The 144,179-nt window shown below is 47.6% G+C and overlaps 1 protein-coding gene across 2 annotated transcripts; it reads left to right on the top strand.

Annotated features, from left to right (window-relative positions):
- Window positions 1-27,351: 27,351 nt before the first annotated feature.
- ZNF800 (zinc finger protein 800) lies at window positions 27,352-123,006 on the top strand. Of its 2 annotated transcripts, none has more exons than XM_069627844.1 (6): window positions 27,352-27,461; window positions 84,362-84,460; window positions 84,753-84,867; window positions 99,028-99,123; window positions 101,407-101,550; window positions 110,753-123,006. In XM_069627844.1, exons 2-6 carry the CDS (start codon window positions 84,407-84,409, stop codon window positions 112,456-112,458), a joined length of 2,115 nt encoding a protein of 704 aa, XP_069483945.1. In that variant the 5' UTR covers window positions 27,352-27,461; window positions 84,362-84,406; the 3' UTR covers window positions 112,459-123,006. The 2 variants fall into 2 exon arrangements, with proteins under 2 accessions (XP_069483945.1, XP_069483944.1); XM_069627843.1 differs by lacking the exon at window positions 27,352-27,461 and adding an exon at window positions 27,944-28,221.
- Window positions 123,007-144,179: the final 21,173 nt, after the last annotated feature.

Raw genomic sequence — 144,179 nt, 5'->3', positions numbered from 1 at the left:
CCACTAAAGTGGTAGCCCTACTTTACTCTTATTGTCCTCTTTTTCGCTCCAGTTATGTGAAGGCATCATGGAGCAAGACACAGATAACAGATTCAAAGTTCGAATAAAAATGGTTTATTAACTTAAATGTCAGGATGGTTGAAGGCCTAACTTGCCATATGGTAAGGTGGGATTTCCCTCCCTAAAGAAACTAAGGATAATCTGAGTCAGTAAGTTCAACTTAAAAGACTGTCTGTGTCCAAAACCTATACTTGCTCTCACAACTAAAGCTAAACAATATTTAGGGATCTCAGTATCAAAAGAAATTGTGTTTCAAATAAAGTGCTGAGCTTCTTCCAGCTCTGGGCTTACTTTCCAGCTCCCCTCCCCCAAGTTCAAGACAGTTCGACAAAGTCTCAAAAAGGAATCTCAACACAGTTCAAAATGGGTCCCAGGATTCTCCTTCCCCAAGACGACAGCTTCTTCTGCTTGCCAATGTGTACTTAGGTTCAGTGTGAGGGAGGCATGGTATCACAAGTAGACACTGACATAAGAGTTGCAAGTTGGAAAAACTCCTTTCTGGCCCTATAACTAAGCTGGGAGTAATCGCGATCGAATAATAAAGAAACATTCCTAGTCAGTCTTAGTGAAACAATGAAGGCATCTACTAACAAAAACCTAATGCCTGCCCTTCACTCTGATACAAACTAATGTGGCATAGGGATATGTATCTAAAAAAGGGAAAATCAGTGGTGAAAAGACAGAATGGCAATATATAAGTGTTAATTCTCGTCCCTACGTTGTATAGTACGAGGTTTAATGGAACACTTGATGGATGAACACACTTTGGCTTGCAAACACAGTTAAGCTCTGCCCTCCAGAAACTTCTCAGCCATTCACGTCTAAGTCACAAGTTCACAGGTTTAACCTCTCGGGTTCCCATTACCCAAGTCCAGGTTACCCATCATGCTTCTACACAGTTTCAACAAAACGTTTCTAAGTATAGTATTTAGCCACAGTTCACTATAGGTTCCCCTCAATCGGGCTCAAACCTCATCTTCTTGGTGGGGTTCCCTTCCCCAAGCTTTCTTCACATTCCACAGTATGGGTGCCCTTCAATCAGGCTCAAACCTTTTACCTTCCACTTCTCATACAGGTCTCCCTCATCCGGGCTCGGACCCTCTTTACATCTTTACATTGCAGCCATCGAAGACTTTCGAAACTGGGAGGATTGTTGCTCTCTCCTCTGCATGACCACTTCAACCCTCCTTTCTTTCTTTCGCTTCCCGCCGCCTCTGCAGCTTTAAAACATTTCACAGAGACTTTCGATTGGGTAATCTCACTTCGCCGGACAACTCTGCTACATTGTATTTCGTATTCACAGTTCTCAACAATGGATTCACTTTCTCTCGCAGCTTATTGGTGCTCACATAACCATCATCCCTCAGATACTGTTGCAAACATTCCAATTCAACACGGACCAGGCTTTCTTTACTTTCCTCAACTCACCGGTTGTGTTGAGATGCTTTCTGTCTTTTGAGCCTTTGATGTAGGAGTCAAGGTTCTTACCACTGCCCCTTCTGCACCTCCCCAACTCTACCGTTCACCCGGTGGCATGGCTGGTAACCCTGTAGTACTCAGAGGACTCTTTCTCCCTTCCAGCTGGGCTGTCGTGTGCAATCGACATGGCCTTTCAGCGATAACGCGGGGGGTCTCTGGCTTCCTTCCCCTTCCGTTCAACCCCTCGGTTTGTCGCTCTTGTTCGCCTGGTTCGCCAGAGCCCTGGAGGATCTGCTCCTTCTCGTGCACTGCCTTGCTCAAAGTATGTCACAGTGTTCCACCTTTTAACCATGTGGGGAGAATCAATAGGTATTAGGTGTGCGTGATTAAAGTCAAATGCCTGACCTTGCCTGATCTTGTTAGAGGGACATGCCCAGTATATTGCATGGGCGGTACTCCTTTCAGCGGTAGATCTCCTCTTCCTCGGCTCAGTATTTGTGTAGGAAAGGGGGGCATCTGGGAAGTTGGAATATCCCATGAAATAGGATTGGATAGGGGTATTGGAAAAGGGGGAATAACACGTTTCTCCATCAAGTGTCTCTCCCCCACTCCCTGAGGACTCCTCACCCAGGTGATCCTTCCACACTTGTCCACCCCCAGGGTATGGATCCAAAGGTGATGGCTGTGCCCCGGCCACCTGAGTAAGGGATACCCGGGGTCTAGGCAGTGAAACACACTCTGGTTTTTCACATCAGTCGCTCAATATTCAAAACCAATTCCAGGTCAACTTTATACTTCTTTTAGTTATTGATAGTTCATACAGATTGCTTTCTTCCGCTTCACTTCAGAAATCTCTTTCAGGCACTTGTAATTACTTTCTGTACATTTCTTTGGCTTTCACAGAAAGGGTATACCTGGTTGAGGCACATTTGTCAGAACACGCGGTCCACCCATAGGAGGTCATGCAACCGGTCACCCTAGGCTTGCTTGCCCACACAGGTTCTTCTGTAGCTGCACCTGTGTTCTGATTCACACTGACTTGGCTCTCTCTTTGCCAGTCTGTAGGCTTTGCCACCATGGGTTTAGTTATACAGTTCATTTCATGGTGCTCTTTTCCCTTCACCATGCTGCTCTCACAGATTTCTTCTCCAGCCTGCAGCTCCTGCTGGAGGCACTGGGCAGTGAGGCTCCCAATACTGTGCCCTTTGCACAGTCCTTCGTGGCCCCTGGCACCACCAGCCAGTGAGGCTCCCAATACTATGACTGTCAGAGCCTTCGGTCTTCTTCTTCTGGCGCAGAGGCAGCACAAACGCCTCCCTTCCCGTTAGGTCTTGGGGCCTGGAGATTATACCATCGCAGGCTTCCGCGGCCCTTCGGGGAAAGAAGGTTAGGGTCCGTGGAGTGGATAGGTAGGGGTTGTAGGATCACCGAAAAGAGGAGTAGGAAGGAGTTGTGGATAGGTATGAGGGAGTTAGGGTAACATGCTCCTTGGCTCCTGCTTCCTTCTTGTGGAGTTTCAATCTGTCACTCCTACACACTTCACAACAGTCAGTATGCACTAGATATGGGAGCCTTTGTGCTGGAGCTCCAACCAGTTAGCTAGATGCCTCTACCATACCAGAGAGTATGCCACCATTGTTCACAGAGTTATATAAAACGTTTCTCACATTACTGCACGTAAGTTTCCCACATTACTGTATGTAGGATTAAACTCTCCCCAGATTGCTCATACAAGGCACAGGTACACCCAGAACAGACCCTTACTTTACCCAGTAGGATCCCCTTCATTAGTGGCAACAAGAAACATAAACATTGACTTAGCTTCGTTCTCAGATGGATTCTGTGGCTTCTGCCGTTCGTTTTTCTGTCCACGCACTGTTCTGCAGAGTTTTTCCACTAGAAACAACAAAGGGTTGTCAGAACGGGTGTGTGTGTTAGTCTTACCCTTAAAAGGTTAATCGTTCAGAGTTCAGGTGGCCCATGCCTAGCGACCGCCTCACAGAGGCCAAAGGAGTCTGGACAGTTCAATGCCCCCAGGGTGCATGCGGTAGTTGTGCAAGCACTGCTCATGCAGGATTAGTAATACGTGCCCCAAGAGTTAGTTTCGTTTTGCACGCAACTTGGTTTTCATGCTGTTTGTATTAGTTTAGGGAAGTCCCCTCCATGCAGTTAGCCGCAGCGAGTAGGAAACAATATATGCTACTTATCTTGACTGTGGCGCGGGGCCTGGGGTATGCTTTCAGGCGGGAGGGTGCCCCGCTGATGCTTGCCGACCGGAGCTCTGGAAATACACGTCCGCTCAGGTTGCCGGAGAGGATTGCGAGCGGCGCTGGTGGGGCGCGGCTTGCGCATGCGCGCTAGTGCGGGTGTGGTCCTCTTCCCAGCCACCATGCGACTCGCATGGATTGCTGGGAAATGTAGTTTCTTGGCTGTTCTCCACCCCTGGTCTCGAGACCTGCAAAAGGGGTGGAGAACATGTCTTGAGAAGCCGGCTGGATGCCTGAGAGGCCCCCACCTCCCTCCAAAACCCAATATAGGGGCCTTTTCCCCAACTACCTCCCCAACACTTGCCATGGTCCTGACAGTACTTCCCCTCCCTCCTGCAGGCCCAGGTTTAGAGGGGTTCTTTTGGTGGAATTGGCGGAGGAGCCGAGGAGCATGAATATTAGATGCTGGTTCCCAGGACCTTTGCTCGGGACCATAACCCACCCAATCCACCAGGTACCATAGTGCACCCTTTCTCACTTGTGAATCTAGGATAGCTCGAACCTCGAATTCAGGATACCCATCTACCAGGATAGGCAGAGGTTTCCTGGGCGGAATGAAGGACGGGAATGGTTTGAGCAAAGCAACGTGAAACACTGGGTGTACCTTCATGTGTGTGGGTAAATCCAGTTTTACTGCAACTGGACCGATCAGAACTGTGATTTTAAAAGGGCCAATGAAACGAGGTTTGAACTTGGGTGAACCCTGCAAACGAAGATTCTGCGTTGACAGCAAAACTTTATCCCCAATCTGGTATTGAGGGCTGGGACGCCTTTTCTTGTCCACCTGTTGTTTGTATGCCTGTTTGGTATTATCCAAATTATTTCGTACCTTCTGCCAGATAGCTTCCAGCTGCTTCTTTTTTGTCTCTACTGCTGGTACCTCTGGGTAATCGTATTGAGGCACAGGCTGAAAACGAGGATGGTGTCCATACACACTATAGAAGGGCGAGACCTTAGTTGATGCGTGAAATGCGTTATTGTATGCCAGTTCGGCCAGCCATATCACCTTTGCCCAATTGTTCTCTAAACCTTGTGTCAAACAACGAATATATTGCTCTAAAGACTGATTCAAGCGTTCAGTTTGGCCGTCTGTCTCTGGGTGATAGCTGGTCGAGAGCCTTATTTCCGTTCCTACCCATTTACAAAAGGCCTGCCAGAACCGTGACGTGAACTGTGGTCCTCGATCTGAAATTACACTATAGGGTACACCATGAAACCGGATCACATGTTGTAGAAACAGGTCTGCTATGGTGCTGGCCGAGGGGGTACCTTGACAGGGGATGAAGTGTGCCATTTTGGTGAGATAATCCACTACGACTAAGATGGCATTATATCCTTGACTTTGCGGCAGTTCCACTATTAGGTCTATAGACACAGTGTGCCACGGGGTGGGTGGTGTAGGGAGTGGCTGTAAAACCCCCGCCGGTTTCTGGTGCTCCGACTTATTCCTCAAGCAGGTTTCACATTTTGTGATGTGTTGTTGGACTTCCTGGTTTAGCCCTGGCTACCAAAAATGACGGAGAAGTAGTTCTACAGTCTTTTTCTTCCCTGGGTGTCCCACGAAGGGCGAGTCGTGGCAGCATCTAATGGCCTGCTGACGAAGAGGCGCTGTTGGGAGATACAAAGCTGATTTGTAGAAAGGCAACCCGTCTTTTACGGTTCTGTCTTTATCTTCAGCTGTCCACCGAACTAGTTCCTGCGCTGACATGGCCTTTCTGATATCCTCAAAGATGGTATCCACTGCTATGCTACCTATGACACAACTTGGGTCTAACATCGTCTTGGGTGTCTCCACTATGTGTTCTAGCTGGCTGGAATCCGGACTTGGTTCAGGGTACCGTGAGAGTATGTCAGCCTTCTGATTTTCTGCTCCCGGACGGTATGTTACCACGAAATTGGATTCCGAAAATTGCATTGCCCACCGGAGCTGTCTTGGACTTAAAGCCTTGGCTGATTTTAAAAACTGTAAGTTTCGATGGTCTGTATATATGGTTACAGTGTGTCGAGCCCCCATCAGGTAGTGGCACCATTTGTCGAAAGCTGTTTTGATAGCCAGTAGCTCTTTATCGTCTATTGCATAGTTCTGTTCAGCTGGTAACAACATCCGGGAGTAAAAGGCAACTGGATGCAACTGGCCGTTTTCATCTCTTTGTGATAATATTGCTCCAACAGCATAACTGGAAGCGTCGGTTTCCACAATGTAAGGCTTGGCTGGATCCGGATCTCGTAGAACAGGTGCAGTGGTGACCGCCGTCTTCAAAGCCCGAAAGCCTTCCTCGGCCTTCTCATCCCACCGGAACGGAATTCCCTAACGTAATAGTCATGTCATGGGTTGAACCTTCTTAGCAAAACCATCAATAAAACGGCGGTAGAAGTTAGCAAATCCTAAGACAGTTTGAATATCCTTCACCGAACCAGGGGAGGGCCAATCTATAATGGATTGCACCTTCTTCTTATCCATGGTGATTCCTTGAGGGGACAGAATAAATCCCAGGAATTCTACAGATGTTCGGTTGAACTCACATTTTTCTAGTTTAGCGTACAAATGGTGTTCCCGTAGCCTTTGCAAGACTGCCTTGACATGATTCTGGTGTTCTTCAGGGTCTCGTGAGTAGATTAGTATATCATCGATGTACACTACTGTGAATACATATATGTAGTCGTGCAGAATTTCGTCTAGGAAATGTTGGAATGCTGCTGGTGCATTGCAGAGCCCGAAGGGCATTACCTGGTATTCATACAGGCCGAATTTCGTGCGGAAAGCTGTCTTCGACTCACCGCCTTGCTTTACCCGTACCAGGTGGTATGCCCCACGGAGATCTAACTTGGTATAAATTGTGGACCTGCGTACTTGATCTAATAACACGGGTATTAAAGGCAGGGGGTAACAATTTTTTATGGTTATCTTATTAATTGCCTTGTAGTCGATCCACGTTCTTAGATCCCCTGTTTTCTTTGGCACAAAAAACAAGGGTGAGGAGGCCGGAGACTTGGAACGCCTGATAAACCCATTTGCCAAGTTTGTCTCGATATACTCTTTCAGATGTTTATCTTCTGCTTCTGTTAGTGCATATATCCGACTGCAGGGCAGTACTGCCCCTTCCACAAGATCGATTCGGCAATCAAAAGGCCGGTGTGAGGGTAGGGTCTCGGCAGCGGCTTTGCTAAAGACGTCCCGATATGCTTCATACTCCATAGGCAAGTCTGTTTCTGAACTCCCCCCTATACAGTGAGTGACCTTCTCTGATGTTCCACAGTTCGCATGACAGTAAGTAGAATTAAATTCCAGTACCCCGCTGCTCCAATCTTTGGTTGGGTTGTGCAGACGTACCCAGTTCAACCCCAAAATAAACCCGAACTGGGGAGCCGCTATTACGTCAAAGCGGATTGTTTCTTGATGTGTCATTCCACAACCCAAGTGTAGGGGTAGTGTTTGCTGTGTGATCGGGCCAGAAACCAAATGTGAACCATCTACCGATTTGACCTCTTCTGGATGAGATTTTCACTTAATGGAATTCCCAGTTTCAAGGCCACCTGACGATCCACGAAATTCCCTGTGGCACCAGAATCCACCATCAATGACACTGGCATTTGTTTTTCTTGCCATCTGAGGTGACCTGTAATCATGACATGACCTGCCTGGCTATGATGCACATTCGCTAGTATCTTAGGGGTGTCTTCAGCTTTGCTCGTCCTTGCCGCCCTCATGGGAGAGCGGTCACATTTCCCGAAGGACTTCCCCTAACAGGCTTGTTCGTGCATTCCCGCACAAAATGGCCTGCTTTACCACAATAAAGACACAGTTTGTCTCTCCGCCTCTTCTCTTTCTCTTCTTTAGACAGAGGTCCACGTACCGTTCCTATCTGCATTGGCTCATCTGCCCCTTTCTCCTGTGTTTTGAAAGTCTTTTGTTGATCGAGCCTTACTGTCAATCTGGAAAAGTGAATACCCTTCATTTGAATGACAGACGTAACTTGATGGCCGTAGGCAAACCTTCTTATGCACCGAATTATAGAAATATAGACTGCTATGCTTGACCAACAAGCGGCCATTTTAAACGTAGCAAGAATCGCCATTTTGCTTGTTAACCATTGCTCATTGCTTTCTGTCTAAACTGCTTTGCAGCTTGCAATTCTTGCGAATTCTGCTTACTCTGCTCAACTGTTAACATTGTTGTCTGAATATGAAAGGACAAGGTCGCGGGACTGAGGAGTTCGTGGAAACTCCTCATGAGTAGCCCAGAAAGGAATGCCCACGCTCCCTCTCTGTAGCCTTGAGAGAGAGCTGCAGGGCATTTAATCACTTCACAGCTGCCAGCCCGTCTCGTACGATGGTAGAATATGTTAGAATAAAACAGCTAAAGGCTTGAATTATGCTCTTCCTATGGCCCGCCCTCACAAAACCCTTTAGAGCGTGTTGGCTCCCAGGACACAAATAGTACCTCATAGATAGCAGAGCATGGAATGTGGCTCTTCCCCGGTGTGCAGCTTGCTTCCAAGAACAGAACCACCGTGTTCTGTTCAACAACTAAAAGATGCCCCCGCACTTTCTAAATTGCACATTGTTACTAGAATAGACATCAAAAGTGTCATAATTGTCATACCCGTCGGAAATGTCCATCGTCATCCCGAGTTCAAAGAAACTAGCCAAAGGGGGGTGTTAAACATGACATTGCTGATTGTATGATATGCATTTTGTATATATGTAACTGATGTACGTAATTCTTCTCTCTTGCGTCCCTCAAGGTCTAGGAAACGCACGCCGCGGGGCGTGAGACCAGAATTGGCCAATTGGGACTATTTTTGCTTGCAATAAACCCTAGTATTGGGAATTTGAACCTCGTGTCTGGCACATCTTTTCGTGTATGGTTATTGCCTTGTTTCCATATCACGAGGGACCCCTAGGAGCCCCTTTCATTACTATAAGCTTGTTTTCCCACTTGCGCCGGTCTTGCCGCCGCTCGTTCTGCCTTTGATCTAATCTAAGAGCTAGATCAATCATTGTTGAACAGGTCTCAGGTTGTGGGTCAACCTGTGCTACTAGATCCTTTAAATCTTCCCTCAGCCCCTGGTAAAACAAGGCCATTCTTTTGTCCTGAGGCCAATCAGTTTCCATAGCTAGTCTATTAAAGGCTGTGACATAGGTAACCAGTTCTTTGTTGCCTTGCTTCAGAGTCAATAGTTCCCTATCTTTTACTAAGGTTGCAGCCCTACGATTGAAGATTTTACCAAATTCTTCGAGAAACAAGTCCCAATTATAAAGTAGGCCGTCGTCCTTACGGGCCAAGGGTGTGGCCCAAGAGGCCGCATCACCAGTAAGGCAGGAAATTACAAATGCGGTGCACGCTTGAGCTGTCCGAAACACTGCCGGTTTGGTCAAGAAATGCAGTTGACATTGCATTATGAACTGGTTGAAGTTCTGAGGATCACCATGGTACCTTTCGGGGGCTGCCATGGGTATTGGTGATTCTGTGGACACTTTCACTTGCACGGGGGTGGGGGATGATGCCCTAGGGGTTGGTAACGGCGTGGCTTGGGCCTGACTTTGGATTGTTAAGGTATGGACCTCACCCGCCAGACTCTGGTAGTCCTGTCTGGTTGCGGCCAATTCCGCTTTCAATTCCTGAAGTAGTGCGACCACATCGGCCATGGTTGTGCTGCCTGGGTGCCCAAATTATGCTTGGGGTCGCAATTCTGTCAGAGCCTTCGGTCTTCTTCTTCTGGCGCAGAGGCAGCACAAACGCCTCCCTTCCCGTTAGGTCTTGGGGCCTGGAGATTATACCATTGCAGGCTTCCGCGGCCCTTCGGGGAAAGAGGGTTAGGGTCCGTGGAGTGGATAGGTAGGGGGTTGTAGGATCACCGGATAGAGGAGTAGGAAGGAGTTGTGGATAGGTATGAGGGAGTTAGGGTAACATGCTCCTTGGCTCCTGCTTCCTTCTTGTGGAGTTTCAATCTGTCACTCCTACACACTTCACAACAGTCAGTAATCACTATATATGGGATCCTTTGTGCTGGAGCTCCAACCAGTTAGCTAGATGCCTCTACCGTACCAGAGAGCATGCCACCATTGTTCACAGAGTTATATAAAACGTTTCTCACATTACTGCATGTAAGCTTCCCACATTACTGCATGTAGGATTAAACTCTCCCCACATTGCTAATACAACGCACAGGTACACCCAGAACAGACCCTTACTTAACCCAGTAGGATCCCCTTCATAAGTGGCAACAAGAAACATAAACATTGACTTAGCTTCGTTCTCAGATGGATTCTGTGGCTTCTGCCGTTCATGTTTCTGTCCACGCACTGTTCTGCAGAGTCGTCTTCCACTAGAAACAACAAAGGGTTGTCAGAACGGGTTTCTGTGTTAGTCTTACCCTTAAAGGGTTAATCGTTCAGAGTTCGGGCAGCCCGTACCTAGCGACCGCCTCACAGAGGCCAAAGCAGTCTGGACAGTTCAATGCCCCAGGGTGCATGCGGTAGTTGTGCAAGCACTGCTCATGCAGGATTAGTAATACGTGCCCAAGAGTTAGTTTTGTTTGCACGCGACTTGGTTTTCGTGCTGTTTGTATTATTGTAGGGAAGTCCCCTCCATGCAGTTAGCCGCAGTGCGTAGGAAACAAGATATGCTACTTATCTTGACTGTGACGTGGGGCCTGGGGTATGCTTTCAGGCGGGCGGGTGCCCCGCTGATGCTTGCCAAACGGAGCTCTGGAAGTACACGTCCGCTCAGGTTGCCGGTCAGGATTGTGAGCGGCGCTCGTGGGGCACGGCTCGTGCATGCGCGCTAGTGCGGGCGTGGTCCTCTTCCCAGCCACCATGCGACTCGCATGGATTGCTGGGAAATGTAGTTTCTTGGCTGTTCTCCACCCCTGGTCTCGAGACCTGCAAAAGGGGTGGAGAACACGTCTTGAGAAGCCTGCTGGATGCCTGAGAGGCCCCTACCTCCCTCCAAAACCCAATATAGGGGCCTTTTCCCCAACTACCTCCCCAACACTTGCTAGGGTCCTGACAATGACCTTTGCACGGCCCTTCCTCTCCCCGGCACCACAGTTTCTTCCAGTTCTCGCCGGCGTCCTGGTTTCCCGACAGGACCACTCTCAGCTGCCTAGTAGTCTGCAGGATTTCTCGCTCTGCAGGCCTCCCTGCTAGTCTCTCACTGTTCTCTCCGACTCCACCTTTTATACACCTGCAGCTGTTTAACAGGTTGCAGGTGTGAGTCTTCAGAGCCAATTGTCTGACCACAATTAGTGAAGCATTCTGGACATGCCTGACCCTTACATCAGCCTATACGCCTCTTCCTCGTCTGAGCACTAGCATGGTGAAAGGTTCTGTTATTGTGCATTGCTCCTAGTTGCATCTTCTTCGTCCCAGTACTATAGTGGAATGAATTAGAGGAATTGAGGGGAGAGGGTTTACAACAGCCTATAAAGGCCGGGGGAGGGCGATGTTGGTTCTCATTTGGAAAAGAGGAATGTACATATGGGCCAGCTGGAGTGTGTGGAAATTGGGAAGATTGATAATACCCTACAGAAGTAGACAGAACCTCTTGATTTTACCTGCGGGTTTGAATGTGGGAAAATTCTGTAATGAGGGGTTCATGTTGGGGTTTTCTTCTTAGTTCATTGATACTGGGGTTTCAATCCGGGATTTGATTTGAAAAGAAGAACTGGAGGGATTTTGGCAGTATCCTATAAAGGCTTCAGGGACCAAGGGTTGTTTATGGAATGCAAACAGGGAGTATCATGTCTCACCTGATGAAATTCTCCTTCCACTCCCCCAGGACCCTCCGCACAGGTGATCCACCTTCACATATCCACTCCCAGGGTTGCGATCCAAAAGCGATGGCTCTTCCATGGCCACCTGAGAAGAAGACCCAAGGGAGTAGATGGGAGGACGCCCTCATGTTCCTCACTGTACCCAAATTAGGTTTATATGTGCTTGCATTAATTAAATGAGGATGTGTTCTAATTGTCCTCTTCTTCCGCACAGTAGGATACTGGTGTGTTTAGGGGAATATTTTATTGGAATCACAGGAAAAGGTCTGACAAAATCTAATAAAGGCTTGAGGGATGGAGGGTTTGTTGTGAAAGGGAAATGGGGGATACCATGTCTCACCTAAGTATGTGCTCTCCCCACTCCCCAAGTCTCCTCCACCTGGGTGATCCTACCTGGCATATCCACCCCCAGGGTCAGGATCCAAGAGCGATGGCCTTTCCCTTGCCATCTGAGAAGAGGATACCGGGGAAAAAGAAGTGGGGAGTGGATTGATCAACATTGGGGGGAAGTTGGTCAGGTCGGGAGTAGATCCAGGCTTGCTGCATATTTTACAATAGTTTTACAGTAACAATGAATTTAGGACAATACGTAATGCTGAGTGGGATCTTTTACGTATGATAAAGGTAAATAAAGCAGAGTGACAGGGCTGTGTAATTGCACCGTCCCTTTTTAATTAGTATGTCGCCGACTTATGGGAGGGTATTCTCACATGGGAAGGATACCCTGCAGAAATGAATGGCTAGAGAATCAATTTGCATTGCCTAGGTGGTGATGTACGTTTACTTGATCTTACCCCCGCAGGACTGCCACATTCACTTAATGGGGTTGCCTCTTACTTGAGTGACAGTAAATTAGTCGTGAACCCAGCAAAAACAGTAATGATGATGGTCAGTATTATGAGGCAGAGATAGCAGTATCGCTGGTTTATAAATGATGCACCCATGAAAGAAGTAGAATCATTCTTACTTTTTCAACGAAAAATGTCCTCAATATACAAAAAGAAAAGATGCAAAATAGAGTGAGAGAATGCATCTCTCTGATGGAATCCATGAAGAACAGGCTGTGTGCCTATCCCTTACATCCGCTAATAGAATCCTATCACATGCAGATTACTACCATGGCGCTTGATGGATCTGAAATAGTATTCTTTCCCAACAGGAAATATTTCCACATTTTATAAGGACCCATTTGGAAACAAGTCCTCAGTATGTCCAAATATGTCCCTATAAGTGCAATAAGGTTGGAGTTGGGTCTTCAGTTCTGGTGGTCGTAGTACATTAACAAATGTAGTTCATTGTACAAGAAAGTTATGAATATGGGGGATCCCATTTTAGGATATATCTTAGGTGAGACAATGAGGCAGGAATCCAACGTGTACTTGCAAGATTTTAGAAAAAGGTGTATTGGGTTTATGCAAATGGTTGATCTCACTGATAAAGATGCACAATGGGTCATTAAAACAAAGATTAGACATTGGGACATAATTGTGGATAGTGAGGCCCTTCAAAGATTGAAAGTGTATTGTGTCAGGTCTTCTTGGTATGTTACCCAATAGGAAGTCAAGCCATATCTAAAGATGTTTCCCTCACAGTTCTACAGAACCTGGTATGTGATATTTTGCTCCATTTGTCTTCCAACGTTGGAGGTTATTGGTCCAAGATTGAATATTCCCAGAGATCTAAGAGCCCGTAGACTGGGCAATTGCCTTCCAACGTTGGAGGTTATTGGTTCAAGATTGAATATTCCCAGGGATCAAAGAGCCCATAGACTGGGCAATTGCCTTCAAACGTTGGAGGTTATTGGTCCAAGATGTAATATTCCCAGGGATCAAAGAGCCTGTAGACTGGGCAATTGCCTTCCAACGTTGGAGGGTATTGGTCCAAGATTGAATATTCCCAGGGATCAAAGAGCCTGTAGACTGGGCAATTGCCTTCCAACGTTGGAGGGTATTGGTCCAAGATTGAATATTCCCAGGGATCAAAGAGCCCGTAGACTGGGTAATTGCCTTCCAACGTTGGAGGTTATTGGTCCAAGATTGAATATTCCCAAGGATCAAAGAGCCCATATACTGGGCAGTTGCCTTCCAACGTTGGAGGTTATTGGCCAAAGATTGAATATTCCCAGGGATCAAAGAGCCTGTAGACTGGGCAAGAGCGAGTGTACTGAGACTTTGGGTCTCATTACGACCCCAGCGATGCCGGCTCCTGGCTTTGGGGAATTACCGGGGCATTACAGTCCCGGCGGTCCCAGAAGACAGGCGCCGGAAAAAGTCACTCCCCATTCCCATTCGAGACTCATAGGACTCAATGGGAATGGAGAGGACGGGAGCACCGGCACCGTGTGCAAAAGTGCTGGTGCTTCCGTCAAAGTCTGTGAGTGGGTGCCGTTCCACCCGGCAGGTCAGATCTGGCAGGCGGAAAGGCATCCGGCTCGCAGACTTGTACTGTGCCGGTCCGGTAACAACAGTGACAGTGAGAGCCTACCAGCACTGTTATTACCGGACCGGCAGGGTCGTAATGAGGCCCTTTGTCTCATGTGGTGACATCAGGCGTTGGTAGGAGAGACATTACAGATCGTGGCGGTAGGAAGATGTCAGGAGGTGGAAGGGGGAAGGCATTAGGAAGAGGTTGGAGGAAAACATCAGCATTTGGTAGATGAAAATCGGCAGGAGGAGGCTGGTTGTTAGAAAAAGGGCAACGTGCTAGTGAGGCTGTAGCTAGTAAGTATTGGAAGAAACTGGAGAGCATGTTTCGTCGAAGGCAGGTGCTAGGGGTGTGCTTCCTATCAGAAATTGTTAAACCCACGATGTGAGATGGCTCAAGTACATTATGTGGCATGAAAGTGGATCCGCACCAGGGGATTTGACAGGGCGTGTAGAGGGAAGAAACCAGGAACCTAGGAGAGGGAGGTGATATGCCCTCCTCTTTGCAAACTGGGGCTGGCAAACCCAGCTAGCTGTGTCTTAAAGCGAAGAGAAACTCCTGCTGTATCTGCAGCTCATGGCAGAGACCAAGCAAAGACTGCAAGATCTACAGGAAGGATCAGAGGTGGTCGTATCCCGCCACCAGCAGGCGTCAAATAAGAGGAATTCTGAAGAGACAACCCTAGAGACTGTTCATTGGAAGGTGACCAGAATTCCTGTGAACGTTATAGGAAGACCATTGAAGTGACGGAAATGTTGACCAGAGACTTCTGGCACTTTATGCTTTGAGCTTGGTCCACAAACTGAGCTTTTTGTGTTGAAAAAGATCTGTTTCTATCTAAGATTCTGTTTGGTGTCTATATGGATGCTACTGGTCTACATAACAACCTCATCCACACGAGGAATTGGGTTAGAGAAGCAGGAAAGGGATGTATGTTTCCTAATTCAACTCCGTCCTGTTACATTGATATGCCAGGGTATGGTGGCACCCAACATGCCTGACCCAAACAAGGCCACTGCAGCAAGGTGTGCACTCACATGTAGATTCCATTGCCATGCGCAATCTACAAATTCTTTCACCGTCACACCATCCATTTCAGGGCATCCTGTCAATACAAAAGAAAGAAGTCATTGCTTTCTCTCTTTGGGATTCCGTTGAGTTGCATCATCGCATGGTGCTGACGGCAGCCTCCTACTATTCAACAAGGTCATAGGTGTGCAATCCTGTGATAGTTTGAGCACGGCCCTGGAGTAGTATGGAGGCACAGTGCGGGCAAACGCTCCAATGTATACCCCTTTGCCATCAGGTTCATTGGCGTGTCCAGACTTTTTTGACTGGGGTGGCCCAATTGGGGCTCTGATTTATGCAGGGATGGCACGAAGTATCAGTGCAGTGAGATTGATTATGATTGGTTATTTACAACGCGCTTAATATGCTGTGGTTTCTAAACGCGGACCCGGGATCGAACCTGTGTTGCTCCGTGTCTTCTTGCTTCCAAGGCGAGCACGTTGCCCCTATGCAATCCTCCCGAGACTATTGTTCTATGTATCCGGTTGTCCTATGGCATATTCTTTCTCTTTCTTTCTTTCCTGTCCATCTAATTGTTAGGAGTGATGGTGTGGCAAGTTTCCAGCTGTGTTATTTCAACCTTTGTGTGACAGGTTGAGTCATACATTGTCCCCCACTCTGGTATTGGTGCTGTATTTTTATGATCATCCGCTCCCTTCCTATCTATTTCCTGATGGTGATCCATTGCTGTCTGTGTTTACTTTGTCGGCTAAGGTGTTATTGACATATCATCTTTACCCTTCAAGCCCCATCTCTCCCTGATCGTTCTTTGGTGTGATTCTAGCCTATCTATCTCTCAATGGTATCAGGTAATATTATCCCCATATATATGGTCGCCGTAAATAATATCGCCGGGAAAAGGTTGCATCGATATTACCATATATATGGGGACAGGGGCATGCAATAATGTCGCCACAAAAAACGGCCATTTTTCGGCGATATTTTTGCATGGCGAGATTTTTGTGGCGACATTATTACATGGAACCCTCTCAATTGGTAAGGTGACATACCGTAGATTGTTCTTCCCGTACTTCAGTTGATGGGAGGGAGCTTAGGGAGATAGGGAGGATCCATTTCCTCTCTCAGCATTGTTTCATCTGTTTATGTGCCCCCATAGGCATTCCTTCTAGTTATGGGTTGAAGAGGCAAGATTTGAGGAGTTTTCTGAATAGGAGGTGAACTCTTGTGTTACGTATGTTCTTTGGTAGCTCGTTCCAAGATTTTGGAGGCGAGGTGAGAGAAAGAGGGTCCTCCGAATGTTCTTTTGTTGTATGGTTTTGGTTCCAAACAGATGTCGCTGCTAGATCTGAGTTGCCCTATTGGGCGGTGGACGTTTATTTTTACTCTTAGGAACTCTGCGCCATGGCCGTGGATTGCTCTGTGCACTGTGCACATTGCTTTGAACTTTATTCGCTGTTTTATTGGTAGCCAATGTAACGTTTTCAGGACTGGTGTGATGTGTTCTCTTCGCTGTAGTTTGAGGAGCAGTCTGGCCACCGCATTTTGTATGCGTTGGAGTTCCTGCATGCCCAGATATAGGCTGTTGGTGTAGTCTACTCTGGACGTGACAAGAGTGATGACATTGAGTGTTTTGTTGGCTAATAACAGGAATGCTAGGATCCTTTTTACTGCTCACAGAGGAAAGAAGCATTTCTTGATTATAGCGTTTACTTGTGGCTCTAGAGTAAGTTTGTTGTCGAACAGGACTCCCAGGTTTTTTACAGTCATCGATGGGGCTGGGGTTGTACCAAGTTCTGTTGGCCAGGGAAATGTACTGGTTGTCGCCTCCATTTTTACAGGTGATCATTGTTTCTGTTTTGCCTGGTTTGAGGTTGAGGTAGTTCGAGTTCATCTAGCTGTAGATTTCATGAAGGCAGCTCTCTGGTGTTGTGTTTTCTTGTGTGTCTTGTATTTTGTAGAATATTTGTGTGTCGTTACCTGATCCATATGGTTTCTGTTCTGTTTGTTAGGAAGGAAGTATGGATGGGCACAATGAGTACTGTGGCATTTTCTTGTCGCGTGTTGGCCAAGACGCTCAGGGAAGTGGGCTAATCCCAGCCCTAACTACATCAGCAGTCAGAGGTGAGGACCATCAGAGTAAGACCCTCCCTGGTTAAGGAAAGACTGCAATATGAAGGCGTACAGTTCCAGTGCCTAGATGGGGGTTGCATGAGCAGGAGGCTCAACTTTGGAGGTGGCTAGAAGCATGAGAGTGGAGGAAGATGTTGAGGCTGGGGAGATTGAGGCGGCCAGACAGGTAGTGGTAGCTGAAGAGACTTAGGCAGAGATAACACCAAGGATGGAGAGTGAGCTGAATGACGTGGTGGTAGCCAGAGAGAATCAGGAGATAACACCAGCGATGGAGAGTGATAAGAAGAAGGTGGTGGTAACCTGAGAGGACTAGGAGGAGATCACACCAGGGATGGAGAGTGAGAGGAAGGAGGTTGTGGTGACCATAGGGATCCAGGAGCAGGTGACAACACCAGAGATGGAGTGGGCAGAAGGAGGTGGTGGTAGCTGGAGAGACTCGGGATGAGATGATAACAACAGGGTTGGAGAGTGAGCAGAAGAAGGTGGTGGTAGCCGCAGAGACCTAGGACGAGGTGATAACACCACGATGGAGAGTGAGCAGAAGGCCGGGGTGGTAGCCGGAGAGATCCAGGAGATGACAACACCAGGGGTGGAGACTGGGCAGAAGGAGGTGGTGGCAGCCGGAGAGACCCAGGAGGAGGTGATAACACCAGGGATGGAGAGTGAGCAGAAGGAGGTGTTGGTAGCCAGAGAGACCCAGGAAGAGATTACACCAGGGATGGAGAGTGAGCTGAATGACGTTGTGGTAGCCAGAGAGAATCAGGAGGAGATGACAACACCAGCGATGGAGAGTTAGAAGAAGGAGGTAGTGGTAGCCGGAGAGACCCAGGAGAAGGGGATAACACCAGCGATGGAGAGTGAGCAGAAGGAGGTGGTGGTAACCATAGAGACCCAGGAGCAGGTGACAACACCAGGGATGGAGTGGGCAGAAGGAGGTGGTGGTAACCTGAGAGGACCAGGAGGAGATAACACCAGGGATGGAGAGTGAGAGGAAGAAGGTTGTGGTAGTCGGAGAAACCCAGGAGGAGGCGATAACACCAGGGATGGAGAGTGAGCAGAAGGGGGTGGTGGTAACCATATAGACCCAGGAGCAGGTGACAACACCAGGGATGGAGTGGGCAGAAGGAGGTGGTGGTCGCGTAGAGAGACCAAGGACGAGATGATAACAACAGGGATGGCGAGTGAGCAGAAAGACGTGGTGGTAGCCGGAGAGACCCAGAAGGAGATGATACCAGGGGTGGAGAGTGAGCAGAAGAAGTAAGCCGTTGTAGACATAGAGGCATAGGAGGAGATGATAACACCAGGGAGGTGATAATGCCAGGGATGAAGAGTGAGCAGAAGAAGGTGGTGGTAGCCAGAGAGACCCAGGAGGGGATGATAAAACATGGGAGGAGAAGATAACACCAGGGATGGAGACTGAGCAGAAGGAAGTGGTTGTAGCCAGAGAGACCCAGCAGGAGGTGATAACACCAGCGATGGAGAGTGAGCAGAAGGTGGGGGTGGTAGCCGGAGAGACCCAGGAGATGACAACACCAGGGATGGAGACTGGGCAGAAGGAAGCGGTGGTAGCCGGAGAGACCCAGGAGGAGGTGATAACACCAGGGATGGAGAGTGAGCAGAAAGAGGTGGTGGTAGCCAGAGAGACCCGGGAAGAGATAACACCAGGGATGGAGATTTAGCAGAAGGAAGTGGTGGTAGCCAGAGAGACTCAGGAGGAGGTGATAACACCAGCGATGGAGAGTGAGCAGAAGGTGGGAGTGGTAGACGGAGAGACCCAGGAGGAGGTGATAACACCAGGGATGGAGAGTGAGCAGAAGGAGGAGTGGTAGCCAGAGAGACCCATGAGGAGATAACACATGGGAGGAGTTGATAACACCAGGGATGGAGTGAGCAGAAGGAGGTTGTGGTAACTATAGAGACCCAGGAGGAGGGGATAACACCAGGCATGGAGAGTGAGAAGAAGGAGGTGGTGGTAGCCAGAGAGACCCAGGAGGAGGTGATAACACCAGGGAAGGAGTGAGCTGAAGGAGGTGGCAGTAACCATAGAGACTCAGGAGGAGGGGATAACACCACGGATGGAGACTTTGCAGAAGGAGGAGGTGGTAGCTGGAGAGACCCAGGAGGAGATAACACCTGGGAGGTGATAACACCATGGATGGAGAGTGAGCAGAAATGGTGGTGGCAACCTGCACGAACCAGGAGGAGATGATAACACCAGGGATGGAGAGTGTGAAGAAGGGCGAGGTGGTAGCCGGAGAAACCCAGGAGGAGATAACACCAAGGATGGAGAGTGAGCAGAAGGAGGTGGTAGTAGCCTGACAGACCAGGTGGAGGCGATAACACCAGGGATGGAGAGTGAACAGGAGGGGGTGGTAGCCGGAGAGACCCAGGAGTAGGGGATGACACCAGGGATGGAGAGTGAGCAGAAAGAGGCAGTGGCATCGCTAGGGGGTCTGGGCCCCCCCCACCTTGTGATACCTGGTGCCCCCTCTTAGCCCCCTACGTAAGACGAGCAGTGACCATGCTCTCCCCCTACTTTTGTCTGTGCCCCCCCTACTTTTGTCTTTGGCCCCCTCTGTGCCCCTCCTAAATTTGATTCCTGGCGACGCCACTGGAAAAAGGTGGCGGTAGCCGGAGATACAGGAGGAGGTGCTAACACCAGGGATGGAGAGTGAGCAGAAGGAGGTGGTGGCAGCCGGAGAGACCCAAGAAGAGGTCATAAAACCAGGGATGGAGAGTGAGCAGAAGAAGGTGGTGGTAGCCGGAGAGACCTATGAGGAGTTCATAACACTAGGGATGGAGAGTGAACAGAAGGAGGTGGTGTTAGTCAAAGAGACCTTGGAGGAGGTGTTAACACCAGGGATGGAGAGTGATCAAAAGGAGGTGGTGGTAGCTGGAGAGACCCAGGAGGAGGTGATAATAGCAGGTATGGAGAGTGCACAGAAGGTGGTGGTGGTAACCGGAGAGACCCAGAAGTAGGGGATAACACATGGGATGGAGAGTGAGCAGAAGGACGTGGTGGTAACCGGAGAGACCCAGGAGGTGATAACACCAGGGATGGAGAGTGAGAAGAAGGAGGTGGAGGTGGTGGTAGCCGGAGAGACCCAGGAGGAGGTTATAACACCAGGGATGGAGTGAATAGAAGGAGGTGGTGGTAACGATAGAGACCCAGGAGGAGGTGATAACACCAGGGATGGAGTGAGCAGAAGGGGGTGGTGATAACCATAGATACCCAGGAGGAGGTGATAACACCATGGATGAGGGTGAGAAGAAGGAGGTGGTGGTAGCTGGAGAGATCCAGGAGGAGGTGATAACACCAGGGATGGAGAGTGAGCAGAAGGTGGTGGGGGTGGTAGCCCGTGAGACCCAGGAGGAGGTGATCACACCAGGGATGGAGAGTGCGCAGAAGGCAGTGGTCGTAACCAGAGAGACCCAGGAGGAGGGGATAACAGCATGGATGGAGAGTGAGCAGATGGATGTGGTGGTAGCCGGAGAGACCCAGGAGGAAGTGATAACACCATGGATGGAGAGTGAGCAGAAGGAGGTGATGGTAGCAGGTGAGACCCAGGAGGAGGTCATGACACCAGCGATGGAGAGTTAGAAGAAGGAGGTAGTGGTAGCCGGAGAGACCCAGGGGAAGGTGATAACACCAGCGATGGAGAGTGAGCAGAAGGAGGTGGTGGTAACCATAGAGACCGAGGAGCAGGTGACAACACCAGGGACGGAGTGGGCAGGAGGAGGTGGTGGTAACCAGAGAGGACCAGGAGGAGATAACACCACGGATGGAGAGTGAGAGGAAGGAGGTTGTGCTAGTCGGAGAAACCCAGGAGGAGGCGATAACACAAGGGATGGAGAGTGAGCAGAAGGAGGTGGTGGTAACCATAGAGACCCAGGAGCAGGTGACAACACCAGGGATGGAGTGGACAGAAGGAGGTGGTGGTAGCTTAGAGAGACCCAGGACGAGATGATAACAACAGGGATGGAGAGTGAGCAGAAGAAGGTGGTGGTAGCCGCAGAGACTTAGGACGAGGTGATAACACCAGGGATGGCGAGTGAGCAGAAAGACGTGGTGGTAGCCGGAGAGACCCAGAAGGAGATGATACCAGGGTTGGAGAGTGAGCAGAAGAAGTAAGCGGTTGTAGACATAGAGACATGGGAGGAGATAACACCAGGGAGGTGATCATGCCAGGGATGAAGAGTGAGCAGAAGAAGGTGGTGGTAGCCAGAGAGACCCAGGAGGGGATGATAAAACATGGGAGGAGAAGATAACACCAGCGATGGAGAGTGAGCAGAAGGCGGGGGTGGTAGCCGGAGAGACCCAGGAGATGACAACACCAGGGATGGAGACTGGGCAAAAGGAGGTGGTGGTAGCCGGAGAGACCCATGAGGAGGTGATAACACCAGGGATGGAGAGTGAGCAGAAAGAGGTGGTGGTAGCCAGAGAGACCCGGGAAGAGATAACACCAGTGATGGAGACTTAGCAGAAGAAGTCGTGGTAGCCAGAGAGACTCAGGAGGAGGTGATAACACCAGCGATGGAGAGTGAGCAGAAGGCGGGGGTGGTAGCCGGAGAGACCCAGGAGGAGGTGATAACACCAGGGATGGAGAGTGAGCAGAAGGAGGAGTGGTAGCCAGAGAGACCCATGAGGAGATAACACATGGGAGGAGTTGATAACACCAGGGATGGAGTGAGCAGAAGGAGGTTGTGGTAACTATAGAGACCCAGGAGGAGGGGATAACACCAGGCATGGAGAGTGAGAAGAAGGAGGTGGTGGTAGCCAGAGAGACCCAGGAGGAGGTGATAACACCAGGGAAGGAGTGAGCCGAAGGAGGTGGTAGTAACCATAGAGACGCAGGAGGAGGGGATAACACCAGGGATGGAGACTTTGCAGAAGGAGGTGGTAGCTGGAGAGACCCAGGAGGAGATAACACCTGGGAGGCGATAACACCATGGATGGAGAGTGAGCAGAAGTGGTGGTGGCAACCTGCACGATCCAGGAGGAGATAACACCAGGGATGGAGAGTGTGAAGAAGGGCGAGGTGGTAGCCGGAGAAACCCAGGAGGAGGTGATAACACCAAGGATGGAGAGTGAGCAGAAGTAGGTGGTAGTAGCCTGACAGACCAGGAGGAGGCGATAACACCAGGGATGGAGAGTGAGCAGGAGGGGGTGGTAGCCGGAGAGACCCAGGAGTAGAGGATGACACATGGGATTGCGAGTGAGTAGAAGGGGGTGGTGGTAGCCGGAGAGACCCAGGAGGAGATAACACCATGGGTGGAGAGTGAGCAGAAGAAGGAGGTGGTAGCCAGGGAGACTCAGGAGGAGGTCATGACACCAGGGATGGAGAGTGAGCAGAAGAAGGAGGTGGTGGTAGAAAGAGAGACATAGGGGGAAATGATAACACCAGGGAGGAGATAACACCAGGGATGGAGTGGACAGGAGGTGGTGGTAACCAGAGAGACCCAGGAGGAGGTGATAACACCAGGGATGGAGGGTGAGCAGAAAGAGGCAGTGGCGTTGCTAGGGGGGTCTGGGCCCCCCACCTTTTGATACCCTGTGCCCCCTCTTAGCACACCCTACCTAAGACGAGCAGTGACCATGTTCTCCCCCTACTTTTGTCTGTGCCCCCCCTACTTTTGTCTTTGGCCCCCTCTGTGCCCCTCCTAAATTTGATTCCTGGCGACGCCACTGGAAAGAGGTGGTGGTAGCCGGAGATACAGGAGGAGGTGATAACACCAGGGATGGAGAGTGAGCAGAAAGAGGTGGTGGTAGCCGGAGAGACCCAAGAGGAGGTGCTAACACCAGGGATGGAGAGTGAGCAGAAAGAGGCAGTGGCGTCGCTAGGGGGGTCTGGCCCCCCCACCTTGTGATACCCTGTGCCCCTTCTTAGCTCCCCTACCTAAGACGAGCAGTGACCATGTTCTCCCCCTACTTTTGTCTGTTGCCCCCCCTACTTTTGTCTTTGGCCCCCTCTGTGCCCCTCCTAAATTTGATTCCTGGCGACGCCACTGGAAAGAGGTGGTGGTAGCCGGAGATACAGGAGGAGGTGATAACACCAGGGATGGAGAGTGAGCAGAAAGAGGTGGTGGTAGCCGGAGAGACCCAGTAGGAAGTGATAACACCAGGTGGTAGCCGGAGAGACCCAGGAGAAAGTGATAACACCAGGGATGGAGAGTGAGCAGAAGGAGGTGATGGTAGCAGGTGAGACCCAGGAGGAGGACATAACACCAGGGATGGAGAGTGAGCAGAAGGAGGTGGTGGTAACCGGAGAGATCTAGGAGCAGGTCATAATACCAGGATGGAGAGTGAGCAGAAGTAGGTGGTGGTAGCCAGAGAAATCCAGGAGTAGAGTGTTAACACCAGGGATGGAGAGTGAGCAGAAGCAGGTGGTGGTAGCCGGAGAGACCCAGGAGGTGGTGATAAGACCAGGGATGTAGAGTGTGCAGAAGGCCGTGGTGGTAACCAGAGAGAGACAGGAGGAGGGGATAACGCCAGGGATGGAGTCTGAGCAGAAGGAGGTGGTGGTAGACAGAGATGCCCAGGAGGAGGTGATAACACCAGGAATGGAGATTGAGCAGAAGGAGGTGGTAGTAGCCGGAGCGACACAGGAGATCATAACACCAGGGATGGCGAACGGGAAGAAGGAGGTGGTTTTAGCCGGAGAGACCCAGGAGGAGGGGTAACAGCAGGGATGGAGACTGAGCAGAAGGAGGTGGTGGTAAACGGAGAGACCCAGGGGGGCGAAATAATTTCATGGGTATAGAGCCAACTACAGGTGTTGGTTGCAGTAAGAAACCCCAAAAGGAAGTGGAAACATCAGGAGAAGAGAAAGGGAAGTCAAGGATGTGGGGATAGTATGTGAGGCTCCAGTTCTGATCCATGCCAGGGTTTGTTTAGCCGACACAATAAGCTTGAAACCTTGAACCACACATGGAACAACCAATTAAATTCCTTCACAGAATCTCTCATTATCTTAGTTGCCTGTGATCTTCAGGATGTCTATTCCTGTGAGCTCTCCTGCACAGGTTATCAGCCCCTCTTTGAGGTCACTGAAGGTCATTCTCTGGTGTGGATGGTTTCTGAACCTTACTATCAGCCATGGGAGGACTGGGGACTCCCATGTCATACCTCTGGTGGTTGCATTAGAAACTGGGCGGCTCCTTCGGACTCTCACATTCCTCATTCGCTTCTCATTGACTTGTCCCAAGTGGCTTTGCTGTACAATTCAGAAGAATAAAACCTGAGTTTGAATCTGCAGGTTGCGCTTCAGCTTTCACCGCCATTTAGCAGTGCGAGGGCTCGATTCAAAATGAATTACAAATATCAAAATGGCTGTAAAAGCAAATACACAGGCGTTTTCTAGTCAGCCATTGAGAAGCACTGTCCCCTACAGATGAACAATTACAGAGGCGGGGGCTGGCCTCTATCAATACTGTGAGGAAGAAGGGTGCATTTCTCTGTTTTCCAAAATGACGCTAGGGCTCACGAAGGTGATTGCTATGATGATTTGCTTGGAGGCCTCTCAGTTCCCAATTCACTGCGCTTTTTTATTGAAATTCTTATTACTCCCATCAGTTACAGTGAGAAAATCAATAGCATACAGTGGGGGCCAAGAAAGAGTCCTATGATATGTTTGAAGAGTCTGTGTGGCATCAGCAATATTTAGTACACTTGGGTCATCCATGGCCAGTCCTCAAGAGCCACATCCGGGCCATGTTTCTGGTGGTGCGCTGTCCTCCGGTCACTGGGAGTTTCTGGGCCAGGTAGAGTGTGTTTTAATTTGACTACCTCAGAGTTGTTTCGGGCTTGAATGTGGTGGGTAATGGAAGAGGTGGCTGGGCAGCTACTTGTGGATGTGTGATGTGGTTGAATTATCATAACCCTGTGGTGCGCAGTGGTGGTGTGTGCTGGACGGCTTTCGAGAGGTCAAGTTGGCATCTGTGACACCCACTAATACGATTTTGCCACCACCTCTGGGTGGTATGACCAGAGCTTGGTAACTGTTCTAAACTCAGGGTAAGTTTAAGAGTTTGAATTTATGGAGGAGCGCCAGCTAGTACCATGCTGTGTTGGGCTTATTTTGCACTGGGTGAGGTGGTATTAACGTCATTGCCATAAGCCAATTCTTAAGCTTGCTAGAGTTTCCTAGGAGAATTCATACATTTTTTTTTTTAGTTGAGCTTCGGGTAGGTGATTGACGCCCAGGCTTCGATTACCGTGTTTGCGTCAATCGATGTCGCTGATGCAGATGGATCTTTAGGTAAAGCTGCGTGCCATCTGCGTATTGGTGTGGGGCGACATCTGTGCTGATCAGGTGAGTCGCACCAGAAGTTGAAGATGAGCAGGGGACAGGTTTGGGTCTTGTGCAACTCTGTAGCGTACTGGGCGGAGCAGAGATTTGTTGGGGCCAATTTGGATGAGATGATGTAGTTGGAGTGTTCAGAGGCGAACCACAGCAGGACTCTTCCATCGAAGCCTATAAAAGTGGCAACGATGTTGAGTAGGGCTTCATGGTGAACAGCAATGAAGTTGGCAAAGTGATTGGATACCTGCGTGTGCAAAACCCTCAGGATTTACTGCTAAGGCTTGGTTGAAAGGAGCCACTGGCACAAAAGTAGGGCACGTTCATGAACTTTAGTAGGGAAGCAGGGCTATGCGTATTTTGCTGTTGGGCTCCATGTTTCCTTGGATGCAGTCTAACATCATGGATGGTGCCATGGTATGCCGGCACTCCTGTTAGTCACCAGCTCAGTGAGGGGGTTAACCCTGGTCCCAAGTACCTTTGGTGCCATTCTCTTTCGTTGGCCATGCCACTGGCTCCCTAGGCTCCTCCTCTTTGTCCAGTAGTGGTTCTATTAAGTCTGAAAACAATGCGCTGCCGTCTTGTTGCATCCTCTGCATGCTTTAGAATAGGTTAGTAATCACATCTGTTACTTGCAATATTATTAAATGTCCAATGTGGCAGGCACCGGAGATGCATGTATGGTTACTCACACCGTTGAGGCGTCCTGCTTCGACGTAGGTCCAATATGTGCCTGGCGTCTGACTTCCTTTAACATCTGGTAAGTCACACCTAACCAAGCATCTACACCCTAGCATAGAGAGAGCATCACAATTGACCAAATATATTCCTAGAAGCAACCCTTGACAATCCACACTGCAGAGATCAGGTTGTCCAACCCGTGTCGTGTTGAGAGGGTCACCAAAAGAGAAGAGAACCAGCATGGGTCTCCTGTTAAGTGTTAAAAAGACAAACTGCAATAAAATCATGTGTTGACCTCTGAACTGGGCATCGACACTGGAGTTTTCCATGTCATACGAGACAGACTTTAATGTGTCCTGGCTTTGTCTCCCAGGGGAGCACCTGATGCTTAAAAACATGTGACAGGGCCGTCAACTTTCATTATGTTGACATTTTAATAGAATAAATTAGCAAAGATGTCACTTAGAGGATGCAATTTCAACGTGGCTGGTCGGTCCATCTAAAAAAACTGCTGTGCAATGTCGGTCATATTATCATATATAGCTGTTCGTAATTTCAGCAACCAGTTGCTTGTGACAGATTTCATAGGACCATTTGTTAACATGTTGCAGCCTTGAGTCTATTACACAGATTGTTATCAAACGTGTGCAACAGTCTAATATCTAGGTGCAACAGTGTCAAGTGTGTTTTCAGTGAGAGGTCAAAGATCACTGGTGCTACTCGAGGACTGTGGCGAAACGGCACATCAGGAGGCTGCATCTTTCAGAAGCAACTTGCTGCAAACATGTCCTATGCAGACGCTGGTCCCACGGATTGCGCTCTCTCTGTCCGGGACCACACTGCCCAGCCTTCTCATACCGTCGTGTTCTACCCAAGCCCAGAGGATCCGTGTGAGGTTGCTTCACAGAGAGGTTCCAAATGACAGGTGCACTACTAGAGGAAGGGGTCTGCCAACACAGCGTGGGAGGTCACCCAAACGTCCTGCATGACAGGTGCACTACTAGAGGAAGGGGTCTGCCAACACAGCGTGGGAGGTCACCCAAACGTCCTGCAGGGCCCCGACACTCACGAGGACAGTTACGTTGCCCCGTGTCATTGGACTGTCACTGGTTTCTACACTCGCTCGTTTGTTTTGTTACCTGGGTGTAGTGCAGTGCCATGCCATGCCAGGCCAGACTAGGTAGAAGGGCTGGAATTGAGGCCGTGGCATCACTCCTTTGTGCAGGCATCTGACATGCGTGTTCACTGTCGGAAATGGTGTGCGCACTGCTCTCACTTGCAGCTGCACGGGAACCTGTGTGAATCGTGCCATGCGCGGCCTCACGCCCAGGGAAGTCTTGTGCACGCACCGCACACTGTGGCTGGATTGAGAGGTGCGTGCGTGCGACAGGGTCCCCCCAAGACTGGCACGTGGTGTTTGGGGCATGCACGCCCGCACGCACGCACGGTGTGGCTACAGGCCATGCCGGCTTTGTTGTGCACCAGGCAGCCCGCACACTCCATGGTGCCCAGTCCCTGCGGTGGTGCCCACTGCCCAGTGTGCCCACCCACCCACCCCCCCGGGCAGCCTCGTGCCCCGGTGCCGGCACGTGCACCCGTCCCGTGTGCACGCAGCTCCTGGATGCGCGTGTGGCGCAGATAGTGGCGTCTCCAAAAAGGGCCCCCTTTTACGCACGGGTCTCCGGCCGGGCTGGCGCGCCCCCCGGGGGCCCGGGCCCTCTGTGCTGCCCTGGGAGGCCCCTGGTGCGGAGGGGGGAGGGGTGCAGGACCCGGGCCGGGCCCGGCTTCAGGGGAGTGGGTGTGTGGGGGCTGCACAGGGCGGGCTCCCCTAAGTGCAGCGCGCGCCCTCGGCCGTCCGGGAAGGAGCCGGGCGCCGCGGGCGGCCGCCCCCCCCATCCCCCATCAGGGCACGGGAGGGGGTTGGGGGGGGCTGGGCTGCTTGTTACCCCCTCTCCCCTCCCCCGGGCGCCGGCTGATGACGCGCACTGGCTGCTCCTCCTCCTCCTCCTCCCCATCGCTCGCCTCGGCCTCCTCCTCGCTCGGCGCGAGCTTCCTGCGGCGCCGCTCCCTCCCCCGGCACCCGGACCCCCCCCCACAGCCATGAGTGGTGCCCGCCGCGCAGCCCGGAGCAAGGTAAGGGGGCCCTGGCTGCCTGCGCGCGCGCCCGCGGGCCCGGGGCCCGCTCCTGGGGGTGCCCCCCCTCGGGGAGTGGGGGGGGGGGGTCCAGGGGCAGGTGCGCCGCGCCTGCCAGGGCAGCCTCGGAGGGAGGCCCCTGCCGGGGGGTGCTAAAGGGCAATAGTAATGCTGGGAGGGATACCACCCTGTGCCGCCATGCCAACCCCCCCCGCCCCCTGTGCCGCCATGCCAGCCCCCCCCCGTGCCGCCATGCCAGCCCCCGTTCCCATTTGCTCATCACGGGGGTCTCTTCTGGGGCGCACTACGTGGATGCCATCCGCTCCTGACCACTCCAGCCTCCAAAGAGAAGCCCTGCGAGGTGCTTGCGGCACCACTGGGCATCTTAGTGCCTGCCCCTCGCCCCCCCAAGGCAACTTTCCAGTGCCCAGACACTCGGGTCACCTCGCAGGGCAGCGCTCTTGCAAGCGGCCACACAGGTCTCCCCAGGACACTGGCTCTTCAACGTGTTACTCTGGAAAGGGCAGCTGCTTTTGAGTGGCCTCATCTCTCTTTCGCCTCTGTTGCATGTTTCCCTTTTTTTGCATTTCATTTACGTGTTAACTAAATAGTTCTCTATACTCTCTTGAGAGTTGCCCTCTTTCAGTCTCCCCTCCAGCCTTAATGAACTCTGCCCTTGGCTGCCTTCGTTTAGCTGGTGCCTGTTCCTGGCTCACCATGCAGACAGTGGCAACGCAAACACATGTGGCGAGGACAGCTCAAGATGCAGTCGTGTTTATATGATCCTACTGTGCCGTTCAGTTCTAGTGACAGTCCACGAGTCTAAGGCAGCGGCCTAACGCAAAATGCCATTATCCCTCCTGCCAGCCCGCTTAGGCTGAGCTTTGTGGGTTCACTCTGCTGCTCTTACCAGATCCTTACCTAAGTAATACATTACAGACAACTTATGTGTATGGAGAAATTGTAGGCCGTAGGCATTTTATTTTATTACAGAAAATCCAAACAACAAAAATAATTACACAGCCATATGCTTTTGGGCACATTGTGTCCACTTCCGAAGCAGCTCAAGGCTCCTTCTGAGTCCTTGTTATCCCTGAGCCTTCGTTCCTGGGCACATGCCGCCACACCTGAGTGGGTGTTCCTTACACCCGCTCAGGTCCCCCCCAAAAGCACCCTACCTACAGCCTCGTTCCTGGAGTGCCCTAAAAATGTTGTCGGAAAAAAACCCCATCCCATCCTTTGATAGGTGCACCCCATCGTGGTGAAACATGTCCGGGTTGTTCCGGTGTAAGCCATGTCTTATGAAATGCAGCCCTGTGCTCTTGCAGTACTTTTCTACTGATTTTATTTAGTTTTTTCTTGCTATCTCAATTGCGTGCCTCTTCTGTGCCACATGCCAGACCCTTCTTGGTATTATCTCCGACATAAAAATCTCGGTTTTCCACCAGCTGCGGGCTATGCTATGCAGTGACTCGCAGCTATTCCTTTGCAATTTACCCCTGTTCGTGTTCACCAGGTCGTTCTCCTCTAGATGTATGACCAGGTACTCGGGAGGTTCCTTGAAACCTATCGGGTCCGATAACCTGTTGTGGATGTCTTCCCAGTGCATCCCCGGGAGGCCCCACCATGACGTAATTGTGTTCCTGGAATGTAATCCTTGCTTCACCTCTTCCAGCCACCTGCCTGCCCGGGTCACAAAAGAGTGCCCCACTATCCATGCCAATTTGTATGGTCCGGCCTCTGTAGAAACGGGGGAGATAAGTGTCATATCAGTTCTTCCCTTATGTATTTTTTAAAACATTGTGACTTCCATCCCCCAATTCGTCTCACCCCCTTTGCTCCCAGTCCCCTCGCCCACACAGAGGTTGCTGCCCCTATCCTGAAAGAGTGTGTCCCAAACTCGGCTGGAACCCAACCCGCTTTCGCCACCGCCTGTTTTAATACTGCCTGAAACTGGTACCTGCTGAGCGCGCTGCCGTCCCTATGGATCAATAACTGCCCGTCGACCTCTGGTCGCAGATCTAGGAATTCTTGGGTGATGCATCTGGGAATGTGGTCCTTTTCTCTGATGCAATTGAGGATCTATTGCTCTCCCCTTCCCCATTTGTTCTGTCTTGGATTTCCTTAGCATTATCGACATCCCCTTGATACCCATACTAACGTCCTTTCTTGCCAGGCCGTCTCCTGCCACCGTATTCCTGGCCACCAGTTCCCCTATTCTGAAAGCCCTATAGTAAGCTAGCGCAAATGCTGCCCTGAACAGCGCTGTTTCGTACGTGCTGCTGCACGTGTCTTCTAGCACTTCCAGTACAATTATCAATTTCCCAAAATTTACCGGCCTTCTGCTATCTGGTTTCTTCCCCTCTAACTTCGCCCATCCCCTCATAGCGTATTTTATCTTAGCGCTGTCAGTCGGGTCCGGTATGCCCGCCACTTTTGTGGTATATGCCACCGCCGCCAGGTGCGCTGCTGCCCAGCTTTTCTTTTTCCCTCTGGCAAATGCCCCTTCAAGAAATTCACAAATTTTTTCCGCTGAAATTTTTTCCACCTGTTTCCATCAACACATCTTTTACATGCTTTTCGTACTGCTTACCCGTCTTGTATGTCAGGGCATTTCTGGTCAGCTTGTCGATGACCCTTTCTTTTCTCCGTTCTTCTCCCACCTCTTTTGAGTCGACCTTGAGGCCAACTGTGCTTTCCTTTCTAGTGCCTCCAATGGGACCCATGCCTTCCGCGGCGTGGTCGTTCTTTCCTTGTCGGCGTCCGGTCTCTGCTCCCTGAATTTCTCCCACTGAAATCGAGAGATTGCATCAGCCACCACATTTTCTTCCCCAGCGATATGCCTCGCTTTTATGCATGTATTAATTTTTAGGCTTTCCAGGGTGATTGCCCTCATCAATTCCAATACTATACTGCATGACGCACTTCCCTTGTTTAACACGTGCACCACCGCCATGTTATCTGACCATACCGCCAACTCCTTGTTCCCTAGGTCTTCCCTCCATGTGCATAACGCGACCCATATCGGGAAGAGCTCCAACAGCGTTATGTTCTTTATCTATTCCGCCACTTGCCATGATTTTGGCCACTTGCCTGCACGCCATTTTTTTCCCCAGTATTGCGCCAAAACCAAAGCCACCGGCTGCGTCAGTGAACAACACCCTTTTACCTTCATCGTTCAACGGTGAGCGCCGTATTACTGCCCCCTTGAAGTTTTTCAGAAAGTCTGCCCATACTTCCAGGTCTCTCTTGATTCCCCCTCCTAGCCTGACCCTGTGGTGCCCTTTGGTAGCACCTCTCGTTTTCAGTTCGATCCTTCTCTGGAACACCTTCCCCTGAGGTATGACTCTTCCTGCAAAGTTCAGTTTCCCTGCCAGCGCTTGCAATTCCCTCACTGTTGCTTTGTTTCTAGTTCCCTTATTGTCTGCAGCAGCTCCGTCACCTTGTCCTCCGGGATCCGACACCTCCCCTTGTTTGAATCAATCTCTATACCTAGGAATTGGATAACCTCTGTTGGCCCCATCGTTTTCTCCTTCGCTAGAGGAATACCCCACTCGCTCGTTATTTCTACGAACTTGACCAGGGTTGCCCTGCATATATCTGCACCTTTGGGGCTGACAAATAAAAAATCGTCTAAGTAATGCACCATCATGGACTCCCTCATTTCCTGCGCTACTGTCCATTGTAAGAATGAACTCACCCTCTCGAAATATGCGCATGAGATGGCGCACCCCATCGGAAGGCATTTGTCGATAAAGTATTCCCCTCCCAATGCATGCATAACCATCTTTGTGATCTGCTGTTGACTGGCAACAGGCGAAATGCCGATTTAATGTCTGCTTTCGCCATCCATGCCCCTTCCCCTGCCTTTCTGACCAGTTCCACTGCCTCCTCGAAGTCTGAATACGATACTGTTGCTTCGCTCTGCTCAATGCCGTCGTTCACCGAGGCACCCGGAGGGTAGGACAGGTGGTGTATAGACCTGTATTCCCCCTCCTCTTTTTTCGGCACCAGCCCTAGAGGGGAGCATAAAAATTCTTCGACTGGTAGGGCCGTGAACGGGCCCTCTACCCTCCCCAGTTCTACTTCCTACCTGATCTTACTGGTCACTATCTCCCTGTTTTCGATTGCTGATTTTAGATTCCTAGGAATGTCTTGTGCTCCCTGCCTGGTAAACGGGATGTTGAAACCTTCTCTAAAGCCTTGTCTGATTTGTTCTGCCGCTTCTTGGTCGGGTTATTTCCGGAGCCACCTTTCCATCTTCTCGATTTTCACCGGCGTGGCCCCTTTCCTGCCCCAGTTTTCATTTCCGCGTCTCATCTCTTCTGCCGATTGGCGCTGCGGCCTTTGTGCACTTGGAGCTGCTGTGGTCACCCTTACATCTCTCGCACTTGTGGCTGAATTTGCACTTCCATCCCCAGCTGCATGGTACTCCCTTTTCAAAGCTCCTGCATTGCCCTGGTGCCGTCCCCGTGCTCCCACTGCCCCCACCCTGTGTTGTTGGGGGCAGGCTGCTCTGCCATCCTCTCTCTGACCCGTAATTTCTGCTCCGAAAACTCTGGTCTCTATTCCTGTCATAGCTGGGTTCGTACCTTATGCCACTCGCTCTATAATCCGTTTTGTAATCATTCTGCCAGTACTGCCTTCTCTGCTGTCCCCCTGTGCCACGCTCCTTGGAATCCCATTTCTCTTTTAGCACGTTAAAAATGTAGAGGTTAAAGTTTTCTTCGTCCCAGCCCATATCCGGAAAGCAGTCCATCTCCTTTCTGAATTCATGGTCATACTCCAGCCATGCGTCCCCTCCAAATGCTGCGTGGACCTTCAGCACCCTCTGTTGATATGCCACTAACGCTACCCCGTCTTCCGGGAATTTTCGTAAAATGATTGTAGACATTATGGTGAAGGCCGACATTCAATTGTCAAAGTTCCTTACTACTGGCCCCTTTTTTAGTAAGCTTGTTTCATCTTCTTTCATGTCCTCCAGTGCTACATTCATCCCCCTCTTTTGACAGTCTAATAATCTATCAATTTTTTTCTCCAGATTTTTTCCTTTACTTTGTCATTTATGTACCAGGCCATCGCTTTCATTGACCTGCCCTGTGCGTCTTTACCCATGGTTGGCCTGCCATATTTCGTCATGAGTGGCGCCTCATTTTCCACCGCTGCCACCGGCGGTGCTGCCCCCGGCGGTGTGGCCCCTCCCCCTATGTTTGGCCCTACCGGCACACCTTGTGGTGCCGATAAAATTGGCGCTCCTTGCGGCACCGGCACTACTGGTGCCGGGACCGGGGATTCCCTGGGCTCAGCTGGTGCCCCCTGTGGCGTAGGGACCGGGGCCTCTCCGGGTTCTGCCCCTGCCCCCCCTACCCCACTCCGCTTTTCTTTGCTCACCACTCCTCTCCATTTTACCCAAGCCTTTAGTTGATCCCTTTATCGTCAACACTGCTTGATTCGTCTGATGAACTCCCCTGCCACTCTTCCCTGCCTTTCTTCCCCCGTCTGCTCTTCTTGTCGTTGGTTCTGGGCGACTTACCCGAAACCGTGACGCAATTTTTTAACATTTTTACTATTTTATTCCCCACATTATTATTCACAGTACCTTTCTTTTTATCTTCTTTCTCTTGGTCAGTGCCTCCGTCTGTTCCTCTGCTCTTTTCGACTCCGCTATCCCCCTCTTCTGTCCTTGTGGTACTTCGTCTTCACCTTCGCTGCTGCTGTGCTCTATGAACAGCAGAGGTGACGTTGCCTTCGCTCTTTCTTCTTTCTGCATTACTTCTAGCACCCATTGTGCTCCATACTCCTTCTCTGCCTTTCTTGCCCATTCTGAGAATTCTCGGGCCCTCTTCGCTCTTCCTTCCGCCATCCTTCTCGTCTGAATTCTGTCGGTCGTGCTTCTGTTTGGCCACTGCGAAAGTATCCTTCTCTCCCGCTCCGGTATCGTTGTGGCCGCCGCGGTAGTCTAAACTTCTAGAGAGGTAGAAAATGCGTGAGCCCGCAAGAGCAAACGTTTTTCCTTCCCCATCTCCAGGTACCAAGAGCCTACCCGAGAGAGGTGAGCTCTTACCTGGTTTGTGCTGCCTCTCCTTTTTCCAGGCTTACTTATACAGGCACCGACATTGTAAATGTTTCAAAGGCACTGGCGGCTGGTGAATATCCTTACTGCAGGGGCATTAACACTTTCCACAATTTAGCGCAAGCAAGCACAGCTTGAGAGCCCTAAGTAATGCAGGGGAAATTGTTTGTCCCGAGAACATTTAAAAAACAATCAGCTGAAATGGTACACACGTTTAAGTGTTTTTAAATGGGTTCAACAGTCATGCAATTTACAATTGGTTGTCTAGGGTAGCATATGCCAAAATCTAGTAGAAGTCATGTCAATCAACAGTTCACAGGATCATTTGGCAACATTTTTATGATGCCTGAATTCACAGCATATGCCAGCATTGCCACTGTAAATCAATTCATGAACATTAGTCCATAAATGCCAGCATTTCTAGTGTAAAGCACTTTGATTTTGTGGACACAATCTGTGCCATTATGGTTGCTCTAAACAACTTTTATGAAGCTATGAACACAATCTATGCTTGTATTGTCACTGTACCTCACTTTTGTGAAGCTTTAGCCACAATCCATGCCAATATGGTCACTGTTTTTCACATTGAAGAAGCTGCTGCCACAATCTGTTCCAAACTTCTCAATATCGCAAATTGAATGTGGTTGCACTTGGCACAAAAACTATATGCCAGCATTATCGCTATCCATAAGTTTCATGATGCTAAACACATGGACGCATTGCGCATACCATCACATCACCGACACACTGCCCACGCACACACAGATCTCCAAAACAATAAATCGAAAGCAATGGCATTCATGACTTGAACTCTGCCAGTGCAGGAAGAAAAGAACTAGAAGGCAGACCTTCTCTGTCTATGCTCCCAAACCCTGGAACCTCTTCTACATGAACACCAGATACGCTATCTCAATTTTACATTTCAGGAGAGAGCTCAACACCTTCCTCTTCAACGAATGGCTTCTCCCAAATGCTTAGGGTCACGTGGCTTACATTTTCCACCCAATACCGTGCTGCTAAATTGCCTGCTCTTCCCCGCTCTCGTTATTAGATCCTACCTATTTTGTATTGTTCCCTTGCAACCCAAGGGTTGCGCTGAGCAGCAAATTACTTCTTGTTTTGCTCACATTCGTTGGACACTGAAAGGGTTAATTGGGGAAAGCAGCTTGTTACTGTGGTCTCTTTTAGGGGAACCCGTTCCGCGGGGGACGCAGGGACCACTGCTACGCCAGTGGTCTAAGTCATTGGCTCTTTAGAAGTGTTTTGAACATTTTTAAGGAGTCTGCCTTACCCACTGCGTTGGTTGAGGGGGAAGTGAGGCATTTGAATGGTAGGGCGGTACAAGGGCTAAGGACCAGTCCGTGAAGGAGACGTGGGATGTTTTGGTGCAGCGCAGGGGGTAGCTTGGGGTGTTGGAGGTGGTTTGATGTCAGTGGGGTGAAGCCGTAGACCATTCTATGGTAGGTTTAGTAATTCATAGGAGATCTTGTTGTACGCTGCAGCCATTCTGATAGCGTAATGAGTTTTAGGAGGTGTACTTTGGGGGGCTTATGCAGGCGCATGTGGCAGCGTAGAGCATTTTTCTAGAAGCAGGAATGGGAAGTAGGGGGAACAATGCGAAGGTGCATGTTGTGTTGATCAAGGTCTTGACCATCTCGATGTGGTGAGAGGACATATCTTTCAGATTTCAAGCAGGTCACTGGTGCCATTTGATGTGGCAAAACAGGATGTGTCTGTCAAAGTGTTCTCCAAGTTTCTGGCTGAGGGGGAGGGACTTGTCAGTCGAGAATGAGTTGGGAATGGTTCTAGGTACAGTGGGTGAGCCGGTGCAGATCACATGTGGGGTGAGTATTAAACGATAGTCCATACCGTTTTATTTAATGTACATTTTATATGGCGCCTATACAGCCACGGTGTATCCAGGCGCCACAAGGTGAGGTGGTGGGGGCAGGAGAAAAAACAAAAATAAGGGTCTTACTAGGCCTTTTAACATTCGGATTGTGCAAGTGTAGAATAGTAAGTGGTAAGGGGGGATATCAGGGAGGAAGAATGGACGAGGGAGCGGAAATGGGGAAGTGCAGGGGGGCGCAGGGACTAGGCAAGTGCTAAGAGAGCCAAGAGGGCAAATGCCAGGGAACAGGGGGTGATAGACTAGTGAAAGGAGGGTGGACCAGACTCAGTGGGTAGTCGGCGAAGGGTGCCCGAGGGCAAGTACTGGTTACGGGGGATTGTGTGGGCTGTTCCAGGAGGCCCAGGTCCCAGTTACACTTATAAGGGACCAGGAACCAGTCGCAAGGCAGGGGGGCATTAGCAAGGGAGCGAGAGGGGGAAGGAGGAGGAGAAAAGGAAGGTCTCAAGGAGCTTCCGGATACTTAAGGAGATCCATCTCAAGTGTGAGAATGGGCTGGGAGGTAATTCCAGAGGGAGGCACCTGCAGAAGAAAGATATCTAACCCCCACTCTGCTTGGAGAAACATCTGACCTGAAGAGAGTTGGAATTAGAGGGCCGAAGGGCACTAGCAGGGAGGTATTTAGTAAGAGAAAGTTGGCTGTAGTGGGGTCACAGGTCCCAGAAAGCCTTGTGGATGATGCAGAGGGTCTTGAATTTGATCCTTGCAGTCACCGGGAGCTAGTGTAGAGACTTTAGTGCTGGAGAGATGCAGTCCCAGGGCTTGAGGCCAAGGATAAGTCTTGCAGTCCTATTCTGGATTAGTTGAAGAGCTCTAGAGACGTTGAGTTTCTGGGGGGAAGATGAGGAAAGGTAGAATACCCATTAGTTCTTCTATAGTTCAGAATTTTGGTAATGGAAAATGTACTTTCAGATTATAGAAGCTTATCTAACACAATTTTCCTTAAAATCCATAACACGCAAGGATACTGTTTGATGCTTAACTATGCAGCTTGTGTACAGTTATGCTCGAAAAGACACATCCACCCGTGTACACGGTTATGAGTAAAGTATACGAAAGACAACTGTCGTGCACCCGCAAGTTTTAAGGGCTTCAGTAATAGTAGAACAGTTCAATAAAAGGCAAGGTCTGCAGGCACGCTGTTGGAGTTTGGGGTAAAGCCACAGGGCTAGCAGTTGGCCCGTGCACTAAAAATGCACCATAACCTGTACTTGCTGTGCCAGTACAAATGGGATCCAGAGTGGCATTGTGTAAACTTTCAGGAACCTAAGCCACACAATGTGTACGATTCCATGGGATGTTCTGTTCATTAGTTTAATCTCAGAAGCTTGGTATTGGGTGGTGAAGCTTGACATGGTCTCATGGTTGCCTGCTCTGCTTGATGCGCTGCTTTTCTTCTTTTCATTCGCAATTGATGATGCCTTTGGTGGGTGCTCAGACTTGAGGTGACACAGTCTTCGAATTATGTTCTCTCAGCATTTACCAACTCAAACTTAAATCCACCAGAAGATATAAGTTCCCCATATCAGTTCTGCATATCAAGAGTGGTGGAGTGGCCCAACCGAAAAACTCCCCATAATAGCTCTCTATCAATCAATATTTACGTTGTCAATAAACCTTGTCCCGTTCATGACTAATAGTTTGTTTCTTTTTTTACTGCTCCAATTGACTGATGGCTTGAAACTACCTGTTTGCTTAGACAAGTCATCAGCAATTACAGTACTTGTTGTTCCAATCGTATGGCAACTTGTCAAGACATGTTAACAGGCTATGTCAGCGCAGTGCTAAATTCGTGGCAAAGATTACAAAAGAACACCAATTCTACAGATGCTAAATACACACCTCGCCTTTCCATATAAATCCCTTCATAGGGACACGGCTGACTTTAAACTCTTTATCCATATCATCTCCATATTAAGATAAACGTTTCAGATGCTTTAGACGGTGCATAAGAGTGCACAGAGGAAGGGATCTTATGGTTTTCTGCAAACATTTAATTCAAATCAGTGTAGCGGATCTTATTCTTTTCTTAACCACTAGGCTTCTCAATTTGTCCTCAAGAATTTTTTGCATTAAATGTTTTCGTAAGGCCGCATAACTTCACTGTTTGAACTAAAGTTGACCCTTCAATGTATAGGCTATGTATTATTCCACTGTCCATGGTACTTTCCAGTTGTTAAATTTGCCCTTTTTGTTTTAGTTGCCTTTCTTGAATTTACTGGTGATATTTGATATGTTACAAATAGTTTGTTTTACATACTTCTTTTACAAGGTGTGCTTAGGATGGTCCTTGTCTTGTAAATAGAATCCTATGCCCAGGGTTCGAAATTACTATCCGAAGAGCAGGAACTCAAAGCAGCTCCTGGTGTCGGCATCACCCCGTAGGCAGGAGCGACCGCTGAGGAACCTCGAGCAAGTACCCAGGGCACTGCAAATCGCACTTCCACATGAGATGCACACTTTAACTTTTTGTCCATTATGAAAGATGAATTAAGTTTAAATGTGTACTAGATGTGTTCCACTTCTTATTAGCATACTCAAAGTCCATGACAAGTACACGTGTGTTCAGTTGGCCCAGGGACGCAAAAGTAGCTGCTGGTATATGTTGCTTTTATGCCACAAGCAGAAGCTAGATACCTCCCAACTCCCCTCAAGTTCGAACCCTGCCTATACCGTGTAAACCTGTTAGGAATACTCACTCCTGCTGCCTCTAAATTAACGAGTAGTTATGTTGTGAATTAACACTTTCAGCGTGAAGGATCATGTTTTCCGCTTGGAGAATTTACCAGTATTTCAGAACTAGCCCATGTTAAAAATATTTAAATAAATGACATGAAGCAGAGCACGTCGGAAGCGGCCAGTTCTCAGCTCTGTGATTGCGAGCCCTGAACGTGGTGCGGCTTGACGTGTGCGATAGGTCCTTTCCTCTATCGCCAGTGTCGAGGGCCGTGAATCGCCAGCAACCGGAGCTGACGGAAGATTTGGAAGACCGGCCCCTCGAATTTTTGGGTGAGTGGGGCCGCCGGCCGCCAGCGCTGGCTGCTATCTTGCTGCTATTTTGGTGCCCCCTGTGCTGTGGGGCCATCCAGGGGGTAGGGGCGGACCCGAATACATGCAGTCCGTCTCGTGCGGACTGTTCACTTCTCCCTGCCCTGTATACTGACCGCTGTACCATATACTGATTTAGAAAAGCATGCTCGTTCGGTCAGCGAAGGGTTTTGGAATCCAGACCCATTTGTTGTCAACATGGCGCCCCCCACTCCGTCCGAGGCCATCCTCGAGAAACGGTGCCTACGTAGTAACACAATGTTAAATGAATCCGGGACTGAGGGTCTCTTGCCGGCCCCATCCCCTTTTCCGGCCGCTGCCCAATCGGGACTGACCCCGATAGTGGGAGACTATTCAAAGAGCAAGGTGGTGCAAAAACTTTCAACTTCAATGCAATCAAACCAACAATTGCTTACAGAATGCCCACCACCCGCTGTGCCATTAGGCACTCAAGTAGGAAACGAGCACAAAGGAAGTCCAGCGTCGGGTGGTGGAGGGGACCTGCAGTTCCTGGAGGCCTTGCGGTGCCACAGTGAGGCCATGGTTTCCGATGGCGAAGGACCAAACCAAATGGCTAGCAAGTCCATGGAGCGAGGGAGCCCGCAAATAGAATTTCAAACCCCCACCTGTTCTACCGTATTGACGAGGGGACCTGCGCTTGAGGTTTCCGGAGGACGGCATCAGCGGGGGCCTGAACGGCTGGATGTTGAAAACGTGCCCCTGGGGTTTGAAAATGTGCCCCTCGCAACAGTGGAGGCCCCGTTATACTATAAACCAAAACAAAACCTCCCGTTTGTGGGAAACGGGGAAGGAAATGGAGCCGAGGACAGGCATGCTCCGACTTCCCCCAGATCTAAGGTGCAAATCACAGCCTTGATCCATAGAACTAACAACATATCTAGGGAAAAGCAGGACTCGTATCTTCCTAGTGAGTGACCTATTAGAACTGTCTCAACTTATTCACTGATATCTGATCAAGAAGAGCAGTCCCTTATACATGACCTAAGGAAATCCGATGATGAAGTTTTGGAAGCAAGCCGCACCGAAAAGGACCTGCTTTTAGACCTCACACTAGTGCCGGCAGAGAAAGCAAACCAGGATCAGAAAACTAAGAACTCTTCGCAGGTCGCCATTCTCAAGGACTCAAATCCAAGCCCGGGAACAGATTCTACAAAAGCTCAGAGCGACTCTCATCGAACAGATGACGAGGCCTCTGATCTCGCAGTAAAGGAAATAAATGTAAAAGGAACGGCAAAAATAAAATCTACACCAAACAAAATATACACAAAAAATCAAAGAAAAGTGGGACTTAAACCTCAGGGGAGCGCAAAGTGTTTCCCAACCCCCCTGATTTCATCTTCCTTAAAAGAATACTTCTTAAAAAACACAAAAGGAAACTGTATCAGGATTCTGAGCTTTCCGACGCGGAGATTTTGGAGGCTCTACAAGACCCCCATCTGGCAAATAAAGTGAGAAAAACAGATCAACTTAACCCCAGGCCGGACCTAAACACCAGACTATCAGTGCAAAAGAGAACGACCACTGAAGAAATTTCAAAACCATCAGTCCTGGACCTTTGTGCAGAGATGCCTGTGTATCCATCGGCTTCTTCTAGCCCCCATAGAAGCAGTGAGTTACCATCTAATAACGAACGAAGTTGAAAAAACATCAGTGGTACCCCCGACGCACGGGGTACCAGGCCCTCGACCTTCAATCACTCCAATGTATGAGCGGTTTGTTTCAAAATCTGTAGCTGTACCTACAGAAGACAGACACGCATGGACCAAAGTCCATACTCAAGAATCCTCACGTCCCTATAAAGTGCGACAAGTAGAAGAAGATCTTCGCCCACAAGATTCATCGCTATTTTCGGATGGAAGAAGTCAAGACAGATTTCCGCCCATAGTGGCGACAAGGGTTTGTATACTCCGGTAAAAAGTAGAAGACTTGGTGAAATATCAGCTGCTGCCCAGAAGGAGTCACCGAACAAAATTAAATGGAAAGAAAAAAGAAGAGGATAAAAAAAGGGTGACGGAACGTCCCCAAACTACTTTACCTGTTAAACTTAATCACCAGAGCATTGAGGAACTTGAGGAAAACAGTGACTTAATGAATCTAACTGAGCACTAGGATAATTTAGAAGAATCCCAAATTATAGTAACATCACCTCATTCAATTGACAAATTATTACCGGTAGTCTCCAATAAAAGCACCCCACAGACCGTTATTGAAGAACTGAAGGAAGGAAATGAGGCGTCTAAATGGAGGCTCTGGCGAGAGGAAGGTGCTGGGGGTGCTACGAATGACAAAAGGAACCTCAAAGTGAGTCCCCATGTGCGAAGACACAGTCGGACGTCCAGTACAGAAAATAAAAGTGACTACCGTCGAGACAACCAGCGGTTGTCGAGGCACGCAGTGGACTCGCGGCTGCCGAAAGGACCCAAGAAACTTGAAGGAAAACTTTCAGGAACCACAATCTTCAAACTCAAACAAATTTCATTTAAAGAAGGCTACATGGTCCTGAATAGAAAAACGGTTCTTAAAACCCTAGAAAAAATCAGCAAACTACAACATCTGACAACCAACGATTTTGAGTTGGTAGAGCCATATCATCGGGACCACAGAGCAAAAGCATACATTCACATAAGAAACTAAGCCCTAGTGGAAATCCCGACAGAAGTGTCTAAAGACCTACACAAATTAGGATTCAATTTGCTCCTAGTATCAAAATCCACACAAAAGCAACCAGATCAAGAGACTCGGAGGAGGGCTTCCCCGGCAAGGTCCCGCTACATCTCAAGAACGGAAGCTCTTTACAGCCAAAATCGATGGCAAGATTCCCCGAGGAGAAGAACCACCTGGCATTGGTCGCCGAAAAATGGTCCAGAAGACTCCTACTGGAGAAAAGAAGGTGGTAAATCCGAATCCTCATTAAATTTAGAAGCCCTGGAGCACCCGTTAGCGAAACCATCAAAAAACTTGAGTTTAACAGACAGTTATTTTACCACAGACAAAAGGGAGGAGCATAATCAAAATCAAATGTCTCAGAAGAAGGCTAAAGTTGCAGAGGGACCATGGAGATGACTGGCGGACACGTTTGGACGAAGTCAAAAGAAATAGCAACTAACTGGCAACTTGGCGGACACGTTTGGACGAAGTCAAAAGAAATAGCAACTAACTGGCAACTAAATCGGCAAAAAAAGAGCTGGTAATGGCATCATGGAATACAAGAGGCTATAAGCATCTGACCCGTCCGAGTGACTCTAACCTGGGGACTTTCGACATCTTGTGTCTACAGGAAACATGGTTAACCGATATGCCGACATTAGATGGATTCGAAATTGAACTCTCTCCTGCATGCAGATCATTAATGGGTAGACCTTCCTCGGGCCTTCTAACTGCCATTCGCATTTGATCAGGGTTTATACCAAAAACCGAAATCATCGAAGCCTATGGCATGCTTGCCACGCTCGTGTCTTGGCAGCGCCAGGATCGAGTACAGGATTCTTGGACCACCTCAGACCTCGCGATAATAAATCTTTATTGGAATCCGGAGAGAACATCAGCAAAAGAATTTTGCCAATCTGTGGCCGAAGCCATTGATACTATCAACGTAGATCTCGATACTGACAACATCTTAATCTGCAGAGATCTAAATGCAAAGGCCAAAACAGAAATAACACCTGAAAGAGCACGGTCGACCCGCCCTTTGGCTGACGAAAGAGGGGTGGCGTGGTCAAAGCTGAGGAAATCGCGCAACTTTTTCAATGCAGCGACGCTACAAGACTCTGAACCCCAGGTTCCAACCTGGGAAAGAGATGAATCTTTTGCCACCCTTGATTATATCTTCGTAACTGAAGGTGTGATCCCTTTGATTTCGTCCTTCAAGGTCCTGAAAACACTAGAAAGTGATCACAACTTGCTCCAACTATGATGGTGTGCACAGTTTCCAGAAAGGCTTTTATATGCAGCAACCCTGGAGACAAACAAGCAACAAACTCGACTTCGCCTCAATGCAGAAAACATTAAATCTATAAAGAACAGGCTAAGCATGGAACCCGAGTTCAGAACAGCTACTGCAGTTGTCAAAAGACCAGATTATACTCCGCTACTGTTACCACATAAGGTGTGCTTTTCAGGATCAAAGGGTAAACAACTTCCACACAACCATACTTCCGATCGGATGGTGGTAATCAAGAGACGTCAAACAAGAAACCTGAAAAATTTTGCAATCAGGCATCAAACAGCTGAGGCATGGACCGCATACCGAAAGGAAGCAATCCACTACAAATCTTGGGTCAAACATCACGCGGCGTGTCTTTATCAAAATGACGCCGAAGCCATGCAGAAGTCCCTGGTCTCAAAAAATACAAGAGACTTTTGGAACTTATTAAAATCGACCAATGGGCAAAGAGCTCTCCCCATCTCTAATGCGGTTTCGGAACAAAACTGGGTGTCGTACCTCAGCACCCTTTTTCAGCCGCCTGCAACATCAGTAGATGGGGAAAATTCAACCATTTAGTGAACACTGGATTCATCTGACAGATGTGGGAGATATCTTAGGAATAATAGCAAAACTGAAATCTTCACGAGCGCCAGGTCCGGATGGACTGACCAACATAGACATCAAAAAACATCCGGAAGAATGGGCCGCAGTGATAAGTGAAATCTTTAACCACTGCCACAAAGCAAAACAGATCCCTGCATCTTGGACAGAAGCGCTACTGGTTCCAATTTTTAAGAAAGGGTCCAGAGAAAGCCCGTCCAACTACAGACCAATTGCCTTGTTGGACATCCTGGGAAAAATATTCGCGACCTTGCTCCTCTCACATTTCCAAAAAAGGGCAAAAGGTTCGCCTGCGACAGCCATCTTCCAGACTGGTTTCCAAAAGGGTACAGGGACGGCGATCAACATCCTAATCCTTAATAATATAAAAGCAAGGGTGAAATCAGGTGCCCCGAAAGTCCATTTGGCTTTGGTCGACCTCTCGAAGGCCTTTGACATGGTGGATCGCGAGAAACTTTAGGCAAAATTAACAACCTGGAAATGCCCGACGGCAATATTGAATCCTATCATGGCCTTACACACTAAAACTACGATGCGCGTCCGTCTGAGTCAGCAAGGCCACTTGTCAAACGTAATCCATACGGAACGTGGGGTAAAGCAAGGTTGCCCCCTGGCCCCGGCACTATTTATTGCTTTCATCGGTGACTTCCAGGATACTGAAAAAAAAATCCTGCCAAGTGTGGGTCTGTCAAAGGTGTCTAGATTATGGTATGCGGATGATATGATCCTGATGGATCAGACCAAAGTAGGTTTGCAACGTCAACTAGTAAATCTCTCTGCTTACATGAAAGATAACAACTTGGAAATGAACACGCAGAAAACTAAAATCCTTCTCTTCACAAAATCTACAGTCAAACGCAAAATCTCGTCAACTTGGTTCCTGGAAAATACCAAACTGGAAGTGGTGAAAGAATATACATATCTTGGGGTGTGGATTGATAATTCCCTGAAAGAAAACGCCATCACGAAGGCCCTGTGGGATAAAACAAGAAATCTAACAGCGCAATTGAAAGCTGTGGATACAAAATTTGGAAAGTTTTCATGGATGCCAGCGCTTCAATTTTACAAATCCAAAATAGTCCCTGCGTTGGTATATGAATGAGTGCGAATCTCACCCTTCCGCAAGATCTGTGGCTGAGGCTGGAAGGCTTTGTGTGGAAGGCGGTGCTGGGTCTGCCGAAGTCAGCACCTATGGCTTCGATTCGACGGGACTTGGGCCTTATGTCTCTTGCATCAACAGTCAAGCAAGGTGCGCTGCAACTCTTCAGAAAAATTATTTTGCCGGACTCTCCCTATCTTCCAGTATGTAGCAGAAGAAATTCAAAGAGGGAAGTGTAAACCTCTAAATGACTGGGTAAAGAAATTAAAAAAACAAACTGGGAGAGATGGCCTTTACGGAAGAACTCCTAATCCTAAACCCAGGCAGCGTGAAGAAAAAAATAGAGCAGCAAGATTGGATTTTGACTAATGAAAAAATCATGTCATACAAACTTCTCAAAGATTTCCCGCTGGGACACAATAAACTAAACGCCATTGAGTTATTGTGAAAAATTCCCTGAGAAAGAATTGAGAAAAACATTTGAGAGCTCGGTTAAATACCTTACATATAAGAGAAATCTTGGCTCTCAGATCACAGTCTACCATAGCTTCATGTCGGCTATGTGAAAACCCGGACCAGCTTGAAACTGTGAGGCACCTACTGACGTCCTGTCCTGAAATGTCTAAAGAAAGAGAAGCGTACTTGGCACCGCTATTATCTCACCCATCAGCATTAAGTGAAGAAACGGGTTGGTGTCGGCTAATTGCTGGTGACTCAGCGAGATGGTCGAGGGCTGCAGCTAAACTTTTGGATATTGCTCTGAAACGAGCCAACCCAGTCAACCTCCAACGTCTAATGTCTATCCTCGAACGTTTACCATAAAACGGATATTGACCAGTCTGACGATAAGATCGCGCAAATGACTTGGGTAAGAAAAATTCAGCCATTGGCGGTGTCCAAAGTACTCTCGTATGAACTTGTTTTTCGAAATGACAAGACTTTTGTAAAAATCTTTTATTGATTAAAAACAAAATAAAAAATAAATAAAAATGACATGTTGTGAGAAGTTGGAATTTAATACAGCTTCTTACAGTTAGGTTTTTTTGCAGTGACAAACATGCCTATTGTAGAGGGTTAGCTTTCATTGTCCAAATTCATGTAGAATACAAGACTCCGAGCTAGGCACTATATTAAACTCTGCCATTTAAATAACTAATAACTGTAACTGCCATGTCCTTCCTTTTTATAGCACCATCACAGCATATAAGCTACTTTTCCCGCATCTCTGACATCATGGGTGTAGGACTGACCTTGCATTAAACGCTATGTAGCTTCTTAGGGTTACAGTAATACCGATGAGTAAAGATGAAGCTGCAAGCTGCTAGCCAGGCATAGATGGTCAATCGCCCTGCATCAATCTTTACGGATTTCCCATATAACATTACAGTGTCTACCTTCCTACTCCCATGAAATGGGGGCTGATTTTAGGCGCTGAAACAATTAACATGTTTTGGAAATTTGAATTTCCCCGGTAATCGCTAGGTCTTATTTAAATTAAGAAGCCTTTTGCCAAAGTATTTAATTTCTTATCGCTTCTTCACTAAGCTGTGTTCTTTAGTTCATTTAACTGGCGGTCTCAAAATGCTGATATCTCCATTAAGTGCTCAAACGTGTGTATGATTTAATATGCTCTGCACGTGGCGCAATCTGTATTCCTGGGATTTTTGTGAGATTACAGATTATATGAGCTAAATTATATTTGTAATGCATTATGAGAATTTCTAATGAATTTTGCCTTTAAATATGGTTATAAAGCTGACCCATGACAATAGTTCCCATGACCTTTCTTGTGACAGATACATTCTCTTTGTAGAATACTTGGTAAACACATTACCTCCTTGTTTTTTTTTGTAATATCATACAGAATTTCTAGTTGGGTATATTACAAGGTACAACAGGATTTAAGGCACGCTTTTTGTTTTTGATATTTTTTATTTAAGAACACTTATTTTTCATTGTAACTTGTATTTAATCATTTTTGGTCTCCTATCTTATTTGGTCCTCCGTCTCTAATTACCATTGTGATAGGTCAGAATCGGGGCTTGCACTCCGAGGCTTTGTTTTTTTAATTTCTTTTTTTTTAGCAAGCCCCTTACTGTACAATCTACAGACGTATTCTATAAAAAGTCGAAAGGGAGCGCGTCAGGACGTCTGCAAATTAACAAAGTTCTCTGTCCAGAATCCTTTGTCTTCCAAAAGAAGAAAACAAAAGAAACAAACAAATACTTTGTAGAACTATTACTCTGGAAGGAAAGCTGCTGGCTTCTGACCCCAAGCCTGTTCCTTTTTAGTAAATGATTTTGCCCACAGTTCAAGTTTAAGATTGATTGCTATTGTTGTGTTGGAATGCTATCAATGTGTTTCAGCCCAGGCCTCTCTGTTTCCTCCCACTTTGGGATTCTTTCAGCCTTTCTTCATCTCCACCCTGGTGTTCTGTCAATATTTACCCACTTTGGGGCTCGTCTCCTTTTCTCTCCACATTTTGTGGTGTTCTCAGATTCTCTCACTCTGGGGCTCTCCTTTCCACTCCCCTCCCCTGGCGTGTTCATCTTTCCCCAGTCTGGCCATTTTTCTCACTCCTTTATTCGCCTCCCTCTCCACGGTAGCTATTGCATACTTGAATGCCTCGAGAGGTATTCCTCTGGTCGGCTGCTGAGTCTTACCGTTCGCAGGTCAGCGTGGCACCGCTTACTCGATTCTCTCGTCCTGGCCACTCGGTCGACACAGAGTCACTTATGCAACTCTTCGGCTGCTCTCCACATCAGCCTTCAGCGAGTCTACCTTCTTCTTCCTGCAGCTCGGTCTGTTCAGAGTCGCGTCTCTGCTCTGCTCCATCTCGCCCTGCCAATACCCTCTCTTGTTTTCACAGATCGGTGGGTGCAGAGTTGGTTATGTGGCTTCTCTCCTGGGCTCTGCACCGTCCTACTGAGACTCTCGCTTTGTTTGGTCATGGCAGAGTCGCTTCTGCAGCTTCTCTGCTGGGCTCCATGCTGTCCAATGGAGAAGTTCCCTCAGCACACAGAGTGGTCAAGGTTTTCTGTGCCACAAATAGTTTTTTTTTCTTCTCTGAGATTTGATGTACGCTGTCTTGAAATCTGCTGAGAAGGTGCATGAGGTGAGAGGAGTTAATAATCGATCTTGCGATTTGCGATTTTTGCGGCACCAGGATTTCTTTTAGAGGAGAGGGAGGGCAGAGGTCTCCACAGATCCCGAGGGTCGGTTGTTGGCTACTAATGTATGCAATTCTTGGTGGCAGAGAAGGAAGAGAAAAACTAGCAGGATGGAGGGCGATTGGAGAGCCCGATGTGGATGCAGTGGGGTGGGCTGTGAGCAATGCTATTTTGATGGCACTGATGATTTTTCTTTCTTGACTATGTTGTGCAAGTGCTCCGAGAGAGAACTGCTGAGTGGTCGTGAGTGGAAGGGTGGGGAGGAGATGCGCCGAGGGGTCTTGAATTCACTGATAATCTCGTGGAGTTCCCTTCAGGTGTTTGTGGCATTTGTGATTGTATTTCAGTAAAAACATTTTTGTCCATGCATATTTCTGCTCTGTAGGCTTTGAGCTGCTGTGCGCAACTGTTCTATTCTGCGGTGAAGCGTCTGCCTGCCATCTGCCTTCAAAGATGCGGTTCTGTGTTTTGAGAGATTCGAGAGCTGGGGTGAACCATTTAGGGGAGAGACCCTGCCTGTTGGTGATGGGTCTAATGGGGGTAGGAGGGTTGAGAGCATCTGAGAGCCATTGGTCAAAGTGGCTGATGGGGAGCTGACCCGCCAGGGGTGGAAGGTAGGGTAGGGAAGCTAGCGGGGAATTAGCCAGGCCTCAGGCTACTTTGACCTTGTTCCATAGAGAAGAGCAGATTGGAGGTCCTGGGGCTGTTGAAGAGGATGGATGGTCTACGGTCGATAGTGAAGAAGATGACTGCGTGGTCCTTCGAGACTAGTGGCTGAGGAGAGAGCATGGTTATCAGTTCAGGAGAGCTTAAGATTGCATCTAGGGTGTGGCCTGCATGGTGTGTGGGTCCTGAGAATAGGTGTGTCAGATGAAGTGAATACAGATTGTCCGTAGTGGGTCATGTCATGGGTTTATGTGGGACGTCAAACCAGATATTAGAATCTCCTAGCAAAGTGAGGGAGGGGTGAGAACCCAGGATGGCAGTCGCTTAGATTTTCGTCTAAATGTTTGTTTTAGCGCAGGGGTCTGTATGTGAGTAAGAAGCTGTGAATGTGTGTGTGTGTGACAGAGTGGAGACATTTCCCTACGAGGGATTCACAGTCTGGGTTGCAGGCTTGTTCCTCGGAGTGTGAAATGGAGAGGAGTGATTTGAATAGAATGGCTATGCCGCGTGCCCTGCTGGTTCTGTTATGCACAATAAGAGTTGACCTGGAGGAAGTCCTCATGTGCAACCATGCGGCAGTTTTGGGAGAGCCATGTTTCGTAATGTAGAAGCTGTCTGGGTCTTCGGAAGCTTGTGATGCTCTGTGCTTGGGACCTTGCTGGTTTTGTATTATATTTAGTCCTTGAACAAGGGTGAACCTCTTGCTGAGAGATGACCTGGCAATGTATGCCAAGATTCATTGTATAGTTCCTCTTCCCATAGAAAAGAGTGACTCACATGGGCAGTTAGAAAAATATGACAGCTCCCATGAATAGTCTGGGCCATGCAGACCTCAAACGCACAGTGCAGTTGACATCTAGAGTCTGCTCCTTCTTCCTCAACACCTCATGGAGCCAGAACCTCCCATGACCCAAATACGAAAGGCGTGGTGGACTGCAAGGCAGTGGGTGGGTCTTGTGAGCTGCTCAGGCTGGCACTTTGATGAAAGGAACTAAAGTCAAGTAGAAGCACTAAGTTTCAAAGAAAAGCATTGGAAGAAACTACAAGACGATAGAGGCAGGTTCTGATGAGCAGTTGCATGGTTTTAAACTTTGCACCTCACAAAGAACAAACGTTCCTTCTTTTACTTGGAATTTCATTTCTTATGGTTTGATTTTATCAATCTAGCACTATATATAAGCCAAACTGCTGTACAAGTAATACAAGATGATTCGGTTCATGTAGACAAAAATAGAATAACCAGATCCGCAAGCAAGTGTGCTTTAAGAAGAGAGTTAAAGAGGGGAAAAGAAGATAACCAGCAGAGAGAAAGCGGATGAGACTTCCAATGTTTGGGGGCCAGCAAAGACAGAGCAGAAGCGAGATTTAGCGCAGGGAGGAGGGGGGAACTTTAAGTAAGAAAAGGGACTGAGAGCAAAAGGAGCGCGATGGAACATAGAAGGAAATGAGGGAAGAAAGATGAAGGGGAGCAAGGCCGTGAAGAGGTTTAAAGGCCAGGCAGAGAAAGTTCAATAACATGCGCAACTCAAAGCTTCTTGGTCGGTGTGGCAGGTCAGAAGGATGCTGTCATGAATCGTAGATATGACCCCCAGAAAACCTGGCCTGGATCCATCTCACGTGGCCAGGCAAAGGCAGACGCTTTGTGATCCTGTCCTTGGGTGTGGTGTTCTGCAGGAGGGTCACATGATGGGGGGGGGGGGTGGAAGCAGGTCAGGAAGAATAGGAACCCCCCTTTTAATAACTTTCCCAGAGATCCCACTATCCTAATAACTTATTGTAAAGTTGAAACTGTGAAAAGGAGTGAATTAAACATTGGGCATTTCAAGCCCATAATGCCAAAAGTACTGTGACGAAGAAGAGGGGTACGGATACTTTGAACTACAGGTTGCAGACCATTAAGGTTAATGACGCACACTTTGGGGAGACTGGGAGGCAAAAAAGGCACCATCATGTGCAGACCTTAGAGCGTAGCAGCAGTAGTGGAAGGTGGAGTGCTTGCCGTGACTCCACAGCAAGATTGCATTTGAAGGAAAGCAGAGATGCCAGAACCGCTGACTTTTGCTGTTCGGGTGCCGGTTCTGACATGGTCTCTTCCTTCAGCTCTGTTTGCAGAGGCTGTACAGCGGGAAGCGTTTTGTGTAAAAGCTTTCCACCTGAGGATCATGTTTGCAGAGATCGTTAAGTGGGAACGCTCTACAGGCTTGGGTGACAGGCGAGCACTGATCGCCTGTGGAGCAAGGAAACCTCCAGTTTTGAAAAGGGCGGCACAAAGAAAACAGAGCGAGGCAGCGTGAAGCAGAAGAAGCAGAGATCCCAACGGCGGAAGAGGCAGCGGACACACAAGCCAAACCTGGCACGTTCACTTGAATACTATGACCCTGTAATGTTGCATAAAAACGCCCGCTAGCCGAACGCCGGCCTTTTGGAATACCGAACTAATGAAAAAAAATGGCAGAAAAGTAAATACTGTATGAATCGAACTGATGAAAAGCAAAGAGATATTTATGTTGAATGTCACATTGATCAGAAGGGGAGGAAGTGGCAGAACCATTGTGAACTTAAAGGTACGAACAATTGCCAAAAAAACTCGAGAGCAATATCTTTAAAACCCAAACCCAACAACTATTGCCAAAGCAACAGAGGGCAATAGTAAATCTAGTTGAATAGAACCAATATTGCCAAAGTGAAAAGGCGGAAGTTAAGCAACTAACTTTATATGAACCATATTGTAAGAGAAACAGTGGCAATAAAAATACCTGACCTGGACAAACATTACCTAAGCCAAATAAGATCAGGAGTGGGAGAAATCCAGTATCAGCATTTGGTTAAAACCAGAGTGGGAGAACAAGGATGGCAGGAAGGCCAAGGTGTTCAGGAGGAGAGGAGAATAACCTGCATTGCATGTGGCAATTAATTGTGGAACAAACGGCACCAATGGGTCCCATGTTTACCCAGAAGAAGTAGTCAACACTGAGGTTGTGGAAAGTCAAAGACTTTATAAGTTGTACAAAGCAGAATGCCACAGAAGTACTTGTAGTAGTAGTAGTTTAGTAGTAGTAGTTTCATATTGTCCTGGCAGGAGAGTACACCAGTGCAACAGACCTTTGTAGTATAGGCCTGGCAGGTGTGTAGACCAGGCGGAACTCTTTGAAGTACTGTGGTATTACTAAAAGTGTTGAAGAATAAGTGGCAAGACTACAAACGCTCCTGATTAATTGCTGTGGAATTATCTTGGCCAGTCAACATTATTGATTAGAGTGCATTATGAACTATTGCAGAGTCCTCCTGATAGAAGTATTTTCGTTGGCATAAATGCACAGTGGAAGTACATCCTTTTGTTGCAAAGAAGTCATTGCTGGTGAGAGAGCACTGTGAACTATAGCAGAATCATTCTGACAGAAGTATTTTTGTGCACATTTAAACATCGTGGAATTATACTTGTTTGTTGCCACAAAGTTGTGTGGAACTCTCTGCCACCAGTGAAGAGGCAGAAGACTTCTACAGCATTGGATGTTTCATAGATTCACATGCTGTTAATAATCATCGGTAAAATGGAGCAGTTTCAATTAAACTGAAACTTCAGTCACTTTAGTGCTCTATCGTCTTTGTTTTGGGCCATACTGCCCACAGCCAATAGGGAATACTCCCTTAACTCCTCTCCTGTCGACCATCTTCAGATTTCTTTACTGGACATTAGTGTTGGGAGTCCTAAAGAATCTTCTTCAAAAAATGTCTTTGAATTATACAAGTAATTTTGGTATATTAACGAGAGTTTTTTCTTCTACAGCGTTTGACCGGCAACGTGGTACCATCGAGACCACCGTCAAACGTTCCCACCGCTGGATATTGTGAACAGTCAACTACGCAGTTGGGTCTACCTCATGGCGGAATCCTCTGACTCGACTTCGGTACGAAGTCGCGACTCGTTAAGGCAGTGCAGGACCTCCCAGCGAACCACCTCAAGTGAGAGGTACAGATCGCATGACGACCAAGCCGTAAGTGAGAAAAGGCAGAAGGAAGCCTCAGGCGATGGCTCGAGGTCCTTGTGAGACGACCTGACCTCCTCGAAGGCGAAGCAGGGCGGGAAAAGGACTGAAGCCCTTTTCATGGACCAAAGGAAGCATCTACTTCGAGGTCAAGCTCCAAGTCTGGAGAGTATTCCTCACTGACTTTATCACAGTCCGCTACGAAGCCACCTTCACATTCCAGGTCACTTATATCGAAGTCATCGTCTGCAGCTTCCTAGTTTGCAAAGCTGGCAAAATCCACAGACTTGTCATCAACGACAAAAACATTGTCGGCAACAAAATCATCTACTTTGTCCTCGTCTACGAAACCGTAGACACCAGCACCATCATTGAGCAAGACAAAACAGTCATAGACTTCAACCTAGACGACTACAACGACAAAACCGTCATCGGCCACAAGCGCTTCGTCGACCATACCGTCGACAGCACCGACAGCGAGTCAAAAATCTAGCCAATCTGTTGTCATTGCAGCTGTTGGCTTTGGTACCAGCAGAGCAGAAGCACAGCAGAATGGCCAAGTACTGTTTTTCCAAACCTGGGGTGGCTCTATTACCAGGCTGCCTTGTAGTCCCAGAACCAAGTCTTTCACAGTCAGAAGAGGAGGAAGCTGTTGTGTCACAGCAGTCGTCCCCCCTAGGGCATTTCCACCAAGGAGTCCACCTCAGGGTGAAGCAAGCCTCATTAGACCACCATCTTTGATCCCCTTGCCGTCAGCAGGGGTGGTACAGCCTCTACAACCTTTGCCGCAATGGGATCCTATGCTGTCAACAGCAGTCCAGTGTCAGCAGCCATGCCCTCAAAGAAACATATCATTGGACCTTTTGTCAACACTGACAACATTGGTGGCAACCTTGCATGCAGTGCCTTAGAGACCACTGGTTGCTGATATCAACAGGCAAATGCCACCTGAGGACCCAGGACTCTCCAGAGAGGGATATGACATTCATTGCCCCCCCCCCCACCCCCTATGCCGCAAAGGCGATGAGGGAGTAGAGATGGAGCCTGAAGGTCACGTCCCCCACCCATTCCGATACAGTTGAGTTTGACGACTTCATCACTGCGGATGGTGAGCCAGATGAGGTGCCCCTCGGATTCTCTCCCTGATGAAGTAGAAGCTTTCCATGAGCTCATGTCCAGGGCGTCCACATTGTTCGGCTTTGCACCGGAGGAGCAAAGGAAGGAGAGCGTTTTATATCAATGCATAGCGCAGCACAGGGTGTCCATCATGGCAATACCTCTGGGAGGACGTTCTGGTTGCCATGGCGCACCCTGCAACTGTACCTGCAAAGAAGGATCATTTCGACAAGTACAGGGTTCCAGAGAGCGCTGGTGCCTGTCTCCGCACACAGCCTATCCTAGACTCTGTAGTTTCTGCAGCGCCAGGAAGAGATCGGCCAACCCATCTTCATCCTGCTCAGTGCTCCCAGACAAGGAGGGAAAATGCCTTGACTCCTTTGGCAAGATAATCATCACAACAGCTGCCCCGACTATCAAGCCGGCGAACGCAATGGCTATACTCACCCGCTATGATCGCGAATTATGTTACAAGTTGGGTGACCCTATTGGAATTCTTGCCACTGGACAAGAAGCAAGAGGCACTGGACTTTCTCCATGAGTCTGAGCTTGCGTCTGACCACACCATCACTATTTCTGGTGACATTGCTGACACTGGCTATCGCCAGATGGGTAGTGGAGTGGTCCTATGCCGACCAGGTTGGCTTAAAGCCACAGAATGTCGACTGAATGTCCAATCCCTGGGCAACAGGCATGCCCTTCGATGGAACAGCCTTGTTTGGGGGGAAAAAGGTTGATGAGGCCCTACAGGCCGTAAGGACAGACACTGAAACTGTGTGCGCCCTGGGCACACTACAACACAAGCGCCAGTCCTTTCGTTCAGGAAAAGGGCGTTATAATAGAACTTCACCAGACAACTGCAATACGTACCAGTCGTTCTCATCATACAAGAGCCCTTATTCATCAGGGGATCAGTACAGGAAGCAAACCCAGCCCTACAAGTGTTCCCAGTGCCGCTGAGGCTCCTCCTAGCCTACGGGCCAGTCTGACAAGCGAGCATGACTGGGCGAGAGCCGGAGCCTCTCATTTAACCCTAGTGGGGGGGTCTATCAAACTTCGTTGACAAATGGACTCGAGTAACATCTGACAAATGGGTGCTGTCCCTCCATCAGGGGCATTTGTGGAGTTCATAAAGTATCCTCCAGACATTACTCCTGTACGAAGACCAGAACAATTGCAGCTAATCCTGATCAAAGAAGGGTAGTCTCTGCTACGGAACGGCGCTGTAGAAAAGGTCCCCAGGAATGAGATCCAGAAAAGATTTCAACACCGCCATCGCTATCCAATTTCAACAACTGGGTTTCTCCAACTTTCGTAAGTCTCGCTGGCCTCCTCTAGGACGGCACTGTACCTTGGAGCACTGATAGACACTAGCACTTTCAGAGACAGGCCCCCAGACGAGAGAGTGATGGCCCTTCTGCAGAAGGTGCATTGCCTCAGCAAAACCCGGACGACCAAAGTCTGCAGCTACAAGTCTTTGCTGGGGACGTTGTCTTCATGCATCCCACTGGTCACCAACTGCAGACTATGCATGAGACCAGTGCAGGAGTTCCTGAATACCAGATGGGTACTAGCTTCAGGCTCCTGGGAGGTTCACATTATGCTGACTCCAGCCTTGAGGAAGAGCCTGCTCTGATGGTCAGTGAGTGAGCATATTCTGCCAGGTGCCCCCTTCAAGTCCTGGACCATCAGATCACTGTCATTACGGACGCATCCCTGGAGGGCTGGGGAGTGCACTGCCAGGACCAGCACACCAGGGGTTTGTGGTCAGAGGTGGAGAAGACCCAGCACATACATCTGCTAGAGCTACGGGCCATATTCCGGGCACTGAAGTCTTTCCTCCCCTGCTCGGAGGGAAAGTGGTCTGGATTTACACAGACAACATGATGTCAATGTTTTACATCCGCAAGCAAGGGGGGACCAGGTCCCCACAGCTTACCAGGGAGGCACAATCGCTCTGGTATTGGGCCCTGCAACAGAACAGGTTATTGATTCCCCTTGACCACAACCCTCAGCAGGGAGTTTCATTCTTGACGCAAATGGGAGCTGCACGAGGACCAGCTACACCTGTTTCAGGAGTGGGGGACCCTGGATATCGACCTGTTTGCCACATGCGACAACAGCTGCTGCAAGACCCTTGCCAGCTGGTTTCCTCACCCAGACAGTTTGGGGGACGCCTTTGCGTTCCCAGGGAGGGGAAATTTATGTATGCTCAGTCCACCCCCTCGCCCCCCGCTCCTCTGTTCCTCTGGTGCCTCGAGTCCTACACACGTTCAAACAGTTTTTAACTGATATTAGTGGCCCCTGCGTGGCCGAGGTAGTATTGGTACTCAGAGCTCCTGGCTCTCTCTGCGAAAACTCACATCAAGCTGCCCCCACACCAGTTGCTCCTGTCCGGGAACGGGGAACGCTGGCTCCTGTGTTCCTAGAATTTAGGAGCCTTTCCCTCCCTTCAGTCTTGCCAGGAGGTGTTGGTTAAAGCAAGGCCCCAGCCACTCTAAAATGCTACAAGAGCAAGTGGAAGCGTTTCCAGGTGTGGTGCAGAAGACATCACCTGCATCCCCAGACCATCAACCCAGAGAAGCTGCTGCTGTACCTCTTGTCGCTAGCTGAGTCGGGGTTGACGCACTCCTCAAGGTGCATCTGCCCGCAATCTCCAGATACTGCCGGTCCTCTGGAAAGCCTGCCCTCTGGTCTCATCGGCTAGTGAAAGAATTTGGTCTCATCGGCCAGTGAAAGAATTCCTACAAGGATTGTTTAGTTCATCCTCTCCAGCCACCGCCCACACCAGCCTGGAAACTCTGCTCACAAGGCTTATGAGACCCCCTTTTGAGCACCAGGCATCCATCAAGCACCTGTCGTCGAAGACTGCTTTTTTGGTGGCAATTACTTCGGCGAGACGGCTTAGAGAGAAGCAGGCATTTCCTTCAAAACGGCCTTATTTGACGTTCCAAAAGGACAAGGTTGTATTGCGTACTGATCCAAAGTTCATACCTAAGGCTTTCCATCTTAACCAGCAGGTGGTGTTGCGTGGGAGCCAAAAAAAACTGGCATCTGCGGCAAAGCGCACCCTGCACACGCTGGATGTGGTGCGTGCTCTCAAGTAATATGTGGTCTGCACAAAGTCATTCCTTTTGTCACATTTGAACCAACAGGGCAGGCAAGGCTGTCTCCACATATTCAATTGCGAGATGGATTGTGGCCTGCATGTCATTCTGCAACCAGCAGGTGGGGAAACCGCTCCCGGACAGACCCGGGTGCATTCCACTAGGGCACTGGCCACATCCACTGTATTTTTCTCCGGGCTCCTGCTGCCAGACATCTGCCGGGCAGCTACCAGGAGATTGGTGCACACATTCACCAGTGTTCTGCGTTGACAGGGATTTCGCAGAGGAGTCTAGAGTCGGCCAGGCAGTTCTACGAAACCTGTTTGCATAAGTTTGGGAAGCCTCCCGTGGTATGCCATGGGGAAGTTCCTCCACCCTTGTGTATTGGTTATTGTTTTTACTGCTTTGTAATCTATTCACAGCATGTGAATCTATGAAAGATCCAATGCTGGAGAAGGGATGTTACTTACCTGTAACTCTTGTTCTCCAGCATTGGTATCTTTCATAGATTTACATGCAGCTCTCCCTCCGTCTCCTCATGGCTCGTCTTTTGGCTCTTTCTGCCACTTCATGTGCGCTTGCCAAAACTGAAGCTGGCCGAGGGGGGAGGAGTTAAGGGAGTATTCCCTATTGGCTGTGGGCAGTATGACCCAAAACGATGACAATAGGGCACCAAAGTGACAGAAGTTTCAGTTTAATTTAAACTGCTTTATTTTCTCTAGGATTCCCAGCCTAACGGGGAATATTCATAGCATGTGAATCTATGAAAAACCTTCTCAAAGTTGTCCGCCTCAATTGTTTGACCCCTCACAACGCAGACTCTTATTAGATATTTCAAGTGTGTATTTATTAAAGGAAAGGATGAATGCCTCTCTCTCCCTACTTATATGGGGTATTCCCTAAAGGAAAGGATGAATGCCTCTCTCTCCCTACTTATATGGGGTATTCCCTAAAGGAAAGGATGAATGCCTCTCTCTCCCTACTTATATGGGGTATTCCCTAAAGGAAAGGATGAATGCCTCTCTCTCCCTACTTATATGGGGTATTCCCTAAAGGAAAGGATGAATGCCTCTCTCTCCCTACTTATATGGGGTATTCCCTAAAGGAAAGGATGAATGCCTCTCTCTCCCTACTTATATGGGGTATTCCCTAAAGGAAAGGATGAATGCCTCTCTCTCCCTACTTATATGGGGTATTCCCTAAAGGAAAGGATGAATGCCTCTCTCTCCCTACTTATATGGGGTATTCCCTAAAGGAAAGGATGAATGCCTCTCTCTCCCTACTTATATGGGGTATTCCCAAAAGGAAAGGATGAATGCCTCTCTCTCCCTACTTATATGGGGTATTCCCTAAAGGAAAGGATGAATGCCTCTCTCTCCCTACTTATATGGGGTATTCCCTAAAGGAAAGGATGAATGCCTCTCTCTCCCTACTTATATGGGGTATTCCCTACCTAACAAACTAGCTAAGGTGCTCATAAGTCAGTGAATGTATTAAAAGAATCTGTCCGCTGTCCAAACTAAGCCTAACTGGCCATACCGCTAACAGGAGAATGACTCCCTTCTCCTGGGTTTTGCTTCTTGCAAACTTCTGTCTAATAGCTTTTCAAATGGTCTCTTGTGACTTATTTGATCAGTTTGTACAGTTCTTTAAAAGGACGAGTATGCTTGTCCTTTTTGCATAGACTTACATAATAGCCTGGCACTTAAGGGGTTAACACTTTATTATCCTTCTGATTATTTGCAAAAGGAATTCCCTTTGACCGTAGGTTGATATCTTCTCCCTTGTTAATGGTTTCCGTTGGTTTGTTCCTTGCTTATGCAATTTTATCAGAGTTAGTCTTCCCTTTTGCCAGGGGAACTTTATCCAACCTTTATGATTCTTTCTCTTGAGACTCGCTTCCCTTCTGCGCAATTCTCATCCTTGGTTGAATCTATCTTTGGGCATATATATTAGTTTGTCCTTCTCTTCAGTCTTTTCTCTTATGTATTTGCTTTCTTTCTTGATTACGCTTTCTTGGACTTGACTGAGACGTATGAGTATTCCTATAATGATTTTCATCTACTTCTCTCACTTTCAGGGTAATACTCTTATTATCTTGACTGGGTTGAGAATGAGTAGTCCCGTAACAATTCTCACTAATTTATCTTGCATCTAATGTTATAGTCATGTTATTTTTACTGTCGCAAGTAGGAGTAGTCCCATAACGATTCTCCGCTTCTCTTGCTTTCAATATTATAATCTCGTTATCTTAACTGGGACAGGTATGAGTAGTCCCATAATGATTCTCCTTGTCCCTCCTGGGTCTTCATTTTCCCTGTTAACTGATTCTCTCATGAATAGCACTTGGGTTTCTCTCTGTTCGGGATTGGCCTTCTCCATCTGTACGGCTTCTTTTATCCCGTCAATACTCTGTATCTTCCTTTAGGATGGCTGTCCAGTGTTTCGGATACCGGGACGTTAGGCGGTTACAACCGTATTGTGGTTTCTGGATAGTTTATGGGACTGCAGTCCACCACAAGCTCTTCGTGGTCACGCCACCACTCTTCGTTCCCCTCTCTCTCCAACTCCGAGGACGATGCACGTCCAGCTCTCGGGTTTCGGTCTGCAAGCAGTTTTGAAACTGATGTTTTTCCGATTTCAGTCTCCTCCTCTCTCTGGGATTACGTAGCCATGTGTATTCCCCTTTTATTTGTCCGTTCCTCTTTCTCTAGTCAACTGTTTGCCTCTAAATGTAGGTGTTTGAGCCAGTTTGTTACATGGTACCCTCCCATTGGTTGCTGTGGGTGGCTGTGTTACAGATGGTTCGCTAGATAGTGATTCTGCTGTAAATTTGCATGAGGCTTTAAATTCCTTGAGTTTGTCTTGGCTTCTTAAATACTTCTTAGAATGCCTACAAGAAATATTCATGTCTAATGACCTCTGGAATAAAATCTCCTTGCTAGCGTTACATTCTTTTTTAAAAAACAATTCAAAATCTAAGTTCAAGAACTTGTACTGCTGACTACTGCCTGTCAGAACCTGAGCTTAACTGAGCAAAGGAGTAACTATAATTCCACCAAGGAAAAATTGTTCTCTGGGCTTCCTTCTCCTTAGCGATCACTTTCCTCTGCACAAGCTGACTATTGAGTGGTCCTGCGATAGGGTCTAGGGACGACCCTATTCAAGGGAAGCACTAGTCTTTTTAGTCTGTCGGCTGATCTAAAACCAATCACAGGTAATTTTCTGTAGTGATGGAGATCAGTGTTATCCATAGTGAATGTGCGACAAGGAGACCCTGATCTCGGATAAAGGGATAACCGTATGAGATGCTTGGAGATTAGCCTCCATCACTAAGCGTACACTCCAACCTTTCAAGAAACATGTTGGCTTCTCTCTTCAGCTGGAGGACTGACACGTTTATGTAGGTGATGCTTCTGAACCCCTAAATTGTTCAGAATTAGATCATGGGATGACTTGTGCTTCATGGAAGCCTAAATAGTGGAAGGTGGTTCGCTTTTCTCTGGCACATAGATGGCATCAACTAGAGCGCATGCAGGAAGGCTCCTTTACTGCCATGTTGAATTGTGTGCCTAGTATCAAGGTGCACGTCTCACCTGGCCTTCATACCTGTGCGACTGGGTATCCAGTTAAATTGGCGAAAGCATATTTTCGAAATGCCATTTTGTGGAGAAAAAAAATGCAGGAAAAAAAAATTCCGACTGGTCTTTTTTTAAATTTTCTGTTTTATTTTTGTTTCGTTTGTAAGAAAAAAAAGTGTCTATAAAATGAAACTGGCGGTTGGGGGGGGAACCCCGTCCCCCCTCCCCCCCACATTTAAAAAAAATCTCATTTTTTTTCCAGCATTTTGGTGTCGAAAAAACTGCATTTCGAAAATATAAAGTTCGAAAATGTCACTATGAACCGTGCGACTGCTCGATATCTTCCCCCTTGGAGTGCATATTATTATTTTTATTTATTGGATATTGCCGCCTATACACCAAGTGGTGTTTCAAGGCACCACAAGACAACAAAAAAAGTGGGGGGGCAAGGGAGCAAGAAACAATAAAGGTCCTACTAGGCCTTGCAACATTTGGATCGTGCTAGTGCAGAACAGGAAGTTTGGCGACAGTGGGTGTGCAGGTCAGCGCAAAAGAAGTGCTAAGGTGGTAAGAGAAGGGTGACAGGACGAACTGATAGTGTAATGAGGAGGCCTAAGGGCAAGTACCATGGAGCGCAGGTAAAATGCTGGGCCGGGGGGGGGTACTGTGCGGAGGGGGCCTGCGACCCTGTAGAACTGAGGAGGGAACCAGGAGCCAGTCATAGATGAGGAATAAGGAGATATGCAGTGGAGGGAGAAAGAGGTGCTTGAGATTCTGAAACTTAAGGAGGTCCAGCGCATGGCTGAAAGGGGCAGGGAGACCATTCCAGAGAGAGGGAGACATCTAGCCCCCCTAACCCACCACTCTTTGCTTAGAGAAGCGACAGATTCACAGAGAGTTGGAGCAAGCAGACTGAAGGGATCTAGCAGGGAGGTATTTAGGGAGAGAGAGTTGGGTGTAACCGGGTCCCACGTCCCAGACAGCCTTGCTGATGATGCTTAGGGTCCTGAATTTGATCCTTGCAGCAACTGGGAGCCAGTGGAGAGAAATGAGGGCTGGAGAGAGGCAGTCCCTGGGCTTGAGGCCAAGAATAAGTCTTGCAGTCCTATTCTGAATAAGTTGAAGGGGACAAAGGGAGGAAGAAGGACGATTTTTACAGTAGTCCAGCTCTAGAAAGGACCAGAGCTCTGGAGACATTGACTTTCTGGGGGAAAGTGAGGAAAAGGAGAATACCTCTGAGGAGGTGCAGATGATAGTGGGCCTTCTTGGCAAGGTCTGCGATGTGAGGAGAGACGATTCTATGGTTCTTGTGGTCTCGGGTGATGCAAGGAGCCAGGCCCAGGACCGGCTCCCTACGCAATGGGACGGCTACCAGAATTTGCATGGTTTAAGGACATTACGAACACTGAACTGGGAGGACCTGGTGATGGTATCCTGATTATCTGGAATAGTGGTGACCAAAAGCAGAAGCCAACTGGAGATGAGTCCAACTGAAAAGGCTGAGCAGGTGAGGAGCAAAGGGAGATTGGGGCCAGGCCAGGCAGACGACTGGTACGGGATGTCCAGGAAAAGCAAGCTGGAAAGAGAGGGACATGAGAAGGGAAGGCAGAACCTTCAGGAGGGAGTGGAACAGACTAGCAGACTGGCAATGGCCACGAGCACCGAACTGCATTAAGACGCAAGTGCTCAGTGCTGGTTCCAGGCTTTCAAGATGTTGTCACAACGATGCTCGCGGATGGCAATGCTATGGCACTGAGACACTCTACCCTTCTGTACATGTGCGGGTGTAGTGACGTATGTCTTTCTGCACATGTGAACCATGGCATAAATGGCGCCTCAGATGGGCGGAGAGGCATGCCATGCTCCGGCTCTGCAAGCCGTTGCTGCTGTCCGTTGGCCCAAGCCTGTCCTCCTGCCCCTCCAGCACCACAAATGCTAGAGCTGCAAGCTCCTGTGCCTCACTACAGGTGAGTTGTGTGGGGCACCGTAACATGTGCCGCATGACACTGTGCCACTCCATGAAGCAAAAGGAGTACTGCGTTTCCTGGGGTAGTTTTGGCAGAAGTGCTATACCAATCATAGAGCACGTACTTGTGAAGCGGGTTTTCCAAGATCTGTCGCAAACTGTACAAAATCAACCCCTGTAGAAAGGGTGGTGGTTCGACTGCAGATGCTGCAAAGAGCAGGTAGATCAAGCTAATGCAACAAAGAGCTTGGTGAGTGCCAAAGGCAGCTCTGTCGGTTCCTGGTTGTTCGATGTGGTTGAACAGACTTGAATCGAGGTTTATGGTGGTTGGGCAGCGGGAACTGCACAAATCCTGACTGTCTTGGCTCTCAGGTGCTATGAGTTCCTTTCGGGCCCCAGTGTAGTCCTTGTTCTTGGGCTCCAAAAGCAGGGGATGCTGGTGCACACTTTCAGGGGTCCTTCAGCATGTTGAGGTCATGGCTAAGATGTGTCTTGTTCCAGCAGCAGGTTCACCCCCCAATGGGCTCTGGTATGGGTAGGCAGCAAAGTTTACATCTGCCTTGGACATTCCGTCTTCACCTCACTGGTGAAGGGCTTTGGAAATTCTACTCTCCCAACAGAGGTTGAACACAATTCTTCTTTGGGTATTTGCTTCAAAGTGAATCTGAGAAGGAATAGGAGACCCCTTCTTTTAAATTTAAGTCTACATGTGATTGGACAAATGTAAGCCCGCTTTAAGGGTCCAATCCCTGTCTTTGGAACAAGTGAAACTTGCCTTCTGACATCACATCCTAAGTGCTTTATGCTACAGGAAGTGGGAGGCAAGACTGAAAGATGGAGGCAGTTGTAAGGAGCTCCCTCAGTGTACCGTAACCCCTCCCCTTCCCTTCGCAATAGAATCAAAGGTCCTTTTGGTATGTGACGCCCTAGTGTGAGGCTACTTCTTTTGTGGGTGGCTGTGCCCATCGATTCCTGTTCTAAGAACAGCTTCCTGTGGACTGGCTGTGTCTCAAAGGAGGGTGTTACCTGCTCTCACAAAGCAACACAGAGTTGCAACCCCCAAGGCTACAGTCTTGCTGGCAGCAGCCATAGACACCCTGGCTTGTGGCATACACATAATACTTCCACAGTTTAAGTAGGCTCAAAGGGTTGATGTGTGTGATCTCAAATTGCTGTCGCTGCGATAATTATGAGATGCTAGCCTCCTTACCTCAAATTCGGGTATGGCTTATATTTACATTTTAGTGTGCTAGCAGGATAGCATTCTCATAGTTCTGTAGTTCTTGCAACAGGAATGCATATTGTGACGAATCCAAGGTATCGTCACTGCTTTCCATGAGGTCGGAGGTGAGGCCGCTACCCGGTCATCCCCCTGAGGTGGAACTCAGAGGAAGGATCTCATGGGGAGGGAGGACTCCATTGAGAGCAGTGACCATTCAGAAGAATGCAGTAACCATTGACCTTCCCACAGGACCCCTCCTATTCCACATTACCTGTTACTTCCATGTGCTATGGTAGCACATCCCCAATGGGAACCACTGGGACGAAGAAAACGTTAGGTATGATGATCACGTGCCATAACGAGTACACAAGTTCTAGTCTCCCAGATACTTCTATTGATCAGCCGTCAGTTGAAGTCGGAGGGGGAAGAGAACAAATAACAGTAAAGAATTGCACAGCTGGAATTATAGGTGTAGAAATGTTCTCTGGGATCATGTCCGAAGACCAGCAATGAGAGATTTGCTAGTGATATTTGACCCTTGGAGAGTAAGAAATGGTGTGCTGTTGGTATGTATAGAATTGAGGTGGTGAGTGACTTTTCTTATGGCTTTCTAGTAGTGTGCAACTTGAAATTTTGCTCCCTGAGATGATGCATCTGCTTCTGTAATAAAGGTTATATGGAAATCGTATTGCGAAAAGAAAAACGCCCGCCACGTGCTACGGGTATTCATGCAGCGCAGGGTCCCCATGTACAGTAAATTACGGTGATCAGTTTGAAAAGTACCAGGGAGACGGCTGCCATGAAGGTGAGGTCTGCAATGATCAAAAGCCTCCTTAATTATTATTTATTAATGTGATACAGTTTTGTACAAATGTAAAAAACTTTACACATAATTACATTAAACAATTAAAATGCAGAATTATATTCAATATGCAGGATATATAAAACCATTATAAAGATAAGGTTCACCACAAATCAATCGATCAGGGCAGAGAAAAATAAATAAATCAAATCCTTAATAGAACCTAATACAAGATACAAGACATGAAGCCATCCTTCTACTCCTATCAGTGTGGCTAGTTATCTTCCATATTAACGTTGCTCAACCATTTGCTAAAGGTAAAATCCTTTGTACGTCTGGGTGGCCACCCTTGTGCTTGTTTTCAAATAAGTGGTGGCCTCACGCCACACCTAAAAAAGTGCTAGGTGCGGTTTGGGGTTTAAGGTATTAACACACTGATTCAAAAAATCTGAATGTTCCATATATTCTGTGTTATGAACAAACTCATCCAGATATTTCCTGTACTTTGTTTTCAACCTTCGACATTTCGTTAATACATGACATGCCGTCTCCAGCTCAGTAGGAAGTTCACATATCCTACAATATCTTTCTGTAGCAGCCAAACCCATCACTGAGCCACGGGCCGCCAAAACAGGTAAATAATTGAAGCGTAAGAGTAGGATGAAACGCCTCAGTTGTTCCGACGGGCAAAGATTTAGGTATGGTTGTGGCTTCATATAGGTATAGAGTACACACGTGATGAAACTAACTTTTCAGGCTTCTGAGGTGGATAAAATTACTCTGCCAATCCCACAAATTTAAGCGACTACGCATGCGGGTAATCAGATGTTCATTTTCCCTGCCCCACTCCGGGGACCAACTGATTTCTTCAATCAGAGTGTTGGTCTGGGTTTCTAGTTTTATCTGTCTACCTGCCATAGTGTCCTCTTTAATGGTCATTAGAAGCCTATTTGTAGGTTTGTTGTTAAGCCTGATGTAAAATTCCATCCTTTTTTCTCAGAACCATAGCCTCGAGGGTGGAAATACCTAACTCTAGCCTAATCATGGCCATAGGGATACATTGAGGGAGGCCGAGAACTTTTCTCCAAAACTTACCCTCCACGAGTTGTAGCCATCCTAGATTCATATTAATCAGGGACTCTAAACCGTACGTGACCATAGTGGCCAAACATTGCATATATAACTGGCGTGCAGCCCAGATTGAGAAACCACACTGCTCACACGTGAATTTATATATTAATGCTGTAAGTTGGGCAGCTTTTGTTCTACGCTCCTGAATACACGTATGGTAATTTCCTTTATTGTCAAACTCCACACCTAGGTATTTGTATGTGAAGGTGTATTCAATTTCAATCGGACCCACCATCATACGAGGCCTGGCAACCCTTCCTACAGTATATAATACCAGTTTGGTTTTACTGTGATTAATAAGTTCATTGGATTCTGCATATCGCCATAACTGATTTGTAGACCTTAGAATCCCACTAAAAGTGCGATCTAGTATCACCAGGTCATCCGCATAAGCCAGTATGGGACAATGGTAGGTGCCTATCTTAGGGGGGCAGTTGTTAATCCCCGAAAAACATTTAGGCACGTCAGACACAAACAGGTTATAAAGGGTGGGGGCTGTCACGCATCCCTGTTTTACCCCTCGCATCAAAGAGATGGGTTTAGTCACCGCACCCTGATTATCCAGCCTAACTTGTACAGTATTGTTAGTGTGTAAAAGCTCGAGATAATATAGCAGAGGCTCAGGGCAGCCCAGTTTCCTCAATTTTTCCCATAAAAGGGAACGATTTACCGAATCAAAGGCTGCCCTGAAATCTACATAAAGTGCATATAGTGGTGGGTTAGCGTAAACCAGGGCCTTATCTCTTAGTGTATTCATAATAAATAGATTATGTGAGGTGGAATAGCCAGCTCTGAAACCACATTGAAATTGGTCCAAGATACCTGCCCCCTCAGTCCATTTTTGTAGTTCATTGAGAATGAGAGCAGCAAACATCTTCCCGGAACAATCCAACATAGATAACAGCCGATCGCTCTCTGGTTCGGTCCTGCTACCTTTTTTAAAAACTGGTATGATGATGGCCGCCTGCTAGGATGTTGGAATACGACCCTCATACAGAATTTTATCAAACAGAATTTTAAGTAGATTGGCCCAGAAGGAAGGGTTGTTTCTCATCACTACATTCGAGAGGCCATTAGGTCCTGGGGCTCGTGAGGTGTTTATTTCCTTAATTCTACTTTGTAGGTCCTCAATAGAGACGTGGAGGGGGGGAAAGGGGGTTTTGAAAAAGTGGGAGAGTAGATCTTATTACTGATCCCCACGTTCCGCTTTTCCAGATGGGAAATCCATTTATTACAACCAATAGGATTCACCATATTAATGGTCTTCTTCCCTTTCACCTCCCCTAATATAGACCAAATTTTGCGAGAGTTCTTACTACATAAAGATCTAACCGTGAGCTGCCATCTCTCCAATTTCCTTGGTCTTTTATGTATTTTTAGCCATTTTTGATAAGCAGCCTTCAGCTTTCTTATTTTGATGGCTTTGACATCGGTAGGGTGTAGGCACTTTCTGATAGAACGAATATCACCTCTGAGCTTACGTTTCCTGTCTCTGATGGTACGGTCATAGATTGCCTCTTGCGGCACCCTTTCTACCATCGACCACATTTTGCAGGAACCGTGCAAACCGGAGAAATTGCTGATCCATCCCTCAATTTGTTCAAGTGACATCTGCGTGAATAGCTTAAACTGTTCGAACCCCCAAACACCCGATGCCTTAGATGCCTTCAGCACATTTTTCGCCGACTAGGATATGCGATTTAAAGAGTGGTTAGTTGTAAGCTCGCCCAAGTTGACCATTCCCACCCTCGGAGTGCAAGACCCCAAATTTAATTTCAGGGGATCGTGATCACTCCATTCACATTCCCTCATCACCATATCAACAACAATAGTTGCAATCTCAGCACTCGTAAAGATATAATCGAGGGTGCTCCCACTTCTCCCATTCTTCCAAGTGAATTTTGCAGGTCTATTACTTCTTGTTCGGCCATTGATTATTTCGAAGTCCCAGCAGTCGAAGAAGCCCCTCCAGCACTCCCCCTCATTATCGGTATTTACCTGTTTCCAGAAGCTCTGACTGGATAGATTCCGGTTATTGGTAATACCCCCTCCACAATTTATCCGGCAATTTAAATCCCCAGCAACAATGACAAAATATTTATCATTTGTTAACCTCCGATTACTCAGAAGATCATGTAAGGCATCTTGTATGTGGTCTCTATGCTTTGCCCCCGGGGGGTTATATATGTTTATTAACAGCATTTCTTCCCAAACATCCTTTTATTCTAAGGGACATGGCTGCAGCACATATATGACTGCTCTCCACTGGGATCATTTTACTTTTAATTTTATTCGACACACCAATAGCTAAACCCCCATAGGGGCGCCCCCTTGTTCCTTTCTTAGCCAGGGTGTGGTAGATAGAGTAACCATCTATGGCCGTGGGCTGCAACAGCCAAGACTCTTGTAATAAAATTATAGGGTGGCTGTTAATGAGTGCAAGTGATCCCTTATTAGTAAGAAAATGTTGGTGACCGTGAGTATTCCAGTTTAATAAGGAATAATCTCATGGTTGTTGTAAGACCATTGGTAGTGAGTCAGCCAACCATTTCAAAGTGTTTTGTATGTCCGTCATCTGAACTTTCTTCCCCAATGGTTGGGCAGGTCTGCCACCCTTATTCTTGGATGGAACATGATCAACTCTTGGGAGGTGGGGGTCTTCCTTCTCTTTACTGGCATCTACCTCTATCCCAACCCGCATAAGGCTTTTTTTATGAGTTCGATTCAGTTTGGCCGATGCCATGACACAACAATGGAGGACTGTAACATTAGGGTTACATACTGTGAGTGGTTCCACAAAAGAAAAATCTTCAGAGCGTATAACGCGTAACTGTGGGATCAGATGCAGTTTTGTCAAGACCTCAGATCTTGTCAACCACTTGTCCCTTTTCTTCTGATGTAAGTTTTTAATAATGCAGATTTTACTTGCGTTGGGGTCGTCAATGTCCGTTACCTCCATGGAATCATGCTGTTCATCTTCCTCGATTCTCACGTTCCCAGATTGGGTAGAGCATTTTGAAGAATCATCAGTTGAATTAGTTGAGAGATCAGATTCTGGGTCTTCCAGGATCGTGCTGGTACCTTCCTGTGGTATGTCCGGAATAATCCAGCTCGTTAAGGTCCCCGCACCCTTTTTCGCACGCTTCTTTGTTTTCCGGCCCCTTTTTTTTGCTTTTTTGGATCGAGCGACCGGAGCATTAGTGGCTGGTAAGGGGGAGGCTATCTCAACCACCACATTTTTTGCGGCCTCTCGTCTTAGTTGTCGACGTTGTTTTTTAGTCGGAGGTGCTTCCACAACGATCTCCTTAGGTTCCACCGAGTTAATCGCTTCCAGCGGGGCCACTGGGTCCCGGTCCCCCTTCAGTGCCGACAATATTTGCGGTGTTTGATCCATATTTTCAATAGGGTTGGGGAGCCCCAGCTGGATTATAGAATTGGTATGGATCCTCCCACACAGCTTTAATAGGATTTTCAGGGCAAATTGGACGGAAGCCATTGAGGCTTGTAATTCAGCGATTGCTGCATTATTTAAACTCTCTGTATCATTGCTCGGTCCTCTATCGGTATTCTCCAATTCTTCAGTGTCAATATAAAGATTTGGAGAAGCCGATAATCGCCCTGCAGTTGGTACTACGGGTGAAATGGGGGTAGGGTGGATGGAATGGATGCCAGGCAGGTTTGAGGTAGAATTGCCTGTTTGTTTAGGGCTAAGTGGGGCCAAGGATCTCTGTTGATCATTCTGAGCCTCATTCAAGACTTGTGCTTCTACCACTATTGGGGTATCCTTTCGAGGGGTAAGAGGTTTGTTGAAAGAGGCCATTGATTTTTGGATTGACAGACACAGGTCGAGAAGTGAGTTATTATCGATGTCATTAAAATTAGTAGAATCGAGAGCCTCACTGTTGTTATGCGTGGGTGAGGGTGCTGAGTTGCAATCTTCAATTGTCGATTTGTCAGTAAGAGAAGTTACTTTGCTGCTATTTTTCCCAAACATAGCCGGGATCGTGCCTTTATCTGGAGCACCATCTGCCCCATTTTGTTTGACTTTCTTAGAACTTTTAGATGGAAGTTTATCCGTCTTCCCAGCGTTGCCTTTACGCAAATCATACCGGGCTTCGACAGGCTTTGGTTTAGCCCTTTTGCTAGATTTGCCCTTTAGCAGTACTATTCCTCACTGTAAGCAGTCAACTATGAAGGAGTAGTGTATTACACACTATTGTACTCTCTCACCTGTGTAAAGACAGCGCCCACTCAATGCGCTGTGAGGCTCCACTGGTACACAGAAGTATCCGGGGGATCAAAGAGGAAGGCCTCTGCAGTCTCCCAACCGGTATTTCGCACCTCCAGCGCCTAACAGTCGCACAACAGTCATCGGCCTTAACCCTTCCGGGCTTAACGCTGCAAAGGTGTTTCACACTGGCCTTTGTAGTTAGAAAGGTCACGTGATGGATCACGTGTGTCGGGCTGGCCATGCCTCCTCCAGGAAGCACACGGCCACCAGCAAGAGCCCCTTGTCGGCTCGCAATGCTGGGATTTCCACGATTGAAATGAACGTTCACTGCTGAAAAGTATTCAAAGTATCTGCACTCCAAGCCTCCTTAATTGCAAGTAACTCCTTCTCAATTACTGCGTAGTTCACTTTGCTTGTTATTAGTTTGCATGAAAAAATACGCAGAGGTGTTCCAGCTTAGTAGTTGGATTGGCTTGTAATAAAACTGCGCATATGGTACTTCGGATACGTCGGTCTCTACAGTGAAAGGCAAGGAGTTCTCTTGAATGCTTCCTTCAATGACTGGAAGGCCCTTTTAGCCTTATCATCCCACGCACTCGTCTGATGAGGCCGTAGGATGTGGGTCCCAAGCTACTCCTCACAGATGATGCCCAACAAGGCTGAAACATGTCTGGGGATGCTTGTAGTCTCGTGCAGAAGGGATGTGACCTAGCAGTTTGGGTTGGACTGCCCCTTTTGGGGTAGAACCAAGCCTGATTTGGATATGGTTTTTCCCCTTCTGTAATGGCTTGGCAGGCTGAAAAACGATGGTCTGGAGGGTTGCCCAGAGCTTTGCCCGTGGTTATGATTAATTCAAAACCTTACAGCCCTGTTTTGCTAAGGTCTCTACAGTGAAAGGCAAGGAGTTCTCTTGAATGCTTCCTTCAATGACTGGAAGGCCCTTTTAGCTTTTTCATCCCACGCGCACTTCTGATGAGGCTGTAGGAGGCATGAGTTGTCGGCCATTAAGCAAACAAATTCCGTGGAATCCTTGATAGTAGTTGGCAAATCCCAGCAATCGCTTAGTGGATTAATGTTGTGGGGGCTATTCCACCGGAGAATTACTTGTACCTTTTGTGGATCTTTTCTTACTCCTGCATTATGAACTATGTAGCTCAGGGATTCTATCTGGGTTGGAGGAACGGCACACCTATCTGACTTGGGATACAAATGGAACCTAGCCAGGTGGGCCAATACTTTGCTCGCGTGACGCTGGTGTTCTTCCAAAGTACGGGAAAAGACAAGGATGTCATCCAGGTATACCCAAACTGAGAGACTTGCAAGGTCGCATGAAGACTTTATCCATGAACCTTTGGAAGCCAGCTGGGGCATTATGAAGTCCAAAAGGCATTACTCTGTATTTGTAATGCACCAATGATGTTTTAGTGTTTTCCACTTGTCTCCCTGTTTTATACGGATGAGATGATTGGCCAGTGTAGGTCCAATTTGATGAGCTTAAGGATTCCATAATATCCCTGAGCAATGGTAGGGGTTAGCAATCTTCCAATGTGCTCTCGTTCAGGCCCTGATAATCTACGCATGGCTGGAGGATGCCATCTTTCTTCAAAAAGAAGAATTAAGGAGCCCCAGCGGGATGGTGTTATATATTCCTTGGCAAGGCTCTCTTGCAGATACTTCTGCCTGCTCTTGCGGGGTCAATGAATAAACTCGTCCATGAGGTTTTGGCTTGTCGGGCAGGTTGTTGATCTCGCAGTTGAAGCATGATGAGGAGGAAACAGTTTATGCTTTACAGAACTTGTGGTCCAGCAACTTCTTGTAAAGAACATATAAGATGCGGCTGGACATCAGTGGGTTTCCGATATAGCCAACAATGGACAGCAACACTGTTTGGGTACAGTGGTTGGAACCAAAGATTAACATCTTTTCCCCTTCAAGTTTGAAAGTCAAACTTGGGTGTATCTTGCATTTAACTTCGCTCATCCGCCTCAAACTCCCTCATGGTCAGCCGCTTTTCCAAACAACGAGTTGGTGGCAGATCTCTCTCCGCTGCAGGGGCCTCCCTCTGGAACAGCCTTTCTGCCCCCCTGAAACTTGAGGAGAACCATCTCTGGTTCCGGAAGCACCTCAAAACCTTCCTCTTCGCCTCCGCTTTCTCTCCCCCTCTCCCCTGCTAAAGTTACTAAACTGCACTGAATCTGCAACTGGGCCACTTGCCTTCTCGGTCCTTGACCCAGCCACTCTCCCCTGCACTGCCTCCCTGGCACCCCCTGCACTATGGGACTGTGTCTGTATCCCTATAGCCCCTCCTTCCCAGCACTTATCTGCACTTACTCGCACTGCCACTAGCTGGCCCTTGTTACTTTCCTGTATGCTATTACCCTGTACTGCACTCTCCCCTCTCCCTTTCCCCTTGCACTTCTCCCTTTCCCCTCCTCCCTTGCACTTGCGCGATTTGAATGACACCTGGCCTAGTAGGATCGTTGTATGTCTCCTCTTGTTTCCCCCCCCGCCTCGTCGCGCCTTGAAACACTTGTGTATAGGCGCGTTATAAATACCATATCATATATCCTATCATATTGAAGTCAAACTTGGGTGTAATTCTGCATTTAATTTTGCCCATTGATTGTAATCCTGCTAGCCCAGTGACTGTTCCATACCGCTGCACCTGCTTTCTCCTCCCCCTGCCTCCTCTCTTCATACTCATGGCGCGGTCTGTTTCTCCCATCTTTTCAAACTGCTTCTCTATCAACTATCCTTCCCTTCTCACTAAGTCTGGAAAGAAGAAGTTTAAAAAGGATATCTAGACCTCCAACCCTGGTCTCCCTATCGCTGATACCTATACCAGCGCCTCTTCCAGACAGATCCTCACCGACATCCTTTGTTGTTCCTTCGCCTGATCTATGGACCCCCCATATGATCTCTGTGCTCTGTCCTGTCTCCTCCTCTCCCATAAATGGTGGCACTCGCTGGGAAATCCTTATGGCTTCTTTTGACTCCTCCAGAGTCATCCTTAACGTCTACCTAAATGGCACTGTCATGGTCCAAGGTCCTCAGGCCAATCTCCTCCTCTTCGATAGGCGTTTCCCTCGCCTCATAAACTTCCTTTCTTCTCCGGCTGTCCCCTCCTCTCACTCCTTGGCTACCTTGCCCACTCTTCCCTCCTCTGCCCATCTTCTCTTCTGGCTACCTCCACTACTCCGCAGGGCCTACCCCTGATTTGTACCCATCCCCGGAAGGTCTTTAAGGCCGGCAACCTTCTTCATCTTGCCACTCTCAACTCTCGCTCTGCTGTTGAACACTCCTCTGACATCTGCCACCTCCTTGAAGAACTTGACCTTGACATTCTTGGTCATACAGAGACATGGTTCACGGCCAGCTCTGTCACGAGCTTTGACACTCTCAATCTCTCCTAGCCACTCTTACTGTTGCCACTCTTTACCGGCCCCCTGGTCAAATCACCTATTTTCTCTCTGAGTGGGCTGACCTCTCCTCCTCTCTCCTGGCCTCAACCACTCAACTCCTCCTCCTTGGTGACCTCAACATTCACCTTGATTCTCCCTGTCCCTCAACATTGCTCTTTCGCGACCTCTGTGATTCCCTCTCTATCCTCCCCTCTGGCCCAACACACTCTGCAGGGCACACACTTGATGTCTTGATCTCCTCTAGCCTCCCCCGATCTATCCCTCTCTCCACTCACCTCTCCTGGAGTGACCACTACCTCCTCTCCCCTCATCTATCTCTCTCTTCCCCCCAAGCCAAGCCTACCACAACATTGCCACCTACCTTCCTGGACATCGGGCCCATGAAGTGTGTGTCAGTCGAGGCTTTTGCTTCCACCTTCTCCCCACCCCCTCTTCCTCTGGCTGACTCACACCCTGACATAGCCCTGTCTTCTCTCTCTTCTTCTGTTTCTGATACTCTTGATGTTCTTGCCCCTGTCATGAGGATCCACCTGAAGTCCAAATCCAAGTGCAATTCCTGGTATGACTCCGACCTAGCTACACTTAAACGTAGGTGTAGGGCGGCTGAGAGAAAATGGAGGGATTCCTGCTCATCCTCTGACAAACTGGCCTGTCGCCTTCTCCAAAGGCAATACCGTCTCTCTGTCCGTACCAAGAAGAGAGTCCACATTCAAGTCCGTGTCTCCGCGGCATCTAACAGCTCGGCCGAACTCTTTAAAATTTGCAACGAGCTGGCCAACCGTGCTGCAGTGTCTACCCCTACCCTTGCCTCTCAGGCTCATTGCAATGCCCTGGCCTCACACTTTATCTCAAAAACCCAGGACATCCTGTTCACACTTTTCTCCACCCCCTCTCCTCTCCCCTCTCCGACGGTACCCACAGACACTCCTCCAGCCACCCCCCCACCATCCTTCTCTTCCTTTCCTCTTTTCTCCCCTGATGAGGTCGCTAGACAAGTCCGAGCTATGAAAGCCTCGTCAAAACAGGTTCATCCCTGTTCCTCTAAAACTCTCAAGGACCACATTGATACCCTCGCTCCGGCCCTTGCCGACTTCTGCAACCACTCCTCAGGATCCTTCCCCTCCCCTCTTAAGCACTCCCTTGTGCATCCTCTCCTCAAGAAACCCACAGCGGATTCCTCTTGTCCGGCCAACTATTGCCCAATTTCCATTACCCCCTTCTTAGGCAAACTCCTTGAAAAGCTGGCCATCTCTCAGCTAAACCTTCATTCTGATTCTGTTGGCTGTCTCCATGACCATCAGTCTGGCTTCAGATCTGGCAGAAGCACAGAAACTGCTCTCCTGAACATCCGTGGAGATCTGCTTTCCAACCTTGACTCTAGCATTCCCTCTGTTCTCATCCTACTTGATCTCTCCTCTGCCTTCGACACGGTCAACCATACCATCCTGCTCAACCGTCTCCGGGATAACTTGGGCATCACCGATCAGGCCCTTGCCTGGCTGACCTCTTTCCTCTCTGATCGACCCTCCCAGGTCCAACTTAGGTCCTTCCTATCATCTGTCTTCCTCTCCATGCTGATGTATCAAAAAAGTCAAACCTCCTACTGCACCTCCTCAGAGGTATTCTTCCTTTCCTCTTTCCCCCAGAACCTCACTGTCTCCCAAGCTCTGGTTCTCTCTAAGTTGGACTATTGCAACAGCCTCTTTCTTAATCTACCTGCCTCTACTCTCCGCCCTTTACAACTTATCCAGAACTGGACTGCGAGACTTGTCCTTGGCCTGAAGCCCTGGGATCGTATCTCCCCAGCTCTGAAATCTCTCCATTGGCTCCCAGTGGATGCAAGGATTAAATTCAAAACCCTCTGCATTGTCCACAAGGCTTTCTGGGGCCTGGGTCCAACATACCTTCAGCTATCCCTCCGCAAATACCTCCCATCTCGAGCACTCCGCTCCTCTACCTCTAACTCCCTCAGGGTCAGTCGTTTCTCAAAGAAACAAGCTGGGGGTAGATCTCTGTCTTCGGCTGGGGCCTCCCTCTGGAACAGCCTCCCTGCCACTCTAAAACTTGAGGAGAACCATCTCCGGTTCCGGAAGCACCTCAAAACCTTCCTCTTTGCTTCTGCCTTCTCCTTCCCTCTCCCCTGCTGATTCCACTCTCCCTCGGCACCATGAACCTGGCCACCCTCTGTCCTCTGGGCCCAGGTACCTGCTCATCTTGCCACCCTCACGCACTGCCTCCGGGCCACCGCCTGCACTGGGATCTGTATCTGTACCCGTACAGCCCTCCCCTTCTCTTCCTGCACTTTGAGACCTACACGGCCTGCTGCCATAAACCCAGCACTTGCCACTTGCTGGCTGCACTCCCATTGTTTGTTGCCTTTTATTTATTATTTTAGTGTTATTTTTTCCTTCTCGCTCCGCACTCTCCTTTTGTTCCCCCTCCCATGCTCTTCTCCCCCTTCTCCCTCTACCCTGCACTTGCCTGTTCTCAATGTCACTGGGCCTAGTAAGATCGTTGTTTTTGTCCTCCCCTGTTCCCTTTCCCTTGCCTTGTCGTGCTCTGAAACACCTGTGTATGAGCGCGATAGAAATAAAATATCATATCATATCTGAGTCGGCCAGTTATTGTATGGGTTGTGATACATGAGCCAAGGGTGTCACAACACGATAGGATACAAAGACGTGTTCAGAGTTTGAATTGATCGACAGGCATATCGGGGGAGTGCCTTGATGGGTGGGGCCCGAGAAGAGGGCTGTCCATTTAGGTCTTCTACTTTAGTCAGTGTAGTCTTCTCCTTTTGGGATGTTAGTGATTTTGGGCAAATATGTATTTGTATATTTATTTAGCATTTGTTTCAGCGCACAAAACCCAACGGCATCTAGTCTCTAGTTACAAATGGTGCATAGTACAATTAACGAAGTGCAAAAACATGAATAAAAGTTGCAAGGTGAGCGCAGTCTGGTAAAGTCTCGCCTCATAGTACGGGGGGTTACGTAAGTGCAAACAAGCATTAGGACAATCAGTGGGAGTAAACAGCCTGGTAAAGCCTTGCCTCATAGTACGGGGGGGTTACGTAAGTGCAAACAAGCATTAGGACAATCAGTGGGAGTAAACAGCCTGGTAAAGTCTCGCCTCATAGTACGGGGGGGGTTACGTAAGTGCAAACAAGCATTAGGACAATCAGTGGGAGTAAACAGCCTGGTAAAGCCTTGCCTCATAGTACGGGGGGGTTACGTAAGTGCAAACAAGCATTGGGACAATCAGTGGGAGTAAACAGCCTGGTAAAGTCTCGCCTCATAGTACGGGGGGGTTACGTAAGTGCAAACAAGCATTAGGACAATCAGTGGGAGTAAACAGCCTGGTAAAGTCTCGCCTCATAGTACGGGGGGGTTACGTAAGTGCAAACAAGCATTAGGACAATCAGTGGGAGTAAACAGCCTGGTAAAGTCTTGCCTCATAGTACGGGGGGGTTACGTAAGTGCAAACAAGCATTAGGACAATCAGTGGGAGTAAACAGCCTGGTAAAGTCTCGCCTCATAGTATGGGGGGTTACGTAAGTGCAAACAAGCATTAGGACAATCAGTGGGAGTAAACAGCCTGGTAAAGCCTTGCCTCATAGTACGGGGGGGTTACGTAAGTGCAAACAAGCATTAGGACAATCAGTGGGAGTAAACAGCCTGGTAAAGTCTCACCTCATAGTACGGGGGGGGTTACGTAAGTGCAAACAAGCATTAGGACAATCAGTGGGAGTAAACAGCCTGGTAAAGTCTCGCCTCATAGTACGGGGGGTTACGTAAGTGCAAACAAGCATTAGGACAATCAGTGGGAGTAAACAGCCTGGTAAAGTCTCGCCTCATAGTACGGGGGGTTACGTAAGTGCAAACAAGCATTAGGACAATCAGTGGGATTAAACAGCCTGGTAAAGTCTCGCCTCATAGTACGGGGGGTTATGTAAGTGCAAACAAGCATTAGGACAATCAGTGGGAGTAAACAGCCTGGTAAGGTCTCGCCTCATAGTACGGGGGGTTACGTAAGTGCAAACAAGCATTAGGACAATCAGTGGGAGTAAACAGCCTGGTAAAGTCTCGCCTCATAGTACGGGGGGTTACGTAAGTGCAAACAAGCATTAGGACAAACAGTGGGAGTAAACAGCCTGGTAAAGTCTCGCCTCATAGTACGGGGGGTTACGTAAGTGCAAACAAGCATTAGGACAATCAGTGGGAGTAAACAGCCTGGTAAAGCCTTGCCTCATAGTACGGGGGGGTTACTAAGTGCAAACAAGCATTAGGACAATCAGTGGGAGTAAACAGCCTGGTAAAGTCTCGCCTCATAGTATGGGGGGGGTTACGTAAGTGCAAACAAGCATTAGGACAATCAGTGGGAGTAAACAGCCTGGTAAAGCCTTGCCTCATAGTACGGGGGGGGTTACGTAAGTGCAAACAAGCATTAGGACAATCAGTGGGACAATCAGTGGGAGTAAACAGCCTGGTAAAGTCTCGCCTCATAGTACGGGGGGGTTACGTAAGTGCAAACAAGCATTAGGACAATCAGTGGGAGTAAACAGCCTGGTAAAGTCTCGCCTCATAGTACGGGGGGGTTACGTAAGTGCAAACAAGCATTAGGACAATCAGTGGGAGTAAACAGCCTGGTAAAGCCTTGCCTCATAGTACGGGGGGGTTACGTAAGTGCAAACAAGCATTAGGACAATCAGTGGGAGTAAACAGCCTGGTAAAGTCTCGCCTCATAGTACGGGGGGGTTACGTAAGTGCAAACAAGCATTAGGACAATCAGTGGGAGTAAACAGCCTGGTAAAGTCTCGCCTCATAGTACGGGGGGTTACGTAAGTGCAAACAAGCATTAGGACAATCAATGGGAGTAAACAGCCTGGTAAAGTCTCGCCTCATAGTACGGGGGGGTTACGTAAGTGCAAACAAGCATTAGGACAATCAGTGGGAGTAAACAGCCTGGTAAAGCCTTGCCTCATAGTACGGGGGAGGGTTACGTAAGTGCAAACAAGCATTAGGACAATCAGTGGGAGTAAACAGCCAGGTAAAGTCTCTCCTCATAGTACGGGGAGGTTACGTAAGTGCAAACAAGCATTAGGACAATAAGTGGGAGTAAACAGCCTGGTAAAGTCTCGCCTCATAGTACGGGGGGGTTACGTAAGTGCAAACAAGCATTAGGACAATCAGTGGGAGTAAACAGCCTGGTAAAGCCTTGCCTCATAGTACGGGGGTGTTACGTTGGGTGTGCAAAGAAGCATAAGGACAAAATCAGTGGGCGTGCACAGTCCTTGTTGGAACGGGCATCTAGAAAGACTTGATAGTTGGTGGGTTTGATGTGGATCGCGTCTGGTCTAGCTACAGCTGTAGGTTCATTTTTTATTTTTATTTTTAATGCTGGGTGGAGAAGGTAACCCTCATGCCCCTGGTTGCAAATCCTGGTATATGCAGTATTCAGATCCCAAAACAAAGACCCTGCTGTCCAATTAATCATTGGGCTGCAAATCCTGATCCAAGGTTTTCCGAGGATGTCCTTGTGGAAAGTCAAGTTCATCAGCAAAGCAGTGGTTTGTTTCCTAATGAGTCCTGATAACAAAGGCTGGCCATCCACTCCTTGCACTGGTAAAGCATATTTCCCGGGGGATCGTAGTATTCCTTGTAGAAAGTGAAGTTCATTGATCTGGAAGCAACAAGCAAACCTCCAGTCGGGAGGACTCCCGACAGCCGGTTGCAGGAGTACTTTGCAGGCAGACGCAGAGCAGGCCTGACTGGTAGCTGGGAACCGACCAACGGTGGTGCGACCTTGAGAAGGTGGACCGAGAGGTCCATTAACTGTACCAATAGCACCTGGGGATAGACCCCACAAGCCAAGGCACGCCAGCGGGGAGCAGAAAGAGAAGCAAGGAGAGCATTCAGCAGGAATGTCCCAAAGCCCCAAGACGAACCGGTGACGATCCCCCACCAGAGCAAACCTAACTGGAGTCACAGAAGACCCATTAGGGGTTTGGGGAAGGGTGCCAAATGTAAAGAAAGTGTCAGGAGTAATCTCCCTCGACTCAGTCTTTGCACCAGAAGCACAGACTGCATTGGGAGTAATCTCCCTCCTCTCTAGAGTTGTGATTAAAAGTTACAAGTGTGGAGATAAAAATTACCAGTGATCTTCGTCATCTGTTGCCCTGTCAGAGACTAGAAGAGACCAACGTATTGGCAGTAGTCGTACTCAACACTCTATTCTCAAGACGGACACTAAGGCTAGAGAGTACCACGAGAACAGTCTCCTTTGTCAGAGTGTTAGAAGGAACCAAGGACACTATGGGAACAGTCCCCTTGTTGGTGCCAGCAAGAAGGAAAACAGAGGCAAGAATTAACTGTGTATGGGAAACAAAAGGAGCGTATGACCTTTTAGAAAGCTCTGAGAGAATTTCAAAGTTTTATAAAAACGGTTGCAGGAAGTTATCCAAAGATAGCCGGCGGCTGAACCAAGAGAAGGGTGTCATTCTCCTGGTTTCCCACATAATTGTTGAATCAGAATCTAAGGCAAAACGTTACCAAACAGCAGCCAAGAAGCTAACCAAGTTTCCAAGGAGAAGGTTGCAGTTGCTGAACTGTTGGGCCAGAATAAGCGAGTCATTTTTCCTGGTTATCCACATAATTGTTGAATCTGAAACGAAGGCAAAAGGTTACCAAACTGAAGCCTGAAGCCTGGAGGCTGACCAAGTTGATCAGGGGAAGGTAACCGTTGATGTACTGTTGAACCAGGAGAAGGGAGTCATTCTTCGGTATTGGCTACAGTTGCAGAAGTGGAACTGCTATGAAAGACTCCAAGAACCACGCCCATAGGGCTGATCCCATTGAGCCAGGAGAAGGGAGTCCTTCTCCTGGAACTATATATGTTAATGTCTTTTGTTATTTGTACAGCTAGAGTGGGCGAGTTTGGACAGAGGACGGACACTTAATAATAATAATTTCACATTTATATAGCGATACGAACCCTCAGGTATCTGAGCACTGCTTATTATTACCCATGGTGTATGGTGCTCATTTATCGACCTCGGAAGGATAAAAGGCTGAGTTTGGCCCTGCCGGGATTTTAACCTGTATCGGCAGGCTCTGCACGGATGTCAAAGCGAGCGCTCTACTCGCTGTGCCACTTGACCGGCTTGACTTGAGTTGGTCATCCACCCTGGCGACGAGCACCTCAGTTATTCTTCATTTAAGTAGGGAAACCCCTTTTGCAATCCGGAAAGAGAGGCCTTTTTCATTATTATTTAACCCTTTAAGTGCCATGGGTTCCCCAAACCCCCCCCCCCCCCCAGTGCCAAGGGCTTTTTTGGTGATTTCGGTATGTCGCCATTCAGTGCCTTGTAAATGTTTTGTTACATGCGAAATCTCGGCCAAATTTGTCCCTTTTTTCCCCCACATGTAGGCGGTCGTAACGCCACCCACGAATCCTAGGTTGCTGTAGGGGGGTGAGAGAAAATAAGCAAACAGGGTGAAATTCTTGGGTTTTTTCAAAAAATACCAATAAAATGATGTACAAAGAAGCCTGTGGTTTTTTCCTTGTAATAGCTAGGAACAAATGGTTTGCTGGGCTGAATTCCCCAATTTCCTGGCTTTCAAGAACAGGTTGAGTGGAAACGAGAAAAACAATATTTTAATGTGGTTATCAACCGTTTTGTGAGCGGTAGGTGATTTTGGCCATTTTTGCCAATTGGACATGCGTGGACGGAATGGAAGAAAGGGGTAGGAAAGCCGAATTGGAAGACAGAAAGGCATACATTTCTGAAAAGTAGACAAAATTCCAAGTTTAGGAAGGGGTGATTTGCGCAGGTCAGGCAACAACTAGGTAGGGGAAAATTCCATAATTTGGGGGGGAAAAGCCGGAAAATGACAGAATAAAAGGTATGTGGTGGACATGGTTGGCCTGGTACGGCAATGGCTTCTATGAATTGTAAGAAAAACAATGCTCTGCTACATTCCCCCAACTCTTGCAGTTAGGAAGTAACACATTTTTTGTAATGTTTCACAAAACAAGCAATACCACAAGCCAATAATCGGAGACATGGTACGCAGTAGTTATATGCTTACGGCCTGAACAGGCATACTTAGCATGTGTAAATCAGGAAAACCAATGTGGTGAGGAAGGGCAGGCAAACATTTTTTTGAAAGAGCACAGGTAGACCTTTTCAAGGGTAGGTGACTTGTGCAGTTTACAAAAGTGTATGGTGCCTAAAGTAGCAACTAAATGTAGGACAATTCTGCAAAATGAATGGGTTGTGTGACAAGGGCAGCAGCAAATGGACCGAAGCGATATGAAAACCACGCAAACACAACAAATGTCGTACCTTCCCGCGTTCCCACATGTGTCCCGACGAAAATGGTACCTCACATGTGAGGGTGCACCTACCTGGGGGCAAAGGCGAGAGCCAAAAACGCGGCTAGCCCCAAGTCTTTTCCGACAGCTGAATTTCACGATTTTTTTAGAAGGGCGCACCATAACGATCTGGGCATAGGGTGTCCGAGCCACCTAGGAAAACTGGGAACCCTATGCATTTCTGAAAAGAGGACACTTGTGGGAATCTGCAGAGGTCTGACTTGCGCAAATCGACCCAGAATGTGTTACCCAGAAACCCAGACAAAGTGAGCATTGTATTTTTTCCCACCACTGGAGGTGAAGGACCCCCTGTAGGTGCATCCAGGCTCCCTGGAATGGGAGTACAGCAGAAGGAGTGCTCTTGTCCTAGAGCTCCTGCATTGAGTCTCCCAGCTACCCAGAAGTCAAAGAGCAGTTGAATCCTATTTCATCATCTCAAGCAGCTTCGACCATGCTCAACACCCTTTAGGCCTACACAGGACCCACAGTGCTGCTTTTGGCACGCCATCAACTTCAGGTTGCTGACTTTGTTTCTTAAGCAGTCTCGCACCAATGACTATCACCACTGCCTCAACTCGAGTTCTATTACTGTTGGAGCTTCTGACTCGGCGAATCCTGGACAGTGCATCAACTCAAACATTTCTCAAGACGATTCGACCCTACTAGAAGCCGCTGTCACTCACTGACTCAACATAGCGAATGCATGGTTTCCACTTGACTGCCGAATCAACACCACTGCTTGACTCATATTATCTCGAGCGCCATCTCAACCCACACAGAGCCCAGTCTCGACTCTTGAGTCGATGCTGGATCGATGCAACTCTCCCTGTGTCGAGACAAACTTCACAGCAAGAAAGTGCATGGATTCCTGGCTCGACGCTGTCGAGCACCTAAGACAAAATACTAATGTATTTTGAGGAGGACTGATCTCTCTCGTCCAATTCTGGGACAATAGTGACTTTTAATCCCGCTTCTCTGCCTTTTTACTTTCAAGGCTCGTTTTGAACATTGATGGTGTGCAAAAGAGTACTGGCATTCTCCGTTCCCTTACAGGGTGGGTTTTTGCTTGTGTTTTCGGTCAGATATTTGCATTTGTATTGTTTTATTAGTGTTTCTAAGTCCGTGTTTTTATATAACATTGATTGGTCAATCCTTTATTTTGGAATCTATGTACAATTTCTTTTTTGGGTTTCTTTTTTTGATCAACTCACATCCCTCCTGAAGATGTAGACTACGCAGTGCCTGTTTCACCTTTTTGATTGGGATCACTGCTGGTTTAGTAGTAGTCGGTGTCAGTACCTGTGGGGATCCTCCAGTCTGTGTCCCAGAATCAGGACTGTTACAGGATGAAAAAGGGCCTCAGCAGTCAGAGCGACCTTTGGACCCCCCATAGATGTAGTTGCATGGTCTGAGTACAGAGCTCTTCTACCAGTCTGCCTCCTTTACATGAGGAATCTGGTGTGGGTGTGGTCTGAACAAGAGGTCAAATGGTTCAGGAATGCGATGAGGGAGAGGCTCAGATGGGTGAATCTGTATTATAGATTGGGACAAAACACAGCTAGGGATATAGTGGGAAGTGTTTTAGAAAAAAAAGGAAAAGCTTAACAGGCTGCAGAAAGACTGGGGCTGCAGGCTTTGGGTTCTTCCGAGCCTCCCCCTTTCCTTTTAGAGTCAAGTTGCGCGACTTAGATGGGCTGGTGGGATCTTTACATGATCAAAGAAAGCTTATTATCCAAGTATGGTGATGCTGAATACTCCTAAATTGCCCTAATACTAATAACTACTTACCTGATTGATTGGATCCCCTGCTGAATTGTGCATTTTATGAAGACACGCCGCAGACACTTATGCTCTGAACCCGGAAGAAGTACCCTGGAAGAGTGTCGAGACCAGCGGCTTGGAGCCTAGAGCAGGATCGAGGTAGCCGCAAGTGCCATCTTCCATGGCGCCTGCCTGAAGATGGTGGCGGTGGCGCCAAGAGGCTTGTCTGGCCTTTTGCATGTGAGCCTCTATCGTGAGGTCAGGCACCATGGAAAATGCAAGTTGCGCCAACCTAAATCCTGCTCTAGGTTCCAAGCCTCTGGTCTTGTGACTCTTTGCTGGTAAGCAGGAGAGTGTGGTCTGGCGGGTCTGGGAGGGTGGAAAGAGATAGACTATGAACCGGAGGGACATCATCCCTACGATGATTTCCCAACAGTCTGGGACTGAGTAGGCAACAGTCTGGGACTGAGTAGGAAACAGTCTGGGACTGAGTCGGCGGTTTAGCCACTACTTATCTCTATGCTCCTGCTGATCAGTCGTCATTTTGTCACATTGAGGCCTACTTCTAGAAGTAATATCAGCCTTGTCGTACCCAAGCCAGTGCTTTTAACACTGCCATTGCTACTGCTGGGGGTAGTTTTACAATTACTATTGGTACCCCTGCAACTAGCAGTAACAGTACTAATTGAGATTATAGAGCCACAGGGTTCCTGCCAAAGCCATTTCACTTGCATTAGTGGGACTGATATTGCTTCCAATAAGTGCACTTCGGATACTACTAATACTACAGGAATATTGCACTAGTAGTAGTTTTGTCATTGGTTAGACTAATATTCATGAATAAATACTCAATAATAACTCACGCTCAGTGTCTTAATATATGAAATCCCCCTTTCCTCTTTTTCAGTACTTCTTGGAGCACTTATAACAATTTTGCTGTGCCAGCCTAATTATGGACAAAACCTACAGCAACCTACGTAAAAAGAAACGAATCCTGCGCAGCCAGGTATTTGCAGATATGTTCTAGTTTAGGAGTAACATTTACAATTTAAGCTACTAGCCAGGCATAAGAAATCACTTGCCGCATCAGTTCTCCACATAATTTCGTACTCGCCAATGGCGAGTGCATTTTCTTAGTCCAGCACGTGATTGAAGATTTACATTCTGTTATGCCCACAATGTCTTCATGTAAACTTTTGTCTAATTTTCATTTTACGGAGATCTCAGAAGCGGTACTAGTTATGCTAGGCAGTGTCCCATGTGGTCATGGTATATGTAAAGTTATTTCTCTATTTCAGGAAAACAGTCAAAATGGGTTGGAGGTTGAAGAAACAAGGGCAGAAGTGCAGAAAATGCAGCTCAGGGATAAATGTTGCCAGACGGACCACCATCACCACGGCTGCTGTGAACCAGGTATATCGCTTTTTTCTGAAATATTTGGAAATAATTCTTTATTTGCAGTGGTCACTGCGGAGTATTGCATTTTGTTTTTCGTAGTCGAAAAGGGGACGTCGACTAGGCGTGTCTGAAACACTATCCCTATAGTGACGTGCGTTGTACCCACAATCCCTCACGCGTCGAGGTCCCTCAGATTGTTTTTTTCCGCCCAGCTTCTGGTCGCCTTCACGCGGAGCTCCTCGAGAGACATTGCAACCCTCGACCTTTGGTCGTTTCTTCTACGAAGATTAATACAGCACTCCCTCGACGCAGTGTAGCTGTTCTCCGCCGAGCAAAATCGTCGACGGAGGGTCGAGCGGAGGAAATCTTCAGCGCTGCCGAACACGTGGCCTGGCCTCGCTGGCCACTTACAGTAGGGAGAGTGGGGTCGTGGGACATCTCTGGGTCTTTCTGAGAATGCCTTTCACTTTCCCCTTCCTTTCCCTGGGGGTGTTTATCGCGATTTATTGCCTCTGCTATGGAGAGGACACCATTTAGGTTTTGCCCACTTTGTAAAGGCAAATTCACTTGGAAGGACAAGCACTCACGGTGTAACCGCTGCTTGCCCCTCGATCACAAAGAGGAAGGGTGCGCGGCTTGTCGGCTTCTGAAGCCTAAAACTCTAAAAGACCGTAGGGTTAAAAGGTGGGCGGCCTACGCGATGTCGAAGGCCGAAGGTTCACCCGCCGCTGCTACCACCGACAGTGACGAGGAACGCGATGACACGACCTCCGCCACGGAAGTCGAAACCCCCTCTAAGGAGCGCTTACGCGCTTCGTCGTCTGTCCCCGGCCCCGACGGGCTCGGCTCACGCCCTGCTTATGGGGATGAACACCCCGGCGACACTGACGCACACAAAGATTCACATAAAGATAAGCACACAACCCATGGCTCTTCTTCGTCTAAGTCGAAGAGAGCTTCGGCGCACAAGGAGACGCAGGTTCCACCGGCGGCCTCCTCGGACCGTTCGGGTTCGAAGCCCCTCTCGCAACCGCAGCCGCGACCTGCGACTGGGCTTTCGGCAAACAAGGGCGCCACCACCAAACCACCGGCCGGTGCGCATCAACAGAAGGCGCATACCGCCGTACACCGCTCGATACCCATAGCGTCGAAAACTCAAGCTTCCGCCGACAAGAATGTCGCCGATAGCTTAGCCAGGATCGTTGTAGCCGACGCCCAAAAGCGTACGCCGAAAATTTCGTCGAGCGTTACGCATAGATCAAAGGATACGCCGAAAACACCCGAAGGAAAGCAGGGATTACCCCCTTCAGTCAGGGAGTCTCCCTACACACCTGAGGGTTTTGAGGAGGGCGACGGGACACTTTCCTCGACGCTTTGGGAGAGGTCGAGCCATTTCGAGGTAGACAACTCGAGTTTTCCCCCGCTAGACCGCTCTGGGGTACCCCATGAAACTATGGAGAGACTCCACCTCTGTATGGAGAGGATGGAAAAGTTTATGAGTACCCAAGCCCCTCTAACTCTCAGAAGAACTAGAGAAGGGCCTCAAGACGACCCCAGAGCCAAAAAACCGAGGCTGGTCGATCCCCTGCTGGACACAGCCTCAGACTTCCAAGACGTATATGACCTCACTGGGGAGGAACAATACTTCGAAGAAGAAGATGATTTCATGGACAACGAAAGACAGAACCAGGAGGAATGTCTAGAAGACAGAACAGACATTATAGAAGAAGGCTTCGGGATTAGCCCAGGAGAAGGACCTTCGCACCCCTGGCAATCACCATCAGTGTGTTCCGACACTGATGCCCTAAATCTAACTCCTCCGGATAATTCTCCAGTTAGGAACACGTCTCCAATAGACGATCAGCCTACTTTCAATGCACTGTTGCGCAGAGCAGCAGCGCATTTCGAACTGGACACGGGAGAACTCTCTCCAGAATTAGACTTTGTAGAAAGAGTCATTAAAGAAAAACCCCCGGTCAGCCAGACCATTCCTCTCCTCGCTTCAGTTAAAAGGAGGATCACCCCGTCGCTGTCCACTCCCGCTTTGATCAGAGGGGTCAATCCACGGATTGAGAAACTTTTCGCTCCTTCACCCTCAGACCCGCTCTACATTAGAGGACATTCCATACCGGACTCCCTAGTTGTATCTAATACTAGAAAGAGGGCAGGGGTACCACTTTCCACCAGTGAGGCACCCCCTGACAAGGAGGGCAAGAGGCTATATGCCCTTGCAAAAAGAGTTACTTCCTCGGCTGCCTTCTCAGCAAGAATTGCCAACAACAATTCCTTGCTTGCGAGCTACGCAGACGCGCAGTGGACCAAACTGCGCAAAGACGCAGAGGAAGCACCGGAGCCTTTACGTACACGCCTACTGTCGACTATTGGCGAAGGAACACAAGTGAACCAGAGCATTGTAAAAAACTCTCTGGACGCGGCAGAAACAGCAGGACGTTCCCTGGTACAAGGAATACTCCTAAAGCGCCATGTATGGCTGCGCAACTCAGGCTTTAAACCGGAGACACAGGCGTCTTTAATAAATAAACCTGTCGAGGACGCTAACCTCTTCGGAAAAGCGGTAGATGAAGCCCTAGAGATGGCCAAAAAAGAGTTCGACACTAACAAGACTCTTGACCAGATCTCTAAGCCCACTACCAGACGCGGCTATGGCAACAAGCGCTTTTTTCGTGGCCAACGGCAACAACAACAAGGTCAGCATCAGCAATACCCTGCCACCAATTACCAAGCCAATAGTGGGCAGTACAGCCAAAGAGGCCAACGCCGGGGCAAAGGGAGAGGTCGGGGATCCACCCCCAGAGGCTCCCAAGCCCCCAACAACTCCAAGTGACGCGAAGATTCGCGTCCCCTCCCATGCAACACCGGTCGGGGGCCGGATAACATCCTTTCTTCCTGCATGGGAGGAGATAACGTCAGACCGTTGGGTACTTTCCACCGTAGCCCACGGATACTGTATCGAATTCAACAGTTCCCCATCCTACAAACCCCCGAGGGGACGACGGTTGACGCCGGAACATCTTGCCATCCTTCTTCAAGAAGTACAACAACTGCTGGAAAAAGGAGCCATAGAGGTCGTGCCTCTATCTCAGGTAACGGAAGGTATTTATTCAGTGTACTTCCTTGTACCCAAAAAGGATCTAACCATGCGCCCTGTATTAGATCTGCGCCCAGCGAACAAGTTTATCAAACCCCAAAAGTTTCGTATGGCGACCTTACAGGAGGTGATCCCGCTGCTTTCGCAGGGAGATTACATGACAACATTGGACATGAAAGATGCATACTTTCATATTTCAATGTTGCCAGCGCACAGAAAATACCTAAGGTTCATGATAGAGGGCAAACACTACCAGTTCAAGGTGCTACCCTTCGGTATAGCTTCAGCACCAAGGGTATTCACAAAGGTACTGGCAGTGGCTGCGGCCCACCTGCGCAGGTTGTCCATCCCAGTTTACCCTTACCTCGACGACTGGCTCATAACAGGGGACTCTTACGAAACATGTTTCTCCAATACCCAAAAGACGGTAGACCTTTTGTTCCAACTGGGCTTCTCCATCAACGAAAAGAAGTCCAGTCTAGACCCCAGTCAAATCAAACAATTCCTAGGGGCTCTAATTCAAACAAGGGACGGCCTCGTCTTCCCCTCCAAAGAGAGGGTCCAAAACATGCTGTTTCAGATCCCCCAATATGTGACCGGCCGAGAGGTGACGGTACGCAAAGCAATGCGCTTGCTAGGAATGATGGCGTCGTGTATTTATTTGGTACCTCACGCGCGCCTGCGCCCAATGCAAGAGTGGCTCAACAGCCAGTGGTGTCAGGCCAGCGGACAATGGGACGATCTAGTGGTGGTCTCGCAGGCCTTGGTTCTCTCGCTACAGTGGTGGACAAAGGGGAACATGGAAAAAGGAAAACCCTTTGCCACACCCGCGGCGGAAGCCACTCTAACCACAGACGCATCCCTCACAGGATGGGGTGCTCACCTATCCCATCAGACTGCTCACGGAGTGTGGACTCCGAACGTAGCATCCAAACACATCAATCTACTGGAGCTACTAGCAGTATTCAAGGCGCTAAAAGCCTTCCAAAAACACCTACAAGGCAAGACAGTAATGGTCCTTACGGACAGCACTACAGCCATGTACTACATCAACAAGCAGGGGGGCACCCACTCTCCAGGCTTGTCCAAACTGTCCCAGAATATATGGAAGTGGGCTCTCAAACAGGACATGTTCCTACTGTCACTACATGTACCCGGGGAACTCAATCTGCTGGCAGACAGACTCAGCAGAGATTTCCCTCTGCCCGAAGAGTACGAATGGCGTCTACACGAAGACATCGTCTTCGACGTCTTCACACAATGGGGATTCCCAGAAATAGACCTGTTCGCAACCCTGGAGAACTCTCAATGCCTAAGTTACGCCTCCAGGTACCCCCAGAACCAATCCAAGGGGAACGGTCTATCGATGCAATGGTCAGGGAAATTTGTTTACGCTTTTCCCCCGACTCCCCTTCTCAACAAGGTGGTGCACAAGATGCACCAGGAACAAGTGACCATGATACTGGTGGCCCCAATGTGGGCCCGACAGCCATGGTTCGCTCACTTGATGGAGATGTCTCTATCTCCCCCAGTAAAACTCCCCTGCCCGTACAACATGCTATCTCAGAACAAGGGCAGGACTCTGCACCCATGCCCCCAGAACATGAATTTAGCAGCTTGGCTCCTGAAATCATAGAGTTCGGACATCTACAACTCCCGCAAAGATGCATGGACATCCTCAGGGAAGCCAGAAAACCGAACACTCGCCACTGCTATTCTAGCAAGTGGAAGAGATTTGTCATCTGGTGCAGGAGTAAAAGCATCAACCCTATTGACTGCTCTCCCACACATGTGGTACTATACCTGACCCATCTCTTGGATTCAGGCCTAGTGTTTAACTCCATTAAAGTCCACCTAGCGGCACTTTCTGCATACACCACCTCCCAACTCAAAGTGTCGTGGTGGAGGATCCCAGTTATAAAGACATTCATGGAGGGAGTAAAGAGAATACACCCCCCGATAGCGGACCCTGCTCCCGGATGGGACCTTAATGTGGTACTTACCAGACTCATGGGCTCTCCATTCGAACCCATGCACAAAGCATCCCTTAAACACCTTACTCTTAAGACTGCTTTTTTAATAGCTATCACCTCCATCAGGAGAGTAAGTGAACTTCAGGCTCTTTCTATTCTAGACCCCTTTGTTACAGTTCACAAAGATAAAGTGGTTCTACGCACTCACCCTAGGTTTGCTCCGAAATTTATTTCTAAATTCCACGTAAACCAGTCTATAGAACTACCAACGTTCTTTCAAAATCCTTCCAATTTGGGAGAAAGGACTCTGCACACACTTGATGTACGCAGGGCGGTCATGTTCTACATGGAAAGAACCAGACCATTGAGGAAGACTAATCAGTTCTTCGTCTCGGTGGCAGCAGGAAGAGAAGGAGATGCGGTTTCAAAATCCACTATTTCTAGATGGATTGTTCAATGCATCACTCTCTGCTATACTCTTGCTAAGAGAGAACTACCCTTTAAGCCAGGAGCACACTCTACTCGAGGCACGGGGGCATCCATAGCATTCATTGCAAATGTTCCCCTTGAGTCCATCTGCAAAGCGGCTACCTGGAGTTCTGTGCACACCTTTACAAAACACTACTGTCTAGATACACACTCTAGATCTGACTCCCAGGTGGGACAGGCAGTATTACGACACCTTTTCTCTACTGTTCCTTCTCATAACCCACCGCCAACTCCGGGTACTGCTCGCTAGTCTATGCACAGCATGTGATTCTAAGCAGATTAACAAACATCAGAAGAGAATGCATTACTTACCGTAAAAGCATTTCTGATGGTTGTATCTGCTTAGATTCACATGCGCCCACCCTTCCTCCCCGCTCGGATGGAAGGAACATAGACTTCCTTTATATATCTCTCTCTCTTTCTGTACTCACTCACGTCTAGAAGGCTCCCTCAGGGCAGAAAAAATACAAACAGAGGGACCTCGACGCGTGAGGGATTGTGGGTACAACGCACGTCACTATAGGGATAGTGTTTCAGACACGCCTAGTCGACGTCCCCTTTTCGACTACGAAAAACAAAATGCAATACTCCGCAGTGACCACTGGATGTCGGACCTATGCACAGCATGTGAATCTAAGCAGATACAACCATCAGAAATGCTTTTACGGTAAGTAATGCATTCTCATTTGCATGTAGCATCCACACATTCTGATTTGCTAATAACAGCATCTCTTTTTATGTTATGATATATTTTATTTGTATCGCGCTCATACACAGGTGTTTCAGAGCACGACAATGTTGATTTATACCGTGCACCGCTACCACCCAGGGGGCAATCTCCAGGCGCTCACGTGGCTCTGCAAGAAAAGAGGGCGTGGTGTGTTAGTAAGGATAGAATAGGTTCAGAGAGAGAAAGAAACTGGCGCCTGTGTGTGTTGTGTGTTCTATGTCCGGATGGTGTATGGCCTAACTTGCCCTATGCTAAGGTGGGATTTCCCTGCCTAAAGAAACTAAGGACAGTCCGAGTCAGTAAGTTCAACTTAAGTCTGTCTGTGTCCAAAACCTATTGCTTGCCCTCACAACTAAAGCTAAACAATGTTTAGGGATATCGGCAACAAAAGAAATAGTGTTCTAAATAAAGTTCTGAGCTTCTTCCAGTTCTTGGCTTACTTTCCAGCTCCCCTTCGCCAAGTTCAAAGCAGTTCCAAATAAGCCCTTGGGTTCCCTTACCCCAAGAAGACAACTCGGTTCACAATGTCCCTGGTTTCCTTTCCTCAAGATGTTAGCTCGTCCAGCTTGCCAACTCCCAATCAGTTCAAGTCTCTTAATTCTCAAAACCAGTGCCAGGTCGACTTCACAATCCAGTCCGGCTCTTCAATAGTTGATACAGATTGCTATCTTCTGCATCCACTTCAGCAATTAATTCACAAGCGACGATACTTTGTCTTTACTTTTCCTTTGCTTTTCTAGACAGGGTATCCTCAGTCTAGGCACAGTTGTCAGACCACACGGTCCACCCATTACAGGTCACGCAACCGATAACCCTAGACTTTTTTGCCCACACAGTTTTCTCCGTCACAGCACCCGTGTTCTGGTTTAGAATAACTTTGGCTTCTCCTTGCCCGTCTCTTGGCTTTGCCACAGTGTGTTCTTTCATGCAATCGCTCCATGGTGCTCACTGTCCTTCACCACATTACTTTCACACTCATCAATAATGTCCATTCCTTGGTGGCTCCTCCGGGCGTCTTCTCTTCTCGCTCTCTGCTCTGCGCACACGTCCCTGCAATGTTGTAAGCCCCGCTCGCATTTTGGAAATGTCTGTGGGTTGCCGGCAGCTCTGGCCGTCACTCGCGGAATCTGCTGGTAGCTTGCAGCACTGGGGTCTCTTCGTGCCCCACGCGGATGTGGGCACCCGACCAAGGAGGCTCTACCAGCGTTGACCTTCACACAGTCCACGCGGGCCACAGCATCACAGTCTCTTCCGGATAACTGACGGTGTCCTGGCCTCCAGGCAGGACCCTCTTGACAGCCTCCGTCTTGACAGGATTTCTCTCCTCGCAGGCCTGCACCTCCCAGCCCAGCTTCTCTCCTGCTGGTCTCCCCCTCCTGACTATCGGCTCCACCTTTTATGCACCTCTAACCTACTTGTAATTTTTTATTTGTAATGTGCTTAATACCTAGAGATCTCTAAGCGCGGACCGGGGATCAAACCTGTGATGCTCCAAGTCGTCTTGCTTTCAAGGCAAACGCGTTGCCCCTGAGCTATTAACAAGTTACAGGCGCAAGACCTTAATTCCATTTGCCTGACAATAATTACTGGTGTTCCCTGGACATGCTTGACCCTCACAACAGTCTTCAGGCCTCTTCCACGTCCCAGTACCAGAGTGGTGTATTTGCATGGTAGTGTGTACCACTCCTAGTCGCCTCTTGCCCCTAGTCGCCTCTTCCACTTCCCAGTACTAGAGTGGTTTGACTGAGGGGAAATGAAAGGAGTGATTGGCAGCAACCTATAAAGGCAGGGGGAGGGTAAGGTTTGTTAACACAAAGAAAAGGGGGATACATGTCTCGCCTGCAGACATCCTCTACCCAATCCCCAAGGTCCCCTTCACCCAGGTGATCCTTCCTCGCTTCTCCACACCCAGGGTCAGGATGCAAAATTGATGGCCTTTCCCTGGCCACCTGAGAAGAGTATCCAAGTGGAGTGGGTGCGAGGATACCCTCAGATTTGTCACAGCATGGGGTGGGGAGTGAAGGAGAGACCTGTCAGGAGAGGCAAAGTGACATTGGCCAGATTAAGGCCGGTGGACGAAATCCAAAAAAGCCACCGGTCATGGGTTGAAGGAAAGGGGGGTAATGCACCCCTCAAATACGGAATGGGAGACACCCCCTCCACCAGAATAGGAGACACCCGCTCCACCAAACAGTGAATGTTTTAGCCAAGGTTGCAGAAGATGGGAGGCATGCAGACATGTGGAGTCAGTGGGTGCCCTAACAATATGGGTGAAAGGAGGCTGGCGGTCTAAGAAAAAGGGAGCCAAGAACAGGACCCAAACCACTCCTCCTAGTGGATGGTGAAGGGCACCGATCAGGTGGGTGGGTGGAAGCGGAGACCGTGTGCGTAGTGCCATGTTGTGCAGAAAAATGACCAGCGGAAAGATGATCCTTACCTATCCACATGTGCCCTTCCCTGGAGGACCGGTGAGCCGGTGCCTCCTGCCCTCAGGAAGCATCCACGTTCCCTGCATCTGCTGGACATGAAGAGCCTTGCACAACCTGATCTTTCTAGTTTTCCAATGGGACAGGCTGTTGGCCTGGGTTTTTCCCACTATGGAAAGTATTCAAGATGTAGTGAAAATGCACATTCTTTTTTTTAGTTAAAACCCAGCACCTGGAGACTGCCACTGGGTGGTAGCGGTGCCCGGTATAGATCAACATAACATCTGTATCTTGGGGGTTCCAGACACTGCTGGATTTCTTGTGCTCTCTGTTCCGCTTGCATGGTTTGAAATAAAATGGGTCCAGTTACACTAGAAATTCATTATAAGTCTGCCTATTCACCCCGGTCAGCGGTGATTCTGATCCCTTCATTTATTGTATTGCATTGTTGTCATCATTTATATAGCGCCATTTCCCATTTGTATGGCCTCAAAGCGCTTTGTGGGTAGAACGCCCTCGGGGACTGAAGTCCAGGTATTTCTGAGGTAAGATCTAGGCTGGAGGATCAGTGTTTTCATTCTCCTGGCTGGAGTCCAGTTTTTGGAGGTCCCCCTTCTATGATGGGAAGTACAGATTGCTCAGAAGGGCCGCCTTAAATATATATTCTGGAGCTTCAGGCTATGCATATTTGTGGTACGGCTTCTATCCATCAGGGGCATCTTGGTGCAAAACTTGACCAACGATATCCCAGGCACGTTTTATGTAAAGAAGCAGGGGTGAGGGTAAAGGGGGCAAATCTCCGTCCCTAGTGGTGATAGCTGTGGAATTGGGCCATTTGAAGAAGCAGGGGTGAGGGTAAAGGGGGCAAATCTCCGTCCCTAGTGGTGATAGCTGTGGAATTGTGGGAATGGGCCATTTGAAGAAGCAGGGGTGAGGGTAAAGGGGGCAAATCACCGTCCCTAGTGATGTAAGCTGTGGAATTGTGGGAATGGGCCATTTGAAAAAGCAGGGGTGAGGGTAAAGGGGGCAAATCACCGTCCCTAGTGGTGATAGCTGTGGAATTGTGGGAAAGGGCCATTTGAAGAAGCAGAGGTGAGGGTAAAAGGGGCAAATTTCCGTCCCTAGAGGTGTTAGCTGTGGAATTGTGGCAAAGGGCCATTTGAAGAAGCAGGGGTGAGGGTAAAGGGGGCAAATCTCGGTCCCTGGTGATGTGAGCTGTGGAATTGTGGGAATGGGCCATTTGAAGAAGCAGGGGTGAGGGTGAAGGGGGCAAATCACCGTACCTAGTGGTGATAGCTGTAGAATTGTGGGAAGTGGCCATTTGAAGAAGCAGGGGTGAGGGTAAAGGAGGCAAATCACCGCCCCTAGTGGTGATCGCTGTGGAATTGTGGGAATGGGCCATTTGAAGAAGCAGGGGTGAGGGTAAAGGGGGCAAATCACCGTCCCTAGTGGTAATCGCTGTGGAATTGTGGGAATGGGTCATTTGAAGAAGCAGGGGTGAGGGTAAAGGGGGCAAATCACTGTCCCTGGTGATGTGAGCTGTGGAATTGTGGGAATGGGCCATTTGAAGAAGCAGGGGTGAGGGTAAAGGGGGCAAATCACCGTACCTAGTGGTGATAGCTGTAGAATTGTGGGAAGTGGCCATTTGAAGAAGCAGGGGGTGAGGGTAAAGGGGGCAAATCTCCGTCCCTGGTGATGTGAGCTGTGGAATTGTGGGAATGGGCCATTTGAAGAAGCAGGGGTGAGGGTAAAGGGGGCCAATCACCGTCCCTAGTGGTGATCGCTGTGGAATTGTGGGAATGGGCCATTTGAAGAAGCAGGGGTGATGGTAAAGGGGGCAAATCACTGTCCCTAGTGGTGATCGCTGTGGAATTGTGGGAATGGGCCATTTGAAGAAGCAGGGGTGAGGGTTAAGGGGGCAAATCACCGTCCCTGGTGATGTGAGCTGTGGAATTGTGGGAATGGGCCATTTGAAGAAGCAGGGGTGAGGGTAAAGGGGGCAAATCACCGTTCCTAGTGGTGATCGCTGTGGAATTGTGGGAATGAGCCATTTTGCATGGGATCTATCTCGCGGCCCTTCATCTTCTACGCAAGTGCGGTCGAGAGGTTGACTACATGTGGGCGCTTCACCGTAGTGGTGCAGGACTTATTGTCCTGATGGTGATCTTCCACGGTGGATTCCTTTGTGATGCCCCCCAGAATGCCAAGTGCCATCTTCTGGGCAGGAGCCAGGTTTCCCTGGGGGATACTCTGATTAGCTTTGAGGGGCTCTTCCTCTGTGTTCCCTCTTATTTATTGTTACGGTGCTCTGCCTGCAGAAGGTGGGCACCCTGTCTCGGAGGGTGGAAAGAGTTCATCTCCCTCAATCCTCGGCACTTCTTGGGTGAGCTAGACCTATAAGGGGATCATTTGAGGGTATGGCTGCAAGGAAGAGTTGTATCAAAGATGAATACATGGAATGGAATCGAGGTTATGGTTGTTGTCTTGACCTGAACGTTAATCCCTTGACATGCCGGCTGGATAATGTTCTATCCTTTGACTCTCATTCCTAGTTTTGTGTTGCAGGTTAAAGAGCTTTCCCACACCGCAAAACTACACATTTGTGAGTCCTAAGGGACTCCATGGAATGGGGGTTTGCTGCCATTACCGGCACCTGGAATATCCTGTTACTACCGGGATATCGGGCGTTGGTGATGGTAGGTCAGTTTCCCGGTATTATATCGGAATTCCCAGCGGCATGCCGGGAAACTCTGGAATAAGTATTGACGTATGGCTCACTTCTTTGTGCCTTGCCTCTTACAGGAATACTGAGGAGATCTCATTTAGTCTTTCGAGCACCATGGTTCAGCATCATTTTGATGGCACCCATTGGTTCTTCCTGCTGGTTTGGCGCCTGCATTCCTCCTTGGGTTTTAATGTGATCTTATTGGCTTTGGCATATGAACTGTTGGGGCCTATGGAAAACCTTCTTTCTTGTGGCAGCTGCGTTAGCCTGCAGAGTCAGTGCAGTGCGTTGCAGGCTTTCCATTTCAATGCCTTACACAGTGTTCCACGTGGTGCTCTGCATGTGTCCTTCCTAAGGAAGTCTCAGACTCGGTCTCCTTACCCACCATTTTACAAACCCCTCTTCAAAGGCAGAAAGAGGTCTGTTTATCTTAGATGGCGCAGAGATCTTGAATCATACCTGGACTGGACTGCAGAGTTTTGTTATTCCGAGACCCTCTGTTCACTCTAGAGTATTCTCTCGTGGCCAGCTGCAATCCAAGACGACTATAGTTCATGGATATCGTCTCTTGCCTTTCAGGAGGTTACTATGTCTGAAATCGTCATGCATTGAGAGCGAAGGTGGCTTTGCTCACCTTGCAGAGGCATATCGCCCGGGGACATGATTGCCAAGGCAGCTAATTGGGTTTCGCCTTCAAGCACAACTGTTTGCATAACGCCCTTCTGACCGGCGCCTGATTCCACCAAGCAGTTTTGCAAAACATTTTGGCCCTAGCTGAGGTGGGCATTCCACCCCCGCTAGGTACTTTTGCTTGGCCGTCCCCCATAGTATGGAGAAAGGGGGTTGCAACCAATGAGGCCGTTACACACTGTAGTGAATACTGTTCTCTACTCCCTAGCACTGGGGAGATTCTTTCCTCGTGTCACACCATATACTCTCCCGTTGCATGTGATTATAACGAACTGAGAAATCACGAATGCAATTTTACCCGGGTTGAGAGGGTGCTCCAAACCTCCCGTTTATCCATGTTTCTAACCCCACCCGATCCACCCCCCACTCACCTTTTTAACCCCCAACCCCTATATATTTAGCATTCAGTATTATTTAGGTAAAATTGCATTCGTTATTTCCTATTCGATATAATCCCTGCATACCATACGCTCCCACGTTCCCCACTAAAACTAGTCATTTGCCATGTAGGGCCTAGGAAGCAGATAAAGTACTCGCTGAGTGAGGCCTGGCCGCCACTGGGAGGGCTGTGGCTGCCGCGTGCATTCATCGTTTTTGTGGGGCTACGTTTGTATTTTTTGTATTAAAATAGAGTATTAAATAGCGCAATCCTACCTTGAGAGCAAGGTTCAGGTGGACAGATGTACAAGAAATCCTGGAATGTTTGTAAATATGGGGAGAATGGATCCTAAATCGCACCTGGGAATTCCATAAAAGTAGGATTGTTTTAGGTTCTCTCTTGTGAACTGCAGGAGCGTTGGCGCAGTCCTGCTTGTAGCCTGAATGGTATTTCAGTATGCTGGACACAGCAGGAGAAGGACTGTTTCCCGGTCTTCTCCCTCCCTGCAGGATAGTTTTGTTTGAAGCCTTTCCATGGTCTGGTTCCTTGAGGGCTGAGTGCTGCCAGAGGTGGTAGGTGTAGCGGCCAGGGAGGCAGGCGTTCAGCAGTGGCTGCCTTGTAAGTGATGCATGCGATTCTGCAGAACATCCTGCCGGGGATACGGAGCCAGTGTAGGTCACCCGGTATGGGGGTGATGGGGTTGGATTTCTTGGAGCCTCTCATGCAGCGTGCCACAGCGTGATACTTACTTGAGAGAGGCCAGGTGTACGGGAGGGAGTGTTTCCCCCATCGATGTGCACAATCACGAGGGCCTACACAGAGGTCCAGAAGTCTGGGCGGGGGAGTGTGATCTTATGCCAAGCAGCCTGGGCCCTTTTGTTGAAATGTTCAGCAGTTGAACCCATCCAAGTGCAGGCCATTCGGCCATCCTTTGATGATTTCCTGTTTGGATGAGTGACAGAGGAGAGCAAATTCAGTTTTGCTTGGGTTGAGCTTTAGGTATGCGTTTGTCAGCCACATTTGAATGGTGGCAAGACGTGTGATGTTTTGCAGGTATAGCTGGGTATCGTCCACATATTGGTATAGGGAGATCTTTGGGAGTGAACAAAGCGCTTTCCTGTACAGGTTGAAAATCACTGGTGAAGTCCTATGAGACTTCGCTGGTGACCAGGCGGCAGTGAGATCTGAAGGGCCATCAGCTGATGGGTAAGAGGAGAACCAATTGAGAACTATGTCTCTGAAGCCTATTCTTTGAGTGAAGAGGCTGATCCGAGTGTGGTGGGCAGCCTTAGTGAAGGGTGCAGAAGGAACCGGAGGCAAGAGCGCAGCTGGACATTAGCGGCTTTCTGCTATAAAACATTTCTCCCGTCTTTGTGGACTGGAACTCCCAGGATAGTGGAGGAAGGGGGTTGGTCTATGGACTAGGAGTACATATTCACTACGTTGAGTAACTTTAACTATTTCTTTTGGCAGGTTGTCCGTCTGTAGTTTAAAAGGTAACTTTGGGTGGATGGCATTTGCATGTAATTGTCATTCACATTCTCATCTACCAGCCCGACTTTAGTTTTGCAATTCTTGGTAGGACACAATAGACGCCCGCCTACCACGTGTGTGCTAGCGGTCTAAAATGTAAATATCTGTTATTCTTACTTAGAACATCAGCTGGAACCCGGGGACCATCCTTTGCTGCAGAAACCGATGCAGACATCAAAATCTGGAATTCAGCAGATCATTGAGTGCTTTCGATCTGGTAAGAAGCCGGTTTCACTTTCTAAGGTGGATTTATTGATGTAATGCCAAATGGATCCATGATTGATGGTTGCTGCCGGGTTTCATTGAATCTGTTATTTCCGCTGGTCTTTTTGTCAGCTGCGACAACTTGTTCTAGTCCTTCCCTGCTCCCCAAACCTTTCTTCTGTGTGGGGGACACCCCAGCAACCCCTGTAAGTCCTTCTCCCCACCCCCAAACCTCTCCCAGCTACCTTCTGCTCTACTAGGGGCACACCTGCAGCGCCCCAGGACTTAAACCCGCCTCCCCCTAGTCCTGCCGCTACCCTCCCTGGCATGCCTGCTTCCCCTGCTTCCTTCCTACCTTCCCTCACTTGCTCGCTCGCTGCGGCCACTCCCTAGGCCTCCGAGCTGTTCCATGGACCTCGCGTATCTGCGATGTATGTCCATATGATAATTCCTGACAGGATGCGTTCAACAAAGGCGACCTGTTGAGGGGGCGGGGGAGGGGCGTACGATGAATGTGGGCCTTTTCATGCCCAATAAAAGTGGGTATGTGTTTTTTTTTTTTTTTTTTCTTTTCGGTGTCCATTTTGAATCTTTAGAATCCACTATTCCAGTTACATAGCAGACTTTGACATTGTCCTTAGTGGGCCAAACCGTCATGGAGCCAGCAAGATATCCCCCGAATTCTGCAGAAGCACTGAGGTTTTCTTCTATATGCATAGAACCCTGACTCTTTCCTTGGGTCGCCTTCTTCAGAACTATGGGTTTGCGATGGGGTTATTCGCAAGGGAAAGGGAGATCGTCAAAATAGCCAACACTGTATCAAATTTTGCAGAAATCAACCCCTCAGGCCATCCAGCTGAATGGCACCTAGGTAGAGCTTCTAGAATAAACTTCAGAATGTTGTTTGCCTGGGTTGCTCTCGTCTCCCTAATTCTCTGCAGCTTTCCATTGTCTGGTCTTCCTCTGGCTGCGTGATGGTTAATAGCCGTCGCTGGCTGGTGACTGAATCCCACTCTGCTGCAGCTCGTGTCTCACACCAATCAGTGATCTCTTCCTCACCTTTATCTCAGGGTGTGGATCAAGGAAAGTTGAGTCTTTTTTTCCTTTTTGCAAATATCTCCTTTTGTCAGGCTGCTGCCTTAATAGCAGCTTCTTTCAATTCACCTGGGCTATGCCACCTGGAGTGGAGCTTTCTTCTAATGTCTTTGTTGGTAAATACACCCGTTTTTAAATTTTTAAGTAGTAGGACTCACTTCTTTTATATGCTTCCTGTATCTCAAGATTGCAGTGAACCCTGTCTGCTATTCAGAGCTGTTTTTTACATTAGATGACCTGCATACACAGGAATCGTGACAACCCAACACATAAAACTTAGAAAATAAGCGGAATAGGAGTGGTGATCTATTTTATTCAAAGGGCTACACAGGGCATACAAGTCGTTGGTTCCAGACTCAATTACTGTAATGCGCTCTTGGGAGGCACCTCAACCACCAACAATCAAAAAATGCAAGTCATCCAGAACAATGCAGTCCTTAACATTCCCAGGCAAGTTCCTATGTCTGACGCAAGAAGAAACACCCACTGGCTCTCTATAAGAGATCGGATCACCTTTAAAACACTGTCGATCACCCATAAGTGGCACTGCCGTACCTCTCACAGAAGATCACCAAGGCTTACTCTAAGAGACCATCCATAACCGCCTACACCCAAGGTCTCCTTCTGCCTAAATTCAGGTTGTCCAGGGCTGGGGGTGCCAGCTTCCCTGTTATGGCAGCAAAACTCTGGACCGCCCTCCCCCATGCCCTGAGAGCTGAACAATCGCATTGAGCTTTCCATAAACTATTGAGAAACTGGCTCTTCACGGTGCGCAGCACCTACGTTGTTCTTGCTCAACAATATTTCTTTCACTGTCGTAACAATGCCTGTGTAACATGAACTGTAACAGTGCCTAGATGTCTCTGCGCTTTATAAATGTATAAATAAATAAGAATCTGCTTTTGAACTGGACAGATGGCAGCCATTCATCTTTTACTCCCTAGGTCTCCAGGTAGTTTATACTACAACACTCATGCTCTCTTCGCCATTGACCCAAGTGCTGCTGGGAGTAGTAGTCAAAACCTCTGGAGAGCCAAAGGGCTCAGACCTCTGACTTGCATGTTCCTGTGACAGTACCTCAAGGGATACACTGTTTGGGTTGTGGGACTAATGCACTGTTTTACTGTTTTGTACTTCATTAAAAAGCATCTTTTAGGTATTCGAAGTGCCTGATGGGTATGATTGTATGTTTGTGTTTCAGGAACCAAACAACTCAAACACATACTGTTAAAAGAAGTGGACACCATTTTTGAGTGTAGATCGTGTCGCAGCCTTTTCCGGGGACTCCCAAATCTAATTACTCATAAACAGTTCTACTGCCTTTCGAGTTTCAGCACAGATGGAGGTAAGTTTTCTATTGAAATAATTGAAATTAGTGTCTATAACTTTTTCAGCTAAGGAAATAGTTTCTTCTAACACACAGTAGTAACACAGCCACCATTTCAGTACATAACACAGCGCGTAGACGCCCAAACAAAGTATGGACAAAGCTAACGGGTGTTGTGATGCTTAGAGTAGTGACACTTGTTGCAGGTACATTTTTTTTTTTTTTTTTTTTTTATTTTAATAATTTTTTTAGGTACATTTTTGCTCTTTGCCTCTGAACGAATGTTCTGGTTGATGGTAGGATTCTGTGGTGCTGACATCTGAACAACTTTGTGTAGCATGGTTGTTGCAGTTACTGACGTTTATTTATTCCTGCCACCTCTGTCTGTGAGGTGAGGCTTGCTTCAATCTTGGATGTCTCTAAAAAGGGTGCCCAGTCTTGCTATAAACGGAGATACCCACTTGTTGGACATACTCTCGTTTGAAATCTCTTTCAAGCACTAGTCTTTTTGTGGATCTCTAACGTATGCTTCTTTTGCACAAAACGCACCCAAACAGGTAGCAACAAATTTACAACGGCTACAAACATCACAATGGAGGGTCACTTATACCTCAGAAGGTACTGTTCGGCCAGATGGAAGATTGTGCCAAAGTCACACGCAAGAAAAGGTTACATTCCAAGTTCTGGTAATCCCTGTAAATGGACCTCCAGTAAAGGGGCCTGATTTCACAAAGACTTGCACTGGAGCAAATCTGGAGATGCCAACAAGGATCTTAGATCTGCACCAACGACTTAATGCCTGACTCGCCAACCCTAAAACTGGCACAAATAGGAAGGTGTCTGGAGCATCCCTTAAATGTCCATGACAGCCCTACAAATAAGGGTTGTATCGACCACTTTTACTCCCTACAAATTGGCAAATATTCCAGAAAAAATAAAAACAGGGAGGAAAAATACTCCCAACAAAAAATAAGAACCCAACATGTAGAAGCTTGGCACGCTGCTTTCATGCACAAAGCTCCATGGATGTGTTGGGACCAGCAGCGCAAAAGGAAGAAACTAACTTCCCGTTGATATTGCCTGATCCGAAGAGGGAAACATTTAAAGTTTAAAGTGTATGAGTGGCAGGGTGTAAAATAATTACAATAACATTTCTATTTGCTAGCAAAACCTTTTTTACTATTGAATAAAATACTCCCAATGGGAATGGGACTTAGGTTTTTACTCCCTAAAATATCATTCAATGGATCCCTTTTCTCCCGCAGATTCGTCATCTTAAACATATTCCATCCAGCTCTGCAGCTCAGAAACTTTGTCGACAGGGGACGTAGTGGACCTCGATTCGGCCGCCGATCCATCTTGCTCGGTCCTCTGTCGTCGGCTCCGGACGTGACATTAGGCGTCGTATATATATACAGAGAAGGGGGGTTAACTTGGATACCTCGCATCTGTTTTTTGAAAAAGAAATGGATTTTCCACTGTTATCTCACGTTTTGTCCTTAGTTGCAAGAGGGTTTGTTTTATTTCGTCTTATTGTATTGAGAACACCTCTTATAGATACAGTGGGGGCTCTTGTGTCCCTAATGTGGTCAGCTGACACGTGTTTTGACCCGTAGGTCCTTTTCAAGGTTATTTAATGCAGTTCGACGCCCCCTATGGGGTCCTTGTGTGATGAGTTACGCGAGTTCCTGTAATTACAGCTGGGCTCTTGTTGGGCCCTACTATTCCATGTTGCTGCGCGTAGTAGCGTCCTGCTTGTCTGTCGCTCGTTGCTCGTCATGAGTGTTTATGCCTATGTATTTACCACATCACTACACCCCATACCTCAGTTCCTTTTTTCTGTGCGCTTGCATGCTGCTTCGGGAACACGACATTGAGTCTTCAACTCTGTTTTTGACTAAAATCTTCAAATTTATTTCATTTTTCCTTGACCACGATATCCTCTGACCGGGTTTCGGGCTTCAAGAGGTGCACCCACTGCCATTTGAAAATGTCAGTGACTGACCCATACAACATTTGTCTGTTGTGTCTGGGTGCGGATCATGACATGGAGGGATGTGTGCCATGCTCCGAAATCTATCCGTGAGCGGACTGCCAAACTTGCTTTGGGCCGACCGTCCCCGAAATCTCAGGCGTGGTCACTTGTCCTGTCTTCTGAGTCAGAGAAGGATGGGCCCACCCCCGAGAAGGAGAGGGAAAAGCATCGGTGAAAAACCCAAAAGCGGTCACACTCGGAGTCACTCTTCCTCGTCTTCCTCGCCTAAAATAAAGAGACATCATCATCGCAGCCATGAGTCCAGCTCGTCGTCGGAAAAAGGTAAGTCCTCGACTGGCCCAAAAACTCGAAGAGTGAGACCATTTTAAAAAAGAAATGCTTAAGATGTTTAAAAATCAGTCTGCTGTGGGTCCCCCGCACCAGTGAACAGCAAGCCTCGGCAGCGAAAGCGGTTCTCTGTACTCCCGACCCCACGCACGCCAATCCGTTGACGCCATCGACATCGGAGAGACCTTCGGGCTTGACGTCGAAAAAAGTGCATAAATCGACAGCTGGTTCATCTCTTGAGCGTCCACAGTCTGGAGTCCCCAACATTTTGGCATTACTCATGCCTCGATCAATGACGACGGCCTTTCCATCTGCATCGATAGAAAAACCTTTGGCGCTAACTATCAACGACAGATCTTTCCTTCTGCTCTGCAGGTCAGGGTTCTTTGAATCCATGATGTCAATTTTCGCCATCGACCAGGACGATGACCAGGGGGACATTCACCCCATGTATAAAGGGTCGGGGGTGTCGATGTTTTTCGATGATCAAGCTGACCTGTTAACTAGAGCCCAAGTGTTACACAATGCCAGCGGCCTAGACACTTCTCCAGATGTTGAATTTCATCAGGGACAGCCTTACATGCACACCCATGCTAAATTTTGGACCTTGGTGGAAAGAGTAGTAGGCACTTTATGTTTGAAGTCCTCATTATCCCCAGGGCTACGAATGATGGGCTTCTTGGATGAAGGTCCTGTGAATTAACATAGCATGGCACTTAACCTTTCAATTGCAGACCCCCTAGCCTACTTGTGGCAACATCCCTGATGAACTCTTTACTTTACGGGGAAGTACAGGCCAGCAAGAGGAGATTCATCTTTGCTAGCATCTCACCCTTCTCCACAAGGGCTTGTTTATGCAAGCGGCCAAAATCGCCACTAGACTTGCAGCATCCACGTCTAATTTGCCTCTGTACAGGGAGGGTAAAAGGTGGGACGCAATGGCCAATAATATCTTTACTTTTGGCAGCATCGCGTTAAAAGCCACCAATGTGGCCTGTGGATCTGCAAACTACTCCTTTTGGTTGATGGAAAGCCATGGAGCAAGCAACGCAGTACATCCCCAAAGGTGAAATGCGAGATGGGTTTACACAGCTGGTGGAAAATGGGAGGGAGGAAGTCAAGCAGTCGTTGCAAACGGGCCTTAGTGTGCCCAACTGCGTTGACCGTTCGATGGGGTCGGCAATAGTACGGAGAAGGCAAGCCTATTTCAAACCCTCTGGCTTCTCCTCAAATGTCCAGGATAGGCTACTGGACATGCCTTTGGGGAGAGTTTATTTTTGGCCAGAAGGCTGAGGATTCTCTGGCAAAGTTCAAAGAGTCTAAAATTCTAAAATAGCCCTAAAATCGCTGGGCCTAGCTGTGCAGCCGGCCGAACCTGCCTTCAGCTTTGCCTCTGTGGGCAGAGGCTACAGATGCTATGTGCCTTATGGCAAGAAAGCACAGCTCCCACAAACCTGGCAGAGGCATTGCTTGTCCCGCAGAAGGGGCAGAGGGGCTTCTAGAGGTCAGCAAGCAGTGGCGGGGGTGGCACTGCCCTCTTAGCTGCTGTGATTTCCCCTCCCACGACTTGCGGGTTGGTGGACGATTGGCAGGACATTGGTCCCAGTGGCAGGAGATTACCTCTGACGCCTGGACCCTGCAGCTCATTCGGTGGGGTTATTGTCTGCCCTTCTTAAGGAAACCACTGGGCAGACTCCCACCGCCTCCAATCCAACAGGGACAGGAGCTCCGGGAAGAACTGCGAGCCCTGTTGTCGAAGTGTGCCGTGGAAGAGGTACCTCCCAATCATAGAGGGTGGGGTTGGTATTCCCGGTATTTCCTGGTGCTCAAGCAAGGAAGAGGTCTCTGTTCCGTTCTGGGCGTCAGGGCCTTGAACAAGATTCTGAGGAAAGACAAATTCAGGATGGTGACACTGAGAGAAATTCTCCATGCTCTCGAACTTCAGGACTGGCTGGTGTCAATAGAACTATAGGACGCTTATTTCCATGTGCCAATATATCAAATGCACGGGAAGTTTGTAAGGTTCCTCATATGGGACAAGCACTATCAGTTCAAAGTGGTTCCCTTTGGGTTCACCTCTGCTAGAAGGGTCTTCACCAAGCTCATGGCAGTAGTAGCGGCTCACCTCAGGAGATCCGGGGTCCATGTATTCCTGTACCTGGCTGATCCGAGGGAAGTCAGCGGGCAGGTCTTGTCTCATCTTAAGGACACCTGTCTTCTACTGCACAGGCTGGGCTTCTCCCTGAACATGAAGTCCCATGCGATGCCAGTCGAAAGGCTCCAGTTCAACAGAGCAGCCCTACCACCCGGGAGGGGAAGGCTTTCCTCCTGAGGAGAGAGTCGGTAACATAGTACAGATGGTACACTTGTTCCAGAATCACACCACCTTACCAGCAGCTTCCCTCCTCTGCCTCTTAGGTCTCATGGCCTTCTGTATTTTTCTGGTGCCAGAAGCCAGTCTGTGCATGAGATCCCTTCAATGGCTCCTACGAGTTTAGTGGTCACAGTACCTCTGAACACTCCCGGATCCTCTCAAGTTGTCCAGCCAAGTGGTCCACAATCTCAACTGGTGGACCGACTGTGAAAATATTTGGCAGGGGAACCCTTCTGTCCTCCTTGGCCTCGGGCCTGGGTGCTTATGGATGCACCTATGAAGGGTTGGGGAGCTCACTGCGAAGATCTGCAGGTGAATGTCCTTTGATCAGCAACAGAAGCCAGGTGGCAGATCAAAAGGCTGGAGTTTGAGCCCTCAGGCTAGCCCTGAGGTCTTTTGCCCCGTCTCTCAAGGGGAAACATGTCCTGATTCTGACAACACAGTGGCCATGTACTACACGGTGGCCATGTACTACCTGAATAAGCAAGGTGGCATGCGCTCTCTTCTCTGCAGAGAGGCGATGCAGCTGTGGTTTCGGTTGCTGGAGAACCAGATCGCGGTCTCGGCAGTTCATTTGGCGGGATCAGAGAATGGTTTGGCAGATGCTCTGAGCAGGCAGAGCACAGTCTCTCACGAGTGGGAAGTGTCAGGAAGTCCTGGAAGATGTCTTCTCTCTCTGAGGTACACCAGCAATGGGTCTGTTTGCCACAGAGTCCACCAGAAAGTGCAGAACAGTGCACTGATAACGTGTTTCTGGTGGATTGGGCCTTCCCTCTCCATTACGCCTTCCCCCGATTTCCGTAATTACATGGGTTCTCGGGAGGTTGAAGAGATTTCGATGCGACCATGATCTTTATCACCCCAGACTGGGCGAGTAGAACGTGGTACTCTGATGTCTTGGATCTGCACATCTGTCCTCATCACCGGTTACCTCGGTGCCCGGATCTCCTGTCCTAGTCGGAAGGTCATATACTCCACCCGACCCCAGAGTACCTCAACCTACATGCGTGGCTCTTGAGGGGATGAGGTATGACTGGGACCTCTCGGAGGCTCTGGCTGCACATAAACAGTCTAAAAGATATCTGTACGTGTGCAGGTGGAGAAGTTTTGAAGCATGGTGCAGGGAACGTGAGATCTCTTGGCCACCACTACAGTGATGGAGTTCCTTCTGTCACTGGCCTCAGCATGCCTTCAAATTACCACAGGCAAAGGATATTTGGCAGCCTTGTCTGTGTTCAAAAGGTCCCCAGATCAAGGCTGCTGCTTTACGAAACCGGTTATGGCCCAATTCCTGAAGGCCCTTGTGAATATGTTTCTGCCAACTCCCTTTGTTGTCCTGGACTGGGACTTAAATCAGGTTCTGACATTCTTGATGGCGGCTATGTTTGAGCCCATGCATTCCTGTTCCTTGAGACTGTTGACCTTAAGAACAGCCTTTTTGGTTGCAATCACGTCAGCCAGGAGGATTAATGAGTTGCAGGCATTGTGCTGCAAGCCCCTGTTCCCGTTGTTATTTTTGTTTTTTTGCAGGGAAAGGTTTCCCTTAAGGTCAGACCTGACTTTCTCCCGAAAGTGATTTCTCAGTTCCACTTCTCTCAGTTCATAGAATTACTGGTTTTCTACCCTCCACTGCACCCCGGACGAGCGTTCCACCGTTTAGATCCTTAAAGAGCTTTGAGCTTTTACGTTGCAAGGACATCCGAGTTCCGAAAATCTGACCAGGTATTCATGGCCAATTCTTTGTCTCGCAAGGGTCTACTCGTAACAAGACAGACCCTTTCGTGAGGGATTATCCTTTACCAGCAGATTGGCAGCATTCTGCAATGCAAAGAGCTTCCCCACGGAACCCGGGCTCAGTCCACAAGAGGATTCTTGGCTTCTATGGCCTTACAGAGGGGAGTCTCCATTAGGGACATTTGTCGTGCTGCCACATGGTCATCCTTGCACACATTTACCAGGCACTATGGTCTGGTCATTGCCTGTGGGGCCGATGCACGTTTTGGTAGGACAGTGCTGCAAACTCTGCTACTATAATACTTTATGCCCACCTCCGTCATCCTAACTGCTTGGGAGTGGGAGAAAAGCAATCCATTGAGGGAGAAATTACTTACCACAATGCTCCTTTCTATGGATTCTTCTCTTGCAGATTCATCTCCCCACCCATCCATCCCCGGTCAGAAAGTTCTTATGTCTTTGCCCTTCTCTCTAGGTGAAGGGGCGCTTGGTGATGGCTCTGAGGTGACTGCTTCTATCTGGCTAGCTGCTTGTTATTTTCTTTTTTTTTTTTTAAATGACTTTCAATTTACTAATTTCAAGGGGTTTCAACCCTTTGCGATGTTTCCCATTGTTCCGTTTTTTACAGGCTGATTCGCCTTGCCTCCCAGCGTTTTTCCTCTGCAGTGTTCAAGCACGGGAAAAGGGGGGGGGGACTGAGGTATGGGCTCGTAGTGACGTGGTATATATACACGATGCCTGACATCCCGTCCGGAGCCGACGATCGAGCACCGAGCAAGACTGATCGACGGTTGAGTCGAGGACAACTATGCACACAGTCGAAAATGTTTCTGAGCAGCAGAGCTGGATGAGGATATCTATCGGATGAGGAATCTGTGGGAGAAGAATCTATAGAAAGATCATAACAAGTAATTTCTCCTTTTACTCCCAACTTAAAAATTAGGGAGTCAAATACTCGCTTCAAAATCTTATCTGGAGCACTGGTCCTTGAGCAGATGTCCGTGAAACACATTTGCATGTGAGCATTTCAAGGAGGCTCCAAGTATCTCCATATTAGCTCTGGTTTTTGGCTTCGTGAACGTGCAAATCTGAGTTGCACACAATTCATCCAAATTGCTGCAGCAGGAAGGGGGTGGGGGAGTGTGGAGTGCCCATGTGCACCACCAATCCAACAAACCTTAAGTTAATTATGGGCTTTCAAAAGCAACCAATTTAGGTTCTTAGAGTCAGAGAAATACAATTGAACTTTCTACACCCTGAAGCGAATGAATGAATGGAAGACTGGAAAGCCAGTTTTAAATGTACTGAAAAGTTCGAGTTGGACCATAAATCTGGACTTTGCATATACAAATGTTGAGAGAATTGCAAATCGAAGTGCAGGAAGCAAATGTGTGTGCAACGATTTTCATCATAGGTTGTAAGTTAAAATGTGATGATCGGCGCTGTCTTTGAGATTTATTCTGGAAAGAAGTGCTGTGATCCATAAGCACCCAAGATTTTTTTTCCCCGTAGCAAAATTTGGGTGGGCCTTGTTAAGTACAATAAGAAAATAAGTCAACCTTGCAAAGAGATCAAAACCCAAGAAGAGCAATAATTACATAATTGATTCAAAAGAAATATTTCAAGACCGAAAATAGGTGATGTTGCGATATGGGAGTACTACTTAATTTCAAAAGAGAACTGGTGTGGTTATAGTGAATGTGACTTGTCTGTGTATGTTGTTGAAACTGGTTGACCATGAAAAGGGATATTATTTTCTTTTTACAATGTGCTTGTCCCAGGAGTGAGCTGCTGGTTTAACCTGCATCATCCCCATCATATGTTGCACCCTTGGAATACAGTCCTCCAATTCAGAGACTGTCAGAATATTGCCTTCTCTGTATGTCCCTGCATGCAACTCAAGCCTGCCTCTGTTGGAAATGTCTTTCTGTTTTTACGAAGTGAAGTCAAAAGGCATGAACAGAAACACAGAGGGACCCATATCCACTGAAAGCTTTTACTCGCAATTGTAGAGTTCACCTTCCATCATTGCGCCCAATCTCCGTGGCTCTCAAAAATCCTACATCCAAAAACAGCAGGGCAGAGTTTTATCAAATGAAATTCTTGATTTTATTAAGTGCAAAACGAAAATGTTTAAAAGTGTCTCCATTTTATAGGGGACTGCAGTAGCCCGACGTTTGGCCACCACTGTGGCTTAATCATGCTATCAGTCATCTGGGTCGTAGCCTCATTTATACAATACAGATTCGAGCAGGCCAATTGTGAACGTGAATTAGGTTACCCACATTTAAATTGTTCTGCCAAAAATGTTGGAAAGTTATCAAAAATAAGAATTGACCTCTTGAACTTGGTTTCTCTGAAATGTTTGTCCATACCAACGTGTCTGTACCCCTTACACCACAAAATTCATCTAATAATGGACAGAGAATAACAAAGTTCCTATCCTAACTCTGGATGCGTTCCCTAAACCACAGCAAAGCTTCACAATGTCTGCCCTTATTTCTGTAGGAATTCTGTGTTTGATAGGATTTGCCCAGTACCAATTGGGAAGTGCATTGCGAAGTTATTATGTAGAGAACCATCCACAAATCTGGAAAAGCCTCCATCAGCTACCAGCACTATGTCTCTTTCTTGTCCTCCTTCACTTTTCCGTTCTTGTTGATGGTTGTCATTGTACTGGTTGTTGAGGATTGCTTCGTTAGTTTCAATACAAATATGAAGTCTCATTTGATTTTAATTGTAAATTTGCTATGTCTTCTGAGCTTAAAAATGAACATCTTTATTTGCAGGCCAAGCTGATGAAAACAGCAAGCAGAGTCTAGCCATTAAGGAGCTCCTGGAAGCAATCTATCCAAAGGCAGATCGGCAAGAATTTGTTATTAACGTGGAGCCCATTGAGACCAACCCAAATGCAGTTTTTCAGTTTGTCACTAATGTCAGCGACCCAGACAAGAACAGCGAGAAAAGCAAACCTCCTGAACAGCCTGAAGTACAAATTCAAGAACCTGCTACGGAACAATTAAACCTACCTTTACCTGCTCAAACAGAAGTTTTAGAGCCACTCCCCGTTGAACAGATCAAGGATCCCCCAGGCATGACCTTGGATGTGAGCCAACCTGATGTATTGAAATCTTTCCTAGACAAATCTAAAGTACCAGGTACTCTTCACCAATTTACTTGTGGTATATGTACAAAAGAATTTACCTCCAGACGTGGCATTCGCCGCCACGTGAGACGAGTACACAAGAAGAAGCTGGAAGAAATTAAAAAATGTGTTGAAGCAAAAGGGAAGAAAAATGTGGTGTCTGCAAAGGTTAGCAAGAAGTTCATTTTTAAAACACAAACTACCACCTGCCAGGAGTGTCAAAAAACCTTTGCAACAAAAGCCAATGTGAGGAGGCACATTTATGAAGTTCATAAGGGTATAAGGAGAGACTCTGTGGTCCCTGAAACGCCTCCAAAGCCCGCGAAGCCTGTGCATGCAGAAGCTGTGTCGCCCAAAAAAACACTGAAAAGTTTGCCACTTAAAAAACCTTCTTCAAAGGAGTTGTGCAAATTAGCTACTTACAAATGCACACACTGCAAGAGGAAGTATAGTTCAAAAGTGCTGCTTAAAAAACATTTGCAAGTAGTTCACAAAAACACACTTTCGGGAGCAGACACTCCGCGACAGAAAAAGCGCCCCAGCACTGCCAAACAACCTGAGGTAAAACTTGAAGCCCCTGAACCATTAAAATCTATAGTCCCTCCTCCAGCCGCTCCTGTGCCGCTGCCACCAAATGAGTTAAAAGCGACAAATCATGCGACGGAGAAGGTCAGTGTACCAACATCTCCGAAGTGTAAAACAAAGTCGGATTCTGAGATTTTAAAATCCTCCTCCTCCTCCTCTTCTGCCAGCGGTTCTGATCAAAGATTCAGAAAGACAAAAACATCTGCAGGCTTTGACTTTAAGCAACTTTACTGTAAAGTGTGTAAGCGCCAGTTTACGTCCAAACAAAACTTGCAAAAGCACATTGATTTGCACACCGACGGCAACACAATTTTTGTTAAATTCTATCGATGTCCGATCTGCACGTACGATACGCGTCGGAAGAGAGACGTAGTGAGGCACATAACTGTTGTGCATAAAAAGTCCTCGCGCTCCCTTACAAAGCTAACGTCTAATTTGGAAAGCAGAGCCATCAAAAAGCCCATCGAGTTTGTTCTTGAGAAAGTCACTAGGCGAGTTACCCAAGGTGGCGACGAGAACGAGATTGCGATCGAAGAGGAAAGCCCCTCCGTCTCGCCCACTAAAAGGTTTGAAGGGTCCGATGTTGGCATTGAGGTGAAAGTGACCAAAAACTTTTCACTTCTCAGATGCAATAAGTGTGGGAAAGCATTTGCCAAAAAGACTGATCTGGAGCAACACAAAGCAGCGCACAGGCTAAATGCATCAAGCTCTCCAGATGAAATTAAAAGCAGAAGTACAAGGTCTAAAACATTTGTCTGGTTATAATAGATTTTTGTTTTAATCAATTTTTAAAAATCTGTCTTTTGTATTGTTTGGCCACATTTGATGAACTGTAGCTAAAAGAAGCTAGTTTGATTGGCCATTTCTTGGAAAGCCAGATACTAGGCATGATGTATTTTGAGGCAGGTAGTCAGCCTGTTGCCTCCCGAATTAAATGTATGACCTTGTAAAAACAGCAATGTCGCTGGATCAACTCCGTTACTCTTTGGAAATATATTATTTTTTTTTTAAAGAAAATGTTCTTGGCGTACATATTTTTAAAGTAGGAATTGTAAATGGTTTATTTTGCAAAATGTAATTCCTGGAACTGTGTTTCAGTCTACTAATTCACACGGGTGAATAGGCGAGAATATAAATGCTAGTCCGAACTTGTAAATGCAATAAATGGAGAAAGTTGGGTGAAATAATGAGCCATTTAAGGTATTTCTAGAAGAGTAAAAGTAGGTAAAAGTAAAAAAAAGAAAATCTACATGACTTCAGCAGCATACTTTACAATTGTGCTCCCAATGTGTTTATGTATATATATAATGCAATGTGTTAGATTTATGTTTAACAATTTATGTTCCAGTTGTTGCATTCCTAGGCCAATGTGGTGTTAAGAGAAGGTGTCATTCATAGTGAAGGTTTGCTTACACTCTAATCAGGATCTCCTAATTGGAAAATAGTTTTATTTTACAACAAAGGTTATTTATACCAACTTCTAAGTTTGTTGTTGACTGTTGAAAGAACCCTCCCTTGTGTTAATGTTGTTTTTTAAAGATTGTTGTAATCACCTGTTAAGCCTCAGAGAAGAACAAGTGGCCTTAACAAGTTAACGAGTTCTCCTATTTTCCTCGGCGTGGAGACGTTTTACAATGAACCTCTGCAACTTTGTTTACTTGCCAGATTTGACTGTAAAGTTCACCACACTAAAACACGCTGAGTCGATGAAAGTCTATTCTTGTGCTCAAACCTAATGTTGAAAAGGAACCGTGGACCGCATCTAACAAGTAAACGCGGCTTGAGAGATTCATTGTAAAATCTCTCCCTATGGTGGCAACTTGGAGAACTCCTTTTGGGGTGAGCAAAATCGTATTGTAAAAGCACGTTGCTGTTCTCAAAGGTTCAACCTAAGGTTACTTCACTGTTATATGCTTGGGAGTGTCCCTTTTAATATCAGACGCTGGAATCAAAGATTAGCAGAAGATTCGAAATCTCGGCAACAGAAAAAAAACAGGACACAGACATTAATGTAACTTTTGGTGTTTGTTTTCAGATGTTTCCTCCGGAGAGCAACTTTGATGGGGAAACGTGTGCTGCTATTTTTATTGCAGCAAAAGACTTCTGCAATGCAACAGGAAATTCCCTCCACAACACTGCACATGCACTGCTCACTTGCACACACTACTAAAGAGAAACTGCAACATTTTCTGCCAGCCTAGTTTATTTTTAATTGCATAAAAGGTATTGTTTACAGAATCTGGAAGTGAAGCTGCTCTTTCTGTACTAGTTAACTTTTTAGGAAATCGTCCATGCACTATTGGTACAGCCAGGGTAATGTCATCCCGTGTGGGCCATATCTTTCTGCAGTTATGTATTTATTAATTATGTAGGATACAATCCAATTCTTGATGGGTGGACCTTCAGAACTGATCTTCTCTGACCTAAGAGTAAGAACTCTTTATCCTTGAATGTGAACAAAACCTCACCTCGTAGCTTCCATAAATTCACTTCTTCTATGGTTTCGGATGTCCATGCCATACGCCTGTCTCTCGTATGCACATTTTGTCTGTAACGTTTAGTGTTTTGGAGCAAGAGGGGGAAGGGGAGACGTAAGCCGCCAATTTCAGATGTGTAAATTATTGTTGTAACTGCTCAATGCATTTTAGACATGATTGAAGAGTATTACCAGATGACCAAAGCCTATTAATTCAGAATGGATGCCCTATCGGTAACGATGAAAACATCTTTATCGAACTACGGGCTTTCATTATATCTGCTCTTCTGTTTCTCTTTGCGGTTTCTCTTATCAGAAGACTTCATAAAGATACAGTCGGCATTGCCTATTACATGTATGTGGCTGTAAACTAGGTTAACCTTTATCTGCTTCATTTAGCTAAATCCCCTTCTGTGGCCCACTCAATAGAAAATGTTCTTTATCCGATGAAATGGCTGGATTAATTTGCTGGTGGAGCCAATCTCTCTGCCAGTAAATGATGGTCCATGCCATGTTTGGGCATTTGCAGCATGGACCTGGGGTACAAAGCTTCAAGTCCTCTCCTGCCGCCTCCCCCCTGCAGATCGCAGGTCCGCCTGCCCCTCTGCAGGATCTGAAGACTTTTCATGGCGACTGAGATGCTGAAAATCCCAAGGATTCTGTAGCCTTTTTTTGGTGTCTGGAAAAGCCAGGCTGAATACACAGGGATTTATGTTAATGCCATGCACCACACTCGTACATGCAGACTGCAGTAACAATTGTTTTTGGGAATGTGTGCCTGATTTAAACCCCTTCCAAAATCAGATTAAAATTCCAGAGCGGACCGCAGACACGCAAGTGTTAGGGCTGTTCTCACGATGCAATGTGCCTTTTTTGGTGGTTTTGTTTTTATGTCTGCAATTGTTTTGGGCCATTATCTAGCACAGGCTACCAGGCGGGGCCAGCTTATCTAACATTTGCACCAGTGCTAAAAATTTGCTTGGGTAATAGTTAATGGAATAAACCGGTTTGTCCCAATCCATATTATCTACAAACGGTTCCTCTGGGGCAAAAATTAATTGGACTGTTTTGTACACTGTTTGCTATGTAATATAAAAATAAATATCTTTTGCTACATTTCTTTTTATTTTATGCAGCAAACTTGTATCAAAATCTGATCCATTTGTGCTATAGGAAAACTATTTTTTGCCAAATACAAATTTGCTCCATTCTGGATTATCTATTTTTTTATGCAAAACCGCAAAGTTTCGGTAATTCTGGTGTGTATTGCCTCTTTATGAAACAATCCTTGGCGGCAGTGGGTAGGGCGATTTTATACTTTTTTGTTTACTGTTTACATTCTTTTTCTCTTCGTTGGATATGGTCTCTTTGGATAATTCAACATCTTTAGTACGATTTTACATTTTTTATGTTTTCTTTCCGGTTTCATTAATCCTCATCAGCGTTTTAGTTTTCCTTCTCTCGTCGTACTGCAACACAGCACTTTTTGGCATGCCAGTCTTGGGCTGTCGCACTTTTGAAACATTTTAACTCTTGCCTTTGTGTCATTCCCGTTTCCCGGTGTAACCGTATTAATCATTTTTTGCTCAGTGATTCCTTCCTATATTGCAATCATAACAATTGTTTGCTACTTTGAGACATTGGACCTCGAAGAGTTCCTTAGAAAAGATATTCACAACGTGTGTAGGATCCTTTTCCCCCTTAGTCATGCCAATTGCAGACCCCTTTTCCTAGTTTGATAGAAGGCTGAGTTACCTGTGCCACAAAGTGCATCTTTGCTTTCTCCACTCTGCCCACTCCTAGCCCTGTCCTCCAGGGGAATTTCATCCTAGTTCAGAAAGCTTGATTGCTGCGACATGTTCTATTTTCCTTTGTTTAGGCGGCATTTCTCTCTTTAACCTCTAGTGCTAAAGGCATTTCCTCTGCAATTCTGAATGAGGCCATTAAAGAATGGATGAGGTTTGTTATGATTAAATCATTGGGATTTTCTTGAACGCGAAAAAAGTAGCCGTAAAGACCCTTTGGTCGAAGGGCTTAATATGATGTTTTTAGGATGTCATTCCTGTTATTTGCATACCCATCTCTTTTTTTACCTGTGATATTTTACAACATTAGTGCTTGTAAGGCATGGGCACTTTTTGTGAGAATGATGGGCTTGATACGTTTCTTATTGTATCCCCTATAATTCATTATGGATAAAACCTTTATAGAATTGGGTAGATTTGAATTTTCTTCATCTAAATAGGGAACACAACAACTTTGGGTATGGGAACTTTGCTTGTGACAGCGTCAATTTCTATAGGTTTGTTGAAACTGATAAATCTTTTCTGATACCCTTTCCCAGTTTGCACTGTCTCCTTATGGCGGTGGATGTAGACCGATATGTTTTCTTCTTTTCGCTTATCCCTAGTTCTTGAAGCGCAATGTCCACTTTTTGAGCAAAATTCCTATTTGCATGTTTAGCAGGTCCCCGCAGATATGGGCTATTGTATGAGGTGGCTCAATTCGCACAGCAAAATGCAAACTAAAAGAAAATATGGGAAAGCAACCTGTAGACGCATGTCATTCACTGGGCTAAGACTCTTCTCCTGCTGCCCTTCCATGTTTTTCAGATGTCCTCAGAGGGTGTCCCTCAAGGATCCGCCCCTCTTCCACCCTGATCGCTACACTTTCAGTTCCTGAAACAGTCCCCCGATTCATAGAACTACATCTTGTCTCTTGCATTGGAGAAGACTCGACTACTTTGAGAGGATGCTCGGCTTGGAGAGAACAAGTGTCTACTAGAGCCTGCAAGTACGAGGCAGGTGCAGCTGATGTATGCTCCCCGTCCATTGAGCATGCAGATATTAGCAGAATATGTACATACATCTACACTTAATAATGTTCTTGCTAATTTGAAATACTTCCCCCGCTTGAATCTTCCTCGATTTGTCATGAGGTGAATAAGCTTTGGACAAGATCTTCATTTTGGCACAAGTCCTTTAGTACAGCCTGGTTCCAGTCCTGCTGCGTTTGGCCTCACCAAGTCAGAGATTGCAATCTCATGTTTGCTGTTGGGCATTGGCATACTATTTAATAAGACTGGTTTGTTTGGTTGAGTAATTCAACAGAGTGTGACATTTAGACCTAAGGCATACAGAATAGTAGTTTCACAGTATGCAGGCTTCTGTATTGATCTTCTTTTATAGTTTAGCTGAGTAGCTTATCAAGATAGTCTCTGGGCTAAAGTTGATCTATAAAAGAATTGCAATTGCTCTTATTAGGCATAATCTTACAATCAGCGCTGTGTACAGTAACGCCCGACAGGGCTTTTGATACCTCCTGCTGACGTAGTGACATTGAAGATGCTAAGCTAGGGGTACTTGGTACTCGGGCAGGTGTTATTGGCTAGTGCCCATGTATCATCACTTCTATGAAAGAATGCCTGCAGGATCCATCCATAGCTTGAAGAGTCATCGAAGAACTTCTCTGTGCTATAATAAAAGGCAGTTACTGTAAAATACTGTTTTACTTCGGCAAGCGGTTTGTTCTATATTGGCGCGCTTCTTCTGATCTCTGTTTGCCGCTGCTAGGAGAATCCTCAGCATGTTATTTGTCGTGTATACGTTATGGTGGTCTCTGTGATTGAAATGGCTCCTGTGAGTCTGTGATATTGTGGCCAGCCCCCTAAGATCTAAGAATAACATTTGCAACATATCTCATACACCCAGTTCCCTTTGTCCAGAATCATGCGACGTTCTGCCGCTGGACTGTCCACCTGAAGTATCCCTGCCTGTCAAGATGACATTTTCTAAGCAGCAGCATATCACGTATGTCCCAGCAGTCACTCTAAGTCCTCCTCAAACTTCTTTAAATTCTGAGTCAGGCCTAGTGTTTTTCGCAGCAGATCCTGTAAACGGCTGAAGTTCTGCAATGGGGCCACAGAATAATTTTAACTTTGAAGTGCTCCTGTGCTCAAATCTTATCTTTATTCCTTAGCTTTCCAGATTTTGTATCCTGGTGGAATCCTGTAAGACAATATTTGGTTGCAATTGGCCCAAAGAAGGTTTGAGTTTTGTTAAGGAACTCTGTGGTTAAGCATCATGTTGATGGGCTTGTGCAAGTTTCCTAAAGTTGGGAAGCAGCGTCAGTTTGGGGCCTTATTGTGGTCCTCTTTGTTTTGGCTCATCAGCCTTTTGAACCCATGGCTACCTGTGGTTTTAAACTGGTGGCATGGACGTCTTCTTGGTTACTTCCACATACCTGATGAAGAGATGTGGAAAGTCTTTCCTGTGTCAGGCCCTTTGTTGTATTTGTATTTTATTTATTTATAAAGCGCACCAGGCCCAAGGGCATCCGGGAGCATATCTTAGGTTACATAGCAGCAGGCATGATGTGAATGACAGTAAACGGAAACCATAGCAAGTAAGAACGCATAACATAAATGAATGAACAGATAACATTAACATGTAAAAAACGCATTAACATATATGATAAAATACAAACATGAGAACAAATACGTTACAGTTGTATACGCCGCGAATACAGTTGCAGTGAGCTACAGGCAAGTTTGTAAGGCAGAGATATGTACAATTAAGTGTAGGACCATAGGATGTGCATAGAGCCGTGGTTATGGCTAGGGGAAGCTACTGCAAGATAGTGTCTTTGGCCATAATCCAAGCTTTGGCTTTCCTCTTGAAGACATGGAAAGAGGGTTCAACTCATAAGGGTGGGAAGAGTATTCCATAATTTAGCAGCGAGTACGGGGAAGCTAGTCCCACCTGCTCTTTCTAGCTTGAAGTGGGTATGGATAGAGAATTGGCTTGGGTTGATCTGAGCGGTCTGTTAGGTGTGTACAGGGCAAATCTGCAGGCCAGGTAGTTAGGTGCTTGGTTGGTAAGGCATTTATGCGTCATGGCAAGTGTTTTGAGAGTAACTCTTTGCGCTACTGATAACCAGTGAAGGCTCTGCCTGGTGTCAGAGATGTGACTGTTTCTGGGGATGTTGAGTGCGGCTCGAATGGCATTATTTTGGATAGTTTGAAGTTTAAGATTGCATTGGTTTGTGCCTAAAGTAGAGGGCATTACAATAATCAATTTTGGACATGACCAGGGTCCTGGGTAGTGTAATGCAATTGGCTGGTGTGGTGAAAGGTCGGCAGGCTGTAATTAGTTTACAGGTGTAAGCAGCAGCAGAGGATACTGCGTTGGTTTGTCTAGCGAGGGAAAGTGTGGAATCCAGATATATAGTATTGCCATCAATGACGAAGGCATTGAAAGAGGGGTCTAGTTTGATAAGTCTCTGATGGAAACCCAAGATAAGAAGCTCAGTCTTATTGTCGTTGAGGCATAGTTTGTGTTGAGCCATCCAGGCTTGGATGACTTGGTAGATAGTGTTTACGGCTAAAGAGTCAGCTTTGTGGTCACCGGTGATGGGAATGAGTATCTGGGTGTCATCGGCATAATTAGTGTAGGTAACACCAAGATAGTCTAAGATGTCGAATAATGGTTTCGTAAACACATTGGAGATAGTGTGGGAGACGCTCTAAGGTTAGGTGGTGGTGCTAAGGTTGTGTTTCTAAGGTTGAGGTGGTGGTCAGGACATCCCCAACCTTCTGGGTAAAGTTGTTTCAGGGTTCCATGGTTACTGGGACATCGCTATTGCTTTGTTCTGAAGCCTCCTTGAGTGATCAAGTGATCCCCATACTGCTAGGGTATAAACAGGGTTATTAGGTCTATAGAAGATATGTTTTGTGATTGTGTCCTATGGTTATCGTTCTTCACGCTACTAAGGCCTCTGTTGCTGGCTTTGTGGTTACTCTAATCTAAAATGTTGCACAAACAGCTGGATTGTTTCCTGAAGGACTGATGCCCCTCCTGTCGGGGATAACATTTATTGTGTGTCTTTCCAATGCCAATTCTATTTATGTTGCTGGGCAGCCATTTTAGCTCACCTAAATAATTCCTTGGGAATGCTCACTCCATGTATGTTTCTTGAGAATGTGTTGGGCTATTGTAGGGAACATAAAGAGACTCCCCTTTCTCCTATTGATACTGCCATTAATCTGAAGAAAGGATGACCAAATGCTCCATTAATTCAAAGTTACTCGTGACAGTACGTGTCGTGCTGGTGACCTTAGTCTCACTTCCCCCAGGCAGACCCACTATCCAGCTGGTGTCAGCATTTTGGAAAGCTGTTGGTCACCTATTGCACTAGGCCTTCCTTTAAAAAATATCTTTTTGCTAGGCAAAGTATACTCCAGTACACTCTGCTGCAACAGGAAAGATCAAGTCTAGAGCAGAAGGCCTGCATTTTTTGACTTTCCAGATGTGTTGGGCCACATGGCTAAACTACCATAGTCCATGGCGAGGGATCCATCATGGGAGTCGGTCCAAAACATCTGGAGAGCCACAGGTTGCGGATGGACGTTGGTCATAGAAGGATTGCTATGGTGAGTAAGCTGTACCTCTGTAGATGAGTAATTTATCAGAAATAGTAAAAGGTTTTACAACGTGCAGGCTGGTCAGCTCTGTATACCATGTTCACTTTCTAAAGTCTGACATTCTGGGCTATAGTAGGTCAATTGTTAATCTTGTCAAATCTGATGGCAATTATTGCTCTGTGCAATAGTGTACATAAGAGGCGTAGTTTTGATGCACATTGCATATTGGTGGCTACTGCAGTAGTTTGCCAGGGTAGAACAATACAAATATTGTATTTAAATTGTAACGTGCATGTCTTCTGTTTTTCAGCACTCCATTTTGGGAATGTCCTTCAGTTCTGCGACATTAGATTGTGCCAGATCTACTTGGTTGGGTAATGAGATATGTGATTCATGCTGTGGCTTGTAGACACAGTGATAACATGTATGTGGTTTGGGACTTTCAACTCCCTTACATTTACACAATTGGTTGTCAGTGTTTTCAGTTCATCCTTATAGAGGGAGTAGCAATTTTGATAAATCCAGTTTGAGCACCTGAGCTCCTGATAAATGCACAATATTATTTTTGAAGTACTCCTGATGTTGAAGTGCACACTTTTCATAGGTTTTCATGAAGTATTAGAATAAGTGGTGCTATATTTCTCTATCACTCTGAGCTTATTGTTTGCATGGCCTTGTCTCATGCCTTGCTTATGGTTCTGTTAGACGTTAACTAGTCACAAAACCTCCTCTTTGTCCTGGATTCCTACCCCCTCCTCCTGCCTCTCTGGAGAGATTGTGGCCACCGCAGAAACAAGTGATTGTGTGTGGAAGAAACCGATTTTAATATCTAAGTAGCACTCATTATTGAAACTATTGGGTAGATTGAAATTAAAGGGTGCAGTGGCTCAACTACAATTTGCAGAGGTCACTGAGGGGCAAAGGATATTAAGTGTTTGAAGGAAATCTTTGAAGCAAGTTGGAGAAGATGTGCAGTTGTACAATTCCCTTTAGAGACTTGCAGTCCTGACTCATCTCGTTCCGAAAGTAATTTGTGAATTATTTCCCCCAAGCTCCTGTAAAATGAAAAATGTCTTCTAGAGGATTGCATTTTTAAAATAGAAGTTCCTTGTTTGAGGAGAGCTACTCAGGCTCGTTTGTAAGACTGATTGAAGTAACAGCCCTGTAGTTTCTCCAAGTTTCTTACCGCCAAATACCAGGGCTCAAATGAATTGGCAGCCTGGCACTAAAGCTTGGGCGCACTAGGACTATGTAGTTATCAAACTTTGCCATAGCAGATGGGGATTAAGGGCTGGGCTGCTTGCTTCACCAATCTCCTGGCCATTTATATAAAGTGTCTACAATTGGGCACATTTTGTCCTCATACTATAGTGTATACCAGATTAGCAGGGTGGACAACACCCACATGCCAGTGGAGCCCTATTTTGGGCCCGGTTTAGTCTGGATAAGAAAAGCCAGTGTATCTGTGAGCACTGCAGAACAGTAGAACCCTGGTGTGCATTTAAATATACATTGGGTTAGAGATATCAGTTATTGAATCTAACCCGAAGTACAGCAGAAGCTCTGCTGTCCTCACTTCATGAACTGGCAACAGTCAATGCGATGGATGATACAAATCTTACTAAAGAAATCTCATATGGCAAAGTTTGGCAGCTGGATGCTGGTAAATGGAGTAGAAAGCCAGGAAGCTCTTGTTTTCCATCTCTTTTCCGACCCGGAATACCATTTGGTCCCGATTGGTGTTCGATGGCAGCAAAGCCATTTCCCTCAGTGTGTTGTATATTCAATGCATGTTTGGGTGCTACCTATCACCATCTGCCTGGGTAAAGGAAAGTGTTATTGACGAGTAACGACTTCTAAGCTCTTGCTGCAAAAACATCTACGTTCTTTCAACTAGCTGAAGTTTCTAAAGTACAACAGAGTCGGATGAATTGGAGACCGCACCAGCTCACCATACACCTCTCTATTTTAGAACATAGGACTTGGTTTAAGGCCGCTTTTTATTTTTTAAGTCCTCTGTGATCTGTCACAAATTTACCAAACATTCTCACCAAAACCATGCTTAGCTCTTCATCCAGGAAACCGCGTTCAACTCAAGAGTGAAGTAGCCATTTGTTGATACCACAGATTTATGATTAATGGGGCAAGTAGCAGGTACCAATTGCCACAAGATGCAAGGTCTACAACTTCGCGGGTTGCTTTTAGGCAAGGAGCGAAAAATCAATGTAAACTTGAGTGCCTGAAAAATGCTTATTTGTGTTTTAATTTATGTAATTTTGATGTATTTATGTGGATCTGCTCGCTATTCATTTTGTTTCTTGGTTGGCTCTTTTCAACTAGAATATAGGTGCAGAGACCAAAAGCCGCACACGTAGTGCTATGTAAATATCTAATAAATAAAAAGCTGTGAATTCAATTTTCTTTGGTTCATTTTTTAATCAAAAATTTCAGTTTGTAACATTCAACGCAGTATTTGTGTTTCATTTCATTTATATAGCGCTTTCGCCAAAGTGCTTGACAGGTTTAAAAAAGAACGGTACATTCAGTGTAGGTAATACATTCTGATAACAGTAAATATCCAAGAGGAGTCAATTGAATCTGGGGGAGCGAAAAGAGGAGGCAAATAGAATAACTGAAAATAGAGCAGAGAGGGGCAAGATGGGAGGCAGGTAGACGAAAGAGGAGGCCAGTAAAGTAGTCAATACGAGAAAAGACCAAAGAAGAGAAGTTGTTTAGTGGAATGAAAGGAGAGGTAAGGACAAGCACGACGCATATCGAATAGAGCTAAGTGACAGGAGCAGGCACTGTTAGAAATATGCATAGAAAAGGAAGGGAGGGCTCAAAGATGACACCTAGATCACGGGCTGGTGAGAAGGAAAGGAGAGGGAGGGAGGAGGAAGGGGGAGGGTTAGTGGTATGTAAGAAGAGGACCTCCAGTTATAGAGGGATTAAGAAGAAGGAAGTTGGAAGACCTCCATAGTTGAATGGCAGAGAGACAGTAAAGTGCAAAGAGTCAGAAAAGGAGATGATGATTTAGGTGTCATTGGCATAAAGATGGAATGAGATGGCACAGGAAGTAATAAATACAGAGAGGGGGAGAGTGTAGAGGGGACCCGGTATTAGACCCTTGAGGAACCCCATAGGGAAGAGGATTTGAAGAGATTTTTCCAGCCCACGTGACAGAGTAAGAGCGATTAGATAGATAAGAGTGGAGCCATTTAAGAAAAGAACCCGAAAAACCCAGCGATGCGAGAGTGGAAAGCAGCACCAATTGATCAACAGTATTGAAAGTGGTGGACAGATTGAGGAGCATAAGAACAGGTGAAAGTTTAGTATGACCAGCGTTTAGAAGGGAATTGGCGACGTGTATCATGCCGGTCTCAATAGAATGAGAAGGACAGAAACCAGATTGAAGCGGAGGAAGAAGTGAATGAAGAATGAGTTTGGAGGAAACCTGAGAGTAGACTGCACGTTCCAGGAGATCAGAGAGAAAGGGTAGGAGAGATGTAGGACAAAATGTGGCAGGGACAGAAGGATCGAGGGAGACTTTTTTTCAGGGTTCGAAGAACGGGTGCATGTTTGAGGAAAGAGGGGAAACAAGAATGGGTAAAAGAAGAATTGATGAGAGAAGGGAGTTTCGGGGGTTTGAGGAATAAGGGAGAAGGGACGTGGGTCTGAGGCAGCAGGATGGGCACGAGTGAGAAAGGTTAGAGGTGTCGGTCAGATAGGGGAAAAATAAGAAATGGAGTACGGGGGATAGTCAGTGGGGAATATGGGTTGGCAGCAGCTGGTGGAATGAAGGAGCCAATAGAATGGGCTTTAGAGGGGAAATGGTTAGCAAAGTTGGAAGAAAGAGATAGAAGAGAAGGATCGGGTGGTCAGAGGGGGGAATTGTGTGTAGAAGCTAAAAGGGCCGACGGGTGGTGGGAGTGCAATAGCGTAAGCTCCGAAAAATTGGTTTTCTAATCCAAAAGCAAAACTAGAACGTAAGAAGAATGCTATGGGCATAGAGCAGAGAGGTCGGAGGGGGCTGGGACTTTTTCCAGCGTTGCTCAGCCTTGCAAAGATGAGAGTGGAAAGTGTGGGAGTGTGCAAAGGTGAGTGGGTAAAGTGAAGGTTAGGTGTCCTCAAGGGGAGACAAAAGGTAGGACTTCTTTTTTATTTTTTTAGCAAGTCTCGGTTCTCAGGGGCAACATGCACGCCTTGGAAGTAAGACGATACGGAGCAACACAGGTTCGATCCCCAGGTTTGCGCTTAGCAAACTCTGGCTATTAAGCGCGTTATAAATAACCCATCATATAATTTAGAGAGAGAACAGAAATGGGGGGAAGAGAGGCATATATGGAGGAAAGAGAAGAGAAGAGGAGTTGTTGAAGGATCAGATATTTCAGCTATAAAAAGGGGTTTAGAGGTTTGGGGAGTCGGGGAAGGCAGAGTGAAAGAGAAAGTAGGATATGGTCCAAGCAATCACAGTAAAGGCAGTGATGGCCCCAGCAGAGGGGAAAGAAGAGAAAATAAGGTCAAGGCAAGAGCCTGACTGGTGAGAAGGGGGGGAGAAGAAAGTCTAAGTGATGGGAGTCAATGATGGACAGAAGGGGAAGTAGAAGTAGTGAAAAGTGGAAGGTTCAAGCCGCCAAGGAGAAAGAAGGGGCGGAGGAAGAAAAGATGGCAAGGAATCAAGTTGATCAAGGAAGTCAGTTGCAGGGCCTTTGGGCCTGTAGATGGCAGGTAAAGCTATAGGAAACGGCTTGGAGAAAGATTAGAGATGGTATTCAAAGGATGAAAAGGAAGACCAGAAGGAGGGGGGTGCTAAGAGTCGAAGAAGAGTGCCAGAGATTTCCAGTACCGTCCCACGAACATAGCATGTGTGAAATGTGAGAAGTGAAGGTATGAACGAAGGCAGAGGTGGAAGTATTATATGGGGTGATCCAGGTCTCAGTGATACAAAGAAAGGGCACATTGAGATGAAAGGAAATGTCAAGAATGGAGTGAGATTTGTTACAACTAGAACTAGTATTAAGAAGGGCAAGCGTTAAGGGAGAGTAGAGGTTCAGGTGGACATGGATAGGAGAGAATGGGTACATTGCAGGTTCAACTAGAACTGGGAGGGGGGGGAAGTCGAGAGGAGAGCCTAGATGGAATGGGGGATGGCATGATAAGTAGAACAGTAAGAGGGGTCAGGTATAATGGGTAATGGCAGAAGCAAATGATAGTTGAGGCATCAGTTTGGCAGGATACATTCTTAAATTGGTTGAAAGTCTGGGCCTGTTGATCCCACTCTGGGAGGCTGGTGTGTTCCTTCTTTTTTTGTCTATCTGGGGATTTGCAGTGTTTAATCAGGACGGTATGAAGTGGCGATAACATCCAGCCAGGCCTAGGAAAGCCTGAATGTTCTTTTTCATGGATGGCCATTTGTGCTTTGCGAAAGGACATTCCTTTTTCCCAACTGCCTTCGCTGATCCTCTACGCGGCAGCTAGACTACTTCTGAAACCACCCCGAAGAGAACACACCACACCAGCGCTGAAAACACTACCTTGACTACCAATAAAACAATGAATAAAATTCAAAACAATGTGCATTACGCACAGAGCAGTACACAACGAAGGTTCTGAGTTCCTAAGAGACAAATTGCGCCTACATCAACCAACAAGAACGCTCAGATCTGCCTGGAATCAAAGCCCTACAACAAAAGAAAACTAGGAGGATCATCCTCCTCTCACCAAGCCCCGAAAACGTGGAACAACCTTCCAAAGTACATACGTAACACAAGAAACCACCTATTATTCAGGAAATTACTCAAAACATGGCTCTTCACGTCATAACTAGAAAGACTGGCCACAGGGGCACCGACATAACTAAAAACATCAATGAGCGTAGAGCGACCGCGATACACACCGATCAATCAATGGGGAAAAGCTGAGGTAAATATCCCACAACATACCAAAGGACCAAACGGGAGACAGTTGCAATACGACCAAAGATAGCAAACACAGCAAACTAAGACAAAGACTAGAAAGAATCATCAAGAGGACCTTAACTATTACCTTCCTCAACAGCCCTAAGGACAAAACATAGAGAGGGAAAGGAAGCACTGCACCATGGGCCCCAATGCAATGGGTGAGAAACAGAATGTTTCATCACTATGTTACACCCCGACATTCGCCTCATCACACTCCCCGGTGTCTGTCCCGTGCCTCTCCGGTCTCCCGCGTTAACAAGGACAGTTGGGGAGCTCTATGTAAAGCCAGAAAGAGGAACAAGAAAGTGGTTGCTCTTCATAAGGGGCTACGGTGCTGTCATGCACCTTTTTTCTCACGGTGGCAGCTGCCATGGAGAATAGCTGCAATAAACTACATTTCCCAGAAAACCTGACATGGTTTGTAGTTCCCGGCATTAATACGGGAGCCTCGTTTTCGATTATGTTCCGCCTCCTTGTTGTATTTAACCTACAGCGGTTTTCAGAACACTGCTTCTGTTTATAGTTGCAACCGGCATTTTTCTGAAGTGCTACTTTCTGTACCTTAATTCCGGAAGTTTCCCGTTTTCTCCGTGTACCGACCTTGCCTGCACACGGACTCCTAAATCTTGATTCTACCTTGGTATTGTTTGCTGTCCGCCCGTGTACCGACCTTGCCTGCACACGGACTTCTAGTTCTTGATCCTGTCTTGGTTTTGTTTGCTGACCGCCTGTGTACCAGACCCTTTGCCTGCTCCTGGACTCCTGGATTGTGATTTGGTTTTGTTTGCTGTCCGCTCGTGTACCAGACCTTTTGCCTGCTCCTGGATCCCTGGTTTAAGACATTGCTACTGCTACTTCCTGTATGAATATCATCTCTCACTTGACCACGGACTCTTGAGCCCATTCCTCACAGTGTTTGCGTTCTCCTGGGGAATAACACTGGTAAGGACAATTCTTCATTTTGGAATCTTGTTCTTCATCGAACTGTTACCTCATCTTTGGATAACATTACTTCATTTCTAAAGTGCATTTTGGAACGCTTTGCTGTGGTGCACCATCCCGAAACCAGTGCAACCCTCGTTCCGTCCGGGGATAGCTATCCTACTAACCTTCCTTTTTTTTGTTTTATACTTTCGTTGTTGCCCAGGATTCTTTGCACTATTCTTACCTCCACCAGTGGTAAAGTATTATTCCTTGATTACCATCATTGGGCAGTTTTCACATTTAGCTAATATCTAAAGTCTCTTCTGCTGTATAGGTTGCTCCAGGTCCTTTTTGTGGCTTAAGGGGAACTCACTCAGGTACTCTATTAAGGGTAATAGTTTTGGGGAAAGCCAGGGTTGATTCCGCTAGAATATTCATCTCTTTTCTTTTCAGCTGGGTCCGTGGCGGTGTGTTCTCCCCGCTCTTTTGATTGATCGGTCCCCTTGTCTGTACAGTTCAGCAGGTGGTCATATCAGTTTAAAGAGTTAATTCCCTCAGAGAGGAGGCTCGGGTGGAGGCTCCAACCCGAGCTCTTCAAGCAAATCCCCAGCACAAGAGGACCGGTCTGTTTTTTATGTACTCCCCATACCGGTGAGTAACACACTACACACGGTCCACCAATACAAAGCAGAAAACAATGCCCCACCACACAAACTACAACTAAACAGTCCCGAGGATGTTCACCCCACGGAAACCAAAGAACCAGTCAGGACAGAAGGATACGAACGTCTGAATACACAAGCTCACCGAGAAGGATCCACTAGGACAACACATAAGACGACCCCGACCCTGAACCATTCAAAGCCTCAACCGACCAAGGTCACACTAGATCACATGAGAATAGATATCACCCACCCGGTCCCACACCTGAAGATCAGGTTCAGACGCACCCACCAATCCAAACTACACTCAATAGAATACAGTTGGATCAGCGCAACACCACCAAAGCGAGTCGCCCATGAGGAACCAGCAACATCCCAACCAACAGGTATACAACTCTAACGGAACCATAAGTACCTAAATCAGGATACAGATCCCACTAACCCAACCCTCAATCTTCTGCATACTTAAACCCACACAAAACCACACAAACATCTCTCTCCCAGCAATCTGCACGCACTTTACCACACGGCACCAACAACACATAAACTTCACTGACAGCACTCGAGGCCTTCGCCCGATCCGATACTAGCACCAAAGCCCAACACTCGGTGTATACCGAGCTGAAGCTGCCAACAGCACACCACTTCTCCCACTCTCCTTCTCCCCTCTTCCCGTCTAACCCTACCCACCCTTCCTGTTTACAGATCCGCCAGAGCGCCTGGGGACCAATTCTGTTGGTGATGGTGCGCTATACAAGTACCGCTAACATAACATAGCAAAACTGGAAACCTAAATACTTTATGGTGGATTGGACTAGGTGACACTTAACTAAGTTTGGTGTTAGGTTGGCCTTCCTTAGCTGTGTGCAGACAACGATGAGGTGCTGTAGGTGTTCGCCCCAACTTGAACTATAGACCACTAGATCATATAAGTATTCCCCGTTGAAGGCTCAGCAGTGTGCCACGACATGATCAATAAAGCGTGGCTGGAGCTCCAGAGAGCCCGAAGTGTAATACCGTATATTGTTATGACCCTCTGGGGTGGAGGAAGCAGTCATGAGTTTGGCCTCTTCATCCAGGGATACCTGCTAATATCCTTTGGTGAGATAAAGTTTAGACATATATTTGGCCAGTTCTAATTCGCTCCATTAGTTCCTCAATCCGGTGCATTGAGTATTGTAGCGGGTCGCAAGAAGGAGTCAGACTCCTTTTGGACATTCTGAATTCCTTTATTTAAATAATAAGAAACATGCCTAATTCTCCAAATTGCTGTGGGAATTTTCCCTACCTAACCAAACTAAGGGTGCTCATCTGTGGTCAAAAGTCCAAAGAAAAATGTCCTCTGTCCAAAACCTAGCTCTAACTAGAGCTAGAACTAATAACTAAAAATGGTCAACAATACATATTCTCTGGCACCTTCCCTTTGGCCGTCTGTCTTCGAGCTTTATTTCAGGGTTTTCAATTGCCACAAATCTGATTTTGTCACATACTGACCAGTTTGTAGAAACTATTGATTTTCTGTGTCTTTCATGAGTTTCTGTAGTTCGTGCTGTATGTTCATAATTTGACTGTACCCAGAAAGTGTGAGACCTATCCATGTCCTTCTTGCTATCTTTTTGAGGTTTAGTCTTGTATTGGCTATATCTCCCTGGCCAGTCTGGCCCTGTCTTGATCACCTGGGGCGTGTATGTGCGAGGGAAAATCTTTGAAAGTGGCCAAGACGTGTCCACACAAGCTTGACGCATACCAAAGATGATGTCGATTGTCCAATGTTCAGCTAGTATTCCAGGTCCTTGTTTGGTAAGGATACCCAGTAAGTGTCTCTGGGGAGGGCAAGTTTTTGTTTCCTGGGAGTTTGTGTATCTATATGTGCGTTTGCCTGCTCCCTTCTCCAGCTCTGCAAGATCTTCTGGACTGCCACGTAGGGCTGCGGCTTCTTTCTCTCCGAGTCGTGTATCTACTCTGCCGTTCACCAGGAGTTGAACTTTGGGCCTCAAAGGCGACTTTCTTGTTCTTTGACTGGCTTAGCCCTGTGGATGGTGGTGCCGCCTTTGTTGGAAATTTTGGTTTTGGCTTTGGATGCAGGAATTGTATAAAATACAGAACCAGCAAGTATGTACTAAATGAGGCAAGGATCGAGGAAAGAGTCTGCATACAAACATGCTGACACACGGTGTGGGGACAGGAATTGGGGCCCTGTCTGCTACCACCATCCACCTCTGAGATAGAACTGACTCTGTGGCTCCCTGGTAGGACTCCCACCCGCGGCTGACCAGGATTCTCGTCTACTCTTAACCTTGTCACACAAGAAAACTCCAATATATTTTCAGTTTAATATTTATAAAAAAGGTACAATATTAGGCATTTTGGTGCTTGCATTCTGGGTGCCTGTTCATGTACACCTCCATCAGCCTTTGAGGGGACTCTGTGAGAAACCTGAAGGTGTCTCGCTGTCTTCTCCCTGGGCATCTGTCATCCAGGTGGTCAGGACACGGCCATCACTTTTGGATCCAGTTCCTGGGGGTGGACCAGTGCCGGAGGATCACCTGGATGGGGGGTCCCTTGGGGAGTGGGAGTGGCACACTGACAGGTGAGACCACGGTATCCCCCTTCTTTCAACAGCTTTTCCCCATCCTATCATGTAGGATATTCCAAAACACTGCCCCCCCCACGAACACTTTTGCACAACATGAAAGATAACTACCAGAGCCATCCCAATTCAAGGGTCAGGCAATTGACCAGAGTCGCACACACACCTGATGGCCCTTTCCCTTCCCTACAGAGATAAAAGGTGGAGCACAAGAGCACAGTACGAGCATGGCAGACTGCACAACATGAGAGCTAATTCAGTCCGTCAGTACAAGAGGAGGCGAAAGACGGCAGGAGTCGAGAGGATACCAAGGGGAGAAGTGACCTTGCCCTTATCGACAGAGGCCTGTGAAGCCTCAAGAGAAGGAATCGCAAGACCGCCGACAAAGGCCAGCGTGTGTTGCAGCAGATGTCAATAGTCCCCAGGTGCCTCCTCTGCTGACAGCCAGGCCGGAGATAGACAGATGGCCCAATGGTTCTGGCCTTGACTGGAAGGAGGAGAAAGCAAAGCAGTTAATCACAATCAGTGAACTGAGGGGAGAGCCGATAAAGAAGCCAAAATGTGCTGAACAAAAGTAATGAGACTTATTGAACTTTGAAAACAAAGAACTATTGAAGCTAGAAGGGAAAAACCAGCAGAGCAGATTCAAGCACACGTGGGTGCACGCTTGAGGGGATTACCCTGTTGTTGAACTACAGGTACCAGAAGACCTTGGGAGAAGGGTGAGAAGAGGGGTCAAAGTGGTCATACAGAGGTCGTGTAAAATCCTCTGTACAGTCAAAAGTCTTTGACCGGCAGATGGTTGTGAAGCAAAGGGAAATGAATCCCGCTTGGTGAAATGAAGAGTGAACAGTGTATTGGCCAGGGTGAACCCAGAAGAGTGAGGCTGATAAGCAGGGGTGAACCCTGTAGAGTTGTTCAAAAGGACATTAAGATTTGTGAGACAAGAAATATTGCAAGACAAGGAGAAGTGTAACGCTCACCTGATATCCACAGGGATCCCATTCAGCCTGATTGGACCTCTCGTGATCTCGAACCCCTCCCTTGGAATCTGCTCGGCCGAGGATTGGGCCTGAAATACAGGAATTTCGGATTCAACTCTACTGTCTCTTGTTGCTTGGTTCCCACCTCCCTTGAGGACCAAACCTTCCCCTTTGTCCTCTCCTCACCTTGTTTTCTTGTATTATGCGCTCTACGTCCTGCTTCTCGGTGCAGGGGTGGGTTGTTGAAGTGGGCGCGGTGCAACCTAGTTGCTTCACTGGGTCGGGCCCTATGAGTCCGGACTTGCTGTAACTCCAGTCCGACAAGGTAGGTTGTTAGTTTTGATGAATTGTCGTTTTCTTTTCTCTTGCCCCCTAATAATGTCTCCTTCTCCCTTTAGGTGCTGGAAGAGGTCGTTGATGGTGTCGTGCTGCTTGGGGCCGAGCACGAAGAGATGAGTGAAAGTGTGATGCACGCTGCTATTCGCCTTTTTCTTGTGCTGACCTCTGTCTCTCTTTTTCCTTGCAGGCCGCTGCAATGTCCCAGAATGGCTGCTGGCTGAGAGAGTGATTAGCGGCGTGTAAGGGTTATGCGCGGCGCCTTCTTGTCTTTTCATATGCTAACCTGTGTTTTTTCTCCTTTGTATGTCGATGGTATGCTCCGGGACGGATATGACCATGAGCGACTCGAATCCAGGTAAGCGTGTGATTATTCTTGCTGTTTTCGGAATATGGGAACGCTTACTAATGCCTGTTTTCTTTTGTTCTTTTCTTCCCAGGATGCGGAGTTCCGCAGTTGGAGGTGGCGCCGCCGAGAGGCTGCTCTCTGGACCAGAGGGTCGATGGATGGAAGCAGTATTCTACTCAAGGTAAGTGTTGTGCTAATGTTGTTCTTGTTCTTTCAGGTACGCGGTTCCAGGAAGGCAGGCAAGAATCTCAGGAGACCGATCTAAGCGCGGTGAGTGTCACGCTGCAGGCACAGAGTAACGCGAAGCGTGTTTCTCTGCCCGGGCGTGATTTATATAGCCTCCAGGTATCCCAGGTATCTCTAGGCCTAACCACACCCAAAAAGCTAGACCGCATAGCACAGTTCATAGAACTGAGCTATTTGGGGGCATCCATATTGCACCAAAGTCCATTACCAAGTCCAGTTCGCAAGTCTTTCCTCTGAACATGTATGAGCCTGGCGCAAAAGGCGCCAGGATTGACTCCAAGAGGGTCTCAGATGAGATGGGGAGGCCTTTAAGGCCAATAGGGAGGATCGCAGCCTGGCTCCAGTGTTTTACCTACGAGGGTTAGGGACAGGGATCATGACAGAAGTGAGCTGTCCGGCTTGTCATCTGGGATGCAAGCCCGGCCAAGGGAGATCCAGGGTTGAAAAATCGTCACCCAAAGTGCATTGAGAAAGGAACTGAGATGTTGAATACGACTTGTGATGGGTCTGCGCACAGAAGAGGGGGACCCAGGGTGAAGCCATCACCCAGTATTTGTTGAGTAGAACTTTGTGTTTGTTGAAAACATCAGGCCTCAAAGTCAAGAGACGATTGTTAAAAGAAACTCGCCCATCGTAGAACCTGGTCACTGATGCCGAAATCTTGACTCGTGCTGGGAAGGCTTGAGTGTGTGCTGTGCTCAGGAGGCCCACCTTGCCCGTGCTTAAAATGTGGGGAAAGGAGACCCCTGTAATCACATACTGACTTATTATTTGAGAACACTTCTTTCTTTATTGAAACCCCTATCCCAAACTCTTTCTGTAATTAGTTGTAAGGATTTGGCAATAGGTTTTTTTAGTATAGGCCTTTTTACTTTGACCAGACGCCACGAGGACTGTCTGATTTTTCATTTGATGGTCAATGCTTTCTCCCATCTTACCTTTAGGTTTAGATTAAGCATTTTCCCAACCTGCATTTCTAGTTTAATAAACACCATTGAACTGTGATCACTTGTTTCTGTCTTTACTGTTGCAACCAGGAGTTCCTTACATATGGTGTCAGAAGTGGAATGTGACTCAATTGAAACAAATTGGTGAACCCTACAATTTCAGAAACGTAGTCAGAGAGCCTCTAACCCTTCCATCGCCACTAAGAAATCAATAGGGTTTGATATCTATAGCAGTAGAGAAGGTACTATTCCCCCTCGGAAAAGAGGAATGATTCCTACGGATTTAGTTTTGATACCCCCTCTGGGATGCTACATCCGATTAGCCCCAAAATTTGGCTTAGCATGGAAGTTCGGGATAGATGTTTTGGCAGGCGTTCTTGATGCTGACTTCTGGGGAGACGTGAAGGTTCTCTAGCGGAATCATTGAGCGGTCCCTTTTAAGGTACATCGAGGTGACCAGATTGCTCAGGGAATTTTGGAAAGAACTCTATTCCCAGTGCCTTAAGTGGCACTACAAATCGAGCCGGGGCTCATTGAGGGGGCGTGGCCTAACAGCGGGGGTCTTGATGGCCCGTTAGGCCACGCCCCCTTGACGAGCCCCGGCTCAATGGGCTACTGGCACCCCTGCCAGGCAGCCTTTTGTAGAGATTAGCACCCTCTCCCCTATGGGGTAGAGGGTGCTGATCTCTGTATTTATTTTGTATAGGCTTGCCTGGCAGGGGTCAGTGCCTCGCCTATTCAGCCTTAATGGTGGCGCTGCCCCTCGCCAGGTGGGGAGGGGCAGCGTCACCATTAAGGCTGAAAGGGTGAGGCCACTGGAAGCAGAGGCCTTTTTCCTAAATACTGAAACTCCCGCGAATCCGCGGGAGCTCCAGTATTTACAAAGCAAGGCCTCTGCTTCCAGCGGCCTCACTTTTCTCCATAATGGTGGCGCGGGCCGACGGGAATCTCTTGATTAAAGGGATGCCTCGCAGGTGCGGCGCCACCATTATGGCTGAAAGGCATTTTTTTCTGTAGCCTGAAGCTCTCGCACACGAGCGAGAGCTTCAGGCTGTAGAAAAAAATTCCTTTTCGTGTAGTGGCCGGGGCTGTCGGGGGAGATTACTGGGCCCCGGCAGGGCCCCGCCTCAAAACGAAATTTCGGACACTGCCGGGGCAGGCCCCGGCCCACTTAAAGCCCTGTCTATTCCCTTAATTTAAAGAAAGTGAAACAGATTAAAGAGAGAGAGGTAACTTAGGCTTTGGGAATCTGTCAAATCTCTTGACAGCAAAAACAGGAAGGGAGACAAACCATCTACCCTGACCTGGCCTTTTCCCAGTGAAATGACCCAGCCCTTGCTGAAGCTTTCTTACAAGCAATACCAGAAGAAGAAAACAGAGAGAAGGGCAACCCCTTTTTCTTCTTAAAACAAGATTACTTTACAGGAAAAAAACTCCAATAAGGGTTTGGTTAAAACCCAGTTAGTAATACCCAAAAGTCATCGAAAGTTTGTGCTAGAGATCACGCATTCCCATTTTACTGGAGGGCATTTAGGACAATTTAAAATTCAGGCGCATATTAGTGGGATATTTTATGGGACGGGTATCCATGCAGATATAAAAACTTTCATCCAGACATGCAAAATATGTCAGAGGACCAGACCGCACATCCCATTACCTGCCCCTCTGAACCCATTCCATGGACATAATAGGACCTCTAGAAACATACATTGGGAAATAAATATGTCCTGGTGATCATAGACTACACAACCCAAAATCCTGAGGCATTCCCAATGCAAAATAACACCACTCAGCAGATCTTTAAGTATCTTCTACCGTATTTCCCTAGGGTTGGTTTTCCCAAAGGAATTCTCATAGACCAAGGTTCAAATTTCATAAGTAAGCTTACGGCCGAAGTCAAGAAGCTATTCGACATCACTACTTTGCGAACTTCTGTGTACCACCCACAAACCAATGGTCTCGTAGAAAGAATCAATAAAATGCTAAAACTAATTTTGCAGAAATTAGTAGACGAGGACCATGTCATGAGCACTGCTCCCGAGAAGCCAAGTCAAGCCCAGCATCCCCGGAAGCAGGCTCACGACCCTCGTCCCCGGCTCCAGCAAACCCCTATTGGGGCCCTTTGGACCATGTCCTGGCACCTCTGGCGCCAGGCTTATAAGGAACCTCAGTCCCGGCGCCAGGCGTGCCGGGCTCATAATTCTTGCAAAGGTGCTTGGGTGGACCTACCTGTAGCAGACTATGCTGCATACTCACCTTTGCAAATGCTGGCAGGATGAAATCCCCAGCCTTCTGCTGGGAGGAACTATTCCCTGAACTGGGACTACTTTCTTACCTGGGTGGGGCTGGTGCCACTCCTTAGCTCTAGAACACAGGAACTCTTTTACCTGGACGAGGCTGAGGAAGAAGACACCCAATCACTCCAACACTATTTAAACCACACCCGATTGGGAAAACGTGCTTCGCGTTATTCTGCATCTGCAGCAGGACGCTCACCGAGTCAGCTCCAGCATTCCAGTGACATCTCCAGCTTCAGCTCAGCAACCTGTGGAAGAAAGACACGAGAACTATACTTACCATCCAGGAATCCAGACACCGGCAGAACCTGCAAGCAAAAGAAACATAAGGTTAGCAAGTTGCAACACGTTCGCAGCCACGCTCGCTTACCTGATCCATCTGTGCTTTCACGGATTCTTCGCGGCCTTCTCTTCAGCAGCCTAACGGCACCTGTAAAGACAAAAAACATTGTTAAATAGGAATCGGGTGAAGGCGGCCGCATTTACTTTTCTTACCTGCTTTTGTGCGCGTATTACGATCTCTTCAACCGCAGCAGCCCGGCACCTGAAAACAAGAAAAGACATTATTTAAGTGCCATTAAAGACTGCAAGAAAGCCTAACACTTACGTGTTTCCCCACGTGCATCCGCGACTGGGAAAACGCCCGCAAGGTCCCGACACCTGCAAATAAGAAAAGAACATTGTTAGAGGTGCTATAATAAGGTCACAGATCATTATACTCACGTACTTCGCACGTGCAACGGCAACGGACGAACAACTCCCGCAACATCTCAAGACCTGAAAACAGAAAACAAGGGACATTATTGAGGTGTCATTGAAATTCCCATACCTACGTACAACCGCACGTGTCGTGCTCTGTGACCACGCCCTCAGCATCCAGGCACCTCAAAAAGACAATGCAAAGACTTCATTAAAGGTGCCCATCTCTTCAAGACTATAAACTCTTTATACCTACTGGCATCCGCTCGTGCAGTAACGGCTGCATCACCTTTTGGCATCTCAGCACCTGTGCCACTTCTAAGGCCACAAAAGACTTTGAGGACCTCCAGTGGCGTAACTGGAACCCACGCACCCCTGCATAAGTCGCAGGATGGAGAGCCCAGCATTTATACGCCTAAGGTGAGAGTTCACCAGGACATTGGACTTTCGGAGAGTTGGCGATTAGTGAGGAGGAAGTCCAGCCAAACGGTCATTAACCCTTTTTTTTCTTCCGCCTGCAGAAACCTTACCCTGCAAGCCAGACGGTCAATAAGAGGAAGCCCAGTCCAGAGAGTCATCCGAGCTCTACGCTTCTCAATTGAAGAGACTGTAACAGTTCAGCCGGGATCAGCGCCTACGTGGGAATCAGGTGAGCGTTACAGAACGCGAAGCCCTCCAATAACCTCCTACCCAGGCGCATTGGAAACTTCCGACACTGATCAACTGGCCCAGTTACTAGGGGAATTAAGAGCTGAAGTACATGCTGCCCGCCAGGAAACGAATGCACTGAGGAGGGAATTGATTATGTCCAAAGAACGAACTGATGACCTCGCCAGACAGTTATTACAAACACAACCGGGGCAAACCCCTCTACCTAATTCAGGAGGGACCTATACCCCGGCGGCTTCAGCCAATCCTGTTCAAATCAATCTGCCCGGAAATGTGCCTTTGGCTCTGCCCGAACTCTTCTCTGGTGACCCTAAGAGGTTTGCGGTGATCATAAATCAGTGCCGATTGCACTTTCTTTGTAGACCAGCTGCTTTTCCGACTGATCAGACTAAAGTAGCCTTTGTGCTTTCGTATCTTAGCGGCAGCGCCGCTGATTGGTCGATCCCTCTGGTTACACAGGATGACCCGATTCTTCGCAATTTCCAGGCCTTCCAGGCCAATATGGAAAGACTTTTCGCAAGACATTCCCAGGGGCAGGCCCTGGACAACGAACTCCTTTCCCTATGGCAGGGCAATCAGGATCTTCTGGCTTATATTGCGTCATTTAACAGACTAATCGTAGAAACCAGATGGCCCGAGGACAAGAGGATCACGCTTTTCCACAGGGGTTTGCGTGGCGAACTCAAAGACGTCCTAGCCCAGGTCGTGAATCCCCCTCAAGGTTGTTCAGAGTACATTGATTTAGTGGTCCAATTGGATCACAGACTGCAAAACAGAAAGGCAGACCGCTCCAGGTTCGAAACTCGAGTATTCTCTAAGCCACTAACTCACACCAAAGGAGTTGAAGCCGTAGAACCTATGCAAATAGGGGTCGTAAAGGGTCCCCTAACCCAGAAAGAACGCGACAGGAGACGACAATTGCAGATATGAAACCTCCGAAGAAAACAGTGGGAGCTTCTGATAAGAATTCCGAAAAGCCCGAGCCGGGAAACAACCTCGCCCGACAAGTGTAGAGGTCCGCTTGCCGAGCGTAAAAACCAGTTCTTGGACCTCGCACTTCATAATGTCAATGGTCCTCATAAATCCAGAACGACCGGATCGTTTGCATGCCATTAAAGCATACATTGATAGCGGAGCGATTGGAAATTATGTAGACCGCGAGATGGCTTCCAGGATGAACCTACCCCTTTGTCCTAAGGTAATTAAAGACGTCATTACCACAGTGGATGGTACGGAAATAGCCTCCGGACCGGTAACCCATACAACCACAGAAGTGACGTTATTAGGCCAAGATGGACATCGGGAGGTAATCGTGTTCGATGTGATCAAGTAATTCTGGGGATCCCTTGGTTGGAGAAACACAATCCTCAAATTGATTGGCGAGCAAAGACGATATAGTTCCCAGAGTGTGCACCTACTTGTTATCCTCGACCCAGTATTGGCCTAGCGGTAGCGACATCCGAAGGACCGCAATTGCCTCCAGAGTATCAAGAATTCCAAGATGTCTTTCAGAAGGAACAGGCTAATACCCTGCCTCCCCACAGATCTTACGACTGTCAAATAGACCTGATACCCGGAGCCACTCCCCCTTGTAGTAGAATTTACGCCCTTACCGAGCCTGAAAATCTTCATTTGCGACAGTATCTGGACCAGTACCTGGCCAATGGATTTATCCTCCCATCAAAGTCTCCTGCATCCTCGGCTCTGTTCTTCGTACCTAAAAAAGGTGACCTTAGAACCTGTATTGATTATCGTGCCCTGAACCAGATAACGGTAAAGAACAGATACCCCCTACCTCTGATCCCGGAACTCCTTGACCAAGTTAAGAACGCCTGCATTCATACAAAGCTAGATCTCCGGGGAGCCTACCACTTGGTACGGATTAAAGAAGGCGACGAATGGAAGACGGCATTTCGCACCAAGTATGGACTATTTGAATACCAAGTGATGCCCTTCGGACTATGCAATGCACCAGCCGCTTTTCAGTATTTTATGAATGATGTCCTCAGAGAACTCATAGATGTTTGCATAGTCGTCTACATAGATGACATCCTTGTGTACTCATCTTCAGAAGCAGATCATCGGAAACATGTTAGAGCCGTCCTTGAAAAACTCCAACATAAGCTTTTTGCTAAGCTCGAAAAATGTGTTTTTCACGTCACGGAGGTCGAATTTCTAGGCTTTATTCTGACACCCAAAGGAGTCCACATGGACTCGAGAAAGGGGGACGCTATCATCAAGTGGCCATCACCTACTTCCGTGAAAGGTGTCCAAAGCATGTTAGGTTTCGCCAACTTTTACCGCAGGTTTATTCCAGAGTTTTCACGAGTGGTGCAGCCCATCACCGCCCTCTTAAGAAAAAACAAACGTTTCGAGTGGTCAACAGAAGCAGAACAGGCCTTTCAAGAGCTAAAAGCCAAGTTCACCTCAGCACCCATACTGAAACACCCACGCCCAGACCTCCCTTACATTGTTGAGACCGACGCCTCCAGCTTAGCAATGGGGGCGGTTCTATCACAGAGAGATCCGGAAACTAAACAATTGCACCCCGTGGCATTCTGGTCTCGCGAGTTCTCGGCGCCTGAAATTAACTACACCATCACAGATAAAGAGCTTTTAGCAATTAAGTCCGCTTTCAAGGCCTGGCGGCACTATCTCCTTGGAGCCAAACACACTGTCACGGTAATCACGATCATCGAAACCTACAATACCTGAAAACCGCCAAAGCTCAGTCCTCCGGACAGCTTCGCTGGGCACTTTTCTTTGCCGAATTTGACTTTGTAATTACTTATCGCCCCGGCAACAAAAATGGCAAAGCGGATGCCCTTTCCCGGATTGGAATGGGAAATAATATTGTCAATCCTGAACCTGTGCCAATAATTCTAGAACAGAGAATCCTGGGCCTGATTTCTTCACAATCCATCGAAGATATCGAAGCAAAAGTTAAACAACTTGTGACCCCTTCGGACTTACAAAACTGGCAACTGAAGGGAAAGGACTTCATCATAAAAAAAGACCTGCCTTATTTTCAGGGACGACTATTCCTACCACATGCCGATTTACAAAAACAGGTAATCTCTTGCTACCTTGATTCCTTGATGGAGGGCCACCCAGGCATTGCCAAAACCTCGGAAAAAGTCAAGAGACACTTCTGGTGGCCGTCATGGAGAAAGGACATAAAGGAGTTTGTGATGTCCTGTGGTGTGTGTGCCCAAAACAAAGGTCAGAAGGAAAGACCAGCGGGTCTCCTGCATCCGCTAGACATCCCGCCACATCCCTGGCATACCCTCTCCATGGACTTCATCACCGATTTACCCTCCTGTTCCGGATACAACACTATTCTAGTAATTGTAGATTTGTTTTCTAAAATGGCCCACTTCGTTCCACTAAATGGCTTACCTTCAGCTTCAGTTCTAGCATGGGAATTCCTTGAAAATATTGTAAGATTGCACGGCTTCCCTTCGGTTTTGATCTCAGATAGGGGGAGCCAGTTTATCTCTCACTTTTGGCGAAGTTGCTGTCGTTTAGCTCAAATCAATGTGAGACTTTCAACCAGCCATCATGCCCAGACCGACGGACAAACTGAGAGGACAAACCAAACTCTGGAAAAATATTTACGTTGTATGCTACAGCAGTCGGAAAGTAATTGGAAAGATATCCTTTGGATAGCCGAATATGCTTACAACAACTCGATCCATTCAGGAACCGGAAAAAGTCCCTTTTACATTTTATATGGGATTCATCCTCGAACCTCCAATCTCGACCCGCCCCAAGATCTTGGAACGCCTGCCGTGGATCAACTTCACAATGCTATCACTCAAGCTTTCAAAGAAGCGACAATCCACCTACAACAGGCTAAAGAACGGTACAAAAGGGGAGCAGACCAACACCGAAGAGACGCCCCTCAATACCAGGTTGGAGATCAAGTTTGGTTATCCACCAAACATTTATCACTTAAAGGACCTCACACCTTCAACCCAAAATATCTGGGACCATATCCAATTACAGCCATAATAAACCCAGTGGCTGTCAAATTGGGTTTGCCATCCCACATGAAAATACATCCGGTGTTTCACGTATCTCTACTAAAACCTATGCAACCTGGGACCAGACTGAATAAACCTCCAGAGCCTATTCAAGTAAATGGAGAACCTGAATTTGAGGTTAAAAACATCCTGGACTCCAAGATCATCAAGTCAAAATTATACTATCTGATCGACTGGAAGGGTTACGGACCTCAAGAACGATCATGGGAACCCTCTGACCACGTCCATGCTCCTCGTCTAGTGAGAAAATTCCACCAAACTTTTCCCAATAGGCCAAAACCTCCGGGGAAGACAAGTTTGGGAGGGGCCTTGAGGGGGGGTGCTGTCATGAGCACTGCTCCCGAGAAGTCAAGTCAAGCCCAGCATCCCCGGAAGCAGGCTCACGACCCTCGTCCCCGGCTCCAGCAAACCCCTATTGGGGCCCTTTGGACCATGTCCTGGCGCCTCTGGCGCCAGGCTCATAAGGAACCTCAGTCCCGGCGCCAGGCTCATAATTCTTGCAAAGGTGCTTGGGTGGACCTACTTGTAGCAGACCATGCTGCATACTCACCTTTGCAAATGCTGGCAGGATGAAGTCCCCAGCCTTCTGCTGGGAGGAACTATTCCCTGAACTGGGACTACTTTCTTACCTGGGTGGGGCTGGTGCCAATCCTTAGCTCTGGAACACAGGAACTCTTTTACCTGGGCGAGGCTGAGGAAGAAGACATTCTGCATCTGCAGCAGGACGCTCACTGAGTCAGCTCCAGCATTCCAGTGTCATCTCCAGCTTCAGCTCAACAACCTGTGGAAGAAAGACACGAGAACTATACTTACCATCCAGGAATCCAGACACCGGCAGAACCTGCAAGCAAAAGAAACATAAGGTTAGCAAGTTGCAACACGTTCGCAGCCGCGCTCGCTTACCTGATCCATCTGTGCTTTCACAGATTCTTCGCGGCCTTCTCGTCAGCAGCCTAACGGCACCTGTAAAGACAAAGAACATTGTTAAGTAGGAATCGGGTGAAGGCGGCCGCATTTACTTTTCTTACCTGCTTTTGTGCGCGTATTACGATCTCTTCAACCGCAGCAGCCCGGCACCTGAAAACAAGAAAAGACATTATTTAAGTGCCATTAAAGACTGCAAGAAAGCCTAACACTTACGTGTTTCCCCACGTGCATCCGCGACTGGGAAAACGCCTGCAAGGTCCCGACACCTGCAAATAAGAAAAAAACATTGTTAGGGGTGCTATAATAAGGTCACAGATCATTATACTCACGTACTTTGCACGTGCAACGGCAACGGACGAACAACGCCCGCAACATCTCAAGACCTGAAAACAGAAAACAAGGGACATTATTGAGGTGTCATTGAAATTCCCATACCTAGGTACAACCGCACGTGTCGCGCTCTCAGTGACCACGCCCTCAGCATCCAGGCACCTGAAAAAGACAATGCAAAGACTTCATTAAAGGTGCCCATCTCTTCAAGACTACAAACTCTTTATACCTACTGGCATCCGCTCGTGCAGTAACGGCGGCATCACCTTTTGGCATCTCAGCACCTGTGCCCCTTCTAAGGCCACAAAAGACTTTGAGGACCTCCAGTGACGTAACTGGAACCCACGCACCCCTGCATAAGTCGCAGGATGGAGAGCCCAGCATTTATACGCCTAAGGTGAGAGTTCACCAGGACATTGGACTTTCGGAGAGTTGGCGCTTAGTGAGGAGGAAGTCCAGCCAAACGGTCATTAACCCTTTTTTTTTCTTCCGCCTGCAGAAACCTTACCTTGCAAGCCAGACGGTCAATAAGAGGAAGCCCAGTCCAGAGAGTCATCCGAGCTCTATGCTTCTCAATTGAAGAGACTATAACAGTTCAGCCGGGACCAGCGCCTCCGTGGGAATCAGGTGAGCGTTACAGACCAGAAGGACTGGGACCAGATGATCCCATGGGCATTATTTGCCATAAGGAAAACCCGCCAAGCTCACACAGGTTTCTCTCCCTTTGAATTCCTCTATGGAAGAGAACTCTGAGATGTCTTAGACATGCTCCGAGAAACTTGGGAAGAACGAGAAGAGGCCCCCATTCCAATCTCACAAAACGCCACTTGAATGCGAGAACACATGAAAATGGTCAGAGTCTTGGTTTGTACTCATATGGGGAAGGCTCAGAGTCAGCAAAAGGCTGCGTATGATATAAAAGTAGATTTCAGATCATTCGCCATAGGACAGAAAGTACTGGTCCTCTTGCCTGCCTCAGAAAACAAACTTGTCTCCAAGTGGCACAGACCTTATGAGATAATAGAACGGACGGGAACCTGTACATATAAAATAGCGCAACCAGACCGAAAACAGAAAGTCCACTTATACCATATGAACCTCTCGAAAGAATGGAAGGAAAATCTGTCGGCCACTTGTGCCAAAGTACTAGCCTGTCTGGTTCCGGAAGACATAGACAAATTTCACTTAATTCTGTCCAAGTTGTCTGTCCAACAGCAAGAAGATCTAACAGATGTAGTCTAATTTACTGATATATTCTCAGAAAAAACAGGTAGAGTAAAGGGTACATCATCTAAAGACATATTGTCTACCAGAAGCCCGTAAACAGATAGTGATGTTGGAAGTCAACAAAATGTTGAAAGCCAATATCATTGAGCCTTCCTCAATCAATGGTCCTCTCCTATCATGTTAGTCATTAAGCCTGACCGTTCCCGGAGGTTCTGCATAGACTTCCGTCAAGTCAATACCATCTCAGATTTAGTTGCCTATCATGCCACACATCGATGACCTAATTGATAAACTCAGAACAGCCACCTATTTATCAACCATAGATTTGACAAAAGGGTACTGGCAAGTCCCTGTATATGGGCCAGATGAGGGAAAAAAAATGCGTTCTCAGCACCTT

The sequence above is a fragment of the Ambystoma mexicanum genome, chromosome 12, assembly GCF_040938575.1.
Source record: "Ambystoma mexicanum isolate Mex_15411 chromosome 12, UKY_AmexF1_1, whole genome shotgun sequence".
Classification (NCBI taxonomy): domain Eukaryota; kingdom Metazoa; phylum Chordata; class Amphibia; order Caudata; family Ambystomatidae; genus Ambystoma; species Ambystoma mexicanum.
Note: the sequence above shows the minus strand (reverse complement) of the source record. Positions and strands in the feature narration are given on the sequence as shown.

What these genes read in the sequence shown, in the direction of transcription:
- ZNF800 (XM_069627844.1), top strand. Translation starts at nt 84,407, where the DNA reads ATGGACAAAACCTACAGCAACCTACGTAAAAAGAAACGAATCCTGCGC. An exon ending in AACGAATCCTGCGCAGCCAG is followed by an intron (nt 84,461 to 84,752) that starts GTATTTGCAGAT and finishes TCTCTATTTCAG; the next exon opens with GAAAACAGTCAAAATGGGTT. An exon ending in CATTGAGTGCTTTCGATCTG is followed by an intron (nt 99,124 to 101,406) that starts GTAAGAAGCCGG and finishes TTTGTGTTTCAG; the next exon opens with GAACCAAACAACTCAAACAC.